This window comes from Notamacropus eugenii, chromosome 2 (assembly GCF_028372415.1).
Source record: "Notamacropus eugenii isolate mMacEug1 chromosome 2, mMacEug1.pri_v2, whole genome shotgun sequence".
NCBI lineage: Eukaryota > Metazoa > Chordata > Mammalia > Diprotodontia > Macropodidae > Notamacropus > Notamacropus eugenii.
In genome coordinates, this window is record NC_092873.1 from 102,021,488 (window position 1) to 102,155,630 (window position 134,143).

A 134,143-nucleotide genomic window follows, 5' to 3' on the forward strand; every position below is an offset into this window, starting at 1 on the left:
ATTATGTAAAGAGGGAAGGGATCACTCGCTCTCTCAAAGCTACCTCCCCCACTTCACACCATCCCTACCCCGCTCCCCACCTTGAACCTCCCAGAAGAGCTTCAATTTCAAATCTGACCTCTTTTCCGGGTCCCGAATGGGGTGTCCCCACATAGAACCAGACAGTTCAACTGGTTTCTTTCAACACCTATACACAGAAATAGTTCTCCCCAGCTCCCACCCTAACCACCTCACCACCCCCCCTCCGCCCCCAACTGTTCTAAAAGTAAATTATCTGGATAATTTCCTGCAGTTCCCACTTCTCTTTAATCGGGTCGAACTATCTACGGACTGGTTCCCCCGTGTATTTCAAAGCTCCTCTCCAAGAAAACACCCTGAAATGCAGCAGCCTCTGAGCTGTAGCTTCGCAGCGCACCTAGATAGATCGCGAAGCCAGAGGGGTCGGGGTCTAGGGCTGCTTAACTACATAGAATCTCACTCCCATTCCTGTCCCCCGCCTCTTGGATGTAATGGGATTGGGCAGGGGGTTGTTTAGAGTCTGGGGGCCGCTCTGGACAGCTGCTCGAGCTCTAGGGCGAATATGATCGCTAATCAGCAGTGAACTAGGGGTGGCTGTCTACGTTAGAACAGGCACCCGGAGGTCGGCTTGAGGTGGTAAGCAGTTGCGGGGGGCGAGGAGACGCGGAGAGAATAGAGCCCAGAAAAGAGCAAAAAGAGACTGTCTCCAAAGTATCCCCAGTTCTCCTTCTAGTCTGAGAATCGTCCAGATCCTTACCCCAAATTCTCCCTGTCTCTTGAATTGCCACTCTCTCTCCCCCAAAAGCTCTGCTTTCCTAGTCTTTCCCGCGGCTATTTCAATAAGAGTGAAAGCGGCTGCACCTGTTTTAGATGAATTATGGTAACGCTGGAAGTTAGTCTCCCCCCCCCCCCCCGCTTCCCTCCTCCCTTGCCTGTCTCCCTCCCTTTCTCCCTCTCTCCCTCCCTAGTTTGCTCCCTCCCTCCCCCCTCCCTTCTCCCTCCCTCCACCACCTCGTCCTCCTCCTTCTCCTCCTTCTCCTCCTCTTCCTCCTCCTCCTGCCCCCGCCCCCTCCCTCTAGCAGTCACTCACTCGCAGCCCCTGCTCAGTCGCAGCCCCTAGCCCGGAGTCCCGAGCTGCCTACCCCTCTGCACTGGACAGCGCCGCCGGACGGCCCAGGACGGAGCCCCCCCTCCTCCCGCTCCGAGCCCCGGGAGGGCGCGGCAGAGGCGGCAGCGGAGGCGGGGAGGAGCCGGGGCCGGAACAAGGGCTGGGCCGGGGGCGGGGACGCCGGGGTCCGGAGGAGCCGAGAGGAGCGGAGGACGCGAGAAGGAGAAGAGGCGAGCGAGTGGAGCGGGCAGCGAGGATCCGGAGCCCTAAGCGGAGCCCGAGCCCAAACCCGAGCCCGAGCGGGAGCCGACCCCCCAAGTACCATGCCCCGGAGGGGCTAGGGCGCGGGGCGACGGAGCCTAGAGCGGAGCAAGGCTGCCCCGGGGGGAGGGGGAGGCGGCGGAGCCCGGGCAGGAGCCGGAGCAGAAGCAGGAGGCAGCGGCGGCAGGGCCGGAGCGAGAGCCCCATGCCCCGGGCTGGCTGAGGGATCCGAAACCCAGAGTGGAGCCTCGGCCCGGACAGGTACGTGCTGGGGTCCGGGTGGGGGGCAGGAGGTGGGGTGGGGGGCCGCGAGGTCTGGGGGACGGAGTGGGCAGCGAGCAAGAAGCTCGCGCTCGCTCGCTCACTCACCACTCACTTTGTGTTTGCAAACTGCCGGGAGACGGAACTGGGCCGGGCTTCGTGCTGACTTTTTTTTTTTAGTCTTGAGATGGGGCGCTTTGCGGGCAATGACCACACTGCGCAGATACCCGCACCCCTCACCCCAGCACCCTCTTTCCTGCCGCGGACCCCCGCCTGGAGACTGGGCTTAGTCTTAGTGTTGTCTAGCGAACAGGTGGGGGCAGCCGGTCAGTGGGGGCGGGGAACCGCCGGAGTCGCACCCCCCCCATCCCGGGAGGAGGCTATTTATCTCGCCCCCACCCTATCTCCACCCTGGTAGACCCCCCCCACTACCACGATGCCAAGTCGTCAGCCCCGCCTCCTTCAGGGCTGGGTTAGTGGAGTGGGGGGGTAGAGAGGGAAGCGGACCCCCCTGGAGCCGGGAGTCAGACAAAGACAACTTCCCGGCTGGGACTTTGCTGGACTGAAGGGAGAGTGAAATACTGGGGCCTATTCCGTCCTACCCCTATTCCCTAGACCCCCACCCCACCCTGGCTGGGCCGGATTCTCCCTATAGGGCAGAGCTGTGATGTGGAGTTTGTAGTGCAATTGGGAACCAGGACCGCTCAAGTTTCTGTAAGAAAGGGATTTGGTCTTACTAAGTCTAAAACTCAGGAAAAATGGATTCCCGTGCATCTATGGTTAGCGTACGGTCTTAAGTTGTTCCTCCACCCCCACCCTATACCCTGAATCAATCTTCTCGTTGGGGCAGAGATGAAAAGAAAAAACTTCCCGAAGACCTGAGAGTCTCCAGTTAGGGAGGTTCCTCTGATAGGTCTGGAGAGAGGGACTGAGCTGTCCAACTGATCCCCTTGCTCCAAGCGCCCTTATCCATGATGCCAAATACCACCCCCACCCCCAACCAGGTTGGTGGAGAGAGGCAAGGGGGGCTTTGCCGGGAGCTGAACCAACGAAGACAGCTGCCAGACCGGAATCCTAGCAGGGAGGAGTATTCTGGTGTGTGTTGGGTGGGGAACCTAATAAGCCAGCCCCCATCTACTTGTTGCTTTGGGCTACAGCCTCCTGTCCCTTGATTTCAAGTAATGCCCCCCACTATGAAGTCTTCACGCCCTTCATCCTGCCTTCACGCCCTTCATCCTGTCTCCCCTGAGCAAACTTAGGCTGCGCCAGGTCCCGGACTGGGGTGTGAGAATGTTAGGCACTTGGGAGCGGCCCTCCACGGTCAGGTACTCTTTACCCCTACCTAAAAAGTGTCCAACAACTCCTCCCCCTCTCCCTGTTTCTCAGTATTCTCTGTATCCTGACCCTCGAAAGTTTTTCTTTTCGTCGGAAGCGGATTCTGAGCTTTGGGGCTGCTCCGAATTCTCATTCCTCTCGTGTGGAGATGAGAGGCCCTCGGGGAGATTGTGAGAGTGAGTGAAATGGGGGGGGGGGGGGAGGACAAGACAGAGAGGGCGAAATGGTGACACCCCTCAGCATCTGACCACAGAAACCCTCTCTCCCCTCCCTGATTTTTCTCATCTGTTCCCCGCCCATATATGACCCCTTTATCCCCCAGTTTCAAACTCATGTAGCCATCGAAAGTACTGCGGTGTAACCCGGTGCTATCGAAGTGACTGCCTGCCAGTCCAGCAGCCATAGTTGAAGCCGACGAATTTCCCAAACAACTTTCCGCATCTGGAGAGAGGGACCAAATGAAGAGACCCAGTATGGAATGAAGGAAGGATAAAGGGAAGAAAAAGGATGACAGACATGAAGTCTTCTTCCCTCCCCCTCCCCCTCGCAATTGAAGAAGGGGAGAACTGAGATTACTATCCAGAGGGGATTCGAGAAAAATGCTCTTTTGGCCAATGCGGGTTTTTGCCCTATGTAAGGATCATCACCCAAGTTCTTGGTTCCTTCTGTCTGACCAGACCAGATTTTTTTTTTTAACCTTGACAAATAAATAAATACATTCCATCTGGGGACAGGCTAAGACTCCTTTAGCCTGGAGGTGAATCCTTTCCTAGCGTTTATAGTTCTGGATATTCGGAGGAAGACTGAAGTCAGTAATGATCCTAGCTAGCCCCAAGATTCAGTTGCGGAAACACTACCTTGGGCCACAGCGGCAAGAGCTTTATAGAGGGGAGAAGAACTGGGAGCTTCGACCCGGTTCCTGCAGCCAAAGCCAAACCCAGGGAATTGAAACAATTATTCGGGTAATTAAGTCACCCGAAGTTTCCACCACTTTCATCCTGGGGATTCCGAAGAAATTGTTCCCCACGACCCTGCAGTTCTTCCGGGAGCCCTGGGGGCCATACTGAGTCTACACATACTGGCTTCTCTGGACTGCAGATACCAGGACTTCGGGGGAAGCGCTTAGGGCAACGTAAGTCTTTCAGCTCCAACTCCTTTCTTGGGTCTCTCCACTTTTCTTTTTCCACCACCCAAAGGCCCGGGATTCGGCGGGTGTGGGCAGGCCGAGGTATTGGGATACGGCTATTCTCATAGGTTTTGGAAGCCTGCTCGCCCTGAGTCTTGACGGAATGCCAGCGCCTACTTCAGCACCCAATGGCTAGCATCTCTACCATCCGGCTCTTTGCCCCACAAATACTGCAGATTCTCCCCTGTTCCCCCCACAGAGGAAAGCTGTTCTGGGAGGATGTGAAGGTTTTCATTGTTTTCAAGTTGAAAAACTTTGTTTTGAAATCTTGCTGCTGCAGGCCGAGAGCGTCTTTTGTCCCCTTGCAAGAGAGACCCCCAGACTCGGAAGTAAACTCGTTTGCTTGACAGCATTTCTTTTTTTTTTTTTCTGAGTTGCCTCAGTCTCTTTCTCCCCTCAGTATCTCGAAAATCTGTCCCTGAGTCTCTCTGTCTTTTTCATCTTCGCATTCACACTCCAGCCCACTGTGTGTGGGTCAAGATGAAATACAGGTATCTTACTGCTTCCCCTACACACTCTTTCAACCCTCCCCCATCTTCAAATGCATACACTTTTAGGATTCGGAAAGATCTTAGTTCAGGCGAGTTCCGCCTTGACAAGTCCCTGCTCCAGTCTTCCTCACGCCCCACCCCACCAACACTCATTGCCAATCTACGTTCCCCCCCCCCCCCCCCAGTTCCTCCCCTGCCTTAAGAAGGGAACTGAGGGATGGAGGGAGGGGAGCGCCTCTGGGAAAAGAGAGCAGATAGCACCTTCTCTCCTGGCATCGACCCCAGGGATTTTTTTTTTTAACAAACTTTTTTTTTTTTTTAAACGTCCCAGATGTTTATCTCGGGAGCTGAAGGACTGGGGAACCCTTGAGCCCTGCAGGCTGAGAGAGCCTGGCATTGGGAAGGGGAAACGCCCATGGGCGGGAGCCAACTTGCATCCGGGCTGCCTTGCCTCTACTCCCCAACAACCCCCTGCAAAGTTAAAATGGAGCTGGTCATGTCAGTCCTTTCTCCTTCCATCCCACCCCAAATATCTCAATTCCTTCAAGGGTCTCAGGACATTATTGGACTAGGCTTAAAGAAATAAGGGCCTCTCTTCAGGTCATGCCTAGTGAAGTTAGCAGAGTAGTCCTAGCCCCTAATACCAACACCCCCACGCCGTCCAAAAAAAATAGCCCTCTTTGCTGAAGCTGTTTTTGATCCAGAAAGGTCCTCTATGAACTTGTGTGAAGCTTCTTCCTTATGACTGAGGAGTATGACAAAATGTATTAGAGTACTCCTCTTGCTCAATGCTGATCCCCAGTCCTCTTCTGTTAGGTTCAGCATATTCACTTTCTACCCTTAAAAATCTGTGAGCTTGGATGAGAGAGATTTGGGTTGGATAGGAAGGGGGTGTTCAGGATTCAGCTCTTCCAAGAAGTCTTCCCAGACTGACTTCACCAACCACACATTCCACTTAGGTAAAAGCTCTAGTCCTATCTTGGAACTATGTGACAGTGGAAAGAGCCTGCTGAACTGGGAGCTGGAGGATATTAGTTCGGATCTTGCCTCTCCCACTTGTTACCTGTGTGACCAAGAACAAACCTCTCTTCCCCTCTGTTCTTTATCTTTATGGTGGGGGTGGAGCGGGGCATGGAGTCTATTAACATCTAACACAATTCCAGATGTAGTAGGTGCTTAATAAATGCTTGCTAATTTGGTGACTCCAAGGTTCTTTCCACTCAACTATTATGATCCTGTGAATTGTTACTCAAATATTTCATTCGCGTGCCTTCTCTCCCCCTCCTCCAGACTATAAATTCTTACATGGAAAATACCCTGTCTGTGCCCTTGTAAAGAGCTAGACACCAGAGATGGCTTCCAGTCCCAGCTCTGACACTAACTGGATGTGTGATGTTGGGCAAATCAGTGGATCTTTTGGGCCCATTTCTGTATCTGTAGAATACTGATATTTGACTAGATGGCATCCAATATCCCTTCCAGCTTGATATTTTTTCCAGCAAGCTCCATATATTTCCAGCAATATTTTTGCTTTGGAGTTGTAACATTCTGTTTTCTGAGGTCCCTTAATCAGATATGCTATCAACTATATTCTAATATTCTGTCTTCCAAGGTTCTCCCGTTCTCAGTTTAACATTCAGTGGTTCTGTGATTCTTATACACCTCTCATAGCCTCGGACTATACCTAACAGCACAGTTCTAGGCACATAGCTCTTCATAAATACAAGTTAAATTCAGGTGGATGGTAGAAGTGGAGGCAACCATGGAAAGAGGAGAAAGCAGTTGTGAATGGGACTTCCTGGACACAGATAAAATCGTTACTATTAAGACTCAAGCTCTGAGTGAGTTGATGAATGGAAAGTGTGTATAGAAGTTAATGGGGATGGAGTTAGTTACCTCTTGCTGACTGCCTGTACCCTTGGTGAAGAGGAGAGGAGAGAAGGGAAGAGGAGAGTTCTGATTGCCAGAATTTTTCAAACAAGCTATCTCTTCCCCTCCCTTCCCCTCTCTTTTTGGAAAGACCTAAATAGTCAGGTCTTTAAATGGAGGCAGCATTGCCTGGGATCTTGGAAAGCTGGGGGTCGTGCGAGGCAATAAAGAGTATTCCAAGGCATCTCCTGCCTTAATATTCTTAGCTTTTAGTATCTGGACCTTTTCTCTTGCTATGATGGTGTATGCCTTGTGCAATTTCCAGAGAATGGGTGGCTGGTTCAGTAATCAAATTTTTGGCCTGGAAAAAAAAAAATACTGGACTGTAATGTGAGGATACAGACTTGAATTCTGGTTCTGCCACATGCATGACCTTGAGCAAGACACTGGACTTCTCTCCATTTGGAAAATGATTTCCTATCTCTCCCTAACCACTGTCAACTCCCTTACCCTCATACCCAGAATTAAATTACAGTTTTCTGCTGTTGTAGCAGAGAGACTGAACAAGATTTAGCCCTCCTCTCCTCCCCTCTCCCCTTTTTTCTTCTCTTCTCCTCTCCTCCTCTCCTCTCCCTTCCCTTCCCTTCTAGGAGACAGATGGGAATGATTAGAAGAAGCCAATGGAGGAAGGTACAAATCACTGTCCCTTCCCACCACTGTGTGCCACCATCTCCCTTCAAAAAGACAGATAGATGCCGGTGTATATAAACAATATCAAATGGGGTTGGCCAATTTGGGATTCTCAGTTTAGCCACTAGATAAAGGCAGAGAGAGGAAGGAAGAAAAAGGAAGCATGTATCTCCTGATTACTCAGATACCCGCATCCTCTGAACAGATGCAAACCTTCGCCCTTCCTCCTGACTTCACCACATCTTGTTCAGAATTAGAGCGCTCTGAGCTCCTGCTGTAATACTGTCTTACGGACACTAAACTATGGGTTCATATGAGGCATGGCAGTGGGATGAAGATATGACCAAAATCTAGCTCAGAAGCGTATATTTTGAGGTATCAGTGTTATAAATTACAGTTTTCTTCCTCTTTGCACTGACATAGAATAACTGTGCTCCTTGGGGCTAAGTTGGTAGTACAAGGGCCATGAGTTGGCCAGAGCCAGTAACTGGTCAGACCCCTGATATGTGGCTACGCAGAGATCTCTTCTTCCCCCTCCTCCCACTTCCTCCAATCTCCTGGTGCTGCCCAGATGAGGGGAGAAAATGGGTAATAAAGACAGACCTCTTCTTTCAAACTGGTGCATAACCTTTGTGTCAGTTCAGACCCCCTGAAGAAGTATAGATGAGTGGGGGGAACCTAGCACCATAGGTGAGCCTGGATACCTCTCCAGTTCCTCCTCAGTACTCCCTCTTGTTCCTTCCAACTTCCCCTATGCTGTGATGCCTTTCCCTCCAGGTCTGCACCTGTTTTCCCCCACTCCTCACTCCTTCCTTCTCTGTCACTCCCTCTCCATCAGTCTCTAGCTCCCTGAACATTTGTATGACTATGTTCTTCCACCTTCTCATGACAGAGCTTTGCTGAGCTCTTGGGCTCTCCCTTCTGGTTCCACTGTGCTCCCTCCTCAATCTCCTGAGGTCCACACTGGTGAAGGATATTAGAAGCCTAATCCCAGAGGCCACTTTCTCAAGGGTGCAGGGATCTGTGAGTCCTCAGTCCTTTCAACTCTGTGTCTTACCCAAGCTCTACCCTGAGGGGTAGTCTTACCCCTCCCTTCACCTCACCTGATGTCTCACACCTGGGTCAGCCAGCTCTCAGTCCTGCCAAATGTTTTCAGCCCAGGTACTCCACCACTCCTCTGCTTTGCGCCGGGCAGATCTCCCTCCTATTCTATGTCCTCAGAGGTAGAGGGGGTGGAGGAGTTGTGTTGGGGAGCGGGGATGGATGAAAGCGGGTAGGAAGGGAGGAGAGTTACAGCAGTAGGAAAGATTATGATAAATTTCTGCCTCTCTATCTGGGACTTGGTTAGGAAGGTGCTTTAGGGGAGTGGTTTGTATTTTAAATTCAAATGAAGGTGGGGGGTGCCTTTGGTTGAACAGTTGGGGTCTGGAAGCTCCAGGCTCTCTTTACTTCAAAGTATGCCAAACGTAGGCTTAGAGGATCTCCTCTGTTCTATTATTGCCAAAGTGAGTGGGAAGGGGGGGGCTGAGGGAGGACCTGGAGGGTGTGTAGGAGAAAGCCATTTTCTATTGGCCCAGGAAAGTGAAGGTCCTGGCTAACTTTAGAGCACCACTCACTGATTTAAAGCTGAAAGGACCTCAGAGGTCATGTAGGCCAACTGCCTTTTTTTTTTTTTTTAACAGATAGGGAAACTGAGGTGGAGAGGTAACATGATTTTTCAGAGTCACAGAGGTAGAAAATGACCCAGTCAGAATTGGAACCAAGATCCCTTGGGTTGTATTGTCCTGTCGTATGCTGCCTACCATTCCCTTTAAACATATTTACAAAAAAAAAAAAAAAATCAGCCTATATTCCATGCTGGCACACACAAGGCTAGGAGCTGAAGAAATGCAGAAATAAAGAAAAGCCCTCAAGATCTTAGGGGTTTGAGACCTGAGAAACTCTCCCGGCAAGTGGTGATCTCCCTCTAGGTATGATGGTATGGCTTTTCCTTTTAGACTCACAGCCTTCTGTAGTGAAATGTCGATTGTTCACACTTTCTGGAGGGGCCTGGGCTGGATTTCTGAGGTGAATCTTGCAGCTGTGTATAGTACTAAGAACAATGAGTTTGCCTTGTATCCAACAAGTCCATGTGAGCCTATTTGAGTAGTTTCACCTTAGAATTAGAGGATTGTAGGATTTACAACTGGAAGCAAATGTAGCATCCTAACTTTTTCCAAAATTATTGTGAGGAGGGTGCTTAATAGACCTTAAATTACTATCAATATATGAGTTTTTATTATTGCGAACCCTCAGGGGTCTGTAGCTACTACTTCATTCCTATTTTGTCTGCAGGATGAGCCTTGACAGCTTTTCCCCCCTTTGTTTCCTCCCCCAACTACTTCATCTAGGAGTAGGAGCAGAGAAAAGGAGATCAGAAAGAGCCTTCTATCTCTTTTTCTTTTCCTTTCTTCTTCTCTGATCATTTTTGGAAAGGGGCTGCTGCCTGGAAGCTATGGGATGTCCTCCTCAGCCTACTGGTTTCTGTTTTTTGGGGAGCCTGGTTGGATCAGAGAGTCTGCCTGAGGTTTCTCCGGGCACAAGAACAGGCAGCATCATGCTGAAATGAATCCAACCCCAGAAAGGGGAGTAGGGGACATTATGGTTTGGGTTGGGCATTATGGAGGGTTGGGCAAGGACAGGTTAGGGGAGAAAGAGAATGAGTACCCTAACTTGAAGAGTTTTTAATGAGGACTCATTACTTTGTCACTAAAGTCTTCATGGAAATACCAGGAAATACCGTTTAAAGTTGGGGTTTAAAGTTGAAAGAGACTTTGGAGATGGATCTCATTCAGCCCCCTCATTTTCTAGAGGAGAAAACTGATGCCGAGAGAAGAGGAAGTGATGTGAACAAAGTCACATAGGCAGCAATTGGCCGAGTTAGGATCTGAACCTGGTTCCTTGATTCCGAATCCTTTGCATTGAATATACCGTGGGCACTGAAACCTTTAAGTCTGAGACTGTCACCTTCTCCAGGAATCATTTCTCAACACATCAAGTGTTGGGGTTGTAAGCTCAGTTTTCACATGGGCAGTCTTGGGCAGGTAAAAGTGAGAACTCTGAGGTTTAGAGGTCCTCACTTTTACCTGCCCAAGACTGTCCATGTGAAAACTGAGCTTACACCCCCAACAATCAAGAGAAAAGACTTCTCAAGTCTCACTTCTCACACTAACTACCCAAGCCTCTTTGCTCTAGGTGAGTGTTTTAATTGGGAGGCAGTATGATGTAATAGAAAGAAGATTCCCTGGATCAGGAGTTAGACAACCTTTATTTTTTATCTGTTTGACCTTGGACAAGCCATTCCTTGGACCTCAGTTACTCCATCTGTAAGATTAAGGGTTTAAACCTACTGATCTCAGGGGTCTAGTGGTTTGTAAGTACTTGATCTCAGAACTGAAGCTCCCTGAGGAAGGGAAAAAAAGAGGGAGGAAAGTAGCTGAGGGCTTGGCATGGAGGTTTCTACTTTCAGTCTTCATCAAGGAACCCTTAGGATTAGGGATGCCCTTCACACTTTGGAGGGTCCATTCCCCCGACTCCTGCCCCAATCCATAGGAATCTACATTCCCTTGACCAGTTCACAAGTGATGGAAAATACAGCGAGGCAGATGAAGGCTAGGGAAATAAGGATATAGTCTGAGCACACAATAAATCGTACAAAATGTGCTCTGCTCCCAAATAAATGTATTCAGGCAGGAGGTAACGTGGAGAGAAAAGAACATTGGTTTTGGTGTTAGAAGACCTGGGTTTGAATCTCAGCACTGCCGTGGCTCTTCTAATTTCTTGAGGAAATAGAGGGGGTGGGGTGGCACAGGCAGGAGGAGTACTGCTTTTCTGACATGTCCAGAACCCTAACCCCACAGTGTGTCCAATCGTAGGGCCCAGTTTCTCCCAAGGTGCAGTGTGAGTGGGGGACAATGAAGTCTAGGAGAGAGTAGGACCCCCCCCCTCCCAATTAAGTAGCTGGAGCCTGATTAGAAAGGGCTATGCCCCCTCCTCCTCCCTCCCCCTCCATGCTGATTCCCATCGAGGAGATTTCCCTTCATCAGAATCTCACATCCTCGAGAAATTAATTTGATGCCTCTTCTTATCAATTAATTGAATCTCGTTGGGAGAGAGCTCAGTGCGGCGGGGGTGTGGGGGGGGGAGCGGCTGGGCCCTTGTGCACTGCTGTCTTGTCTCCCCCACATACACACTCCTCTATGGGACACCAGAGTGCCCCCCTCCCTCTGCTCATATCCTCCCTCCCCCATTTCATTTCTCTTTCTTTCTCTCTTAATTTCACTCATCTCCTAAAATAAAACCAACGGAATCAGACTTCCTAATGCCAGCAGCTCCTACCAGGCTGCTGCATGGCTGGCTGTCCACCTCTCCCACTGCACATCTCAGCCTCTCTGTATCTCTGCCTCTGCCTTCCCTCCTCACTTGTCCCATGTTTATTTCCCACTTAAATAAATAAATAAAAATCTCTCAACAAAAATCCCTGATTGTTACCTGCTGTGCCCCTGTCTTATGGGGGAATTCAGGTAGCTGTCCCTTGACTCCTGCCTCAGCTCCTGACAAGAGAAGAAAGTGGCAGGGGAAGAAGATCTTGATATCTCTACCCACCCTTAAGTGATGGCCCACCCCCTCCCATTCCCATCCTCCCAAGAAGGAAGTTAAAGGAATTGAACCTTTCAGGTCATTCCTAACCCATTTCTGGGTGAATGGAACAGCTGGAGGTGGGGCTGGCCACTGGACCACAGATAATATACACTGAGTCTGGAATTAGAACTGGTTTCTAGTCCTATCTCTGACACAAGCTGTGTGACCTTGGGCAAGTCATTTCCCTCTCAGTTTCATCAATCAATTCAGAAATCGTTTATTAGGGGCCTACTATGTGCCAGGTGCTGTTCTAGATGCTGGGGATAAAAGACAAAAATAAAGGAGACCCTGGCCTCAGATAGCTTGCATCCATCTGTAAGATGAGGTCAGGACAAGATTTCAGAATGTTCTGTAGTCCTGTTTGGTTAAGAATGCAGAGTTAAGAAATGCAGAGAGAACTAGAAAGAGATTGAAGACCGATTTTTGGAGAGTCTTTAATGTCAGGCCAAGGAATCAGCATTTTTTCCTATCAGCAATAGGGAGCCAGTGAGTATTTTTGAGTAAGGGAATTGTCTGATTTGTGTTTTAGAAAAACTAATTTGGCATCTGTATGAAGGATGGATTAATGAGAAAGAAATGCAGTGATCATAGGGTCAAACAGAATAGTATGAGCCTAAGGCAAGTGTAGAGTGGTATTTGAAGTTAGAGGAAAGAAAGAATTTCTGACTGTATCAGGGGAAGTTGATTTTCAGCTCTAAGAATGAAGGCAGAACAACCTGAGTCCCTCCTAGCCCCCTCTTCTATGCCCTCACCCCCCACTCACTTCTACTCAATACTCTTACCTTTGTTGCAAAGAGGCCTGAGTAGGGACTGGAGACTTGGCAAACCTGGTCTGGAATCAAACCGATGGAGTGTTTACTGAATGACTCCTATGTACTTAGCATGGTGCTGAGTGCTAGCCAGAACAAGGAGGTGGTGAGAGATGCCCCGAGATGTCCCTACTCCTCTGGCATTATGCCCAGGGTAGTCTGACAGAATTCTGGGGCCCTAGGAGAGATGGATGCCTAAGTGGGTTTAATTCTTAGGGTTACAGCAGGAAAGACGGAAAAGGGCCCAAGAGCTGGCTAATGTAGAAGAGGACAAAGAACCTGTCAATCCAGTCCAACTGAACTTTTCCCTTAGAACTTTTCAGAGGTGAGGAAGGAGGGAAGCTCCAAAGTATAAAGACAGGGGAGCAGTCCTCAGATGTGGATGGAGGTGGATATAACTTCTCTCAATGTTGGAGGAAAATGAGTGGCCAGTGCAGAGAATAAGCCTGGTGCTTGAAATCCAGTGCCCATATAGATGCCACATCTAAGCAAGAGCCCTAAATAATATATATTGTGGGAATAACTTATGTTTTTCTGCTACTTACATGCCCTATCAAACTTGAATCTCACAACCCAATAAGATAAGTCATTATCTTACTATTATATCTTAGTATTATAGTTCCCATTTTGCAGATGAGGAAACTGAGTCTCATAAGAGACACAGGGCCTTGGTCAGACATAGTATGAAAACACTGGGACTCAGGCCTTCTGACCCCCTGGGACTTTCCCTTGGGTCATTCAACTTTTTTTTCCCCTTAGGTAAGAAAGAGGTTGTGAGAAGAGAGAAAGGCTTAGAGGAATCAGGGTGAGAAGATATTAACCAAGACCTGGTGGGTGGACAGTCCAATATGACAAGATAGGCCCCTCCTTGGTGAGCTGCAGCTGGCTACTTGCCCAGTGTCCACTGCCTAATGCCCATCTGGACCTCCCTGGTGCTATGCATCCTTTTAGGAACTGGACTTCAAAAGTACACCTGGGGTCCTGGTGTACTTCTTCTACCCCTCTGCAACAGGGCACCCCCAAACTCAGCCCCCACGTAAGCCCCCACGTAAGACATCACTATTTTATTAGCGGTCTCTGAATAACCAAACTTGGCATTCGCCTTCTCCTGCCCTCATCTTTCCTGGCTCCGAATCAATGGCTTTGATATGCTAATTAGGGAGTAATTTAATTTCAAAAGGCCGCAATTAACAAGGGTGTTGTGGACATGCTGTAGTTAAGCGGAGTAATCTAATTTGCATTAGTAACAAGCAGGGACTAATTAGAAGCTTAATTAGACACTTAGACGGCTCTTGTGTTTACTTTCTTAATGAGATGGAGTGGGGTCTTTTTTTTCCTTTTTCTTTCTTCTTTTTTTTTTTTTTGTTAATTCTTTTCTAGATGAAGGCAGGAAATGAGTAGTAAAGGGGAAGCTACCCTACTAGGGTCTTCGAGTGTCTGGTGTGGGGCCTGCATGGCGTGTGCCAAGGATGGGGTGTGTGTGTGTGTGTGTGTGTGTGTGTGTGTGTGTGTGTGTGTGTGTGTCCCTCAATATGTGGGGAAATGAGGAGGGCCATAGCCATTGGCTGGAGGAAGCCAGAAGCAACTGATCAGATGAAGAGAGATGAGAAAAAGACAGGGGAGAATACTAGGAGAAATTCCAAGAAGACTTCTTAGCAGGAGTTCCCTACACCAGTAGGGTGTTTCCTGGGAGGTGACATCACAACTAAGTGACCTGCATCCAGACTGGCCTACACCTTGCACATTCCTTTATTTACACCATCTACATTTCCTCTTCCTCACTCTCTTAATTCTATTTAATCAGCCCTTTCGAAACTCTAGTTCAAGTCCATAATAATCTCTCTCTCCTCTGATACAATGATGTAGCGTGTTGATTATTTACCTGCCTGCTGTGAGCTAGGCAATCCCCTAAATACTAAAGAAAATTCACATTTAGATAAGACCTAGTTCCTGCCCTCAGGGAGATCACAGTCTGGTAGGGGGCCGAGACTCTAACCAATGGTCATATAATAGCATTTGAGGTGCTTCAGAGAGTTATCCAACAAAGCATTTTGTGGATTCTGAAGGGGAGGAAGAGAAAGTCAGTCAATAAGCACTGATTGAGCACCTACTATGTGCTAAGTGCGGGGGATTCAGAGAATGGCAAAAGACAGAGCTCACAATCTGGAGTTTAGTTAGTAATTAGTAATGAGGGGATCCTGGAGGCTTTTTGGAGGAGGTCGCATGTTGGGTTTTAAAGGATGGGGTAACATTGACTATCTGTTCCAGTAGGTGTCATGGAAAGAGCACCAGACTAGGAAACAGCAGACCTGGATCTTAGTCCCGCCTCTTCCACTATGTTTCCTTAGATAACTTACTTCCCTTGTCTGTACCTCAGCCTCTACATCTATAAAATGAGGAGGCTGGTCTAGGTAATCTCTAGGGTGGATTCCAACCCAGACATTCTAGGATTTTCTATATAAGGTTCAGCTGGCATGTACTGCTAGCTATATTTGCCTGTGTACATGTCTTGACTCTCCAGCTAAACTGTGAAGGTTTTTTTAGGGGGGGAGGGGTCAAGAGACACTTCTGTGTATCCCTCTATAACTCCTCGTGCAGTGCTGTGTACATAGTGAGTGTTCAGAAAATACCTTTTGATTGAATAATTTGAGGGGACCCCAAACTGACATCTAAAGCTCTCTCTAGGACTGAACTTTTATGGCTAAGGAGATTTTGAAAATCAGAAACAGGGTCATCTTTTTATTTCTCCCCTTTCTGCTATGGTAGTCAGCTCCATCCATAACTCTGGCGTCCCACAGATACCAGATCCCCTCCTAAACTCATCTCCTGATGAGTTCAGCCTAAAAAAAAAAAAAAATAAATCCTTGGAGTTATGGTGCGACCTACTTTTTCAGATAGACCCTCCCCCCAAGCACATCCCATCATTCCAAGGGCCACTGTTCCCCCAAAGGAGTAGGGGTGCATTGGGATCTAGAGAATCCTTTCAGCAGTGAGGAAGGAATGTCTAAGACTTAATAAGTTTTCCCTCTCTAGAATTTCCCCAGTATCAAGAGAGGAGTCTGGGGTGGAGGTTGCAGCAAGAGAGACTTATGCTCAGATACCTGGAATAAGCTTTCTCTTCTAATCCATGGTGTATAGCATCCCTCCCAGCCCTTAAATCAAGTTCAAAGTCAGCCATCACTAATAAGTCTCAGATTCCCTGCCCATTCTCTACCTAGCTCCCACAAATCTCTGTCCTACACTTTTCCTCCTCAGCTTACTTATATAATTTGATCATTATGGGTTGCCATTGATGACCTGATTGTCCAGACTCTCTTATTGTACAATAAACTCCTGCGATGCAGGAGCTACTGAGTCAATTTTTACCACATGTGGCCCTGTACGGGTAACACAGGAGACCTGTGTTCTGATTCTGGCTTGACTACTTATGAGTTTTGTGATTTTGGACAAATCACAGCCTCTCTAGGCTTCAATTTCTCTTTCTCTAAAAAGAGGATAGTCACACCTGCTCTGCCAACCTCATAGGGTTGCCTCTAGAATCACAGGTTTAAAGCTAGACTAGACCTTAGAGGTCATCTGGTCCAATACTCTCATTTTACAGATGAGGAAACAGAACCTGTAATAGTCATATCAGGCTCAAATAAGATAGCAGATATAAGAACAGTCTGAGAAGTTTAAAAATACTAGATACAAGTGTATTATTATTTTGGGGAGAGAGCATGGTAAATGGAGACGGCAGGTCTAGAGCCAGAATATTTGATATGGAATCCCAGCTCGGCCATTTAATACCTGTGTGATAAAGGACAAGTTATTTAACCCCTCCAGGCCTTGCTTTTCTTGTCCATAAAATGAGGAGGTTGTACCAGATGACCTCCAAGTTCCCTTACAATTCTAAATCTATGACGCTGCGTTCATTGTGGGATCAATCAAGCTTTGACAGACTGAATGGTCCCCCAGGAGAAGTAAGGGTCTTCGGTGTTGAGTGCATTATGAAAGGGACAAGGGGGAAGTCTCATGGTAATAGTCAAACAAGCATGGACAGCGGCAAAGCAGTTCTCCAACCAACACAGTAATTTGCTTTGGCTTCTCAAGTGGGAAAACAGAGAGGAGATAAGTAGATGGGGGAGATTGCTTAGCAGGCCTCTCTCTGGAATTGGAGGCCCCAGGGATTGTCAAGTTGAATCTCAGGGGCACCAGGGCCTCATGCGGTGGGACCTCAGGCCATACTCCTCTTTTGGGGAAACTGCCCTGAAGTTGGAAAGAGGTTACCAGCATAAACGTACATGGGGAGTGGAGTATGGATTTTTTAAGTTTGGGAGCTTGAGAAGAGCTCCGAGTCTTCTTCATTCCCCCACATAGTTAATCTGGCTCCCTTGTTTGATTATCTTCTTGTTTCCCTAGGTTTTATACAAGGGGATAGTAGAAGCATAAGAGCAGCTCTTAAGTAGACCCTGCAGTCTAAGACATCCCCCTCCCTAATCCCTGAGGCCGTATCCATTTCTCAGCTGCCCCCAAAGACCTTGACCCAGTCTTCCACTTCTGAAGCCCTCAAACTTAGCCCCTTCTGTTCTCAGTGTTCACCAGATAATGGCTAGTTTCCAAAGCACCAAAGACTAGGTACGGGGGAGGAGAAGGAGAAGAAGAAGAAGAAAAAGGAAATTCCTCCAGGGCCCTTGTGTGTCTGAACCAGACCAGGGCTGTAGGGGCAGCTAGCTCTCAAGGGAATTCATTCACCCTATCTCCACCCTCAGGTGTCTGTTGAGTTATACTGAGTATCAGTATGTTTAACCCCGAGGAAAGTGTACTTGTTGGGAGGTCAGTCAGGAGACTGGTTCAACGTCTCTTAGCCTGTGGTATTGGCATCCACTAGCAATACAACTTTAGGCAAGTCACTTAACTCCTCATTTTCCTCATTTATCAAATGGACTAGTACCTACCTCACAGGATTGTGAGAAGAAAGTTCCTCAGTGCATGATACAATGGAAAGATTGTTGAAATTGGAGTCATAGGACCTGGGTTCAAATTCAGACTGTACCACTTACTACCAGAAGAACCTTGGGCAAGTCACTCTCTGGGTCTCAGTTTCCTCATCTATAAAATGAAGAGAACAGACAAATGACTTCTGAAGTCATCTCTAGATTTGTGATCCTAAGAACTCTCTGTAAACTTTCAATCAATCAATAAGTATTTATCAAGCAGTTACAGTGTGCCATGTACTGTGTAAGGGTGCTGTGTGTTTTCACATCCCTGGCTACTGCTTCAGTTTCTCCTGTGTGCTCTAGCCCTGAGGAATCCTTTAAGGAAAGGGCTTTACGTATATGATCTCATTTGAGGCTCTCCCGTAGCCATGTAAGATTGGTACTGTAGGATATATGGCAAAGGTGTAGACACTGAGGCTCAGAGAAATTAAAGGTAATCCCTATGGTTACACAGCTGCCAAGAAGAGAGCCAGGGTTTGAACCTAGGTCTTCCTGACACCATGGCCAGCACTCTATCCAGTGGCCGTGACCTGCCTTCAGTTTGGGTAACTTGGTCCTCATTGCTCCTTGGTGCTGATGCCTTTGAAGGGAAGAGGTCAAGGAATGTAGCTCTCCAATGTAATCTTACCAGGTCAAGCCTTACTAGGCTGGATGGTTAGAGAGGGGGAGATGCGGCGCCTCAGATGGGCAGAGAGTCATGTCTTTGAATGAGCCTAGACCTGAACTCCAAGGCTGTTAAAGCTACCTGGGACCTTAGATGATTCTCTATTCCCCAACTGTGTTCTCCAAGACCTAGGTCCCTCCCTTCTAAAATATTAAATATGAAAGGCAGCACCGAATAATTGATCAGTCTCAAAGCCAGAAACACTTGGGCTGAATTTGTGTCACTGATATATAGTGGGTGTGTGACCCTGGCCAAGTCACTTTATTTCTTAGTGCTCTGGGAAACTCTCTAAGATTAGAAGTTTGAGAGCTGGTCACAAGTTGCATTGCTAGAGGAAATTTCCTCATTGGGCAGTTCCCTTTTACTAATGAAATTTTAACCCAAATGATTAAATATGGTGTTATTCATGGATTGGAAACACTAAATATATGAGACAATCTTTTGCTATGAAACTAGTCTTAATTTCATTTTTTGGTCCCATACTTCCCCTCTTCCTCCTTTATTTCCACATATTAGAAACACTAAATACATGAGACAATTTTTTTGACTATGAAAAGACTTAATTTCATTTTTTGTCTCAAATTTCCCCCTTCCTCCTTTATTTCAGAGAATATTTTATCCTTCTAAAATCCTGGATTTTAGAATTTAGGTTTAAAAATAACATTTAGGGGTTCCTTGGGAATAGTGATGTATCCCGAACTCAACATTAGGCCAAAATCAATTTGGGCTAATGTTTATCGATCTCGTCCCACTTTCCCTTTTTCCCTTGATGAAATTTGAATTTAGAGAAATGAAATGATTTGCCTAAGGTCACACAGCAAATCAAGACTAGAACCTAAGTCTCCCAAATACCACTCAATCGCTCATTCCACTAAATCAACCTGCCTGAAATTGGTGTCTGGGTGCAAAGGTCTGTCTAGGGTTCCACCTAGCTCTCGTTCCTTCTTTTACTGGAAAATAGATAAAACATTGAGAGGCAGGATGGTAAAATGTATAAGAAATCAAGCCTCAATCTAGAAGACCTGGGTTCAAATCCAGCCCTTGACACATACTGGATGTGCCATTGACTAAGCCTTAACCTATCAAGCCACGGACTACTTTCCCAGAAAACAAATTGCAGAATGACTGCGTTGGTAGAGGGAATTTTCTTACTGGGATGTCTCCTAGACCGATGAAATAATGGTCCAGACCAAAAAGAAACTGCCTTATAGATTTAAAATTAGCTGTGATTTCATGGGCAGCTGCTGGCCTTCCACAGTAGCCCGTCACTACCCTTCCTGCCTTAGACGATTTCATGAGTTGCTCTGGCCAAAGGTAGCTAACCTTGTAGAGATGACCCTCCTCGAAGATAGATAGGTTAATCCTTAGGAGACAGCCCACACTTGATAGCTGGGCTCGCCTTCGAAACTTTTCAGCTGGGTAGGACCTATCAGAATCAGTGCTCTGCTGTCACTGCCCTCAGAAACCTAAGGTCACCTCCATGCACCGTGATAAGGAGTCAGGGCATGGCTTTACTAGAGATGTCATATATTACTGTAGATTGTCTATACACAGAGGGAATGTCCGTCCTACACCTCTAGATACTCTTGGTGAAAAGCTCCCCCTAAATCCTAAGGGTCGGATTTTGTCTTCAGCCTAGACTGAGAGCAAGCTCACCCAGGGAGGTGTTCATGTTACGTATTTCTATGACCCTTATAGATTCGGTTCATAGAATTTAGAGATTAGGGGTTGTCTAACCCAGGGATTCTTAACCCGGGGTCTGTGAACTCAGTGTGTGTGTATACACATTGTACTACAACGCAATTGCTTTCCTTTGTAGTTCTATGTATTTAAAAACAGTATACTGAGAAGGGGTCCTTAGGCTTCACTAGACTGCCACAAAGGTGCAGGACACAAAAAGAGGTTGAAGAACTCGTGTGGTTGGTCAACTCCATGCTAGTAAGAAGTAAAACTGACTTAAACCCCGGTCCTGTGATGCCAAATCCGGGGCTCTTTTCTACGCTTCATTTATCCTAGCCAAAATGTACTTCGGCGTTAAGGGGCCGAAAGGTGAGTTCATGTAAGTAGACAAGGTGCAACACGTATCGGGGCGCATGTGCACTTTCAAAATCCATCTCCAAGTGTGTGCACACAAACGCAGGAACACGCACTCAGGCCCTCCAGCTGGGCCGGTTTGTGTGCATGGGAGCGCTTAGCGGAGGAGCGCGCCTGGAGGAGCCCGCAGGGGCTGCTCCGCTCTCTCCCAGGGAAACTCTGGGCATCCATCAGTCTGTTAATTGCACTAATTAGAGATCGCGGAGGTGTTAATTGGAAAACCCTGGTATTGTGCCTGTTTGGGGAAGAAAACGTCAATAAAAATTAATTGATGAGTTAGCAGGGCGGGCGGCGCGGGTTTGCGGCGAGTCACAGGGTGTCGTGGCAAATGTTACCGCTCAGATTAAGCGATTGTTAATTAAAAACCCACGGTAATTAATACTCCCGCTGCCATATGGTCCCGCTAAAAGACACAAAAGGTTTCTCTGTGTCTCCTCCCGGGCCCCCACCCCCACCCCAGCACCCTCTCCTCCCGAAGCGCCTGGCGTGGTCCCGGCTCCTGCCCCCAACAAGCTCACGTCGTCTTCCTGACATTCCCGCCGCTGATTCTGACTGTGCAGAAACGGAGCTGGGACCGGTCCGAGCTAGGCCAGGTTTGAAGTTCGGCGCTCTGCTGTTCTTCATTGCGAGGCCAACCCTCCGCGCGGAAGTTGTAGCCCCGGGAACCTCCCGAGCCCGGGGAGCTGGAGAAGGTGACTCGAGCTCCAGCTAGCTTTCGCTAAGCTCTCTGGCTGGCTACTGCTGGTGGAGTCTCAGCGGCTTCTAGGTCTCAGAGCTGCAAGGGTTGTCAGCCCCTGCTCCCCCTGGGGTTGTCACACTTGGGATCGGGGGAGGGGATGGGGCGGGGCAAACCTCCTGCTCTCCCTTCCTCAGAGAAAAGATGCCAAGGGGATGGGAGCAGAGACCATAAAAGGCTAGGGACTGAACGATTTCTTAGGTTTAGGGACCCCCCTCTCCCCTCCCTATGAGAACTATCTACCAGCCCAGGTCAGCACCCTCGAAGAGGTTAAGTGAAGACGCAGGTCCCAGAGCCAGTGTGTCAGAGGTGAAACTTGCTCTTTCCAAGTCTAACAGGCTCTAAGAACCGCTGACTCTGTCCACCATACGTACCTTGCTATGTTCCTAATGAAAGCATTAGAAAACTGGAGTCCAGGAAACCGACTGAGTGCATTGCGTATATATTCAGTTGACTCCCAATCATTTGCTGAATGAAAGGATGAATGAAATATTATATATTTTAGTGTTTGTGTCACTGATCCACCAAGCTGCAAACTTCTTGAGGGCGAGACTGTTTTCACTAAACTTTGCCTTTCCTCCAGATCCTAAAATAGTGCTTTGCATAGAGTAGGCCCCTAATACATATTTGTTGATTGAATGAATAAATGTGGAAAAAAGAAGTGATTGGGGGAGGGAGCACATGTGTCAAATTGGCCCCCTGTGGCTGCCGCTCCTCGACCTGGGCTCTAGGGTTCGTTCTAGAACAGAACTCAGAATTTGGACCTGACTCCCCTCATCTAGTTCTCCCATGAGGAGATATTTTTATTTTTTTTGGAGAGGCTTCCTTTAACTTCACATTTTATTTCCCTTCCCCCTCCTTGCTCCTCTTTTTCACCTTCCTTTTCTCTGTTATTTTTCTCTCTTTCTTTCCTCTTTCTTTCCCTTTCCCCTGTCCATTCTCTCCTTTCTTCTTTCTATTCTCCTCTTCTAGTGACTGACTCTTGGGGCCTTGGGGCTGGGTCCAGACAAACAGTCTGCTCCCTGCCCATCCTAACCTCCCCGCCCTTTTTGCCGGCTGAACCCAGTTACATCTAAACCTGCTCCCTCACAGCTTACCCAACATACCAGCCCCATTGCAACACATGGAGGAGAAGAAGGCGGGGGTGTGGAGTCTGGTTGTGTGAGTGTAAGGGTGTGTGTTGGAGTACAGAATGTGGATGTGGGGGAGTGAGTGTGGGGGTATGTGGGTGGGAGTGAGTGACTGTGTGAGGAGGTGTTCGGGTGTGTGTCTGCTAGTGCAAGGGCTCCAGGAGGGAACTGAGAACTCCACACGGGAATTAATGTCATTCATACACCCTGCGGAAATGACTTTTCAAATGCATATAATCTCAAGCATGCAAATGAGAGGCTTGCTTCACCCTGTTTAATATGAATGATCGGCCCTTGAATAGCTATTATTACACGCCACATTGCAGCAATTATGTTGTTCACTGGTTGTCTTCTCTACCCCCCCCCAAAAAAAAGGGGGCAGAAAAGAAAGGGAGCGCTAGTCTTTCTTCTCTCTTCCTCTTTCCCTGTGGGCTTTCTCCAAACTTGCATTATCCAGCTGTTTGATTAGTGACTCAGTAGTGTTTGTGTGTGTGCACATGTGAAAATCCATACGTGTCTACAGGAGGGTGTCCTCTTTCTTCCTAGGAGGGCAGCTGTTGGATCCTCTTTCCACATCTCTTTGGAAGATTTTCCCCACTAGTCCCTGAACCCCACCATAGATTTGAGTGTCAGCATCAGCCAAGAAGATGGAGGCCTGTGAATTGTCCCTCTTCCTTTCCTTCTTCATCCAATCATATTTTCATCTGGCCTGGGCCCGAGTCTGAGAAGGAGTGGTTGGTGGCCAGAGGTGGGGGTCAGCTCTCATGGTGTGAGCTGAGCCTGTGGAGGAAGGCCACAGAAGTCCCATCAATCACACCTCAGCTGCTTGCCCTCAGGCTGACACCACCATTAAGGCTGGAGACCAGAGTGCTCAATCTCTTCCAAACCATCACCCCTACCAGGGCCAGGCCCCTGCCCCTGCTGCAGCCCCCAGTCACACAGCCTCAGCCCCCCTCCCCCTGGGGTGACAGGAGGTTGGTATGGGTTGTAGCACCATGTGAGCATGAACCCACAGGGAAATTCACAAACATAGAAGCAACAAGCACATGGATACACAGACACATACACACACAGCAAACACACACACACATGACACAGACATAAATCCTTATGCATGGATCTGATCATTTTCTCTTCATTAGCTCCCTGTAGCCAACCAAATAAAGCTCATACTCCTTGGCCTGGCTTTCCAGGCCTTCCACAATCTTGTGCCATCCTTCCTTATTCTTCCATTTTCTTCCTTCATCCAAACTAGATCATGTACCTTCCTTCTTTTGTGCCCCCAGTGTCTTTCCTTATATGGCTATATGTTTTGCCTTCTCCACCTGTTGAATCCTTAACCATTCTTTGAAACCCAATTCAAACCTCAAAAGCCTTCCCTGATCTCCCAGGTTGGTAATGACCTTTCCTAGTGATAAGTCAAACTTTGCAACTCCTAGTATACTTATGTGGGCCATTGAGGGGTCCTGGAGTCAGGAAGATTCATCTTTTTGAGTTCAAATCAGATCTCAGACACTTACTAGCTGTGTGACTCTGGGTAAGTCACTTAATCCTGTTTGCCTCAGTTTCTTTATATGTAAAATGACTGGAAAAGGAAATGGCAAATCCTTCCAGTATCTTTGCTAAGAAAACCCCAAATGGGCTCATGAGAAGTCAAATGACTGAAATAATTGAAACAACTGAACAAGTACATTTATAAATTATACAGTTATCTACATATGTGCAGGATCATTGGATTTATAGCTGGGTCAGACTTTAAAGATCATCTAGTCTAACCCTCTCCCTTTACAGATGAGTAAACTGAGGTGTAGGAAGAGTCCTCCTAATATTTCTTCTGAGTGCAGGGACAATCCAATCTAACCCTTAGAAAGCATTTATAAAGTACCTTCTATGGTCAATGTGCAAGGCTAGATTTTAGGGACACAAGAATGAAAATCAGCCTCTGCCCTCAAAGATGTATTGGCATTGTATTGGCAGGATGCAACGTGTAAACTGATTCATATACACAAATTTACTTGAGGTGGGAAAGAGAATAAATAATGGGGTCAAGAAATTCAATTAGGACGCGGCATACGAGCTGACTTTTGAATGAAGCCAGGGCTTCTAAGAAATGGAGGTGAAGAGAGAGTATATTCTAGGCATGGGGGAAAGACTGTGCAAAGAAAAGCATGAAGTATATAATCTATATCAAATTTAAGAAGAGGGGAGGGAGGGAAGGAGAGAGAAGAAATTTGGAAATCAAAATCTTATAAAAAATGAATGCTTAAAATTGTCTTTACATATAATTGGGAAAAATTAAATTATTTTAAAAATGAAATTAAAAAGAAAAGAAAGTTATGAAGGCAGGAGCTGGAATACTGAGTTTGGCCTCTAGCAAGTAGAACAGTTCAAGGTACCATAAACCAAAGACCTTAGACCTTGGAACCCATCTATTTCAACCTCCTCATTTAATCCTTACAGAAATTGAGAACCAGGAAAATTAAGCCAGCCTTGGATAGGGGGTAAGGAGGGAGGTCATATCTTATCTAATTTTTATATCTTACCCCCCACTGACAAGTACTTACGGCTATACTTTGTGCACAGTAGGGGCATAATACATGTTTGTGGAGTTGAAATGTAGTACCTAGAATCATATAGATTTAGAGATGGGGAGAATCTTAGGAATCCAGTCCAGACTCCCCTGTATGCAGATGAAAAGACTGAAGCTCAGGGAAGGGCAAATGACTTGCCCAAGATTACATATTAGTGAATTAGAGCCACAGAATTCAAACTCAGGGCTTTTGCTTCCAAATCCATCAGTCTTCATAGAATTTGACGGGAAGGTCTCCCCAGTCCTCTCACATCTCAGAAAGAGTCATCTACAAAGACATCAACCTTTCAAACCTAGCCAGTCTAGGTCAACCAAAGAAGGGCTGGGAATTTCTCCTTTTGGGGGAAAGCGTAAAATTCTGAGGCCATAGCTTTGGCAGAGGCTTAAGTTGTTGATGTGTCCTCTCAATAGTCAAGTCTTTTCCAACTATTCATTCCCTAATTTTCTATGAAGCCATCATGAAACAAGACTAGAAGAACAGCTCTCCATTCTGGGTATCCTAGATTCTAAATCAGAGACCCTGGGGAGAGAGATATCCATCCCTTTCCCCAAAAGAAAAATGGGATTGACTAGGACTGGGTGTGGGAATAGTTTTGAAGAGGTAGCGACCAGTTCTATGAACTGGTATAATTTGGAAGGGTAGTGGGTCACCTCTTCTCCTAGAGGTGTAGAGGCAGTCTGATAGGATGGAAAGAACCCTGAATTTTGGAGTTAAAGACCTAGATTAAAATTCCAGCTATGCTACTAACTAGTTGTATGACTAGTTATATGTATCATTAACCCCTCAGGGACCTCAGTTTCCTCACCTGTAGAATAGAATGGGGAGGGGCAAGAGAAGGAAGGCTCTGACTCTTTTTTATTAATTGTCCATCACTTAGCACAATGCCTGACACTTAGTAGGCACTTAATAAATGTTTATTGGATTGGATTGGTCAGTCTCTAAAGTCCATTTTAGGCCTTAATCCTATAATTTGGTTTCCAATCCCCCCTCTTGTTAATTTCCAGGGGTGGAGGGAGTCAAGTTAATTTCTTCCTATTACTCTCTCCTTCCTCTTTCCCTCCCCCCCACACTTTGAATTTCCTCCTGTGAATTTTTGAGGAGATTCAGTTGGGGACAGTGCAGGACAGGCCTGGAATACAGCTCTTCTAAACTCCTAAGGGCCTTATCCTAAGAACTGGAGCACGTAGAAGTGAATAGGTTTTCAACAAGGCGTAGGGGAGTAACGCCATGGCTCCTCTGCCTTCTCCTGCTCAGTCCTTCCAGTACTGGGGTCTCCACAAGCCCAGTAGAAGACTAGGGAACTTACCTAATACCAGCATCGTTCTGAAGATGACTCTTCTTTCATTCCTAACCCCCCCACACTTCTTTCTTGGCATGGGCTTGGGGGTTGGGGGAGCTTCAGGCCAAGAGGGAGGAGGCTACAAGCAAGGGGATGTCTGCCTGCAGAATTTGGGGGAGGGGGTAAGCCGGGGTGGGGGTGGTGCCTGAAAGCAGACTCTAGTTGAGGCATGTGGGTATTGGGGACAGAAAACTACCTTGGGATCTCGAGTCTCAGCCCCTCCTTTCTTCCCTACCCCCCTCCCCATCCCCGTCCCCATCCCCTTCTCCAGGTCCCGCTAGAGCGACATGATGGTGGAATCCGCCTCGGAGACAATCAGGTCGGCCCCGTCCGGTCAGAACGGAGTCAGCAGTCTCTCCAGCCAGAGCGATGGTGGCGGTGGTGGCGCTGGAGCCCCAGGAACTGTGACAGGAGCGGCAGCAGCAGCAGGAGGAGGAGGAGGAGCTGGGAGGGATGGAGGAGCCGGCGGGGAGAGCAACGGCGAGATGAGCCCTGTGGAGCTCTTGCACTTTCAGCAGCAACAGGTAGGAGCCGTCTCTGACTCCCCTTCCCCCAGCCCAGCTCTTTTCCCCCACCCCACCCCCTCATTCATACCCCCTCCCGTTTCTGCTCCATCCGTCTGTCTCCTCTGACTCCCCAGTCTGGGGGGAGGGGAAAGAAGGAGGAGAACTGGGCCTTACTCCCACCCCTGGCTTAATGAGGAGGGATCTTCTGCCCAGTGACAAACTGCCTTTCTTCCATCCCTCCAGCCTCATTTCCCCAATCCCGAAAAGGTCCAGTCTTCTAGCGCCCCTGCCAGGCATCCGCTACCGTTTAGTCTCCTAGGTGGTTGGGAACTGGCAGAGGAGATGGGGCCCAGGGGGATGGGTTCAGTCTAACTTCAAGGAGGCTCCCTTCTGGAGGAAACTCTAGGGGGTGGGGCTTGGATGCAGCCTGAATTGACTGGAGAGTTACTGTGCCCTCATCAGGGAACTAGGAGGACCAGAGTCTGTGCACTTTTAGCATGTGAGTGGATAGGTGGTTTAAGTACCAAATGGCTCATTCTCTGGGTATTCTGTGATTGAGGCTGGCTGGGTAGGGATCTGCCTACTTTGATCTTCCCAGCAAGGTATAGTGAAAAGAGATTTGGGTTCAAATCCCAGCTTTACCACTTCCTGTCTGTAATCTTGGATGAGACACTGCTCTCTAGGTCTCAGTTTTCTTGTCTGTAAAATTGGGGGAAAGGAGAAGGAATGTTTTGGCATCTAAGGTCCCTTCCAGCCCTGAATCTATGACTGCATGAACTATGATCTTAAATCTCTCTGGCCAGTATACCTCTTTTGTCCCCTCAGGATTTCAGGAGACCCAGGAATCCAAAGATGATGTGGTCCTTATAGTCTGGAAGAGGCCTGCAGTTGCAGTTCTAGGTTGCATGTTTGGGGTAGGGTAAGGGAAGGTAAAGGATTTAGAGTTAAGTGACCTTAGAGATCCAGTGTGTTCCCCTCCTGTGAGGGTGGGGCAGAAATGATGTTTAGACCTTTCATTTCATCCATCTAAGGACCTCTTAAATCGAGAAAATTCTCTCTACCAATAAAGATGGGCCCCTGTCCTACAGTTTATTGTCTCAGAGAGTTGTCTAGAAAACTCAGGGATTAAGTGACTCCTCCAGCCAGTATCTGTCAGTAAGTCAGTGAGTAAGCACCTACTACGCACCACTGTGCTAATCCCTGGGGATATAAAAAGCAAGGGAGAAGATAACTCCCTACCCTCAAGGAGCTCATGGTCTAATGGGAGATACAACATGCAAACAACGATGTACAAACAAGTTCTCTACAGGATAAGTAGGAAATAAGCACGAGAGAGAAAGCAACTGGAATTAAGAGAGGTGGGGAAAGACTTCCTATGGGACCTGTACTTGAAATTAGGTCTTTCTAAGGACGGTTCTCTGTCCACTGTGCCACAATACTTCTTGAGTACCTGGTTTATTGATAGATCCAATTCATGGGGATCCTCTGGGGGCCCCTCTGTGTTTGAAAACCACCCCCACTTTCATATTCTCTTCCCCCTTCCAATTATACTTACTCCTCCTTCCCTATACACACACCCTATTTCCTGTAAATAATTAAGATCAGAGCTATGTCTACAAGACAGTTAAGATCCACTGACACTGCCCAGTGAGCTCAGCTGTATGTATAATGACGAGGCAGGGGCCCCATGTCTCATGGGTTGGGGAAAAGAGGGAGAATCATGCTTTACTTGTTTGGGGAAAACCGGCTGGGCCAGCCTTCAGTCTGGGATTCTCCTTCATTTATTTGTTTTTGCTTCTCACATCTGAAGTTGCCCCTGTTAGCCCTGATGGCTTCAAGGTGAATGTGGAAATACAAAGATGTGAAAAGGGAGGCACACCCCTGCCTTTCAAAGCCCCAGCTGAGGCCCCAGCCTGTCCCCTCCCCATTCACTCCACTGCCACCACCACCCACACCCCCAGCCCACCCCAATCCAGGACACCAATCCTGCCCATTCTGGATCACATTGCATTGATCCTGAAGGACCCTGAGAGAAAACAGTAGACTCCTAGAATCTTCAAATTTGAGTTGAAAGAGATTATGAAAGTGATTTAATCTCCCAGTACCCTCTCAATTTACAGATAAGAAAACTGAGACCAAGAAAGAGAAAGTAAATTGCCTAAAGTCACTCAGCTAATTTTAGCTACAAGAATAAGCATTGGAACTACCTCTCCTGACTCTCAGATCTTGTTCTGACCAGGGATGGACCTTGGGACATAAAGTATTAGATACAGAAAGTCAGAACCAGGAAGACATCTTCCTAGGATCTTAGATCTAGAACTGGGAGGTCATTAAAGGCCATCTAATCCAACCCCCTCATTTTACAGATGAGGAAACTGTGGTGCAATGATTTACCCAATGTTACCCAGTAAGAATCAGAGGTGGGATTTGAACTCAAGATCTCTGATTTAAGAACCCTTATTACTGTACCATGATGCGTCCTCTCTTAGATTATCAAATATTAGAACATAGAACATGGAGTATCAGCTGGATGGAATCCTAAAACCATCAGATTATAGGCTTTGATCTGGAAAGAACCTTGTAGGCTGTCTAGTTTTCTTCATTTTACAGATGAGGAAACTGAGGCACATGGAGGTTATTGACTAGTCCATGGTCATACAGGTAGTTGGTTGGTTGTTGTCCTTCGTTCTTGAAGAGGATCAAAATGACATCACCATGCTAGAGTTAAGTTTCAGTGTGTCTGACTGACTGATCAGATCAGTATGAGCTGGGAATGTTCTACCATAGGTCGTATATGAACATTTGGGATGGAGTCTCTAAATTTACACATCTTGAGGTACTTTTGAGAAACAGGTAGTAACCATCTTAGAATGTAGAATGTTAAACACAGGACATGGGATTACCTTTGCAGGAAAAGACCTTAGAACATGGAATACTAGAACACAGAACACCGGCTCTCAGAATTTACAGTTATAACAAAGAATATAGAGGGTGTGGGGAGGTCAGTAGATAACTAAGGCTTCTTCCAATATCTAGATTCTAGGTCAGCCTTTCCCGCTTCCCCCATTTTTCAGAGAAGGAAACAGGCACAGAATGGTGAAGTAATCCATTGGAGTGGATGTCAAATGAACCTACAACTTCTCCATAAGAAATTGTTGCCTTTCCTAAAACCATTTGATGCTGGAAGGGTTTGAGGACTGAAAAAATAATTTTCTTTTCCCTACTGCTTAGAACAGAACAAGAAATGTTTCCAAGCCCTGCCCCCCTGTCGTTTGGCTAGTGCCTTGGATCGTCCCTAGCAATTCTCAAAAATCCCAGCAAGAGAAGGTCTCCAAGAGGCACAGTGGAAACCCTAGAATCAGAGTCTCCTTTCTCCTGGGGAGCGGGAAGCAGAAACTCAACTGGTTTTCCCCCTAATGAAAGTGCATATGTTCCCTACCCCACCCCTAGATAGATAAACTTTATATCAAAACAAAACAAAAAACAAAACACTCCTACTCCAAAAAAGTCCCCCAATCCGCACCCATTTTTACATGACTATATACCCCTTCCGGGAAGGGTTCCTGCACCATGCTCTTTCTTCCCCTCACTCCAAGTGTGAACTGTGCCAGGAATATTGAATGCAAGGGGAAATTATCACCTAGGGCAAAGTCTTATTTTAAAACATTTATTTAGTATTTGAAAAAGTATCTCTTGCTTTGAGGAGCACTCATAAAGAGTGGACACAATTATCTAGATAATTTAAGTCTGTCTTTTCAAAATCCCCCACAACTGTAGTCATGGAGGGCCTGAATCACTTGGCCTAGCCATATTTAAAGAGGCAGTCTGGGATGGTGGAAAGAGCCCTGGCGGCTGCCCAGTCAGATAAACTGGGTCCAGGTGACATTCCTGCCTTCTCTTAGCTATGTCATCTTGGGTGGATGACTTTCCATCTCTGAGCCTCAGTTTCCTGACTTTTAAAATCAGACAACCTACCACATGAAGCTGGTGTGTGTGTGTGTGTGTGTGTGTGTGTGTGTATGCGTGTATGTGCGTGCGTGTGTGTCTGTGAGATGAGATGTTATATGTAAAATGGTGTTTTAGGGTAAAGCAATACAAGAAGGAAATGGTAAGTAACTCTAGTATCTGCCAAAAAATGACCCCAAATGGGGTCACCAAGAGCAGGACAGGACTGAAAGGACAAGAATCAAGAATTATGAGGTGTGTTTAAGGTTTAGTGCTGGAAGGGACTTTATGGAACATAGAGTTCAAGCACTTCACTTGATAGCCTGGGATATTGAGGCTCAGAGAGGAGAAAAGCCTTAAACGAGGTCAGCAGTAGGGTTCAAACCTGAACCCAGTTCTTTTGACTGAGACCAGTGTTCTTACCTCTACACCACATGGTGCCTCATTTTCTAGTGAAGTTTTCAGTTTTCCACTTTGAGACAGCTATGTATACACAGCCCATGTTTATGTGTTCTGTTTATTCCTGTTTTTGTTTTTCTTTGGATTTTTACATGGCCCAATGCCCTAGGCAATCCTTCTGTTTCCCAAATGTGATGCATAGGGTGGGGCCCCAGCTAACCACAGCCCAGTGGAGGGGAGGGTGGGAGGGGGAGGAGCAGCAGGGAAGGGAGTGGAATGGGGGTAGGGAAAGAAGGAGAAGGTTGGAATATAGATTCCATCACTCCTTCCCTTACTGCTTTTTATTAGGGCTACTTGGGGAAACTTAGGTCCTGAACTCTCTGGGACCCTTCAACTCATTGCCATGGGAATTGGTCAAGCAGAGGGGAGTGTGGGAAAGAAACCCTGGTAGCTGCCCCAGGGACAGGGCCCCTTCTTCCTTCTTCCACTCCTTTATCCCTCCTCCACTACCCCTTCCCATGCTCCAACATCTATGAGGAAGTCCTTGGAGGCCTCTGTATTAGGCCTTTCCTTAAATAAATAAATACATTATGTCTCTATAGAGTCGAAGCTTTCACATACATGATCTCCTTTTTTCCTTTCAGATAGGCATTATTATTTCCATTTTATAGATGAAGAAACTGAGGCCTGGAGAGGTTAAGGACTTACCCATAGGCCTACTGCTAATTAATCTCAAAGTTAAGACTTACATTCAGACAGCCTCCAGACTCATAATCCAATACTCCTTGAACTGCATCTCTGAGTCTGCATCTCCATTAGGAAAAAGGAAGAGGAAAACACAGTATAAAACACTTAGTAGGTGTTCATTAACTATCTATGGAAGGAAAGAAGCAAGAAAGTTTAGCCTCCATTCCCCCAACACTCCCCCTCATGTCCAAATGATAGGAATAGACTCTTAATTAAAAGTTTATTACATAAGTGTGAGTAGACCTTCTTCTAGTCTATATCTTTTCCCTTATTTTTATTGATTCATTTTCTTACATTATAATAATTTTTTATATACTCCTCCCCAAACACGCATGCATGGGTACACATACATTGAGCCCTTCATTGTAACAATGACGTTGAGCAAAATCAATGGAGAGAGCAGTCACATTTGACAGCATATGCAGGGTTCCACCTCCATAGTCCCCCTACCTCTCTACTGAGAGGCAAAATATGTGTTTAATTCTCCTTTTCTGGAACCAAGATCCTTCACTGCGATTAATCTGAGTTCAGTTACCTTTTAGTACTTTTTATTTATATTACCATAGTCATTGTGTGTATTGTTCTCTGGGTTCTGCTTCCAATCCCTGAATTCTCTGATTTACTCTTATTTATAGCTTGTTTATAGAGCAATGATTTTCCAGAACATTTGTATATCATAATTTTTTCAAAATTCTACCAATAGATTATCACCCATTTTGTTTGCAGATTTTTTTTTTAACATCACAGGGTACTGCTATGAGCATTGTATATTGTATGGGACCTTTCTTTTTGTCATTAATCTTTTAGGCATATATGACATGATAGATCAGTGGGTCAAAGAAAATAAACAGATTAGTGATTTTTCTCCCATAATACCAAATCATAGTTCCATCAAGAGTGTATTAGTGTAAACTCCTTCAACATTATTCCAATTGTTTTCTTTTTTAATAATTTTTGCCAACTGGACAGGTGTGATTGCCCTTCTCTCCATGTTCTTGTTCCTCTCTGTTTGATTTCACAATTCCTTATTACCTCTTAAAGTCTTCCTGTTCTTCCCCTTCTTTCTCTCTCATTCCAATTTCTTATTGGAAAGTTTACTGGATTAACAATTCAAATCAACAAAGATTTGCTTATGTCTACGTACTGTGGGGAGATGCAAAGATGAAAAGGACATCATCCCTGCCTTCAGGAAATTTATAATCTAATGAAGGAATTCCAACATATACTCAATAAGTTTCAAGATCAAATATGATAAGGGCAAAGGAAGGATCCAGATAAAGAGCTCTAGGAAAATTTAATGAGGGAGATATTGGTTTTAAGAGGGCAGAAAAGGAAGGGAGATCAGAGTCAGCTTTATGAAGGAGTTGCCTTGAAGGAAAGAGCAGAGAGGAGGAGTAGGAGGCATCCAGCCATGGAGACTTTGCCCATGTGGCAAAGGACCAGATCTGAAATTGGCCAACTTTCCTACCTGGCTCCAGTGGAGGGTATCCAAAATGGAACTCATGATTTCTTCCCCCATCCACTCTCCACCTTCTCATTCTGTACTTCCCAGTTTCTCTTGAGGGTACCATCCTACCAGCCACCCAAGTTCCCAACCTTGGCAACACCATTTAACTCCTTACCTTCCCTTGGCCCACACATAGTCCTCTCTACTTGCACAAGATCTCTTGCTTCTGTCCCTTGCTCTTTACTCATACAACCTACTCTTCTGATTTCAGCTCTCATCAGGTCTCCTCTGGACTACTGCAATGGCCTCCTAATTGAGCTCCCTCCTTCAAAACTTTCTCCTCTCTGATCTATCCTTCAATCAGCTGTCAAAGTGATTTTTCTAAAGCACAAATCGGGACCACATCACTCCCCTTACTCAACAAATTCTAGGGGCTCCTTATTATCCAGGGACTTTAGGATCAAATATAAGTTCCTCTGTTTAGTGCTGAAAGCCCTTCACAACTTGACCCTCTTCCCATCTATGTGATACATTACTCCTCTTCTTGAACACGGTGATACTGCGATCAAACTGATTTTGTTCCTGTCCCTCCCATGGGGCACTGTCCTCTCACCTTGGCACTGGCTGCTCCCCAGACCTAGAATACTCCCCTCCTCACTTCTGCCTTTTAGAATCCTTTATCTCAAAATTCTGCTTAAGTGACACCTGTAACATGAAGCCCTTCCCCCAAGGAACTAGTGTCCTCTCCCCTTTCCCAAGGTATTAATTACCTTGTGGTTTTTTTTTAATGTATTTTCATATTCTTATTTATGTGCATGTTTTCTCCCCTTCAGAATGTGAGTCAAAGTATGGATTGGATGGAAAAAGAAAAGAGACTGGACTCAGGGAAACTAGTTAAGAGGCTATTACAATAATCTAGACAAGAGGTCCTGAATGGTGGGATGTAGAGAGGAGGGGACAGATACAGGAGATACAATGGAGGTAGACTCGACCAGGCTTGTTAACTGTTTGGATCGAGAGAAAGAAAGAAGGGGAAGAGTCAAAAAGGATGCTGAGGCATCCAGCCTGGGAGGCTGGGAAGAGGGTGGTACTCTAAACAGAAACAGATTTACTAGGGGAAGATGCTGTGGCCATCTTGGACATATGAAGTTTGTAGGTGCCAGAGAGACATCCTACCTAGAGGAGAGATCCAGTAGGCAGCTGGAAATGTAGAAATGGAGCTCAGGAGAGTGGCTGCCACAGGAGAGGTCTAAAGCCTGGATGGTTCAGGATGGGGAGGGAGGGAGGGAAAGAGAGAGGACTTGCAGTATCATGAATTGACAGAAGGAAAGAGATAAATAGGGAGAGTCAGAAATCAGGCTGGTGAATAGTTTAGGCCGAAGCAAACAGTGCTAGAGAGGGAGCCTGCTTCACCTTGGAGCATGATGGGAGCCCCTGTTTCCATGCAGTTGGTAAGCTTATTCAAATAGAGTAAGGCAGTAGAGGGGGATAAGCCTGAAAAGGCCACACCAGGAAGTGGAAGGGAAAAGAATGAAGTTGCGGCTGCAGGGAAGAGGTCTGGGGTATTCCATCTAACCACTTCTTTCCACAACCTCTTTCTCCTTCTGTCTCTGGGAACAACTGATAAGCCTCCCCCAACCCTCGATCCTGCCTGTTGGCCCCAGTAAAGGGGGAGAGGAGGGTGTCAGTATTTTTTCCACCTCTTCCAGTTCCATCTTCTCACTGAAAATCTCCCTTTTCCCTCATTAAGCAAGTGTTAATGGGCTCAGAGGAGCAGATAGAGCCATAGTTCCAGTTGTTGGCTCTGGAAAGGACTTAGGAAAGCAGACAGCTGAGATAACATGTGCTCAATCAATCAATCCACAATTCTTTATTAATTCATTACCACATACTATGCACTGGTCTAGGTTCTGGGGGTACACATACAAAAGCCAGATCTTGTCTTCAGGGAGCTTAAATTCTCCTGGGGCATATCACTTGTTCACAGAATAGGAAATAGAGGGAATATGCAAATTAAATTTCATACAGTGATAGAGACTGGGCGACCAATAGCTGAAGGAAAAACCTCTGGAAAAAGGTGGCCCTTGAAATGCAGACTTAAAGAAACTACCAGTTTGAAAAGGCAGAGATGAAGAGGGAGATATACAGAGCAAGGGTTCTTAGGTTTTTTGTGTCATGGCCCCTTTGGCAACCTGGTGAAGCCTATGGGCTGGTTTGCTTGCTGGGCCTTAGATTTAAAAAACAGGGTGTCTCCTAATACCTTGACATTTTCCCTCTTTGACCCTTCTGGTCAATAAAGGAGAGGCAGGGATAAGTCAAGATGCTATAAGAGGCCAGGAGGATCAGGATGAGCATTTTTATCCCAGGAGGTCAGTTTTTTGAGGGAACCTGTAGGGGAAGTATATCCCATGTATCATTGCTAGCCATTGTTTGCTTGCAAGCAGAAAAGACCCCCACCTTGGTCAAGAATGTAGAGGAAGAAAATGCCAACACACACTTAAATCAGACCCTTGGTGGTTGGGCACAGAGCAGGGAGGGGTCCAGTTAGGTGGTGCATTCAGGAGGATCTGAGTTCAAATGTGACCACAGATACTTAGTAGCTGTGTGACTGTGGGCAAGTCACTCCTGATTGCCAGGAAGGAAAGAAGGAGGAAAGGATGGAAGGAGGGAGGGAAGAAAGGAAGGAAGGAAGGAAGGAAAGAAGGAAGGGGAAGGGAAGGGAAAGGAAGGAAAGAAAGAAAAGAAAAGGAAGGCAGGGAGAAAGTTTGTGAAATGCTTTTAAAAAAAAGGATCTGCCATTCAACAAAATCCATCAGAACTGGGACAAGACATTTGTCAAGGCCTGGTGCAAGGCTTGAAGATGGTACAAGGGTGTGTATATGCCCTTCTCTCCTACTGTCCACAGGAGATCTACATTGTTAATATTTTACAGCATAAAGACCTGGGTGACATCAAAGGCAGGAGGGACATTCTAGTCTTTAAAAGTGTACTTTTATAAAAAAATATTCAAAATGAATCCACCCCCCTGTCCTTGCATTTTGTGCCCTTGATCGCTGCCTACCCAACTACTACTTCTGGTTCTATCTCAACCCTTTCCCCCTAGGCTGCTATGGCTGTTTACCTTACCCTGATTGTACCTGTATTAACATGCTGGCTGTACTGCTATGTATTCTAAGGAGAGCAGGGGATCCCACCAGGGAGTTGCTTTAGGCTCTTTACTCACTGAAGATAACCTTGGTAGGGAGAGCCACTTTAGTCCTGCAAGGCAATCCTCCCCGCCTCCTCTCCCCCACTTCTTTACCAGGTTCCGAGCGACCTAGAACATAGTGAGAGGAAGGACTCAGGTTGTTTGGTGGCCGGGGCTGGAGTTATACACTAATAATGACTAAAATGTATATAGTTTTTTAAAGGTTTGCAAAGAGATTTACATATGTCATCTCTTTTGATCCGCACCACAACCCTGTGAGATCGGGGCTATAACGAGCCCCGTTTTTCAGATAAAGAAACTGAGGCTAAAGAATGAGAAGTGACTTGCCCAAGGTAACACAGTGTCCCAGGCAGAATTCAAACCCGTGCCTGGATGAAGCCAAATCAGCCCCCTACCCACTGATAGCTCACTATTAGTCTGTCTAGTCCAACCCCCCTGCTTGTACCTAGGGGCCACTTTGGCCTGGGGTGGGGGTGGGGCAAGGGCCTGCCTGGCCTATAGCCCCCTCCCCAAGTGCCCCATTCTCCAGAAGGCCCCGGATCATCCTCCGCCCAGATGGCACAGCCTTTGTTCTGCACCTCCCCTCCTGACCCCCTTTCCCAGCCACATGGGGTATTTTGATAATTCTGTCGGTGCCTGCACCGAACTGTAGGCACCATGGGGGCAGGGGCCCTATCTTGGCCCACGCCGGGGCACTTCAGGTCCCCAGCGTCCTGATGGGGTGAGGGGCAGAGCCAGCTCGGGCAGGCTGGGGGAGGGGGAGGGGCCCGGGAGATGGGGGGAGGGGCTGGGGAGGGCGGGAGCCCGGGGAGGGGGCGGAGCCTGCGCGGGGGGAGGGGGCGGGCCGAGCCGGCTGGCGGCCGGGCTGAAAAGCGTCCCGGGCCCCTCTAGCGTGCACTCCCATTGTCCCCGGGGTCACTCGGGGTGAAAGGTCAGGCGGGGTCATGGGAGGGTTGCCTAGCGTCCGGGAACTCCCACCGAAGTTGCCGTGGCAACAGGGGCCGGCTCCTGCGCGTTCACATCCTGTGACGAGATTCAAAGGGGCCGGGGGTCCCTGCACAGCAATGCGCTTTTAGCTCTGCCCGCCTCGGAGCTGGGGGCGGGGGGGCGAGAGGACCTTCCGACACTTTGTGGTTGGCCCCTCTCCGGGGCCCACGTGGCCAGGGGGGCGTTAGACATTCCTGCCCCTCCTTTAAAGCCTCCCCCCATCTGTAAATCCGGAGACAGGTTAGGCTCACTTAGCCTCCCTGGGCCTCAGTTTCTCCATCTGTAAAGTGGAAGGAGGAGGGGTGGCTTGGCCCCAGGAGTCTCTGAGGCTTTGGTTTCCTCATGTAAAATAGCGAGGTTGGACCCAGAGGTCCCTAGCAGCTCTGAATCCGGGGGGTTCCCCTGTCTTAGTGGGTGACCTCACATGAAGCTCAGTTGTGTCCCTCTGACAGAGTCAGAGTCTTAAGAGTAGGAGGAGACCCCAAAGGGCTAATATCATGCCAGATCTTAGCGCTCCCCCTCCCCCACAGCGATGGGGGAGGGGAGCTGCCCAGCACCTGGTCTACATGTCCTCTAATCAGTATTTGTGGAATTAAGTTGACAGACCTCAGCCGCACAGGCTGACCCCCAAAGCCCCGTTTCCCCATTCCTTTTAGGCACTCTTCAAAGGTTCTTTCTTCTCATCCTTCTCTGAACAGAGTGCTACCAGATCGTCCCTTTCCTCCTCTCTGTCCTGACATCCCATGCCAGTGGCCCCCATGGTCACTTCCTCTGTCTCCATCCTACACCCTCCATTCCTCTCTGTTCTCCCCGACCACTACAGCCTTGGAGAACTGAAGCATGCTCTGAAGGGCTGGAGAGGTCTCCCTTGATTCCATGGGACAGAGGAGCCTTGGGGGGGCCTAGTCTACTTTGTCCATTACCCCCTTTTCTCCTCAAATTTCAGCCCATCCTCAACAAAGCCTGGGAGGTGCCTGGGGGTTAAAGTGGGAAGGAGGTTTGGAAAGTAGAGTTCATGGAGAAGTTGAACCCAAATGGAATCCTGGTAACCCTGCTCAAGGTCCCCATGCCGAGGGTTTGCCCACACCCCTCTCTTTGCCATGGTCTCTCCCTTCTAATCATGGGTGATACGGCCTTGGGATAATGTTGGTGGTAGAAAATAAAGAAACTTCGTGTTGAAGGTTGAAGGGAATGTGAAAGGGAAAAAAGGGATGAGAGGCTGTGATATGTGGGTGGGGGAAGCTTATTTTCCCATCTTCCCTCCTCTCACCCCATGTTTGTTACTTACGTAGGCAGGTGCCCCTTTGGGAGCTACAGTTGTCTACAAGGAAAGGAGAGGAAATAAGCATTTATATGAAGCCTACTATGTGCAAGGCACTGTGCTAAGCACTTTTTTACAAATAACTCATCTGATCAACAAAAAAGGAACATTTCCAACAGGAGGCAGCTGCATTATATAGAGAGAGATGAGGGGATGAAGAGAGAGTACTGGGGGCTTTCATGGCCAATAAGGAGAGATCTCTCTAGGATGTCTGCCTGGAAAAGCTCTGACCTGTCTTTTGCTTTGTTTTACAAATATCATCTCTCCTTTTACCCCTCCCTTTCCCTTTTCTCCACCTTGAACCTACTTCCAAGCTCACACCTTCGCTATGAGACAAAATAGGGCAGAGGTCCCAAAGGAAAAAGGGAGGGAGATTGTATAATACCTTTCATTTTGAGGAGTTGAGGATCTCTCTGTAATACATCAGATTTCTCTGACCAACCCACCCAACTCTTTCAACATCATAGGCCATTCAGTAAGATTAGCATAGATTTGGAGCTGGAAAGGACCTTCAAGTCCATCTAGTCCAATCTTTTTATTTCATAGAGAGGAAACTGAGGTCTATAGAGGTAAAGTGACTTGTGTAGATTCACTCAGGCAGTAAGTATCAGGGGTGAGGGAGGAACAAAGAATCTCTTACTCTGAAGTCAGCCCTCTTTCCCTTTATACCATGTTCCAGTGACCCCAGAGTCAGCCATGCTGATAGAGATTGCCCTTGAATTAGGGTTCAGCACTATGGTTAGTGAAAGGTCTCCTCTGCTGTCCTGGAGTATGTGCCCCTTCTCCTTGACAAGCCCCCAACAGGTGTTCTGAAGAACAGGGATCAGCAGAGAATTGGTTTTTCCCTCTGTCCAGGGCTCCTGTCATCTCTGGGGAGAGCTCAAATGGAAGCAGCATCCCTGCTCCCTGAGTTGTTAGGAGGCCCTCTGTAATGCTGCTTCAGCCCAGGTCTACCTGGTGGGCAAAGAAGCTGGTGGGGTTGTAGGGGGATTCCAGGGAGCCTGCAGAGACAAAGTAAGGAGAGTGAACTCAGACAAAATGAAGTGAATGGGTTCTCTCCTGGGAACCCAGCTCCTAAGGGGAGAGTCAGACTTAGAGTCTTTCAAAAATAAGTTTAATTTCTCAAGGCTTCATTTCTCTCTCTCAGTGCAGCCAAGACTCACCAGGTCTCCTACCCCAGTCCTTGGAAAGCCCACCCACATTCCCTCCTCAGGAGGGCAGCAGACAGAGCTAGTAAGGGCCCATTCCATAATTCTTCCTGGTCTTTAGATGTAGGGGAAAATGGGAAAACACCATAGCCTGGTCAAGACATATTTTGGGGAGAAAAGAAAACTAGGATCTATTGACCTATTGGTGGGAAGGGAGAGGGAACTGAAGGAGGAAAAGGGAGGTCTGAAAGGGGCTTTCAGAAGATTGAGTTTCTCTTTTATACATTTTGATTGCTAAGGAGGTCATTTATTAATTCGGAGATCATAAGATCGTAGATTTGGAGCTGATCCAGAGCATTGGAAAAGGGATTTTCCCTCAAACTAGATTCAGCCCTCCCCACCACCCCACTCTCTCCCAGCCTCTTCTGTTTCTGGGGAAAATTCATTCCAAAATAGCTAGGGATAGGTATGCTTGTGTGTTTTATCTGTTTGTGTGAATGCTCATATATGTGTCTGTCTCCCTGTATAGGAGTATGTGTACCACAGTATTCTGTGGAATGTGTGTGTGTGTGTGTGTGTGTGTTTCTGGTTTTTATCTTAATAGTTCTAATTCGGGAATGTGCCGATGTCATTTTTACGAGGTTGGTGTAAAAATAATTTATAGCCTTTTCCAAAAAGCTTTTTTTCTAAGGGAAAAAGGTGTAGAATCACTTACGGGATTTTATGGTTCCCCCCTAACCCCCCCAACTCCTTCCCTTCATCCCCCCTTCACTGTTTAATATCATTTTTATGTCTCTCTCTTTTTCTTTCTCTGTCTCACTCTCCTTTACTGGAGGACAAAGCCTGATTTAAAATTTGGATCTCTTCCAGGTCAGGCTCCCTCCAATAGTTTGGGGCCCAGTGACCTCTGCCCTTCCTCCCTCCCAAGGTCAGGTGCTCTTCACCACATGCTGGCCGATGACCTTCTTGTATTGGCAGGTGACCCTCGGTGAAAGAGAAGAGGTTCCTTGTGCTGTTTACTTCAAGCTGTTTTGTTAGGCATCTGCCGCGTTCCACCCTAATGACTAGCCTTCCACATTAGCAGTGAGACAAAAATTAGATTCACAAAACAACTGTAGAGCCATATTGCCATAGAGTCTCAGAACAGGAAGAGACTGTACTAGTCATCTAGGCCAATCCCCTCCATAGTCTCACTCAGGCTCCCAGGGAAAGGGACCTCCCAGGGAAAGGGGATTAAGGAGTTTTTGTGGTAGGGGTGATGAAAGGGATGAGGGGACCTAGACTTTTTTTCTTTTTCTTTTTTTGGACCAGACCTGTGATTTCATTTATATAGTATGCTCTAGGAGGGAAATATCTTCTATCAATCTATACCTTTCCAGGAATTTATAGTCTGAGCACACCTGCCTGGGGCATTCAAAGGTTAAGTGACTTTCCCAGGGTCATAGTACATGCTAGAGGTGAGACTTGAACCCAGGTCTTCTCCTGTCTATCCACTATTCCATGGTGATTTTTTTCTTGGAATTTTCTAGAAGTCATATTTCTTCTAGCATTTTAACTGGACCTCTTCTCTATATATTTTTTATTTTTAAATGTTCTTTGTTGTTGTTTTTTAATGAAAAAAACCCTCGTGTTTTACTGAGACTTTGTTATTTTCCAGTGCTTTCTCACTTCCACAATAAAGAAACTTCCATTGCAATCATGGAAAGATGGGTTATTTTAAAAACAAATTAATTGTTTTAAAATTGTACTTGATTATTTTAAAAACAAATTTGAAGCAAACTTTAATTTAAACAAAAATAAACTAACATGTATACTGTGTTTCCCAACTAAAGTCCTCCGCTCCCTGCCAGGATGGGCTCTCCTTTATGTAGACTGAATTCTCTCTTCCATTACAGTTATTGACAAACACCTTTCCCTCCATATTAAGTTGTAAACTCCTTGAGAACAAGGCCACAGCATCATAAAACATCAGGGCTGGAAAGGGACCTTAAAGATTATCCGGTTGAACCTCTTAGTGATGTATTGGTATGTTTTGGTTTTTTTTTATTCTGAACTCAAATACATGCACAAAAAAAAATCCCAAACCTTAAAGCAGCAAAACAAAAGGGGAACTCCTTTATTATATAGACAAGGAAACTAAAACCTTTAGGAAGGAAATGACTTAGCTGAGGACATCCAGGTATGAAGTTGGAGTTGAGATATAAATCCAGGTTGTTTTATTCCAGTGCCACCACACCCTGCTTGTGGTATCTAGTACATGATGGGTGTAATAAATGTTTGTCAGATTGGATTGGATTGAATAGAACTGAAGTTTCTGCAGCAGAAGAATAGTTTTCTAGTGCATGTGTAAACAGAAGGGGAAGGCATGAGGGTGGTCAAAAATGGTCTTCAGCTCGGGAGCCCAGATCTGCGGATACTTCCTCCAGGTTAAATTCAGCTAATTCAAGGGTAGGGAACCTGCAGTCTTGAGGACACATGTGGCCCTCTAGGTGCTCAAGTGCAGCCCTTTGACTGAATCCAAACTTCACAGGACAAATCTCAAGGACCTAGAAGGCCACATGTGGTCTCAAAACTATAGGTTCCCCTCCCCTGAAATCAATTGCCTGAGTAATGGGGGTAGATGGGAGTGGAAGGGAGTTCAGTCTTGATTTTGCTTAACCAGGTAATTCAAAAGTAAGAGTTTTCACTTTCTTCCGTGTGTCGTTAAAACAAACAAACAATGAACCTCCCCCACCAAAAAAACAAAACAACAAAACTTGCCCTGCTCTTCATCCAATACTTAGCACAGTGCTTGGCACACAGTAGGTCCTTAATAAATGTTTATTGACTGATTATATTCAGAAGTCAAATCACTGCCTATTTCTTGAGTGCCTGTTATATATGCAAGGTATGGGGGCTATATTTTTCTTCCTAGAAGTCCCATTTTGGGGATTTGTAAAGTTGAAGTTTATTGTTTTTATGTCCTGTGTCTTTCCGTTATCTGTCCTGGGAAGCTGAAATAATAAAGATACTATAAGTGATTTTTAGGTATCAGCCGAAGGATTACAAAATGCTTTCTTGATATGCATTATTGGATCCTTAGAACAACCCTGTGAGATATGTAGGAAACTGAGGCAGTAGAGGAGCAGAGTTTGCCATGGCCCCACAAGGTGACACAGCATTGAATCTGAAATTGGAGAGCCTGGGTTCAAATCTCATCTCTGATGATTAACTACCTGGGTGACCTTGGGATTGTAGCTTCTCCTTCCTGGGCATCGATTTTCTTTTCTCTAAAACTAGGGGATTGAGCTGGATAGACTTAGATCCCTCCCAGATCTAGACCAATTGTCTTTTGATTCTAAGTGTAGGAGTCTGGAAATGGGCCAGTGATGCTGCAGGAAAAAAAAGCAAAAAAAAAAAAAAAGTAAAGCTTGTTTTCATTCTTTCCCCACACTCCCTCCCCTACCATAGACAGGGCTTAGAAAGAAGTTTCCTATTCCAGAATGGGGGTGATGAAATAACCATTGCCTAAGGTTTCTTCCCAAACTCTGAAATTGTTTAATTTCTGTAAGTTCACAGAGCTGGCCTGCCTTGACCAGGGGGAAGAACTGGAGATTTGAGGTGACCTTCAAGCCCCCTTTTTCAAAGTGTGCTGACAGGCAACATGGTATGAAGTCAGGAATATTTGGGATCAAATCCTGATGTCACCATTTACTTGTGGTGTGACCCTGGGCAAATAAATGATTTAACCCTTCATCTATAAAATGGAGATTCTAATAGTGCCTGCCTCACAGATGTTTTAAAGATCGACTCCCCAATCTCTAGAATTAGCCATCCTTTCTGTACCCACCGATGTGGGGCCAAAAGGTGACATTTCAGGGGTCCAAGATGATAGTCATGTGACTTCTAAGATCCTCAAATTCTGGGGCACAATTCTAGATCTTCTTGTATCTAGGGCATATGGAGGAAGTCAGACCAGGTGAAATAAAGGGAAGGAAAGTCAGAGGTGGAACATGGCCTAACCTGATTTGGAATCATTCCTGGCCCGACCAACTCATCTGGCTTAGTAAACATGGGTAAAGTGCTTTGGAAACCTTAAAGCATTGTATAAATGTTGGTCCTTATTATTGTTAGAGAAGAATCGGAGGAGAGAGGGGGTTAGACCTATTTCTTGCTTGGTTTGTGGTTTTTTAATTTTTTTTGGTCAGGAAAGGTCTCAGGAGCTCTCTGTCATCATCACATAAGTCCCAAGCCCTGCTTCCCCTCCCACTTTCCCTCAGGCCTGATGCCATCCGTTATAAACCATTTGTTCCTAATTGTGGAGATCCTTGCTAATGACTCCTGAACAGGGTGGAGGGAAGGAGGAGGAATTGGGTTTCATTAGTAGGGACTGAGTTTCTGGGCTTTTTGAAGGGGGAGTTGAGAAGCAGAGGGAGATAGGTTCTCAATAAAAAAAGAGTAAAACCTTCTACTGGCACTATGAAAACGACCAAAGTCCTTCCCAGGGAACTAAGCGGAACACACACACACACACACACACACACACACACACACACACACACACGAATGTCATAGGGAAAAAAATATCCTCCAGATTTATAGTTAGAACTTTAAGTTTTGACTTCCTTGCAACGTGCTACCCTGCACAAACCACTTCCTCACTCTGGGCCTCAGTTTCTTAATGCATAAAATGAGAGGGTTGGATTACATATGATCTCTAATTAAATTCTATCATCCTAAAAAGTGGGAGTGTTGATTTTCAGAGTCTTAATTAGGAATTTGGGTACTCAAGGCAAATTCAGTTGTGGAGGGAAGGGAAGGTCACAGGAAAGTCCCTGTGAGGTTCAATAGTACATCTCTCAGAGAATCCAGCCCCAGCCTCCAAAGCATATATGACAGCCTAGGTAAAGAAGCCATAGGGACAGGAGAAAGATAGCAGGTAAAGGGGTGGGATTCTTAGGTGTGGCTCTTTGTTTCTCAGGGCCAGTCAAGGACCATGAGGTCTGGAGACAGTGATCCAGAGGATAACCTTGGGGAAGAATTATCCTCTTCTCTCAGATGTGTATGCCCCTAAAGAAGGTCTCAGTCTTCCTCATTTTTATCATACTATTAATTTTTTTTAATCTCTGGAAATTGGAGGGTAGAAAAGTAAGGTTTTTCAACCTAAATCACGTAGGTATTTAACTCTACCCCCATCTGTCAGCCCCTATCTCAGTATTTTCCCAGATAACTCCCTTCCAGAGGTCAGTAAGTCTAGCCTTCACCTACTTAGGGGCTAAGATTTGGCCAGCTTTGCAAGAGATTTCCCTGGCTACCAAGGTAGGTGGGTCCCAGATGACCTCCCTCAGAGATTCTTCATTCCATTCCCAGGCATTTGCCCCTGTTCTCATTCTCCTAACACCTGCCCTGTTTTAATGGCACACACATGAAAGGGTTGAAAGAAGAAATGTATGTAGTGGAGAAGGGGGATTGACAGCTATCATACTCAAGACTTCACCAACATGTAAATCATTTGCATAAGTTATACATCTGTCTATACTTGCCCCCTGTATTCAACCTAAACACAATTCAGTTTGACAACTGTATATTGAGCAATGGCCATGTCCCCAAAGCACAATTATATCTGTGGGCAGATTAAAAAAATACAGTCCCTGGCCTCAAAGAATTTACAACCTGGTTGAGATTAACTAGGGAGAGACAGAGGTTGGGTCTAATAGGGACTAGCACTCCTGGTTTTTTTCCTGTCCTTTAAAAGGTGACTCAGTGATTTTATCCAGAGGGCTAGAAGAAAGCATATATGTATACATGTGATTGCATTTCTTCATATGCAAATCAAACAATGTTAGAACTGGAAGAGACTTCAGATATCATCTAGTCTACCCCCTCATTTTATTTTAATTTTTGAAATGTTTTATTAATGCTTTTTATTTTCTACACCCCTGTGACTTCCCAATAACCAGCCCTCTACTGCCACAGAACCTAGCCTTGTAACAACAAAGAAAAAAGACTAAGCCAAGGGGTGGAGAAGCAGTCCAAGAGGAGGTGGCCAGCAGAAGACATGAGAATAATGGACTGGTCTGGGAGAGGGAAAGAAGATAGGGCAGGAACCTGAGAGAGGTGGCCTTTTGAGACAGCACCTACTGGTCTGTTCAACTCCCCATACCTGTAGTCAATCACTCCTACCAAGAAGGGAAATGAAGTATTTATTAGGCACATACTATATGCCTGGCCATGTGCTAAGCACTTTACAAATGTGATGTCATTTGATCTTTGACCTCTTGATTCCGAGATGATAGAAGCATTTTTGATAATTGGAACCAAAACTGATTCTAAATTTTGAAATCTTTTATTTTGTAGTAATTGTATAATCTGTTTTCCTCTCATTATATCACATCTTGGGCTCCAAATGCATGGCATAATCTCTAGGCCACTGTACTTGGAGTCAGGAAGAACATGATTCAAATCCTGCCTCAGAACGAGCCATTTAAGAACTCCATGCCTTAGTCTCCTAATCTGTAAAATGAGAGAACAGACTTGATGGCTTCTGAGGTCCCTCCCAGTTCTAAACCTATGATCCTCTGATCTTTTGTGTCCCTAAATTCTTCATATTTGTCAATTCTTGGCCCACAGTCAAATGGTTACATATACACACAGACAGATATAGAGATATCCATGCCTACGTCTGTATCTATATTTCTCTATTCAGCTGTTTCCTGATTACTAGACACCTGCCTTCTTTCTAGTTTTTTGCTTCCATGAATATGTTTACATGAATATTTTGGTAAATACAGGCCAGTTTTTTTTTCTTCTTTGACCTACTTGTAGCGTACATGTGCTGTTACGGGGGCAGTGTGAGGTACTGACCCGATATGAATATGAGCAGTTCAGTAACTTTTCTCAGATAATTCCAAATTGTTGTCTAGAACACCAATGTTCTCTTTTTAAAGGTGAGAGAACGGAGTCACATGCAATTGAAGCAATCTACTCAAGATTGAACCACAAATTAGTGTCAGAGCTGAGTTCAGAACCAATGTCTCCAGTGCTCTATCTATTATGCCAAATACCATGTAAATAATGAAATGCTATTCAGTGATTTCATGTCGCTTAGTTGGATCGTACAATTTATAGCTACAAGGGACCTTAGAGATCGTAGGATCCAACCCCCTCATTTTACAGATGAGTCACTGAGTCACAGAGAGGTGAAATAAATGGCTTAACCAAGAATTCAACAAAGGTTAAATGTCATGCCTAAGGTCATATAGATGATAAGAAATAGAGCCAAGATTTAGTGATTGCTGGCCATTAACTTAAACTGCCCCCTGAATTTAGACCACTCTGGCCCAGCAGACTCACAAGTCAAAAAGATTCTGGGGAGTAACAGTCAACCATTTAAATCTGATTTTGCAAGAGAAAGGAAGAGAGGACTGATGTATGTAGTGATGGTAGCAGAGAGGACAGAAGCTATAGTTCAGGCAGTTTGTGTCTGATGTTCCCATGTTTTGAGATAGGAAAATAGCCAGGTCATTTATTCCCCCATTTCTGAGATTACTGGTCCTGTTTGTCTTTTATCTAGCCCTTTAGGGCTAACTGATGACATTTTGTGGCCCAAGGTGACAGTCATGTGGTTTCTAAGATCCTCAAACTCTAGGTCCCTGGTATTTAGGGCATCCAGAGGAACTGAGAACAGGTGGAAAGAAAAAAAGGAAGTCAGAGGAGGAGTAGAGCTGGGCCTGGCCTGATGAGGGATCATTCTTAGCCCCATCCACTCATCTGAGTCTGTAAGGAGGGTCAGGGAGAGGAGCAAAAGCCTGGGATGAACAGATCGGTGCTGGAGGTCCAAGGGTTGAAAATAAGGGGAGGGGGAATGGAGGACTGTCAGAAGGAGGTCCCCATATAAGATTGTAAGGCCATGTCATTTTTTCCTGTAAATCTTGTAATTTCATGCTCCAGAGGACAACAAAGTGAGAGAGTCAGCGGGGAGTGAATCAAACTCCCCCGGCTCCTCTCTGCCCCAAGAGACCAAGAAGGACAGGTCAGCCACTTTCAGTCCCAATTTCTCCTTGGAAATGTTCCTCCTTTTCCCATTCTGCCAACTTCCCTGGGATTCTGGGAACCAAGTCCTCTCCTCCTCGAACTCCACTCCTTACCCCAAGCCCTCCTCCATCAGGCTCCTGTCCTATCCTCCAGACCTCCTGTCCTTCCCCCAGACCAGTCCATTATCTTCATGTATTCTGCTGCCCACTTCCCCTTAGACTGCTTCTCCATGCCTTGACTTCCTCCTGGTCTCTGTATTCTAAGCCCCTTTTAATCCTCATGGGTAAAGAATGCACTTATTGTCCAACTAATGTCAAACCTGGAAATGATGAGTGCAGAAAGATGACCCCCTCACCATCTTAACCTTGATTGGAGGTGCAAACTGTTTCCCTGCCTTCAACAACCCCTTGTCCCTGACTGGCTGCTCCTGACCTTGCCCCCTCTACTTCTGAGAATCTCCTGACTTGGATGGGTGGGATGGATGAGAAGGCAATCTTGTATTTAAGAACCATACCCATTGCACCCTACCTCCAGACTTTGGTAAACTCCTTGGAAAGGACTGATCAAAGGTTTAGAGCTAGAAATCAATTCAACTCAACATTTATGAAGCCCCAGTTCTGAAGAGTACTGTACTAGGCGCTGGGTCCTTAGAGAGATGGAAGACAACTTAGAGATTTTCTCTCCTTCAAGGGTTTCTTTGTGTCATGGATTCCTTTGTCAGTCTGGTGAAAAAAAAATTACAGACTTCTTCTCAGAATGATGTTTTTAAATGCATAAAGTAAAATACATAGGATACAAAGAAAACCTGTTGAAATAAAGTTTAATTTTTTTTCTCCTATCCAAGTTTGGATCGGAAGTTAAGAATCTCTGCTCCAGTCCAACTCCCTCATTTTATAGCTGAAGAAACTGAGACCCAGAGAGGAGAAAATGACTTCTTCAGGGTTCTATTGGTCAAAATGAGTAAAGCTAGGATTCAACTCTGGATCTCCTGCTTCCAAATCCTGTAAGCTCAGGAACACAGGGAGTGTGGGATGGGGAAAAGACTCCCTAGATAGCGCAAAGAAAGGATGAGGAAAGGCAGCTGAAGTGGGAATTTGTTCTGGCTTTGAAACTCCAGTCTGTTCTTCTCCCCATTCTCCCAGGGTAGGTGCAGGGGAGGGGATGCTGCCACCTGAGGGTCAGTGACATTGCTAAATGCCAAGCTTGGGGTTGGACATTTGAATTGGGGGCTGGGAAGACACTTTTTCCTTTAAATGGGATATCTCTCTGACCCTCTTATCCTAAGACTTCTCTCCCCTTCCTCACCCCTATTGAGCAGATGACTTAATGGGGATGAGGAGGGGCATAATTAGGCCTTTAGAACAATACCTGATGTATTAGATTTGATTTGGGATCCAAAGATCTGGGCTGAAATCCTGGTTCCACCACTTGTGGTCTGTGTGACTTTGGTTAAGTCATTTTTCCATTTTAAGTTTCATTGCCTTCATCTATAAAATGAGGAAATTGACGGATAAAGGCCTAGCTAAACTCTCAATCTTTTGACCCTTATGGTCTGCTCATCACAAACTCCTGAATTTGAATTTTGAGGTGGGGTGATAGAGGAAGCTGGAATACCTCCAACTTTGCTTAGGGTGGGGTCCATATAGATCAATCTGTTTGTATTTACACACCAACCTCCTTAGGTCTGGGACTAAGAGGGAGGAACCCACTCTAAACATGTGGTGACAACCTTGACCAAAGCCAAGAATGACAGTGATGACAGGCAGTGTGGCATAGTGTTTTAAGTATGAGCCTTGGTTTCAGGGAGACCTGAACTCTCATTTCCTCTCTGACACATAATGTATGTGGGACCCTGGAGAAGTCACTTATCCTATGGAGGGGGGTGCCCCAAGCAACTCCTTAAATCATTAATGAGTTGCTGAAATACATTAGTAGAGGGGGTTTCCACATTGGAAATTCCCCTTACCAAAAGGGGAAACCTTAGTAATGATATCACACTGAGTCAAAAGCCAGGCTGCCTTGGTCATCCCAAAAACAACCCCCCTAAAAACCTATCCCTAGTATTGTTGGATGGGCTATTATTGAACTATTATTGAATTGGAGGATCTGTGAAGTTCATTTCAACTCTAAGGCTCCTTCTCCAGCTCATTTTACAGATGAGGAAACTAAAGCAGATGGGGTTAAGTGACCTGCCCAGGGTCACACAGTTACTAAGTGACTGAGGTTGGATTTGAATTCTAAGTACGGGGGGTGTATATTTTGGGGAACATATTTTACCTGAAAGATGTGTAAGGTATGAATAGGGGGACATGGAAAAGGAGACTCAGAAAGTAGAATAATAGATGTAAGGTTCACCCTTAGAGACCACCTCCCTCACTTGACAGATGAGGAAGCTGAGGCCTAGGGAAGTTAAGTGGCTTGCCCAAAGTCACACACAAACATAATAAGGATCAGAAGTGGGATTTGAACCAGAGCCTCGACTCCAGAGTCAGTGCTCTTTCCACTGGGCCACACCTCCTTATTTTCATAGATTTAGATTGGGAAGCCTCTGTTCATTTCATACCCTCCCTTATTGCTTAGACTTTTTTTTAAGGGAGGAGTATTTGAAAGTGTAAACACAGTCACGGTGGTCCCTGACACTGCTAATGCCTTCCCTTTGAGATGATCTCTCCTTTACATGTATATCTTAGATGTACATGGTGGTTTGCATGTTGTCTCCCCATTTAGACTAGGAACTCCTTGAGAATAAGAGCTATATTTTTGCCTTTCTTGTATTCCTGGTTGCTTAGCATGGTACTTCTAAGTTCAAGAGAGAACACCTTATTGAATGCTTGTTGACTGACTCTTTTGGGACCTCGAGAAGTCCTTGTGGAGCTATTTTATCCTTCTGAGCCAAAACTATAAGCTTCTTGAGAGGAGAAATTGTTTTTTTTGGTGCTGAGTTTGTATGTCCAGTCTGGCACTGTGCTCTCTATGTAAAAGTGATTCATTAATACTTATTGAATTGAATTAAGGAGTATAGTGCTTAAAATTTCCAGTGCTGGGCCACCAACCCAGAGCTGGAAGTTGAGATAAAGTCAAGGGTAGATTTATTTCCTAGATATCCCTGATCAACCATTGACATCCCTGGACCTGCCACTGTTTCTTCCCCAGTCTCCAGTCTATTACTGATGTCTCAGCTTCATCCCGACCCACTAGAGCCTACACTGCCCACCCCCAGTTACTACAAAGATCCATCTGATCCCATCCCAAGCCTTCTAGAGCCCTATCCATTTGCTCATATCACTCACTGACCCCATAGTAACTAACTCTGAATAGGATTGTCCACAATGACACCAAACCTCCACCCCATGTCATGTTGTTTCCTCTGAGTTCACACTGATCTGCAAGGTCTCATATAAATCACACTATCTTCTTTGACCACACACTGGCCCTCTGACCTTATTGACAACCTCTTAAGATCCCACACTTAATTTTCTTAATCCCATAAATTCTGTCCTACTACACAATGACCCTTTAGACTGAATACTGACTTCTAAAGGCCTAGACTGCTCTAGATCCCAAATTGAACTCCTGGTCTTAAGACTCCACACTCACCCCTGTGCTCTTCATGGAAGTGCTTCCCTGCTTCCCGATCCCCTAGATCCACATTCAACTCTTCTAATATAAAGTGATTTTTGACTTCACACTGATCCTATATTGACTGCTAGGCCCTACTTTTGACAACTGACCCCATGTTTCTCTCTAAGACCTCTCTTTGTTAAACTCCTTGAGTCTTATCTTGACCTATCGTATCCTACAGTGCTTCCACATTCTATGCTGTTACTTTTGAATATCCCCCCAATCCTTCAACCCTATGCTGAATCCTAGACCTTATGAAGTATTCCAGATCTCATATTGATCTTTTATCTGCCCTCTTTCATTTACCCTCTAACCCTCTGACCTTTTATTTGCCCCTGTGGTCCTCTTGAAGTGACCCTTTGACCCACCTATTGACCTCTGACCCACCATTTATCCTCTCCCACAGATCCTGGAACCACCCTTCTCACTGTATATTTACCTGATGCATCTCCCTCCCCCCCATCTCTGACTCACCAGTGAGCCCCCTCCACTGACTGACCCAGGCCCTCTGTGTTCCAGGCTCTCCAAGTAGCCCGGCAGTTCCTGCTACAGCAAGCCTCAGGCCTGAGCTCTCCCGGGAACAATGACAACAAGCAATCGGCAGTACAGGTAAGGAGGGCAGGTTGAGTGTGGGTTGGTGTGGTAGGGAGGCATTGGTCAGGAAGGGTCAAGGTAAACTCCGGGGAGAGAGGGGGAGGTACAGCCCTTGGGAGAACAGCTTGGACAGGAAGGAAGGGGAAATTGAATACCATAAACAGACCACAGCTGGAGCAACTTTGAGGCCCAGCTCCCTGCCCCCCTGCCAGGGTGGACCTCACCTGGACAGTTTCTCACCGTGGTCACTGGCAAAGGTATTTATCCCACCTAACTGCTTGAACTTGGTTCCATTTCTAGGCTGCCCATCTCTTTGTCTGTTTCTGCCTCTCCATGCCTCTGTCTCTTACAACATGTGTGCTTCTGTCTATCTCCCCAGATGTCTGACTCTTAGTGTTTCAGTTGTCCTATCTCCATGCCTGAATCTCTGCCTCTGTCCCTAATAATCTCTCTCTCTCTCTCTCTCTCTCTCTCTCTTTTTCTCCACGCCCCCCCTCCCCCAACTTGTTTCTCTGAAGCTGGTGTCTTTCTGTGTCTCTCTGCCTCTGGGGCCTCTCCTGGTCTCTCCATATCCCTGTCTCTCCATGTGATGTCTCTCTGTCTCTTTTGTTTTCCTTTGCACAATCTGCTCCCCCCACCCCCCCTTCAGCTTGTCGGTCCATCTGGCTGGTAGGGGGAGGGGAAAGGGGGTAGTGGTGGAAGGAAGCTCAGCCTTCTGTTTACTTTTTGTGTCACAAAGAACTTGGGAGAATTGCAGACATGAGTCAGGGATGGGTCATAACTCAGACAGCCCCCCCTTTCCCTTTTCCCTCCTCTCCCTCCCTCCCCTAACCCGCCTTGGGGTCCCCCTCCCTTCCTTCTCTCTGTGACCCCCTCCCCACAGCAGCTGGGGGAGGCTCTGAATAGGGGGAGAGGATTAAGCGGCTGCTTTGAAAGGAAGTTTATCTAAGAGAGGAAGGGTGAGAGTGATTCTGAGCAGGAGGGGATCTGGAATCTGGGCTAGGGGGAGGGGATGTGGAACAGTTGGGGGGCTGAGGAGAGAAGGGGCTGAGAAGGGGGAGAGCTGGGGAGAGGGGCCAGGGAGAGGACAGAGGAGGGTGGACTGAGGGCCTTACGGAGCGTGTGTGTGTGTTTGTGTGTGTGTGTTGGGGGAAAGGGGGAGAATAAAGAGAGATTGGGGAGAAGGGGGGCCTGCAGAGTGGAGGGAGATGGCAAGAAGGGTCTGGGGCTGAGCTGCGCCCCCATGTGGGAGAGTAGGCTCATTGATAGTGTTTCGGACATATATTTGAAATAGTTTAGAGAAGTTTTACAGTTGCATAGAGATGCAAGACATCATCATAGTAATCTAAATCTTGATCAAAGAGGCCAGAGCAGGGCTGGTAGAGAAGAATGGGTAAGATGAAGAGAAAATAACTTCCTAAACCAACCATAATAATCAGCCAAAGCTCTCCCACCCAAGATGGTGGCCACCATTTGGTCTAGTAGAAAGGACACTGGGTTTGGAGAAAAATGAGTGAATGAATGAAAGAGCATTTATTAAGCACCTGCTGTATGCCAGCCACTTTTGCTAGGTTCTGGGGTCACAAAGACGAAGGAGAGACAGTCCACACCCTCCAAGAGCCCCTGTAGGTAGGCCTGGGTTTCCTGGTAGTTGAGTGAATGAGATGTGAAACATTGTCCGGGATTGGCTAGACTAGAGTAAGCCAGGTGAATTTGTATGCACTCACTGGTCAGGACAGCTCACCCCAGAGCAGAGTTCCAAAGCTGAGTGGTTCAGCTCCTTCAGGGAGGAGGAAAACAGAGCATCTAAATTCAAATCTTGGAGACTTCTTGGCAAGTCATTTAATCTCTGGTCCTCAGTTTTATCATTTGTAAAATGAGGAGTTTAAATGATGTTTGAGACCCATTTAAATTAGAAATCTACTATTCATGATCCTCCCTGAAGGTAGAGAAAACAGAAGAGCCTTGGGTCTAGGTCTAGAATGAATACAAACTCATCTTCAAGAAACATTCCCGCCCCCCGTGCCACCCCCCCCCCCCCCCACTCCCCATGACTATGGGGAACTCTTTATGGGTATTACCCCCTGAGGTGGAGGTCGCTCTCCAAAACTCGCAAGGTTGCTAACGGTGCTAGGGAGAGGACAAGGATAAATAAAGTTGAGCTTCAGCAGAAGGGATTAGGGCAGGGGTGGGGAACTTGTGGCCTGGAGGCCATGTGTGATTCGGTCAAAAGGCTGAACTTAAGAAAGGGAGCATGCATTTATTAAGCACCTACTATATCCCTGACTCTGCGCTAAGTGCTTTACAAATATTGTCTCATTCAGTAATGAATGATAGCAGTCCTAATCAGTCTGGGCTTTGTGAGGGATCTTTGTAAGTGGAGGTAAAGATAGGGTTCTTTTCAGAACCTTTTCCTCTTCTTCTCTGAATCACATCTTCAAATAATTGAGAACAGAGCCCTAGTCTGGGCCCCCCCTTGGGTTCTGAGGAAAGGTGGCCTCCAAGAATGGGAGAACATCCTGGTATATGCTTATTTGAATCAGGACCCTTAGACTTTGCTCTCCCCTCACTTATCATCTAGACATGTTAATTTTCTCTAAAGATATGAAGGAAGACCCCCCCCCCCCCCCACTAATCTATTTTTCCCCGCTCCCTAAATCCTGACTCTAAAGGAAGGAGGTTCTGTCCAGGGAGTAGGGGAATCTGGAGACTTTCTGGGGAAATTGCTTTTCTTTTGAGCTCAGAAGCTGGTAGGGAGATGTGGGGAGGGTGAGAAGTGGGGGGGGGGGGGGGGGGAGAACGGAGACTGCACTGAAGCGGAAAAGTGTATTTTGTTGATTTGAAACTTGAGTGAAATGGGTAATGAAGACAGATCGATGGCGGCCCTTTTCCTGCTCCACTGCCTGCCTCCCTCAGTTCCTTGGGCCTCCCCCCTCCTCCCTACTCCCAAGGGTTCCCTGAACATCTCTCCAGCCAAATTCAATTGAGTTCCCAAATTTGGTGTTAAATTTCTGACTCTGGCCTAAGGAGGGGTGGTCAGCATCTTTTGCCAGGACTTGGAGGGAATGAGGGACTTGGTGCTCAACCATTAAAGAGGTGAGGGTTTGGTACCCTTGGGAGGACCCACTGTTTCCCACCCTCAAATTCCCTGCAAGAAATTCTTGGATATTTTTCATTCCAGTATTTCAGCGTTTTCAACCACTGTCTCACCTTAGTCTTTCCCCCTTCAAGTTCAGGCCTGGTCCTCTGTTCCTCAGAGTAGAGAGAGTATAGTCATTTCTGGTACCTTGTATTTGCACACTCAATCATTTTCTGCCAGAACTCTCTCTCCATCCTTTTTCAGGGCCAAAGGAATCCTTATATTGCTTTTAAGGTTTGTAAAACACTGTTAATATGCATTATCTCATTTGATCCTCATAATAATGCTGTGTGATAGGAGCTATTATTGTCATTCCTGTTTTACAAAAGAGGAAACTGAGGCAGTTAGAGGTTAAGTGACTTGCCCAGAATCACATAGCTCATATGTGCCTGTGATAATATTTTAACTGAGGTTTTTAAAAATGTTTTCTTGATGGGTTTTTCCCTCACTGTCACTTCACACACACACACACACACACACACACACACACACACACACACACACACACCCTCCCTTGTAACAAATACGTGCAGTTGAACAAAAGAAATCACTTAATTTAATCTGTCTTCTTGACTTTGTCTCACAGCAAGACATCTACTATCCACTAGATGTTCAGCTGAGGGTTTGGCTGCAGCCCCAAACCTGCATCAGTCTCATTCATCTGGGGGACCCCAGCCTGACATGAACCTGTCCTGTCACTATTCTGTGATCCCTCTCCCCTGAGTCTTTACCAGCCAAACCTCTCTCAGTGTAAATGATCTTTGGCTGGGAGAGAGAACTAGTGTCTGGGGGTGGGTGGGGCAAGGGGAAGGGGGGAGGCAGGATAGTGTGGGGGGGGGCGGAGGGGGGGCAGGATTCTTTGACTCTTAGCTCCGGGGCAGGGAGGAGAGGGTTTAGGGGAGGGGTGGCCTGTGACTCTCAGCCTTAGTAAGCATTTTGCTGGGCTGGCCCCTGGCCAGATGGTGACTCATTAACTTTGCTGAGCTCACTATTTGGCAGATGCCCATCCTGACACATCCCTAACCCAGGCCTCTGAAGCTGGGGGAGGAGACTGAGGGAAGCTGGAATCCAATTCTCATGAGACAGAGGAAGTGAGGCCCCTTGAGAAAGGAGTTAAGGTCAGGGATGTAGCCAGCTATTCCTTGGCATGGCCAAAGGCATCATGATGTCAGCTATGCCATTTTAGTGAGCAGCGCTAATCCCATGTAACTTCTTGGACCAAGACAGAGGGGGTTGGGTTCAGGCCCAGAGATTCAGTTGTCTTGATAAATTGAACCACAGATTCATAGATGCAGGGGACTTTAAAGAGTAATCTCATCCATTCCTTTACCTCCAGACGAGACAGTCAAAGGGGGAGAGGGGTTAGTCTCCCTCTCTCTCTCTCTGGAAAACAGATCCCATAGCCTCTCACTTATTCTTCCTAATGACTCATACTTTTCATAGCCAGAAAGTTCTTCCTTGTGTCTGACCTCAGATTCTGCTGTTGTGGGCCAAGTCTGTGTGTTCCACCCCCATCTCCCCAGAAGGAAGCATAGTGTAAATGGAAAGAATATTGGAATTAGAGTCACAAAATCCTAACTGCCACTTATAAGCTCTGTAACTTTGGACAAGCTAGTTCTCTCTGGGCACCAATCGTATCAGTAGTATCATTCAGTGAGTGGAGCAAGTGATGAGGAATCCCAGGACCTAGGTTCAAATTTCACCTCTGTCACTTTATAATCTTAAACAAATTACTTGAACTCTCTGGTCCTCAGTTTCCTCATCTGAAAAATAAAGGGATTGAGTTAGATGGCCTTGGAGTTTGCCTCGGGCTGTGATTCTAGGACTCTTTAAACCCAAATTGGACCCCTGGAAATGGAGAGCAACTTCTAGTGCTTAATAAATGCTTGTTGACTAATTGCTTCCTCAGGGCTAGGTAACCAACCTCTTTCATTCTGAGTGTTTCCATTCAAGTAGTGAACCATAGAGGTCAATAGTAGGCTATAGGGAAGACTAAAAGTGAAAGAGACAGCTAGCACAAAGAAGGGAGAATGAATATCTGTAATGGGCTTAGAGGGAAGGGATGACAGTGTCAGAGAAGAAAAAAATTCAGATTGAGGAAGCGAATGGAAAACCGACCTCAGCATAGGCTTACAGAGTTAGGAGGGACCTCAGGGGGCCATCCTGTTCAGCTCTTTCATTTTCCACATCCAGAGTCTGGGGCTCTGAAAGGTGAGATGGCTTGCCCAAGGTTACATGTGGCATGGCCAGGATTCAAAGTCAGGTCCTCTGATCCCAAATCCAGCATTCTTCCTGCTGTCCTGTGCTACCAGTTTCCTAGTTGTAAGTTGGTCCCTCTTTCTCTCACCCCCAATCCTGACAAAGGTTGCCTCTCATTTCTCTAGATTCTTCAGAGATTGAAAAAAGTATTATTAGGCACCTACTGTGTGTAGGACATCGATAGCTTATTGGGTCTCATTTCTCTAGGTATCCCAGGGTCATAGAAGGCAAAGCTTGGGAGGTTAGGGATCCTAAAGAATTTTTCCTTCTTTCCTTCCTTCCTTCCTTCCTTCCTTCCTTCCTTCCTTCCTTCCTTCCTTCCTTCCTCCCTCCCTCCCTCCCTTCTTTCTTTCTTCCCTCCCTTCTTTCTTCCCTCCCTCCCTTCCCTCCTTCCCTTCTTTCTTCCCTCCCTTGCTCTTTTCTTCTCTTTCTCTTCTTCCCTCCCTCCTTTCTACCTTTCTTCCTCCCTCTCCTTTCTTTCCCTATCCTTCCTTTTTTCTTCCCTCTTTACCTCCCTCTTTCTCTCTTTCCTTCTGACTGCTTCCAAAAATTTTAATTAATATTTTTTGTTTTTAATCACCTTCATTTCCTAATGAAAGATAAAGGTGGGGGGAAGCCATTCAGCAAAATGAACAATGCATTAATCGAATCTGACTATGTAGGCAGTGATCCATACCCATAGTCCCCCACCACTACAAAGAAGAGAGAGAGATGTATTCTTATATCTTGTCTATAGACCAAGCTTGGTCATTATAATTATAAGGCATTGTTTCCATTTTTGTTGTCATTGTACATATTGTTTTCCTGGTTCTGCTTATTTGACTTTGTATCAGTTTATTTAAGTCTTCCTACACCTTCATGAATTTCATAGTCATTGTTGCGTACAGTATAGGCATTCATAATCATAGTCTTGTATCACAATTTGTTTAGCTGTTCCCTCATCAATCAGCATCTAATTTGTTTCCAGTTTTTTGCTACTATAAAAAAGTGTTTCTGTAAATGTTTTAGTGTATGTTGGACTTTACTCTCTATCTTTGACCCCCTTGGGGCTTATTCCTAGGCTAAGTCAAAGGGCACAGATATACTCATCATTAAAAAAAAAAACACATATAATTTCAAATATCTTTCCAGAACCTAAACCAGTCCTCCTTTCATCAGTAGTATATTAACACGCCTACCTTCAAGGGTCAAAGATTATAAAATAAGGGACTAGTCGATGTTGTAGGGGTCCACAGTCCAACGACTCTTTCCATATTTTGTATCTTTGACTCTTGAAAGTCTTTTTACAATCCCAGACCGGTGAATTAGAGCTGGAAGGGACCACAGTGATAATTTTGGTACAGTCTCTTCATTTTCCAGCTGAGGCTCAGAGACGGGGAGAGAGTGATCTAAGGTCACACAGGATAGTTAGTGGTGTTTCTGGGGTTTTAAACTTAAGGGTATTGACTGCAACCCAGGATTTCTCTTTCCATCCTCTTTCCTGACTTATTAATTATAGTACTCAGAAAACAATAGAAACTTTCTTTGTTGACTGAAAATCTTTTAGGTCAAGTCCCAACACTTTAAGGAGAAATAAATATTCTCTCGCTCTCTCCCTCCCTTTCTTCCTCTCCCCTTCTTCTCCCTTTTCTTCTCCTTTCCTCTCCCTCTCCCCTCCCTCCTTCCCTCTGTCTCTGTCTCTATCTCTTTCCCTCCCTCTCCCTCCCTCTTCCTCTTTCTCTCTTTTCCTCTCTCCTTCCCTCCCATCCCCTCCCTTCTCCCTCCCAACCTTAGTAACTAAGAACAAAAACAAATATTCAGATAAACAAAGAAAATGATCCATACATAAAACCAAAAACTCAAAATTATTTACAATTTTTTCAAATCAATGTGTATATTAACTTGAGCAAAATCAGAACAAAAATGCCCTGTTTGCTTCCCTGTCTCCTGATCCTTTATTCTTTTGTGTGGATTTGTGGTTTTGTTTTCCCAGTTTTGTTGCTGATCAGGAATTCTCATCTGGAGGGGAGGGGAGAGTGGAGGGAGGGAAAACTTTAGAAGAGAGATGTATAAGGAGCCAAGGACAGAGCCTGGAAGTTGTTTGGTTTGCTTTGTTTGTTTGTTTATTTTTAAACAAATCCCTGAAAGTCTTTCCACCCACCCATAGCCCCTGTTTTTTCCATTTGCCTCTTTCTTCAAAAAGTGGAGTTCAGGGAAGAAAAACAATTTTTATTAATGAGGATTCTGTAGTTGGTTTCCCTTTAATCCAGGTTTTATTGTAGTTGGGGAGATGAGAATATATGCATAAAAACAGTGAAGACAGCCAAATACTACAGGAATTTAAAGAAGGGTAAAACTGGCCAGACTGGGGCTGTCTGTCACAGAGGAGAAAGAACTGCATCTGGGTCACAAAGGCAGTCGGGGTAGAATTCAAAGTGGTTGATAAGAGAGGGGAGAATGAAAGTACAGGCCAGGAAAAACTAGCATAACATGGAGTAGAAAGAACCTTGAATTTTGAGTTAGAAAATCTAGGTTGAAATGCCACCTCTGCGGCTTCTTGAGAGACTTTATGCAAAGCACTGCCCTTCTCTGGGCCTCAGTTTCCTCCTGTTTCAAATAAAAGTCAGATGATCTCTAACCTTCCTTTGAGCTCTGCGGCCTATCAGCTTGTGCCTTGGGCTTTCAGACCTCAGGGTCTCCAAAATTTCCGCAATCCCCTCCAGGGCTCAGGTAAGGAAAAGCTAAATGTACTGAGAACTAAAGGAGGGAGCGAAGCCTGGGGGAAGTGGCTGAGTAGTGAGTTGCCCTGTAGGAGTACTGGGCCCATCTGTCCACCCAGTTTTCTGTTTCTTTTTATCCTAGGTACTTTCAAACCCAGCTGCCTTTGGAGGTGGGGTGGGGTGGGGGTGGGGGTGGGGTCTAGGAATCTATGTAGTAGAGTACTTGTCTGTGTCTGTGCATACATATGCCAGTATGGATTTGGAATCCGACGACCTACCTAGGTTAGAATTTCAACTTTTGTTATTTACTACCCATGTGACATTGGACAAGTCCCCTCTTTGGGACTTGGTTTCCTCCCTTGTAAAGGGAGGACAATAATACTTTACTGGGCAACTAGGTAGCGAAGTCAGGAAGTCTCCTCTTCTTGAGTTCAAATCCGGCCCCAGACACTTATTAACTGAGTGACTCTGGGCAAGTCACTTAATCCTGTTTGCCTCAGTTTCTTCATCTGTAAAATGAACTGGAGAAGGAACTGGCGAACTGCTCCAGTACCTCTGCCAAGAAAACCCCAAATAAGTTTATGAACATGACTGAATAACAAATACTTTTACTGTCTTCCTTACAGAGTTGTTGAGATGAAAGTGATTTGTAAACTGTAAAATCTAACATAAATGAGAGTGGTTGTTCTTCCTAAGCAGGCTGGGGTCATACATTTAAACCCCACTGTGGGCAAGTTCCATAGCCACTGATTTTATCACTAACTCTGACTAGCTAAGACTATAATATAATATGATAATATTATGTATTAATAATAATAAAATATATAACTCAACATGTTTTAGCTTTTAAAGTGCTTCCCTCCTAGCAACTCTGAGAGGTAGAACCTAAAAATATTACTATATTCTTATAATATATTTTTTCCAGCTGAGGAAACTGAGGTCCAAAGAGGTTAAGAAATGTGCCTAGAATCACACTGCTACTAAATGCCCGAGCTAGGATTTGAGCCCAGGTATCTCTGCTGCCTCTGACAGAGTGAGGATGGCTCCATTCAGCCCATCTCTGCCATTAAAAACTCAAAGTAGCACCTAGGTCCTGTTGGCCATGGAGTCATTCTCTCCATGGTCACCCATGGGCACCTAAGCATTGGTATCCATCAACATCCTCTCAGACAAGCCCAGTATGAGTCAACAGATGACATAGCAGCCAAAAATGGTATTGCTGACCTCAGCTGCATTATTTGAGGCACAGAGTCTAGTATTAAGGAGTTGATAGTCCCTTCGGTCAGACAGCTTTTGGAATGTTGGGTTCTCTGTGCCATATGTTAGGAAGAACATTGAAAAGGTAGGAGAGGCTGGTCACTGGAATGTCAAGGGGACTGGAAACAAGGCCCAGATGAAACTCAGTTGAAGGAATGAGTGATGTTTAACACAGAGAAGATAGTAGAGGTGAGAAGGAAGGGGCCATGATCATTGTATTGGGAGTATTGGGAGAGAGGGATTGAACTTCTACTTGGCTCCAGGGATCAATGAATAGATGCTAGAGAGTGGAAGATTCTAGCTTGATGAAAGGAAAGATTTCTTTCCTAACTTGGTCCCTTCCTACCTTTCCAGGCTTCTCATATCTTGCTTAACCCTCTTCGTAAACTCAACAATCCAGCAAGTAGCTGTTCCGTGCACACTACATTTCCCATCCCCAGGCCTTTGCAATGGCTGTCTCCCATTCCTGGAATGCCCACTTTCCACAAAAGGCCCTTCCTGCTCCCCCTCCCCCTTCACTCTGAGCTTATGTCCCATTTTCACCACATAGCCCTTGGTTGTGCAGAGTTGTTGGCACATTGTCTCCCTCATTAGAATGGGAGCTCCTAGAGGTCATAGGCACTGTGTTTTTAGCTTCTGACTTCAGGACTGGCACTCTATCCACTGCACCACCTAGCTTACAATCTAATGGAGAAAACATAAAGCAAATATATACAAAGCAAGCTATGTACAGGATAATTAGGAAATAATTAACAGAGGGAGGGCATAGGAGTTAAGAAGGGTTCAGGAAGGCTTCCTGTAGAAGGTGGAAGTTTAGCTGGGACTTAAAGGAAACCAGGAGCTCAGTAATTAGAACAGAGTAGGGAGCATTTTTTTTAGGCCTGGGAGATAGCCAGAGAGAATGCTGAGAGCTAAGACATGGAGTGTCGTGTTTGTGAAACAACCAGGGAGACCTGTGTTACTGGATAGTGAGTGTTGGGGAGTAAGGTGCCGTTGGAATGTAAGGTCCCTGAGGGCAGGGATTGTTTTTTGCCTTTCTTTGTATTGTTGATGCTTAGCACTGTGACTGGCACATACATAGTAGTCTTGTAGATTAAATAAATAAATAGTGGATGCTTGTGGACTGAGGATTCTTGTTCAGGTATGGTTGGCTGATTTGGTCTCTGAGGCTATTCCATTTCTGGGGTTCTGTGTTTTGGGGTATGGCATGCCTACCTGGAGAACAGGAATGAGAAAGGCCTAGAGAATGCTGAGTGGAGACAGTCATTGACCCTAGACGGTGTCTTCTCCCCCACCCCCCCAGGTGCCAGTGTCTGTGGCCATGATGTCCCCTCAGATGATCACCCCCCAGCAGATGCAGCAGATCCTGTCACCACCTCAGCTCCAGGCCCTGCTGCAGCAACAACAGGCCATCATGCTTCAACAGGTGAGACCCTGCCTTTCCCTCTTTGCCCTCTCTCCTCATTTCTCACTGCCTTGACATTCCACAAGTGCAGGGCTGTTACTGAGTGGGCAGATTAAGACATGGCACCAAGAGGCCCACCTTCTTCACCTTCCTCCTGATGGTCTCCCCTTACCACCCTCAGGCCTGCTCTCTTGCCTCTGGTTCTTGTTTGCCGACAACAGCCCCCAGCTCCAGTGGAGGGTGGGGCTTGGGAGGGTGACAGAAACCAGTTTGACAGTCAGGGAAACTTCTCAGGCTAGACAGGCCTGCATTCTTCCAGAACATCTGGGTGCAGGTCAGAGGTCATTTTTTCTTTCTTTCTTTGTTAAGGGTTATACTCCTTACACTCTACTCCCTAGTCCCCTGGGGATTCCTGTGGTGCCAGTCCTACCCTCCATCTCCAGAGCTGTGGGCCTAAGTGGGAAAACAATTCCTACTTTCTGACCTGTACTGATCTCCCTTCCACCCCTGCAGGGCTGGGACAAAGGATTTAAGAACCCCAGCTTCAGCCATATCATCTATCCTCTAAGAGGTCCAGAGGCTGAGGGAAGGACCATGCCCTCCCTTTATGAAGAATCCTTTTTTCTGGTGATTGACACTGGACACCAAGTCTGTGCTCTTGCCAACCTCTTCTCTTCTTGCTCTACCACATTCCCCAAAAATAATTCTTAGCAGGCGGGCCATAGGATTGGAGCTGAGACTAGAGAGTGATGGAAAGGCCCTCCCAAGCCATTTTAGTCTAACCTCTTCATTTGACACATGAGGAATCAGGGGCCTTGCTGACTTGCTGTAGATTATTCAGGTAGTAAGCACCAGAGATGAGTTTTAAACCCAGGTCCTCTGAACACAGTCCATGCTTTTTCCCTGAGAAAGGGTCTACCGGCTTGGATCCAGTTTACCAAGCAAGTTGGATTCAATTTCCCACCCTAGCTATAGGGCAGTGAAGAATCCACCATAGGGGTGTGGGGTGGAAGGAGACTTGGGTTTGTTTGTTTGTTTGTTTTTTCCTTCCCTCTCTGACCTACTCCTACCCTTCCCTTACACCCCAGTTACAGGAATATTACAAGAAACAACAAGAGCAGCTTCATTTACAGCTCCTCACCCAGCAGCAAGCTGGGAAACAGCAACCCAAAGAGGTAAGAACACTGTAGCCTGGGCCCTGTACCCCTTCTCTGCTCCCACTCCCCCGGATAACTACCTCCAGCCCTTCCTAGGAAGGGGGGAGGCCTGTGGGAGGGGTGCAGTTGAAGAAGAAACAAGCATTTATTAAGCTCCAGTGTTCCCGGAGCAATCATTTATCTCATTTTATCCTCATAACAACTCTGGAGGGAGGTACTGTATATAATACATGTTATTATTGTCTTCATTTTAAAACCGAGGCAACTGAGATTAGGTGACTTGTTCAGGATCACACAGACAAAATTAACAATGGTGAATAGCTAACTATATATATAGTGCCTACTGTGCGCCAGGCCCTGTGCCCAGCTCTTTATAATCGTTATCTCATGTGATGCTCACAACAACCCTGGCGAGGAGGCATTATTCTTCCCATTTTGCGGTTGAGAAAACAGAGGCAAGCCGAGGTTGCGTGACTTGTCCAGGGTCACATAGCTCAGAAGCATCTGGGGCCATGTTCTAACAATGATGATGATGACAGCTAACCTTTTTACAGTGCCTGCTATGTGCCAGGCACCATGCTAAGTGCTTTACAACTGTTACCTCATTTGATCCTCACAACAACCCTGGGAGATAAGTGCTATTATTATCCCCATTTTGCAGTTGGGTAAACTGAGGCAGTTGGAGGATGAGTGACTTGCCCAGGGTCACATACCTAGTAAGTATCTGAGGCTGTATTTGAACTCAGGTCTTCCTGATTCCAGGCTCTTTCTCCTATGCCACCTAGGTGTCTTAGTTGGTGATCACTTTTTCTCCATGCTGCTCAATCCCTCTTTCTTTCCTCCTATTCTATGTGTGATCTTTTCCCCAGGCCATCATCTGATTAGTTGGATTCCCTTTTACCATATGGGACAATGGTGTGAGAACTCAGTTGTGAGTGTGTAGCTTGGGCCATGTGTGAGTGTGTGTAGTTATATATGCATAAGTTTCCTGGAGGTGTATGTATGTGTGTGTGCCTTACTTTGTGCCTTCCTGTGCCTCAAATTTCTCTATTATTTTTTAAATAGATTTTTACAGATATCTTTTTAAAAATCACCCCTATTTCTCATCATATGCCTCTTGAGAGCTATTCATTAAAACAAAGAATTTTTTTTTAAGATCAATCAGAGAAAAGAAAAATTAGCAAAACAGTTCAACACATAGAAAACAATCTGGCATTATAAACAATGGTCCACACTTATGCACTACTCCTCTTTACCTCCTGGCCCCCACCCCTCCACAAAGGACTGGGGTGGAGGAAAGTCTCAAATCTCTCCTTTAGGGCCAACAATGCTTTTTATACTTTTGCAACATTCCTTTCATTCTCTTTAAGTCTGTCCTATGGATCTCAATACTGTGGCTTTCTATTCATCAGCTTCCTAACTGCCATGTTCCTAACTGCCATGTTCCCTCCATCCTTCAGCCTTCCTTCTGCTTGTCTCATCTCTCTGCCTCTCATGGCCTTCCGAATTCCCCCAACCCAAAGCCTTCCCACCCTATGCAAGCCACACTTTTCTTCTATGCCCTCCTGAAAGCTCTTGTTCTGTGTCTAGAAAAACCTCCTTCCTCCCATGTTGGGGAAAATATGACAGTTCCGAGCAGCCCCCTCCAGTGGAGTCTTCCATGATTGGAACCAAACATTCACCAACATAGCAGGACAGTTGGGGTCTTCTTTTGTTCTCTCAGCTCACTCTTACAATTGCTATACTATCCCTAGTATCTCCTCTCGGTTACTCTGGTCGGTCAGCATGGTGTTATGGACACTGGTCCTAGAGTCAGGAATGCTCGGATTGAAATCCTGCCTCAGACATGTGCCAGCTGTGTGACCAAGGACAAATCATTTAACATCTCTGTGTCTACATTTTCTTAACTACAAAATGAGGGAACTGCATTTGATGACTTAAAAGGGTTTTCCCAGCTCTGAAAGAATGATTTATTAAATGCTTACTATGTGTAAGAACACTGTGCTAACTGCTAGGATACAAATGGAAAAGTAAGACAATTCCTGCTTTCAGAAAGCTTATGCTCTAATGGGGACATTATAAATCTGTGATCCTATATTTTGTTTCCCCAGTTAACTAGTAAGCCCCAAACATACATCACTGCAAGCTCCTGGGGCAGACATGGCCCTGGAGGGCTCTGTGAATACTTGCTGACTGACTGACTTGTCTCTGCCTGTGTATGTGACTGAATGGCTCTGTTGGAATCTGTGTGTGCTACGGGGTGGAAGGCTGAGTTATTGTGTGTGGGTGTGACTAGGTGAATGTACTGAGTAGGGGTAAGGAGGGAAGGGAAAAGTTGGTGGGACAGGAATGATAAGCTTCACTTCTGGCTCCAGCATGTTATCTGTCACAAGAGGTTACTGTGGTCAGTTGTTCCATGCAGACATGCCTATGTATATGTGATTGTGTGTTTAAGGTGTAGGGGTATGTGTGTGGTGGTGTATTGAAACGATTAAATGTTATTGTGGGGTTTATCTTGCCTGTGACCTCCTGTCCTCCTTGGGGAGCCCCTAGATTCTGGAGAAAAATTTTTTCTGATTATACATAGGAGATAAAAGGGATGTTGACAAATGGCAGTGAATCCAGAGAAGGGTGATGAGGCCAGGGAGTGGTCCGGAAACCACATTGTAATGGGAATAGCTTAACGAATTGAATGTGTTTAGTCTGGAGGGTTTGGGAAGAAAGGTGAGGAGTGGGACATGTTTGCTGTCCTTAAGTATTTAAAGGCCTGTCATATGAAAGAGAGAATAAACTTATTCTTGAAAGCTCCAAGAGATAAGATAAGTACCAAAGGGTGGAAGTTACAAGAAGCAAGATTTGGGCTCAACATAAGGAAGAACTTTCTAAATAATTCGAGTTATCTAAATATGGAATGTGCTGCCTTAAAAGGGAGTAAGCTAGTCTGGATCTCTACTCAAGCAGAGACTCTCAGACCATATGTATCAGGGATGCTCTAGAAAAGACTGCTGAAATTTAATTGCCTAGATGATCTTCTAATTTTAAGTTTGGTGATTCAGTAAGAGGAAAAACTAGTGCAAATAGGAATAGATTTGGAGAACACAGAGAACCTTATTACCTTCCTTACTAACTTTGGCCTTAACATCTTTAGGCCTGTTTCCTTATCTGGGAAACATGGGGATGGGAATAGGTGATGTCTAAGTTCTATTCCTTTTCTTGAGAAGAGAAGGTGGGGGGAGAGAAAGGAGAAGAAAGATCAGAAGAAAAAGTAGTGGAAAGGAAGGAAGGGAGGAGCCAACAGGAGAGAAAAATACAACAGGAGAGAATAGAGAGAAAGAGGCAATAGAGAAGAAAATGAGAGAATTGGCAGAGGGAGGGACAGACCAGGGGAAAGGAGCAGAGCTGTCCCCCTTTTCAGCACTGCCCCATGGACCAGTGGCTTTTTCAAAAGCTGGGGCTATTAGAGGAAAGAGAAGAGGGTGGGTGATATCTCAAGTCAGCTGAGTTGTGTTCTAGGCCAGAGTTGGCACCCAGAGCCTTCTGATGGGCTGGTGGAGGAGGGGGAGAGCTTCCCACTAACACCCTACTTTAGTGAATAGAAAGGGGTATGTCCCCTGGGAAGGAAGGTGTGGGAAGTGGTAAAGGGCAGGGAGGGCCCAGCTCCAGTGAGGAAAGACCTGATTCAACATTTCTCCCTTTCACCATTACTTCCCTGGAACCAGGCACTTGGGAACAAGCAGCTGGCCTTCCAGCAGCAGCTCCTCCAGATGCAGCAGCTGCAGCAGCAGCACCTGCTGAACCTGCAGAGGCAGGGTCTGGTCAGTCTACAGCCCAGCCAGGCAACAGGACCCCTCCAAACTCTCCCACAGGGTGAGTGAGTCTTGTAGCACCCACACACCTCCTACACTCTCCCAGGCCCAGACTAAGACTCCAGAGCCCTTACCTTGAGGTCCTGAAACCCTGCTGTCTGTTGGGTCTAGACTGAACCTTCCATGTTTCCACACCTTGGACCCCTGTGGTGACCCCACATTCCTAGGACCCACACTGAAGGTTCAGAATCCTTCCTCCAGGGCTCCTGGGAAGAGAATCCCAACTTTCAGTTCTAGAAGGTTAGGTGTCTCCTGTGCTGTCCCAAAAGGGTTAAGGGTGGGGAGGGATCTCTATCTGGCCCTGTTCTCTGCAGCTGTGTGCCCATCAGACCTACCCCAGCTGTGGAAGGGAGATGGGGCAGCTGCCCAGCCAGCTGAAGACAGCGTGAAGCAGGAGGGGCTGGACCTCACCACAGCAGCAGCCACCACTACCTCGTTTGCTCCCCCTAAGGTCTCACCCCCCCTCTCCCACCACACCCTACCCAATGGGCAACCCACTGTGCTCACACCTCGACGAGACAGGTACCTTCGGAGAGGGGACCTGAGAGGAAGCTGCTGGGGTGGGTGACTCTGGGAGGTCCACTGTAAATAGTTCAGATCTGACTCTTGAACTATGGAGTTTTTAAACTGGGGGTGAAATAAAGTTGGGGCTAGGGGTTGATGGTGGGGATCAGTATTCCTGGAGGGTTGAATGGTGGATCCAAGGAAAACAGGGAAAAGGGGAAGCTGGGGCCAAACTGGACCAAAGGATGTTGTGGTCAGCAACAGGGGCCCCTGCCTACTGTACAAGATCCATGACCGCCTACCTTCCTTCCCTCCCCAGCTCCTCACATGAGGATACCCCTGGCTCCCATCCCTTGTACGGTCATGGGGAGTGCAAGTGGCCAGGCTGTGAGACCCTTTGTGAAGACCTGGGGCAGTTTGTCAAGTAGGTGCCCACCTGCCCCCATCTCTTCTCCTCTGGCCCCTCCCCCTTTCCCTCCCTCTCACCTCCTTAACTCTCTACTTCTTACGTCCACTTCCCTGCCCCCTTTGGTCACTGACCACCACAGTTAGCCTCAGCTCCCCTCACACCATAATTGCCACCATCCTCCCTTCTCCTTTGAATTTCAAGCCCTGGACAGGCCCCCAGAAACTGAATCTGTGAACTTGCTCTCTGTGTTTTGGGGGTGAAGGAGTATTGAGATGTGTAGGTGTGAGTGTGAGTGAACACTCAGTCCAGGCACACAGCTGTCTTACCTGGGCACCCCTCCAGTCATTGGTAGCCCCTGTAAGCAGCTTTTGTGGGAACTAAAGCAACTCTTCCCCCTCCTAGGAAGATACAGAGCAGGTTGAGGGGTGAGCAGGGAACGGTGTCCAGTTCTTATATTCTTCCAGTCTCCCCAGTCAAGGGGCAGGAGGAAACTGACAACAGAGTGATGGGGCCTGGAAGGGGCAGGTGGACAGGTAGGCAGGGGGGCGGACAGGCGGTTGGCGATGCCACAGTGATGCCAGGCTCTGTCACTGACTGATTAACTCTGCTGTCTCTCAGCCCCTTGCAGCATCAGGGTCAAACAAATTGTTTTCACGCTTCATCAGAGGTTTACTTAATTAGTTCATTTGCAATTAGATCTCTCTGTAGCTGGGATTTTAGCAAAGACATCAAAGGAAACTGACTAGGAGGATGCTGCTTCTATCTTCCCTTTCTTCTGGCTTGACCACCTTCTCTGTTTTCCCCACCCCCACCCTTGTCTTTGTGTGTGAGGGGATTGAAGATATTTCAGGGAAGGCAGATGGGGGAGAACAGTCAGGGTGGTTGGGTAGCATATCCTAAGTGAAGCCTGTGTCTAAACCTTCCCTTCTTTCCCCCCATGAAGACACCTCAATACAGAACATGCACTTGACGACAGAAGCACAGCCCAGTGCCGGGTCCAGATGCAGGTTGTCCAGCAGCTGGAGATACAGGTGTGGTCCTTTGTGTGTATATGTAGAATGCTCATTGGGTCCCACTCACCCTCTTCCTAGTGCCAGTTTCGCCTTTCCATGGGGCCTGCTGGACTCAACCATGTGTTCATGTAGGCAAAGTGATCTCATTACCTTGTCTAAATTCTCCTGGTTATCTTGGATGGGGGAGCTGAACTCTAGAGGGGGTAGGTTGTGGGCTTGGGAAAGCAGTCTGGGTCTTGCCCTGGGAGGACCAGAAGTAGCATAGTTGGTATGTCCAACATAACTAGCAATCCTCTTGGCAGATGGGTTCTACTAGAGTTGGGAGACAAGACGTGCTCAGTTTTCAGTGGGTTGTCTTAAGCAAAGGTTGTGGTAAAAAAAAGGTTCTGGCAAAGTCAGAATGAGGTACGTGAAGAGATCATAGAGAAGATAGTAGCCTGAACTGCAGATACCCCAAGAGACAGATCAGGGGAACCAATCAATCAATGAGAGAATTAATCTGTCAGCAAATATGTATGCAGAATCAGCTTCCTACTAGACTACTCATTCCTTAAACCACATCTTTGTGGTACATACATCTTTGGAATACATCTTTGTATTCTTCACAGGGCCTGACTGAAGGCCTTGATGTAACAGATGCTCAGTAAATATTTGTTGGGTAAATCAATCAGCCAATAAGCATTATGAATAAATGCTAAATTCTAAGTGGGTTGAATAGCATGAACAAAGGTGGGAAACCCTGGAGGTTGGTAGAGCTGTGGGAAACCTGTGTGAGGTCAAGCAGCTGAAGAGACAAGTTTGTCATCTTTTCTCCCCTCTCCTCTTTCCCTTTCCCTTTGAGGTAGAGGATTGAGGAAGGATGGTGATGGATGCTGATGGAAGGGGAGAGGGATAAACCCTGAAAAGACTCTGAAACCCAGGCTTTCTATCCAACCTTCTCTCTCTCCTTACAGCTAGCCAAGGAGAGTGAGCGACTTCAGGCAATGATGGCCCATTTGCACATGAGGCCTTCAGAACCCAAGCCCTTTAGCCAGCCGGTGAGATGGTCCATGCCTCATAAACCCCAGATCCCTCTAGTCCCTATGATCCCTTATACTTTCCAGTGGGGTCTGACCTTCCAAGAACCCTCTAGGACCTCCCAGACATTTTCCCCAGCCATTTCTTTAGTCCCTCTCCCTGGACCTTGCCCCCATATCTTAGACCCTTGTGGTTCAGGTCTGTTCCCCTCAGAATTCTTCCCTTCAGAAACCAACTCCCTCTGAACCTTGCGCTCTCCCTTCCCCACTTGCTCCTTTCCTCATTGATTGAAATTCACCCTCCACCAATCTGACTGAGAGAGTGGAGAAGACATTGAAATCCAAGGAGATAGGCTCTGCTCATACCTGCCACCCTCCTTAGCTCTGCTGTCATCACCCTTTCCATTTTTCATAGCTGAACCTGGTGTCAGGCTCCTCACTCTCCAAGGTGACTGTCTCAGCAGCTGATTCGTTCCCGGATGGCCTCGCGCACCCCCCCACCTCAGCTGCCGCCCCTGTTACTCCCTTACGTCCCCCTGGCCTCAGCTCTGCGACTCTGCACAGTGGAGGCCCTGCCCGAAGGAGGAGTAGTGACAAGTTCTGCACCCCCATCTCCTCTGGTGAGGGTGGGAGGTGGGGGCAGGAGGACCACAGAAGGGAGGCATTGTGGTTTAGGGGAGGGGGCTTCCTTGGGCCATAGATCTGGCCCTCCTTATATCCCTCATCTCTCTCCCCCAGAACTGGCCCAGAATCATGAGTTCTACAAGAATGCAGATGTCCGACCTCCCTTTACCTATGCGTCCCTCATCCGACAGGTGAGCTTCTCAGGGAAGAAGGTGGAGGTGCTGGGGATAAGAGAATTCATGAAAAGTCCTCCCTTCTGTTCTCATTCCTGTCCCCCAAATCTATCTCCAGTTGCCTATTTGCCTATGAAGGTCTTCCCTCTCCTTTCCTATTATCTAAATCCTACCCAGCCTCCCCCTTCCCTGACCACCCCAGCCTCCCTCCTTTGGACATTGAAAGCATTCATTGTCTCATCCATTCACTCCCTATCCCTTTAGGATCAGGGAAAGTGACTCATCCTTCTCCTATCTCTCTCACACATATGTACCCATGCACATGGACTCTCCTACAGGTTATAGTGTACATTGTAAATATGTACACAGTCTCATATATGGCACATCCAGTCCCATTTTCAGTTTCTCACAGATACACCTTCTCTCACCATTACACACCACACATACACACACACACGTCCATACTCTCTTATTGCACATACATATAACTCACACCTATTTCCTTAGACATATATATATATATATATATATATATATATATCCACTTACACTCCCTCAAATAATCATACTTTGTCTGTCTTACACAGACACACACATTTACTCCCTCCTCTCATACCCATGCTTACGCACATATGCATAGACATACTCACATATAGAATCTTTGGTCACAGGATCATATCATAGGATCATATATATATATATACATATATATATATGTATGTATGTATGGAAGGAGGAAGAGAGCGAGACAGGAAAAGGAGAGAGACAGACAAACAGACAGACCTATAAGAGACCTAAGAGTTTCAATTCAATTCCTTCATTTTACAGGTGAGGAAGCTGGGTCCCAGAGTGGGGAAAGTTCCTTATCTAAGATAGTACCCAAGGATTCAAGAAAGAGCAGAGATTCACATCCACTTCTTTAATTTCAAATCAAATATTCTTTCTTTTTTAGAAATTTTTAATTTTTATTTACTTTAAATTTGACAAACAACACACACAAACATTCCCATGCTCAAAGAAGAACTGATAAGGAGGATTGCCTATGAAACCATGAGTCTCTATTATGTAGTTTTTTTAAGCATAAAATAAATTCAACACAGTTTCAAAGCTATCTTGCTTATCTATACCTTCTTCCGAACATTTTCTCTTTGCTTGTAAATTAATTTTAAAATGTTTCAATGGTCTTCATTTTATTCTTTTCTTTTTGGCATTATTTATTACTAAACTCCCTCTTCCCCCAAAACCCCCTATCCATTTTTTAAAGACTTCCTTTGTAACAAATAAGTATAGTCAAACAAAACAAATCCACACATTGGTCATGTCCAAAAAGTATATCTCATTCTTCACCTCTAGTCCTACACTTGCTATAAATATGTACATATGAGACCTTTTCATCTTCCTTTGACTTCTGGTTATATTGTTGGTTCAAAGGATATGCACAATTAGTGACCTTTTGGTATTGTTTCAAATTGCTTTCCAGAAATGCTGGACCAATCCATAGCCCCAGCAACAATGTGGTATTATGTCTGTCCTTCCATATCCAGCGCTCTTTTACACCTGTCCACGTTCTTTATATTACACATCTTTTTTTTTTTTATATTCTCTCTGTGTCTCTGTTACTGTCATCACCCCTGTCTTCCTCCTCCTCCTCCCTCTCTTTCTCCTTCTTTCCCTTCCTCCTCTTGCTCTCTCCCCCACTTTCCCTTCATCCGCTATATGTACTCATGCAGACAGAGTTAATGATTCCTGGGTCATTAGCAGAACTGATTAGCCAGCCATAACACTTATCATATGACAGAGCCAGCTTGATGGTACAGTGGATGGAATAATGGAAGGATTCAGGAAGACCTGAGTTCAATTCTGACTTCATACACGAACTAGCTGTGTGACCTTGGGCAAGTCACTTCACCCTGTTTGCCTCAATTTTCTTATCTGTAAAATGAGAAGTAAATGGCAAATCACTTCAGTATCTTTGCCAAGAAAACCCTGAATGCAGTCACAAAGAGTAGAACATGATTGAAACGACTCAACAACAAAAATTGTGGGCCCCAGGGACAGTTGGAATCCCAGAAAAGATAATGCAGCACAACTGATTTCCTCTCCCTAGAGGAAAGTAACCCCTTTGACTTCTGCTTCCCTTGAAGGCCATCCTGGAGACCCCTGACAGGCAGCTTACTCTGAATGAAATCTACAACTGGTTCACCAGGATGTTTGCCTATTTCCGGAGGAATACAGCCACCTGGAAGGTGAGACAATTACCTTGCTCTGCCTCTCCTCATCTTCCTAAGGGCCCCCAACTAATATGGCAGACTCTCCCCTAGATTCACATCTAGGATAGGAGATTCCTGTAGGGAATATTAATGCTGTTGCTCAAAGCTCAGGTTCCCTTCCTGCTCTTGTGTTATTAGCTTAGTTGGGAATGTTTTTGGCTCAGGCATATCCCCATGTCATTGGGGGGGGTCTCCATATCATCATCATTGGGGATCCCTGGAACTCAAATGTCTACTCAGTTCAACAAAGTTACCAAACACCTATTACGTACAATACCACCTTGGCATAAAAGATAGAGAGGATACCTCACAGTCAGGAAAGCCTTGGTCCAAACCCAATTTTTTACATATGCTGGCAGTAAAACCCTGGGCAAATTACTGTGCCAGATATTCAGGCTACAGAATCAATAATGGAAGTGTCTCTGTCTTCAGGGAGCAGGTCTGTACTTTCCTCTTGCATTTTAGGGGAGGTGGGAGATAAAACATCTACATGAATAACCCTAAAATAAGGAAAGTTCAATGGTGAAAGAAAGAACTAAGATCTAAGAGGGATTGGGTTCAAGGAGGATGTACCCTCTAGTGAGCCTTGTAGGAAAACAAAGATTCTGAAGGGTAGTGAGGAAAAGGGAATGCAGTCCAAGTATGGAGAGCAGGGAGCTGAGAGATGGAATTCAAAATTCAGGAATGATTTACAGTCCAATTTAAGAGAAACAGAGAGTTTTTAAAAGAAAATATTATGAAATAAGGCTGGTTTTGGAGCACTAGACTATGGAGGTCCCCAAACTAGGTTGAGGAGTTTTTTATTTTAATCTAGAGATAATAGTGAGCCACTGAAGGTTTGTTTTACAAAGGGAAGCATGATAGGATCTGACCCTGATGACCATCCAGGCTCCAGAGGCAACTGCAAGGCCTGTGGCTAGGTGGTAATGAGGTGTATCCAGACTGCCCAGAGGGATCCTAGAATTACTAAAGCCGTAGCATAGGGGTATTGCAAAGACCCTACCCCTCACTGGAGAAGAATAGTGTATGGGAAAATTGGACATGGGGCTAAATATGGGTCTGTGGACAAGGGCACAGACACATATACAGACATGGACACACATACACCCTCCCCCTTTCTGCTGTCAGAAGCAGAAAGATAATTGTCTCAGTCCAATTAGTCATTTCAACACCTCCAGCCATAACAGTTTTCCTAGGGGGACAAGAGAGAGAAGGTGGGGGGAGGGCTAGGGAAAATGGGACAGGGAGTTAGGGGCCGGATGCTGATAGCACCTTCTGTTTTCTCATTGCCAAGATTATGGTGGGGGTTTGGAGAGAGAGAGAGAGATGGAGACAGAGACAGAGACAGAGACAGAGACAGAGACACACACACACACACACACACACACACACACAGAGAGAGAGAGAGAGAGAGAGAGAGAGAGAGAGAGAGAGAGAGAGAGAGAGAGACTGGAGAGGAAGAAGCTGGAGGGAGAAATGGGGAGAGAGATGGAGAGACTGAGATTGAGAGAAAAAGATGGAGAGTAATGGGGAAGAGGAGATAGGGAGGGAGGCAGAGAGACAGAGTCAGATGGAGAGAGATGAAGAGACAGATGAAGATGGAGATGAGAAAAGAATGATGGAGAAACAGAGAGATGAAGAGAAAGTGATGGGGAGACAGACACACACATAGAGATGGAGAGACAGACACAGAGATGGATAGAAAGAAGTAAAGAGAGACACACAGGGATGGAGAGACAGTCACAAGAGATGGAGAAATGGGAAAGGAGGGATGGAGAAACAGAGATGTAGAGAAGGTGAGAGAGAGAGAAAGGGAGGGAGAAAGAAAGAGAGAGCAGGCAAACTCACAGGCAGGTGCAAGTTTCAGATGAGGGACTTGGTGCCTCTGCAGTAGGGTGGGCATTGTGGCTCAGTGGAGAGAAGGCTGGAGCATGGCCATCAGGGTGGGGAAGAGAAAGGGCAGCGTCTATGCAGGGAATTGCCAGGATCTTTGGCCTTTGAGTCCCCCTGCTGGCCAGTGTTGGAATTTCAGAGGTGCAAGATGCTTCTTTCCTAGGCTGGGATGGGAGGGAACATTTCCATGAATTAGGATCACAGGATCATAGATTTAGAACAAGAAGGGACCCTGACGATCATCTACTCTAGTCCAACCCCCTATTTAACTGTTGAGGAAACAGATTTAAAGAGGTTAAGTGATTTATCCAAGGTGCAAGAATAATGAGTGGCAGAATGAAGATTTTAATTCAGATTCTAAATCCATCACTCTTTACACTATAATCACCCATAAAGTGTCCTAGTCCTCAGACCCGGGTCATACTGCCTCATCAGTATAATACTGCCCTGGCTTATGGAAAACGTCAAAATAGGTAATTATAGGATTGGAAGGGAATTCTAAAGGTCATCTCGGTCATCCTCCTAGCTCTAGGCAAACGTTACCTAAACCATTCTGGAAAGATGCATGTTGACATTGTTATTAAAGAGCCTCAAGAATATTTCAGCCTTTCATTGAACTCACAATCAGAAAACTTTTCTGAACAGCAGGTCAGTTCAGTGGATAGAGAACTGGACCCAGAGCTAGGAAGACCTGAGTTCAAATCGAACTTCAGTTCACTCACTAGCCTCAGATTGTCAACTTGGGGTAATAATAACACCTACCTCCCAGGATTGTTGTGAGGTTCAAATGAGATCATACTTGTAAAGCGTTCTGCAAACCTTCAGCCACTATAACACTTTAAGTCCCTCATGCCTTGGACAGAATGTAAATATACTGAGTGCCTGGATTAGAGCCATAGAAGGTATTATATACATGGTGTCTCCTCCCAGGACTGAAAGGTGAGGGGAGTCACTCAGCTATAATGTCACCCCCATTCCTTGGACTAGGGTCACAGGGTTAGAGTGCTATGTCCCCAAAGAGGTAATGGAAAGCCAAGCTGGGTCAGCTCTTCTGATTGGCTGTAAGTGATGTCATCCCTCTGACTTGCATCCTACTCCTAGACTCTGGGGCTCCTTTCAGGCTGGCTGAGCCCTCTAGAGGTCATCTCATTTAGTCTTTAGCCTCTAGACAGGACAGCACAGCACCTAAAGGAGTCATCTATTACTTAACAACTGTGCTAGACGTGGGTGGGGTCTGTATGGGGAGGGGCTCCTGTGCATTCTGCTTTCATACACACTACACTTACCTGCCCAAACTAGAAATTGTACATTCACTCTCTTTTTATTTTATTTATATCCACCTTAGTACAGATCATTTCCTCTTTGAAGATGGAAAATAATTAGAGAGAGTATGATTTAGATCTGGAATGGACCTTAGAGTCCATCTAGCCCCAAACCCTTTTTTTTTAACAGCTGAGAAAACTGAGGCTCAGAACAGAAGGTGACTTCCACAAGTTCACATAGGTAGTAAATGGCCAAACCAGAATTTAAACTCTGGCCCTCCAAATCCAGGGCTCTCTTTTTACAGCTTCTCTTTATCATCCTCTTTTAGAAAGCTTTTCAGAGTTTGAGCAGTTATGCAGCACCTCTTCATTTCTCCTTTTCAGGCCAGACAGTCCCTATTCTTACTATTTCTGACTTCCTACTCAGTCAATTCTTCCTCTGTTACTTAGTCCTACTTTCCATTCCCAGACCCAGCAGTATCAGCCTATTACTGGGTCTCAATCCATAATGGATACACAGTGGCCTGGTCAACATTGGGGGTAGTTGTGTGTGGGAGTAGCAGGATGGAGAGGAAAAAGGGAAAGTCACCCTCCATAAAGGCTGGGATGACTGATTGTTCTCACATTGTAAAATGATGAACAACTGGGTAGAATGTACCACATTAGAAAGGTGGTCCACCATGGCCCTCAGATTTTCTGTGGCCATATTTTAGCCCTCTTGCACTCAGCTCCTGGCCCTTGTGTCCTAGCCTTCCTAGAGTCATCCTCCATTCTCATTTCCAGACCCTGACTCATATTCTGCTATTATCTCCTATGCCTCTTCCTCTCCCCACACTTCCCATCTCTTCCCTTCCCCTCCCAGGCCAGGCCACTGGGGTTCAGGCCTCTGCTACTCATTCTCCCTGGGGCAAAACAGAATTGTGGCTTCATAGATTTCCCCTCTTCCTCCCCCTCCGTCCACTTAGCCCTTCCAGCTCTTCCTTCCTCCTCATCCCACCCCCTTTTCTCTTCTTGCTGGATCCCTTTCGCTGGAAAGACCAGGTCAGGGGGATAGGATGGGGAGGGGGCCTGGGGCCAAGTCTGGCCATCCCAGAGACAGGAGACGCCATCTGCTTCTCGGAGCTGCTGCCCTCCCAGGCCCCCTCCCCGGCTCTCTCCTCCCGTCCCCTCCTGGTGTCGGGCCCCTCCCCGGGCCCTTGTTGTGGGGCCGGTCCCTTTGTTTACGAAGCCCCCGCCAGACCCCTTAAATTGCCGTTAATGTTTCAGCGTAACGAATTAGTCTCTCATCACGAATCAGGCTTCGAAATGAGGGAAAAAAGCCCCGGTGAGGCCATCCTCGGAAATTGGGGTCATTCTCATTTGCAAAGCGGAGGATCCGAGCCCCGTAATGCGGGGAAATTTATTCCGAGGCAGGAGCCCCGGCGTGATTAGGCCCTTTGTAATTATCGCTCCGAGAGATTCCACTCCAGCCGCCTGCCTCCCTCGTGGATTAGCAAGCGAGTCGGAAAAATACACAGGATTTAATTAGAGGCAAATTAAAATTGGTAATGAAATCGGGCCAGTTGCAAGTGGCAAGAGTTGGAAGAGAGAGAGGGAGAGGGGATCTCGAGGGGGCACAGCGCCTGCCTGCCCTGCCCGCTTTCTTCTCTGTTTAGAAATGTAAAGATGGAGTCAGGGACCAGGGACAGGGACGGGGACACAGGGATAAGAAGGGCAGGTGTGGGGAGGGAGAAAGGGACCAGGCCACAGGAATGAAGATGGGAGACAGGGAAAGGAATTAGGGGCAAGGAGAGAAGTAGGTCATAAGCTGGGGACGGGGTGGGAAATATGGAGAGGGATTCAATTCGTTTCAGCAGCTATTAAGCACCAACTATGTTCAGGACACCGTGAGAAGAATGGCAGCCGGCTGCTGACAGCGGGAGGGGAGGGAAGGTGGGCATGTCCCCACCTAAAAATCAAGAGACGACAGAGAAGGGATCAGGCTACTCACATTCTAAGGGGATGAGCTTAATTTCAGAGGCAGCCCCCAAAGTGTTAGGAGTAATGATTTTTCTAGATTTTAGCCTAAGAACGTTGAATGGTTTCCTATCTCCTACTGAAAAAAGGTCCAAGTCTTCCATACTGTGGCTCCAGCTGACCATTCCAGCCTTATATGCACCTTAATCAAACTTCCTTCTTCCTGAAATATACCTTTGGTTTCCCAAAGCACACTGCTCCTTCCACATAGAATGTTCTCCTTTCCTGTTCCAACCCATATCCAAATGTTGTTTCTTCAGTGAAGCCTTCTCCATCCCTCAGACAGAAATGATCTCCTGAAATCCTGTGGCCTGTTGTTTGCTTCTTATTACATTCTCATATTCTACTGCGCATTAGAGTTTTCTGTGTAAATGTCTATTAGAGTTACTATATTTGAATCTCATTTCTGTGGGGTGCAGCACAGAGCTTTATGCATAGTAGGTATTACATAAATAAACTAGCAAAGCTTAAATAAAAACTGCTCTAAGCTTGTTGAGTTGGATTGCTTTCCCTTGTTGATCCTTTCCTGCTGTCCTCCTAGCCAGTCTAATCAATTCAATTCATATCAGTAATTGTGTATGGATGTGGAATCATGCCTAGAGTCAGGAGAGATATGGGTTCAAATATAGACTCTGGAGTTTACCTGGAGGGTGACCTTGGGCACTAACTTCTCTGAGCCTCAGTTTCCTCATTTGTAAAATTGGGGATAATGACACCTGTAGTCTTCCTGACAGGATTGTAATAAGGATAGGATGCGATAATGCATATAAAGTGCTTTGCACTCACTGAAGCAATGTATAAATGCCAGCTATTAATCTTATTATCTACTCTCTATGCCTAGCATTTTGTACTTAAATGCTATCCCAAAGTGCTTACAATCTACTTACATGCTCAGGGAACATCAGATAAATATGAAAGGTAGTCAATATCCATTCATTGGTCAAATATTTTCTAAATAGTTACTCTGTCCCTTTTACTATGTCCTTTGGAATAAATAAGTCAATTAGTAATAACTTATTAAGTGTCTTCCACGTGCCAGGCACTGGCATATGGCACTAGGCCAAGTCAAGTCAACATGCATTTATTAACACCTAGTGCCAGGCACTGTGCTAAATGCTGGGGATACAAAGAGAGACAACAGTCTGTCGCTGCCCTCTAGGAATTTATATTTATTTTTATCAGGGAAGATTTACATATATGAGTATGTACAAAATAAATGCAGTGCAGAGTTAACTGAAGGTTTTCCCTAGTCTTAGGGAAGAAGGTTTCTGTAACCACCTTCCCCTCCTGATCTCAAACAGCACTTTATTTTACACTTCTCTAATGTAGCTTACCCTGTGATATTATACATATTCATCATATGTTTTATGTTTGAACCTCTATTTTATTTTACAGGCTAGCACAAGGCTCAGTATATAATGTTTGATAACAGGATAAATGAATGAATACAACAGACAATCTATTCAATTTGAGAAACATTTATTAAGCATTTAAGTTCTAGGCATTGGGGAACAAAGACAAAAAACCAAACCAGTCCCAACCTCAGGGAATTTACATTCTGTTAGAGTTAATAAGGTTTAATAAATTCTTCCTATGTAGCAGACACAGTACTACATATGGGAATACAAAGAAAAAAGGCAGTCCCTACCCACAATGAGCTTGTATTTTATGTTTTAAATGAAATTTTAGTTATTTATTTTTGTAGTCAATGAAATCTGCTTTCTCTCCCTTCTACCTTCCCCTCTCCAAGTAAGAAAGGATGGGGGGAAAATGTCACAATTACAAACATGTATGATCATGCACAACAAATTACTGCTTTGGCCATGCCCCCCCAAATTTGTCTCAGTCTGCACCCTGAGTCTCTCATCCTTCTGTCAGGAGGTGGGTAGCATGTTTCATCACGAGTCCTCTGTAACCGAGATTGGTGATTGTACTGATCAGAGTCCTAAGTCTTTTGGAGTTACTTTTAGAATGTTTATGTTAATAAAGCATTCTCCTGGTTCTGCTCACTTTACCCTGCATCAGTTCACACACATGTTCCCAGATATTTCTAAAATCATCCCCTTCATCATTCAGTACTATGGTATTCCATCACATTCATATGCTTATTTAGCCATTCCCCAAAGAAGGAGCACTCCCTCAGTTTCCAATATGGAGCTTACATTCTAAAGGGGAAAACAATACACACACACACATACACACACACACACACACATATATAAAATAGGGGATAAGGACTGGATTTGTGATGTCATTGGTATGGAGAATTTCAAGAGAGGAAATTCTCTCTACAGATTCAAGTCAGTGTCTTCTCTGCAATCTAGCAGGAGAAACTATAGCCTAGAATAGTGAAAGGTTGTGACCTTCCCAGATCATAGTCAGTGTATGTCAGAGACACAACCTGAACATAGTTTTTCCTGCCTTCGAGGCTGACTTTCTATTCAGTACCACATGCTGCCTTCCACACTTATATAACTATATCCACACAAAAGAGATAGCACAATAAACCTATGGGGAAGTACATTAGGATGTATGTTACTTGAGAGCAGTGATTGTTTATTGCCTTTGTTGGTGGTGGTGGTGGTGGTATCTCCAGAGCACAGAGATGGGAGAGGTGGTCTGATGAACAATCCTATATCATAGAGTGCATGGACCATAGTGTGCAAGAAGGGGAGTAAGATGTAGTTAGGGTGAAAAGTTAGGCTGCTGCCAAGTTGGGAAGAGCTTTAAATGTCAAACAGAAGGGCTTCTATGTGTTCCTGGAGATAATACAGAGTCAGTGGAGAGTTTATTGAGTAAAAGGGTAAGATAACATGAACAGGCCTATGTTTTAGGAAAATAGAATGGGGTAAGACTTGAGGCAGAGACACTAAATGGAAGACTATTGCAATGGTTCAGGTGAGAGGTAATGAGTTTCTGAAGTGGGATGGTACTTGTGTGAGTGGAAGGAAGGAATCAAGTATGAGAGATGTTGTGGAAATAGAGATGACATTATTTGGCAACTGATTTGGATATTGGGGGTGACACTGAGGAGCCAAGAATGACTCCCAATACTGATTGCAACATACAATACAACCCGGTGATTGTAAGGATGGTAGGTCTCTTGACAGAAATAATTTGGAAGAAGGGTGCTCCAAACTTCTCTGGGACTCCTCAGGTGAAGGGCTTCAGTTTACTTTAGAGAATATTAGGATAGGGGCAGCTAGGTGGTGAAGTCGATAGAGGTCCTGGAGTCAGGAGGACCTGAGTTCAAACCGATCTCATTAGCTGTATGACTCTGGGCAAGTCACTTAACCATGAGTGCCTCAAAAAAGCATATTAGAATGTCAGAGCTGGGAAGAGACAATTAAAAAATGATTTAATACACTTCCTTCATTTTACAAAGGAAGAAACTGAGGCTCTTAAAGGAGAAGTGAATCCCATGGTTAGATAACTAGTTAGTGGCAGAACTTGGGTACTAGTACAGTACAGTACTTGTTCTACTTTGTGATGCTATATAATTTAGTTTTACTTTCTTTTAATTAATGCCTTTAAAAAAACCATCAGAGCCATTTCTGGATTTTCCTTCCCCAACCCCCATTAAGCCCTCTCTGGTAACAAAAGAATAAAACTCCTACAGTTAAGCAAAAAACAAGTGACATAGTGACCATCCTGCAATTTCCACCAGTCTGCTGAGAGGAGGGAGATTCTATTCAATGCAATTCAATAAACATTTATTAAGCACCTACTGTGTGTCAGGCAGTATGCTAAATGCTGGGAATGCAAAAAGAAACAAAAGACAGATCCTACCTCTCACAACTTTCAGTCTTATGGGGGAGGAACACAACCAGCAAACAAATCAATACAAAATAAGCTATATACAGGATAAATAGGAAATAATTAACGGAGGGAAGGCACTAGAATTAAGAGGGGCTGAGGAGATGTATTTTGTTATGCATTCACCAAGACCAAGACTGATTATTGTAATTATTCATATTTCGTTCTGACGATCTTTTTGTGTACGTTATTTTCACGTTACTCATTTACCCCGCAGTGGGATCTTTTGGTTTTTTGCGTTATTTGATAACGGTTCCTTTAATTTTTTCTTAACACCTCTTCAAAGCTTTTGTGGTTTTTAGTAATAATAGTAACAAATAACAAAAATGTATGTAGAGCTTTACACACATTATCTCATTAGATCCTCAGCATGCTGTGAGGTGGGTGCTACTATTATACTCATTCTACACATGGAGAAAGTAAGTCTCTGAGGGTCAAATGACTTGGCCGGTATCTCACAGCTAGTATTTGAGGTAGGTTCTGAACACATGTAGTTTCCTTGCTGTAAGGAAAACCTGTTGATACATATCAGTAACTACCCTGCAATTTATCGTCACATAGAGTAGTCTGAGTCATTGAGAGGTTAAATGATATGTCTAGCCAAACTAGTTACTCTCTCCAAGACAGATAGAACTTGAACTCAGGTCTTGGTGTTTCCAAGGCTTGTTCTCTGTCCACTACACCACCCTGTTGCTACTCGATTTTGTTGCTGTTCAGCTGTTTCAGTTTTGTCTGACTTTTTGTGACCCCATTTGGAGTTTTCTTGGCAGAGATACAAAAGTAGTCTGTCCTTTTCTTCTCCATTTCCTTTTACAGATGAGCTAACTGAGACTGGTTTAGGGTCACATAATTAGTAAGTGTCTGAGGCCAGCTCTGAACCGGAAAGATGAGTCTTCCTCACTTCAGGCCTGGCACTCTATGCACTGTGCCACTTAGCTGCATTAAACACTTAATATGTTTATTAAGCAGATACTTAATAATATAGTAAATATAATAATATGCTACCATATGCTGTCCACTGCCCTATTGGAGATATGAAGGCCAAAGATGAAATAGTCCTTGCCCTCAAGGAGCTTACAGTCCGATGAGGGGTAGAAGTGGGCCCCCCTACCAAAGTCCAGTCAAATTGCATTGATTTGCATTGTATTCCAATCCAATACAAAAAATAACTGACAAGTTATTAAGAGAGAATATGATGAGTGCAAAGGAGAAATGTAAGCCATGTGCTGTGATTGAAGAAAGAAGAGATGGCTTTCATTTGGGGTAGTTAGGGGAGGGGCCAAAGGAGATTTTATGGTGGAACTGAGTAGGGCTTTGTTAAATGAGAAATTGTGCTTCAGAAAGTAGAAAATGGAATTTTGAGGAGTTCATTCCAGACCTGAGGAGACAGAATAAGCAAACGTGCAAAGGTAGTAAATGAGAGAACAGGGGGTAAAGCAGTTTGATTGGAAAAGGTCATAGTCTTAGAACTAGAAGGGACCTTAGAAGGCATTAAGTCCAACCCCCTTGTTTCACAGATGAGGAAACATAGGCTCAGAGAGGCTAACTGACTTGTTAGCAAATATCTGAGGCAGGATTTCAACCAGGTCTTTCTGGCTCCAAAGCCATCTGTCTACTACATCTCACTAGCACCTGAATTAAGTCTTTGAGCCAGCCTTGTCTTCTAACAAATGAAGGAAGTGACTCTCAGAGAGGTTATGTGACTTCCCCAAAGTCACAAAATAACTGGTGGCAGAGCTAAGGTTTATATCCAGGGCCTCTAATGCCAAATTCAGTTCTCTTTCCACTGAGCTACACTGCCTCTGTGAAGGAAAGGAGTTATGAGTAAAGGATAGATGAGTAAATTGGAGCTGGACTCTGTCTCTGTCTCTGTCTCTCTGTCTCTGTCTCTCTGTCTCTCTCTCTCCTCTCTCTCTCTCTCTCTGCCAGGCCAATGATGTGTCCATATATTTGTCTGTCTGTGCCTTTCAGGCCAGTGTCCACAGGCAGCATTTATTACAGATCCAGGACTAAACCTTACACTATATAATGATATTATTACTCTCTTGGCTATTTGACTTCGAATGTCAGAATGATAATGAATTTATTCTTTATTCAGTAGGCAATGAAGAATTATGGAAGGTTTTCGAGTCAGAGAGTAACATGCTCAGAGTAATGTGTTAAGAAGGTTATTCAGGAGGTAGTGTAAAGGATGGATTGGAAAGAGCGGGGGCAGGAGGACAGTAATTAAAGGAAGAGGAGATGAGGGACTGCACTGTGAAAGACTTTGACGGGAGAAATATTTTCAGGTTGATTGGATAGGACTTGGCAACTGTTTGCATGTGTGGAGGGAAGAAGAAAGGTGCCAAGATGACTTTGAGGGTTTATGACTGGGAAGATCAACAGGAACAGAGAAGTTCAAAGAAAATGCATTTTTAGTAGGAGAGATGAGTTCGGTTTTACACAGAGTGAGTTTGAGCTTATAGAAGGACATTCAGATACAGATATTCTGCAGACAGTTGGAAATAGGAAACTGAAGCCCTCAGAAGTCAAAGATGGAAATAAAGATTTAAGAGGCATCTACATAGAAGTGATAATTAAAGACAAGGGAATGGACACCCCAACCTTTAAGGGTGCCGTATGCACTGTAAGAGAGAAAGAAAAGGAGCCATCAAGGAAGGAGAGGTCAGAGAAATAGAGAAAGAAATTGACAGAGAGCAATATCTTGGGAGTCAGTGAAAACTGAAGGTATCAAGAATGAGGGTCTGATCCAAAGTGCCGGCTGCTGTTGAGAGGCCAAGGAGAATGAGATCAGAAGAAAGGATTCATAATAAAGAGGTCACGAGTGATCTTGGAGAGAGCAGTTGAAATAGGGTCTCAGAGATGCAAGCTATATTCAGAGAGATTGGTGAGTAACTACAGTTATTTCTTCCATATCGCAACTTTCTGTGGTTTTGATATAGCTCCGATTGGCAGAAGAAATTAAATGGGAATTTGGGGGGAGTTTTGCGGAAGCCACAAATGACATGCAAAGGCCAGCAGAGGGCACAGAATCTATGGCCAAATACTTAACCTAAATTTTACAATAAGGTACTGTAAATACCTTAATACTATAAATATCCCATAAAAGAAAAATAAAAAATTCAGACTTATTCTCTGGTACAAAGAGAAGACCAAAATTTTTTACATGGATTTTCCAGATTGTGAGAGCGCTGCACCCCTAACCCCTGAAGTGTGGAAGGGATAACTGTATGCTTTCTAAAAATTTAGGAGTGAAGGGGGGAAAGAAATGGAAACATACTTTGAGGGCATAATGAGACCACGGGAAGATGGGGGACCTGGGCATTTTTGGAGGCTGACTTGAAAAAACTAACAAATACAGAAAAATTGAAGATAAGATTGTATATTTAGAGTAGTTACCTCATTTTACGGGGGAGGAACTGAGACCCATAGAATTTAAATGACTTCCCTAAGGTCATTCAAATAAGTAAGCAGCAAAGCTGGTATTCAAACCCAGGTCCTTCATCTTCAAATCCAGTGGTTTTACACTATCCCTGGATGCCTCTCTCTTTATTCTCAGTTATGAATTTTGAGTCATGCTGGTGGTACCTGTCACCTGCTCTTATCTACTTTGGATGTACCTATTTATATTGTTTCCCATTACAGTGTAAGCTCTTTTATTGCAAGGATTGGGGTGGGGTGGTGGTTTTTTGCTTTTTGTTTTGCATCCCTAGCATTAACACAGTGTCTGCCATCTAGTAGGTGCTAAATAAATGTTGACTGATTGGTTGGTTGAGAAGTCCCATGAGGTGAAAAACCCAAGGAACAGTTGGAAAGAATGGCATAGATATGGAGGTCTCTAAGGATGATGAAAGAGGAAAGGGGTGAGGGGGGGGACACTGAAGCCAGGTGCCAAAGAGAAAGGTGGGATAGTACCCAGGATAGTGTAGGACAACCATGAAGAATGGGGGAAGATGATGAAATTGGATGACATGAACTTCAGAGGAAAAGTGGGTTGTCAACTGATGGTAACAGAGAAATGGGGTTATTTAAAATCATGCCTGGGAGGAAAGCATAGATAGTATTGCTTATCAAATTTGCTGATGATACAAAGCTGGAAGGGTTAGCCAACCCACTGGATGACAGTCAGATTTCAAAAAGATCTTGACAGACTAGCACGGTGGGCTGCATCTAAAAAAGATGAAATGTAATTGAGATAAATGTAAAGTGCTATACTGGCATTAAAAAGTCAGCTTCTCAAATATGTGATGGGAACGTTGTGTCCAGACAACCTGTCTGTTTCTTTTACCTGCCTAACCATTCTCTCTCATTCTCCTTGGCTGGTTCCCCATCCATTTCCAGACCTAAGTGCAATTGTCCCCTCCTGAGCTCTTTTCCTTTCTTTCTCCACCCTCTGTCCTTTGAGCATCTCATGAGCTCCTATGGATGTAAATATTATCCCTCGCATATGATTCCTAAATCTATTGATCCTGCCTGAATCTCTTCTAGACTTGATCCTGCCCACAGGTCATCTCCCTGCTGTCTCATCAGCATCAGTATGTCCAAAACACAACTTACCATCTTTGCCTTTCAACTCTACCATTCTTCAGGCTTCCCCTCCTTCTCTTTGGGATGATACAATTCTCCCAGTCAGCTCAGACTCCCTCCTTCACACTATCCCGCCCTGCTTCATTTCCAGTATTTAGTCGGTTTCCAAGTCTGGTCAATTCTACCTTTATGACACCTCTCCCATTCTTCACTTTTTCTCTAGTGATGTGCTGCAGAAGAGATTGCTTCTTAGCAGGGATTCTTCACCTTTCCTGTGTCATGAACCACTTTGACAATCTGGGGGGAGCCTATGGACCCTTTCTCAGAATAATGCTTTTAAGTGCATAAAATACATAGGATTACAAAGGAAACTAATTGTAATGAAATACATATATGAAACACAAATATATGTATACATATATATTCATAAGTATTATATACATAAAATATATTGATAAAATGCAATGCTATATTGTGATATATAATTACATATAATATGTATGATGTATTATTGTGATAACATATAATAGAACATATATTAAAGCTCATGGCTACCAGGTTAAGAACTAAAGTCTTTCCAGATTTCCAGATTCTTAGATCCTCTGATTCTGAGGGACTAGGAGGAAGTAAACTTGCAATGCATAAGGCTGTGAGAACGGGGCAAGGGGAGGCATTAGCAGGACAAGGCTTGTGTGTAGGGCAGTGGGTCTGGATGGCAGGGATGAGGGGAGTAGAATGGTAGGAGGGAAGCTGCTGGGGCAGGAGAGCCATAAGGGAAAAGTAATATTGTCCTATTCAGTTCAACAAACACTTATTAAGACCCAATGTGTAGGCACTGTGCTAGAGTAGGAGATTTTCTGTGTCCCCAAGCAGCTTATTTTCCCCTGAGGGAGATAACCCAGATACAATAAATACAAGATCTAGGGACTGGACCTGTGATTCCATTGGTATAGGGAACTCCTGGGTGAGGACATTCCCTCTACTAATACAGTTTCCCCTTCTCAGGTCTTAGAGGTTTACTTTGAAGGCTTGCCCAGGGTCATACAGCCAGTATGTGTCAGAGGTGAAATTTGAACTCAGGTTTTCCTGGCTCTGAAGTCAGCCATCTATTGCCTTGCCAGTAAATGCAAGCTATATATAAAGTGATTGACAAGATATGGAGTGGAAGGAAGAGTGTTAACAAGTTAAGAAAGTGGAGGGGATGGGGTCAGGAAAGGCCTTATGTAGGATCTGGGTCCTAATTTGAGATGTGAGCAGAGCCAAGGATTCTCAAAGCTGGACATAAAGAGGAAGAGCTTTCCAGGTGTGGTGGCCAAGCAGGTAAGGAGAAAGTGCTTCGTAGGCCTGAGCAGAGAGAGGTGATTAATGGACACACTTAGTTTTTGTAAGAATAGAGGTGTGATGATGCTGGGCCCTTCCAGGTGTCAAGGTTAGAACTAGGTCAAGAGATAGGGGCAGATAGGTTGCGGAGGGCTTTCCTTTAGTGGACTCCCTCTAGACAATTCAAAAGGAAAAGTCATGATGGAGAGGGCCATAAAACATATTTCCAGGTCATTCATGCCACCCCACCTGTGACTCTGACAGTCACATAAACAATCCCAGTCACCTTGGGAATGAGTTCTTCCAGTAGTACCCAATCCAGTTTGGGAACGCTTCTATTCAAGGGTTCTGCCTATGAATTGAATTCCTGTTGGATTGGGGCCTTAAGTACTCTCTACAACCCCTAGGACAGAGCCTCTAATGTAGTAAGTACCCTGTAAGTCTTGAGTTCAAGTAAAGGCCCTTCTGCTTTGTGATTTTGGGTTGGTTACTTCCTTTTTCTGGGACTCATTTTCTATCACTATAAAAAAGAGGATTAGACTAGATGATCCTTAAGATCCCCCCCATACCCCCACATCCTTCCCACCTCCCCATCCCACCCCTGCCCTGTTTTGACCAGGGATGGTTTGTGGACCAGTTGTGGGTAGCTCAGGTATGATGTGTCTTGAGACAATGATGCTGGATTCAGCACTTTATAAAGGTGGAGGTTCAGATGTTATGGGGAGCTGTTGATTCAAGTAGAATTTGGCAGGCACTTAGAGAAAGCTATGGTGACCTGTTTGGGAAGGAGTATCAGTGAGTGGGAAAGTGGAGAGGCTGGGTATTAAAGAGAAGTCTAGTGGCTTGTGCTGCTGGGGCCTCAAAAGCAGAACTAGGAGCAAAGGGTGGAAGTTGACAGGCGACCAATGAAAGTATTTTGTAAGGAAACAAAAACCATCCTAACAATTAGAACTGTCCAAAAGTGAAATGGGGGCAGCCAGGTGGCGCCATAGTGCCTAAAGCACTGGGTACACTTACTTGCTGTGTGACTCTGGGCTTGTCACTTAGCCCTGTTTGCCTCATTTTCCTCATCTGTAAGATGTGCTGGAGAAGGAAATGGAAACCACTCCAATATTTTTGCCAAGAAAACCCTGAATAGGGTCACAAAAGTTGAACATGACTGAAACAACTGAACAACAACAGAAGTGAGATGGACTGCCTCCTGCAGGAGTAGAGAGAACAATAGATTTGGAATCAGAGGACCTGAGTTCAAATCCTGACTCTACCACTTCCTACCTTTGTGGTCTTAGAGAAGTTAATTAACATCTGAGTCTCTTTCTTAGTCTGAAGAGTGAAAGGATTGGCCTAAACTAAACTTCAGTCTCTGAACTTTAAATGGATGACCTTGTGGACCTGCTACCTCTTGTCAGAGAGGTAGAAGGGAGCTTTCTGTTTAGGAATGGGTTCCACTAGATGTGGACCATGGGGATCCTTGGGAATCTGGGATTCTTGCAGTCTGTGAATATCTCTTGAAGATAAAGGAGGTGGTGGTGGTGGGTGGTGTTTTCGATGTCCACTTTTGCTAGAGATGTTAACCTAGGTCCCTTTTGTTATCTCCCCCTTCCTCTCCCTCTGGGGCGAGGGAGGGTTTTCTCTCCCTCCTATCCCTCAGAATGCTGTCCGACACAACCTGAGCCTTCACAAGTGCTTTGTACGAGTAGAGAACGTCAAGGGTGCTGTGTGGACAGTAGATGAACACGAGTACCAAAAGCGGAGACCGCCAAAGATGACAGGGTATGTGTGCTCAGCGCCCTGGGTGGTGTGGGCCTCAGCCATCTGGGCCAGCAAAAAGATCTTTTCAGTTCATAGGTGTATGTGACTAGGCTCATACATATGCACTTATCTCCGCCCACATCCCCTGCCAACACACATGACCACCACTGCAAGGACAAGTATCTTGTCTATCTATCCTAGATACTCCATGCGAATCTAGCATTAGGAATTGATGGAGGAATAGGTGGATGGACGGATGAGTTGACATTAGGAGGAAGGAGCTGAAGAATGGTCTACATGAAGTCTGGAAGTAATGGAGAGCCAGGGGAGATGAGGAGAATTACCTTGGACATGGCAGTCCTATTCCCCCAGTCAAATTAAAAAAACAAAGGAAGGAGGGGAAGACCATGCAGAGAGGTATAGAATGAGGGCTAAAGATGGTGTGTGCACACACATGCATCCTGCGTTTAGCCTCCATTCTATATCTAAGGGGATATATACCTTGTTAGACATCCATATGTACCAGTGTGTGTGTTTGTGTGTGTGTGTGTGTGTATGCATTTATGTATTTATATATGGGTATATAAATATAAATGTGTATAAATATTATATATATATATATAAGTATATAGTGGGGGGCAGGGGGAGACAGAAAACAAGAGCAGTTTTCAAGGCATATGGAGAGGATTGAGGAAGAGTTGTTTCATCCTGATTTCCCTCCTCTCCAGGTGTCTAGTCACCTGTCTTATAGGACTTCTCCAGTTTCCCAGGGCTGGGGAAAATACCAGACTCTCCCCTTTGGGTCAGAGGTATTTTGGGGAGAGGGCAGGTATTGGATGTGAGCAGGACAGTTGGTTGTCTCCACAGTCACGTTCTTCCACCTGAGTTTCCCTCCACCCTTCTAACTACCCTCATTCATCCACTTGTTCATTCGTTGTTTGTCCTTTGTTCTCGAAGAGGACCGTGACATCAGGAAGGAGATGTTATGATGTGCAAGTGAATTGGATTTAAGTGAGGGAGGCTGTGCAAAGTTCATCAGCCTCACTTTCTCCTCCTGAGCCACCTGGATCCAGTAGCAAAATATAGATCAGGACGACTGGAAGTGACCCTGGATGCAGTGGAAGGTCTTGGTCTCTTTAAGCTAAGGTCTTTCCTAGGTCTCAGTTTGATTGAGGCAGTGCCCATTCAGTGATTAAGGCTAGGTAAGAAATGAGGCAAAGAAAGGCCTTTTACCTAGTCCTAGCTACTGAATGATGACTGTCCCACCAGAGCCAGAATTTGGGCTAGAAAGAGTGTCTTCTTCCTGACTCACAATGCACACCCAAGGAAAGTGATAGTCTTTTAAATTTCTCCCTCCCTCTTCCCCCAAGGAGTCCAACTCTGGTGAAGAACATGATCTCGGGCCTCAGTTATGGAGCACTTAATGCCAGCTATCAGGTGACTTATTGTTGTCCCCCGGTGGGGTCTCATTCACCCTTCTTTCCTTCTCCCTTGCCTTCCTTCCTCAAATCCCAGTTCCTTCCAAAAGCCCTTTATCTAAGACCTGTCCTCTCCTATTCCAAAGAGCACCAGGGTAGCTGAGGGCCAAGAAAGGCTGATTTCCTTTTTTGAGGGACCTCTCTCCATGTTGGCTGAGACCCCCCAACTCCCTTTCCCCCTCTATCTCCTCCTTCCCACACAGCCTCCAGTTCTTTCCAATTCTTGTGTATGGAGCTGGGGGAGGGGGACAGGAGGGAAGATTGGCCCCGATTGCCTCTCCCCTCCAGTACAGGTGAGACCCTCCTCCCTTGTCTCCCTTCTCACTGTCCCCAGTACAGGAGAGGCCTTCTATCTCCGAGGCATCTGGTGCCCCTTGCCCCATGGGCTCCTTTCTGTCCTGGATGGGATATGAGCTGAACCTGGGAGGGTAGAAGGTGGGAGGCCAGGGGGCCTGACAGAACAGTCTCTTTGTGTCAGGGGTAGGAGGGTACATAGAGTTAATGGATAACATGTGAGCCCAGACAGACAGATAGGACATTCCCCAGCTGGTATGATGGGGGAGGGGAGAAGAATATCTGCCTTGGCCTCCAGGTAAGCTCTTCCTTTTAATATGTTTGCCCACCCCGCCTTTTCTCTTGTATCCTCCTCTAGGCTGCCCTGGCTGAGAGCAGCTTCCCCCTCCTCAACAGCCCCAGCATGCTGAACCCCAGCTCCACCAGCAGCCTCCTGCACCTCGGACATGAGGATGTGAGCAGTACTGTAGAGCCCCTCACCAGCAATGGCAGCACCAGCCCCCCACGCCTCTCCCCAGCCCAGTACAGGTGAGATCACCCTCTGCCCCTTCCCCCTATTAGGAATAATAATAGCAAAAGCCATCGTTTATATGGTGCTCTAAGGTTTCCAAAGTGCCCAGGGTCACATGGCTAAGTCAGTGTCGGAGCTAGAACTGACTTCCCAAGTCCAAGGCCAGCAGTCCATCCACTGTGCAACATAGGTGCCTCAGTCATTCCAGAGGCGACCACCCACTGCTGCCATGACAGATGACATTCCTCCTCCCCCATTTCTGCAGCTAGAGCACATCACAGGCTCCCTCTGCCCCCCTTCCTATCCTGCCCCCACCCAAGTAAAAGGGGGATTTCCCCCAGTAACCACTTCAGGAAAGTCTGACTTCCCTCTTCTCCCAGGCCAGGTGAAATTCTCCCTTTCTCACCTCTTTCTTCAACACAGTGAAGACATTCCTGTCCTTGTTCATCTTTCCTCCCCTGGGACAGGGCAGATAAAGAGAAACATGCAAACATACACACATGTACACATCTAGACTTTACAAACATACATAGACAGCACATGTTTGCATATGTATCCACATATATCACACAACACACACACACACACACACACACACACACACACATACACTGTCTCTGTTACTGTCTCTCTCTTTTCTTTAGGCAGCATAAAATTGTTTCTCCACTGGTCCTTTCTCTTGTGAGATAGGTGAGGTTCTGAGGGTCTAGGTACGCAGGGAGTGTGGGAGACAGAGACCTCATGCCAGAGAGGTCAGAAGTCAGGCCCCAGTGAGATAGGAGTGCTATGGTCTGTAGAGCCAGAGTTTGTAGATATGTGGGGAGTCAGGGGAGAAGGTCTTTTCCCTGCCTGGGGTTTGTGTACATCTACCCAACCATCCATCTATCCATCCCTTCTCCCCACTACTGCAGTCACCAGGTGCAGGTGAAGGAAGAGCCAGCTGAGGCGGAGGAGGACAGTCGGCCTGGGCCCACCCTGGGCCCCACCAACCCCAGCACTGGGGCTCCCCCAGAAGACAGGGACCCTGAAGAGGATCTGCCTGGGGAGGAACTGTCGTAAGGGCCTCTGGGGGAGGGTCAGGCAGGGAAGGAAGGGGGTGAACACTCCCTTGTCCCCTGCTCAGGAGACTCCCTTCTCAGGCTCTCACCTTCCCCTCCACTCTACGCCCCTTTCCACCCCCACCTCAAGGCACTTCCAGGACAGCAGATTGGGGTGAGGGCCTCCATGCCATTCCCACCTGTGACTGACAGACTCATCCTGGCAGAGATGGCCCCCTTCCTCCTCCATTGACCTTTGCTTCTCACCCTAAGACCAGCGGCCGGTGGTCTAGAACTGGTGGAAGAGTCAGGAGAGTGTGGACCCCCAGTACCTGACTTCAGTCTGTGTCCAAGCACCTCCTTCTCCCTGCCACCCAATTTCTGCTCCCCACTCCCCTCACCATGACCACCAGCAGCAGGATTCTCCCCGCCACCTTTGCTTTCTGTCCCCTTCAACGCTGAGACCCGCAGGCGGGGCTGACAAACCTCCATTCCCACCAAGGCAGCATTTGTCCCCTCCTTCCCCTGCCCCAACCTCGACCTTCCACTGGCTTCTCCAAGAAGCCCGGGACGAGGCAACCTTGTAAAAAGACTTAGAGCTGGAAGGGGCCAGAGAGATGATTTAGTTTCACTCCCTCATTTGGCAGATGAGGAAACTGAGGCACAAGAAAAGGGAAGTGACTTGCTTAAAGCCACACAGGCAGTAAGCAGCAGTCAGGATTGGAACCCAGCTCTTCTGATTCCACGTCCAGTCCACTCTCTACTTTCGGTACTATACAAGGCTCCTTTCTTCCATACTGTGAATGATCAACACCGGCCACCAGCCTCACCCCCCAGGACAAGCCAGTTCTTCCTTCCCTGTGTATCCCCATAGCCTCAGGGTTGCACACGGGTGAGACCAGCCGGGGCTCTGGGACTGAGAGCCGCTTCAAGAAGGGAACTATTGATGGAAATGCCCTGTGTGAGGATCAGGCCTCCCCACTTTCCCCTGTGTCTTTGCTCAAACTGTTGACTCCGACCATCTCAAGTCAAACAGAGTTGTGGGGTCCCCATCTCCACCGTGCACCCCATGTATGTCCCTTCTTATGAAGTGTGGGCAGTACTGAGGGTCTAGAAGGAGAGGTATGGGGGTAGGGGATTGGGAATAGATTATCTGCCCTCACGGAGAAGAAGGAAGAGGGAAAATGGCCCTGAGACTTCGGGATTCACCCATGGAACTGAAGGGATTGGTCCCCACTTGTGGAGGGGAAAAATCCCACGGCCTCCACCAGGTGTCCCCATGGAGCTCACTGCTGCTGCAGCTGGCTGGCTGAGGGAGGGAGCGTGCCCCTCGGCCTCCCGAGGAGATAGAAGGGGCTTGGGGAGGGCGGGGTCTGGGGAGGGTGGGGGGAGCAGGCCAGCTGCCGAGGCCAGAGGAATGGGTTACCTCTTCCAAAGCTCTCACTCCTAATCCCCTGCCCCCCCTTCATTTCACAGGCCCTCTCAATCCTCCTCTTCTTTCCCCAGTTAAACAGATGACCAAAGACCTTTTCTTATGCCAGAAGCAGAAACCAAAACTTTTTGTTTGCTTTTTTTTCCTTTGTCACCCCCTGCCCTCCATTCCTGATCTGACCTTCTGCCCTAACCCCCATGACTCCCTCACTCCCCCTGCCAGCTAGAAGCTGGAGGCGGGGGGTCCCTTCCTCTTAAGTTATTGTTTTAAACCAAAGTTGACAGTGTCTGTTGGTGGCCATGGCTTTCTTCCACACCCTGGTCTTCAGCTGTCCATAGAAGTGACCTGAGGACAGGCTTCCCTGCACACCTCGCTTCTTTGTTCCCTCCTCATCACCCTGTCCCTCAGCTGTTCTTCCCCCTCCCCTCTCCCTCGGGGCTTGAGATCTGAGGGGAAGGAAGGGCTCCAATGGGATGAGCTTCCTTAGACTACCTGGGGCAACAGTGGCTGTCTCCAAGGGCCTCTAGGGAGAGGGGATAGTTACAGGTTCCTTCTCTCCTCCCTACCCCAGTCAGTATTGTGTCCCAGCCTGCCAGCCATTCCTCTTGATCACCCTCAAGTGTCCGTCCCGGGCTGGTCCCAGGTGTGCCCATCATCGCGATCCTACCACTGCTAGGGCTGGAGACGCAAAGGTGGAGGGTTGGATTCTGAGGGTTTGCTGGGGAGAGGGCTGAAGCAGGTAAAGGGGCCACTAGCTGTCATTCCTTCGCCCCACTGTGGGGGACTCCAACTTCAGGTGAAGGGCAAGATGTCAGGCTGCTATGTCTGACACCCATCCTGCCCCTAGACTAGTCCCTCTGATAGGGACAGGACCAGGAAGGGGTTGGAGGGGGACCTGATGGACTATTGTCTAGAAAGAACCCAGTTACCACAACAGACTGTGATCCTTGCAAGTCCCCAGTCGGACTTGGGTGGCGGAAGGTCCCTGGTGCCTGTTAACCATGATCCTCATCCCAGTTTGTTCCTTGCCCTCTGACTTGTGCAGAAATATTAAATACCCTCTGCTCTTAGGCCCTCAGTGTGTGTCACCTAGTGGGGGGGGGGGGGTATGACGGGGTTAAGTCAGAAGGACCTGAGCTTGGAACATGAAGCATGGAAGTGGACATTTCCATAGGAGTGAATGAGTGTGTATGTGTTTCTGTGTATGTATGTAAGTCCATTTGACCACGCTCAGCCATGTATGAATGAGCAGGGAATGTCAATATGCACGCATGGGTTCCTAAAACCAACGTGTGTCCAGGCACCTTTGTATGTCTGATTCAAAGCATCATTCACAATGGCAAAAAGGGACATATTGGTTGGGAAGGTAGGCTTCTGGATTGGACGGCCAGTCTAGTTTCTTGCTTCTGTTTCTTTTTCCTTTCCCTTCCTACCAAGCTAGGTTTGGGGACAGCTTCCCCTTAAAGTGGCCTGTTAGAGGGGAGAAGTCAGAGACTTGGATAATAACAGTATTTCTGATAGCCTTCTGATAGGTTCTGCTCAGGCTCCCATTCTCGCTCCCTCGCCCTGCCCCCCTCACCCCCTTCTGGCCCTGCTCTGCTCACTGCTGCTTCTATCTACTACTCCCTCAGCTCCTTGGCACATTTCTGGATCTTCCCTCACCCCCAAGAAGGCTGAGGATATTCACACACAGTCATACTCTATAGGTACATCCTCCTTCATCCCCAAGGAGGTTGAGGATACACTTCTCTCTCTCTCTCTCTCTCTCTCTCTCTCTCTCTCTCTCTCTCTCTCTCTCTCTCTCTCTCTCTCTCTCTCTCTCTCTCTCTCTCTCTCTCTCCCTCTCCCTCTCCCTCTCCCTCTCCCTCTCCCTCTCCCTCTCCCTCTCCCTCTCCCTCTCCCTCTCCCTCTCCCTCCCTCCTCCTCCCCCCTCTGTCTCTCTGTCCCTCTCTTTCTCTCTCCCTCCTTCCTCCTCTCTCTTTCCTCTCTTCTCTCTCTCTAAGAGGTACATCCTCACACCCTACCTTCCCAGATAGATGAGATACAGTCCCTTGCTACCTTCCATCCCAACTCCAGGCTCTTATTCCTTCCCTGTATTTCTTTCTAAATCCCTCACTTTTATACTTTAAAGTTTCTTTCCCCAAAACTTTCTCTCTTTCCTGCTTGCTTCCTAAATCAAATCCCCCACCCCTATACCATGTCATCCAATGTTTTTACACAGGTTTAGAACCCAAGTTTTTTGTTGTTTTTCCCAGGCTAGTAGGTCTGAGAGTAGGACAGGGAGATGGGGGGAGGTAACCAATTTTCAGAATTTGTTTCCTTCTTGGACTATCCCTTATAGTCACCCTGACCCTCAGATGATCAAAGATCCCTTTCTTCCTTGTTGGAAACCAGATCTCTCACAAGGGAAGGTGGTTCTGAAAACTTGAGTCTGAAACATTGGGCCAGCAAGCCCGCATCCTGATGGTGGTGTGTATATGTGTGTGCATGCACAAATGTGTTAGTGTGTGTGAGTGTGTATATACACACACACACAGCACTGTAAGGATTTGTATATGGGCACATACAGACTTGAATGCGTGTGTGAGTGTGATTGTATGGGTTTTTCCCATGCAAAGTGACTGTACTAGCTGATATAGCTGGTAGCCAGGATGGGACATAGAGTCAATGGATGTGTAGGTGAATGCTGCTGGCCTCCCAACAGAGAAGGGATAGGAGGGACCCTGAAAATGCTTAAACCAAAGTCCTTCCCTGACCAGTGTTTCACTTCGCCCCACTCTGGCTTCCCAACTCCAGTCATCCCTTATAAACCATGAGTTCTCCCCTTCTGCTTCTCTCCCTAATGTCACCCTCAAGATGACCTGATAAATGGAAGGAAGCCTGCCTGTATACTCCTCATACCATCTGTCTGCTATATACCTTCCTCTGAGATTCTGTCACAGGAACCTCAAGTCTCAACTCTCAAACTTCCTTTCCACCACCCACAGCCACCATCAAAGTCTTTCTGACACCCCAACACTTTTGGGGCCAGGGAGCTCCTAGACCAGAGTCCTTCAGGGAGGATGGGCCTGGGGAGAGAGAGGGCAGCCTTCATTGGGGGAAAGTACAGTACTGGGACCCAGCCCCCTCACCATAGCCAATATCAAATGTTTAACACCAACTACAGACTAAAGGGGTGTGGGGAAGAGGAGTGGGCCCTGAGGATTCCAACTCCTTAATGTGTCATCTCTATTCTGTGGTCTCGTTCCTTTTCTGTTTCTGGCCTGATTTCTGTCTTGTCTCCTTCCTTCCCCCTTCCCCCACTCCCCTTTTCTCTGCTTTTCTCTGTCTTTGTTATCTGTATGTCTACCCCCTACCCCCACGCCTGCCCCTTTCTGCTCAGTGTGTGTATATGTGTGTGTCCCTCTCACTTGATCTTTCTTGGCCCCTATATGTGTTGTTCTGTATCTCCCCTGCTCTTTCCCTCCATCCTGCTGGACACATGCTCAGATCTGGGGTCCCCCTCTCCTCTAGAGGGGGCTACAGAGTGAAGGGGTTCAGGTGGGACAGACAGGGGATTTCACACCCTCCCCTCTGCCCAGGCTCAGTCCCATCCTGTGCTGTATAAAGGAATAGCATTGCCGTGTATTCGTACTCCGCGTACCCTCCCTCCACTCTGTGGCGGCAGACAGGCGGACCCTGTACAGTAGAACTAGCTGCATGTAATCTGTATGGACAACAGCATTATATATAATGCAATAAAGTGAATTACCTACAATGATGCCCCTTCCCCCTTCTTTCCTCCCCACGCCCCAAAAAGCAACTGAGAATTCAGGATGCTTCTTTGGAGGCAAATTGATCCTTCTCCCCGCCTCTGGTCCAAGACAGCCTTTGCTCCATTTCATAGGGGTCTGCCTTGTGCTAAAAACTTTCCAGGGATGAGATTTCTGTGCTCTACTCACCACCCCCGCCTGCTTCCTTCCATCCAACTTCTGAAAAGTCATCCCAATTGTCTAACCTCATAACCTTATAAGGATTGTAGACCTATAATAAGAAGAAACCTCAGAGATCACCTAGTCCAACCTCTTCATATTATGGAAGATGAAAGAAATTCAAAGAAATTAAATGATTTGTCCATGGCCACCCAGATAGAGTCAGGGGCAAGACAAGAACCTAAATTCCCTAATTCCTCAGCCAGTGTTCTTTCCCTCATACCAAGCTGCCTCCACTCTAGACCTTCCAGGCAAAGTTTCAGCCCTTACTTCCTTCTGTCCTGTGCTTAGAAAACGGAAGATGGCCCTTCAGGGATTTGGAAATCTAGCAGAATTCATGCCCCTGAGATTGATTTAGAAATGGCAAGTAGAAAGCAGAGAGCCCAGAGGAAAGAAGGGAGTACATCTTTGAACCTCATGAAGTAGACTCCTAAATTTAATTCTGTCTTTCTAGATTTGTCTTTCTCAAGTTCACCTCCTCCATTCTTTTCTGCTTCAAAACAAGAAGGGCCATCTTCCAACCTGGACCTATTGGCTTCCTTCCTGCACCAGGAGATCCCAAGGAAAGAAGGTGTCATAGCCTCCCACATTCCTGGGCCTCAAGCATCTTGATTACTCATATTTATTTAGTGCTAACTAGTTCTAAAATACCTCACATGCCTAACATCTTTGCATCTTCACAACAACCCTGTGTAGTAGGGAGAGCAAGTATTATCAGTGTTATTATTTATACCAGATCTTTATGTAGTTGACGTAGGGAAATCCTAATGAGGAAACTCCTACCAGCGCAGACAAGCTTCTGTCTTCTGTTCTGCAAATTATAGTTTTCGAATGTTGTCTGAGATGCCAATAGATTTAAATTACTTGCCCAGAGTCACAAAACCAGTATGTGCCAGGCAGGATATTGAACCCAGGTTGTCCTGATTCTGAGTCCCACTCTCTATCCATGATGTGATGCTGCATCTAGGATTGTTAGTATTCCTATTTTCTAAATGGAGAAATTGAGGGTCAGAGAGGTGAAATGGATAGAATGACATGGATAGTAAGTGGAGGCTCTAAGACTTGACCTGATCCTCTGGCTCCAAGTCCAGGGCTCTGTCCATTCACCTCCTCATGATGCTTTGGTTAATGATTAAACCTCCTTCCTGGTCGCTTGCTGTCTCTGAGATTCTGGGGAGCAAGTGAGTGACTCTGGTTCCTGCTGTTCCAGATGCCAATGCAACTGTTCTCCCCGCGGGTCCTGGAGGGAATTCCACTGAATACTCAAAGGCACTCTTTGTGGGCACAGCTTTCAGACAGTAGAAGAGGGAAAAAAAGATCGCCTTCTCCCAGAAGGTCTGCCCCAAAATGTGTGCGCAGACACACACACACACACCACACACACACAGATAGACACACACAGACACACACACAGACACACACACCACACACACAGACACACACACACACACACACACACACTCCCGAAGTCTTCAGCCTTTTGTCAGCTTCTCATTGCAGGACTGTAACTGACCAGCAGAGGGTAGTGTTGGACAAAGCAGTCACTGAGCTCTCTCCCTTGAACTTGACCTTTGGTAGGACAAGGGGATGAGAGATGAGGATAGTGAGGAAAAAGGAGGTGCAAGTATGTGTATCTCACTACTACCACCACACACACACACACACACACACACACACACACACACACACACACACACACACACACACACACACACACACACACACACACACACACACACACAGACACACACTCTCCCTCTTGCCCTAAGAAGGCCCCAAACCGCAGCCTCAGGATAGGGTAAAAAACAAGTTAAGCTCCTTGATGTTTTTTGGGGGAGGTCTTTTCAGGACTCCCCTTCACCTCCCCAAATGTGTCTTTAGAAATCTCCCAGATAAAGAATGGAGGAGTGAGGGAGGAGGAGAAAGGAAGAGAGACAGAGAGAGAGCGAGGGAGGAAGAGACAGACACAGAAAGAGGGAAAGAGATAAACAGAGACATACAAAAACAGAGAGAGAGGAGAGAGAGAAGAAAGAGAGAAGAAGAAGGGAGGGAGGGAGAGGGGTGAGGCAAGGGGAGAGAGACAGACAGAGAAATATTCAGAAATGGGTGGGTAGGAGGAGTGGGGGTAGGCACTCATGGCTTAATCTCGATTTTTGGTAGCTCCATTTTCCTCAGCTCCCTCCACCAAACTTTTCCTTTCTAGAAACTCCCCTTGGGGGAGCTTAGGCACAGAGTTCTATAGAGCCAAGAAGGGGTTCCTGGCCTCCATGTCCACAGCCCCCATCCTTCAATTGACTCCACCACTGCAGAGAGAGTGGGGGGCAGGGAAGGAGGCTGAAGAAACCTATGAAAATAATCAAACAGGGGCCATGTATATGAAGAAGGAAGTAAGGAACCGGGAGGACAAAGGGGGCCTTGTCTGAACCTAGAAACACACTGAAGCCAGACTCACAGAGGCACATCCTCTCATGCACAGACACCCCCTAGCCACATACAAATATACACACACACAGAAGTTTAAATCCATATTCAGAAACAGACAGGACACTAAGTACATATATACAGACATACAGATCATAAACACATATGTACATGTTCACATTCCAAGCATACACATACATGTGTGCACAAAGACTCTTCCAGCTCAGAGAATCCGTGACTTTATGATCCATTCAGTAAAACCTGGGCAGCTCCACACACATGCCCATACATACTTCTAAAACATAGTCACACATCTGTCCACGATCATGTATGCACAGCTACACATATATACACATGAAATCAGTCACCCAAGCTCACACTCACATCCATGGTCCTCCCTCCTCTTCTGTTTCTGCCTCTTGCCAGGAGTGAAAGTTTAGAATAACACAGCCCCTCCCAAGGGACTATGTCATGGTCCAGCCCAGTCTGAAAGGCCTTCTGTGCTCGTCTGGATAGGGGTAGGGAGGAGGGGTAATGAGCTGATCCAGGCCTAGGAGAAGAGGAAAATCAGAGCCACAGGGTGGGTGAAAGATAGGCATGATAAGAAATATGGCTAACTTAACTGTTAGTTTCATGGTTTGCAAACCACTTTACAAACATGATCTCATTTCATCCTCATACTTTGGGAGGGGAGGTGCTGCTATTATTCTTATTTTACAGATGAGAAAACTGAGGCGGAGAGGTTAAATCACTTACCTGTGGACCAAAGCTAGCAAGTGTATGAAGTAGGATTTCACTTCAGCTCTTCCTGCTTCTTCAAGAGCTAAAGGGGTCCCTGATCCTGACATCACCCAAGCCGCAGGCAGTATGAAACAATGGTCTGTGCTCAGCTGTCAATGCTAGGCATCTCTCCCTCCTCTGCCTGCCTTTCTTTCCCTAAACAGTTTCTTCTTGGGGAGGAAGAAACAATAATCAAGGAGGGTAGGGGTTAACCTTTATTCTTGTCTTTGGTCCTTGGGATTGAATATGAAGACCTCAAAGTAATTAATTAATGGATCTTTATTAGTCACCTACTATAATAATGTGAGGCCATGTGTTAGAGTGGAGAGAGAAGTAGACTCAGAGTCACAAAGTCCTGGCTTCAGTTCTTTCTTATCTCTGACACGTACTGGTTGTGTGACCCTCGGTAAGGCACTTAATCTCTTACTGCGCTAGGTGGATATCGGATAGAGATTTTCATTCATGGAAGGAATTTCCCTGCCAGAGTTCCTTGTCCAAAGAAATAGCAGGTCTGGACATTATCAGCAGCATCATCAGCAACACAGTCCTGCCCTAGGCCTTGTGGAGGGAAGAGAAAAATATAAGGGAATTGTCCAAAGAACCAGAAAGGAGACCCTTTAAGGGGATCCGATACTTTTACTTTACAGAAACACAGGCCCGAGGCAGTGTTTCCAGCAGCTTAGTCTTACTATTGTGTCCAGACAAATCATACTTAGAGCAGGGAGGGACCTTAGAGGTGAATAGTTCCAACCCTCTTATTTCATAAATGTGGAAACTGAAGCCCTGAGAAAGGAAGCCATTTGTCTAAGCCAAATAAAAAATAAGTTGCAGTGGCAAGATTCAAACTCTGGTCCTCTGACCTTAAATCTAGCATTCTTTTCTCTACACCGCACAGACTGGGGAGAGAATGGAGGCAGGGAGACCAATAGTCTGATTATAAGATGGTGAGGTCCTGGGCTTGAGGTAAGGGGGAAGAAGAAGGAATATGAACTGAGGAAAGAGGTGAGTTCAGAGCACTCAGATAAGGGAATCTCAAATTGATGGATAATATTTGAAACAAGGATTGTTATTTTGCTTGGGGAACCACAAAGAAAAATCAAACTAGAGAATGCCAGAGTTGGAAGGACTGAGCCTCAGTACAATTCATACTGGAAAAAGAATGCCCCCCCCCCCCATAGAAAGTGCTCATCTGGTCTCTGCTTAAAGACCCTCCAAGAAGGGGGAGCCCACTACCACCTCAAAAGGCAGTCAATGCCACTTTAGGGGTAACTAATGGAAATTTTTCCTGACATCAATCCTAAATTTTCCTCTTGGCAACTTCTACCCATGGCTCCTAACTTTGCCCTCTGGAGACAAACAGAACAAATTTAATCCTTCTTCCAGATGCCAGCCCTTCAAATACTGGAAGGCAGTTCTCATGTCTCCCTTGAGTCTTTTCTTATCCAGATTAAACATCTCCAGTTCCTTCAATTGATCCTCCATATATTAGGGACTCAAAGCCCTGATTCATCTCTTATTTGCCTTCCTAGCAATGTTATTGCTAAAACATGACACTCAGAGATGTACACAATAATCCAGATGTGGTCAGACCAAAGCAGAGTATTTTCTGGCTGTCACATCGTATTGCTGACTCCTTTTGAGTTTGCATTCCACTAGGACCTCTAGATCTTTTCTCCAATATGTGAGGGCTCAACTCAGTCCTGGGCATTTTAGCTAGATGATGATTCTGGGTGGCCCTATACCACCTGGTCTGTGCTGGGTAGTCTCTTTCCTATGTACTTTTAATTAATGCAGCCCTATTTTAAAATTTAACATGACTCTTTTCCTTGGTGAATATACCTTAGAACACACACCCTTATGGTCTGTAGTGTAAGGAGGCAGGAGTAACAAGGGAAGGAGACAGAAGATGTCAAGATGTGATGGGAACAGCGGAAGGACAAAAGGTAAAGGTAAGTAGGAATCAATCAGAGCAGATCTCAAAACTCAGAAACCAACAAGGGTCAGGAGGCTCAGTGTCTTAAAATGAATGAAAGGTGAAAGTCCAGGGGTCAAGACCAAGTTTCCTTGGGACAACTTGGAAGAGGAGCAGATGGTCCCAGGAAGATGCATCAGTTCAACAAGGCGTAAGGCCCAGTGTAGGACAACCAAGTGGTTCAGTGGATAGAGCAGTGGATTGGAATCATGAAGACTCATCTTCATGAGTTCAAATCTGGCCTCAGATACTTAGTAGTTGTGTGACCCTGGGCAAGTCCCTTAACCCTGATTGCTACCTCAGTTTCCCCATCTGTAAAATGAGCTGGAGAAGGAAATGGTAAGCCACTCCAGTATCTTTGCCAAGAAAACCCCAAATGAGGCCACAAAGAGTGGGGACATGACTCAAAAATGACTGAACTGAAAGGCCCAGTTGTAGATGCTCCATAGAAGCCATCCTTGTAGAGGATGCTTGAAATTCAGTGACTAACAAGAGGTTGGGACAGGAGGATATGAAGAGGCAATGGGTACTACAAAAGAAAGAGAAGGGATAGAAGAAGCAGAAGAATCTGGCATCTCAAAAGTCAAAATGAAAGAGAGAGAGAGAGAGAGTCTGAGGCAGTGTTCAATAATGTCAAAGGTGTTTAGAAGTTGAGGTTCTGCTTTCTAGGATGAGAAAAGGGCACTGGATTAAACTATTCAGAAGCTGCTGGGAAATGTTGCTAGAGTCATTTCAGTAGAACGTGTGGCGAAAGGGGAGGATCCCCCCACCCCAGCCTAGCTGATGAAATCATAGAAGGGGCAGGTAACGAGAAGGACACAGATGTGTCTACTTCCTGTCTCTCTTTTAGAAGTGTCAAGAAATTCCATATGGTAGAAATAATTTTTTTAATTTAAATTTTTAAAAAGGACCTTTTGCCTTTCTTTGTATTTCCTGCACTTAGCACAGTGTTTGGCACATGCTAAGTACTTAATAAATATTTACTGACTGACACAGACACAGAGAGTTGAGAGAGTAGGAAATACCTTCAAAGGTCCTGACCTTTGACAGCAGAGGAGAGACCAGACTGGCAGACTATGGAGAGAATTAGCTCTGACACCTGTGAATCCAAGACCCTGGTATCCCAGATGAGCACCCATCCTGGCAGAAAATACTACACCCAGGAGGGGGCAGAGGAAGAACACCACAAGAAGAGAAAGGACACCGGGGTTCCATGGTAGTAGCGGCACGAGTTGCCTTAGCAGGATGTGTTCCTTACACTGTACACTTCACTGTCAGAGAACTTTGTTTCCACTCTTCCCACAGATATTAGTTGCATTTGGTGGTAAATGTGCCCAAGAGTAAGGGGAATTATTTTGTAGTTATTATTCTTACTATATCATTTTGGTGAATTCCTTTGCTTTGAGCTAAGTAGGTCTGCTGTCTGACTATTAAAGGTAAATGCACTGGTGGGGTCTTAGGATCAGTAGTTCTAGGACTCAGCACTCACAGAGAACCATTGAACCCTCTGGGGGATCTGAACTACTAGGGAGAGGGAATAACTCACAGAAAGGGCACTACTTTCTCCCAGAATAACTGGGAGTTGAGCAGTGACTACTCAGATGATAACAAAGAGTTAGTCAGTCAACCAGGACGTAAGTGCTTATTATATGCCAGGCACTGTGCTAAGCCCTGAGGATACAAAGATTTTAGGCAAAAACACAGTCCCTGATCTCAAGAAGCTCACACTCTAATGGGGACATATGTAAATAACTATGGAAATATAAGAGATCAAAGTGCAAATGGATGGTAATTTCATAAAGAAATAAGCAGCATGGGGAAGGGAATGGTGCCCAGGAGAGGCTTTTTGTTGGAGGCAGGATACGAGCTGAGTCTTTTCCATCCTCACTTTATTATCTCCAATTTGTCCTGTATGTATCTTGTTTTTATGCAGTTATTTCCATCTTATTTTTCTCATTAGACTATGAACTCCTTGAGAGAAGGAACTATCCGTTGCTTTGTTTGCATTCCTAGTGCTTGGTACATAGTAGCCCCTTAATAAATGCTTGTTGACTGACTGCTAGGTTTAGAATCTGGAAAACCTGAATTCAAATCCTACCCCAGGTACTTACTAGTTATGTGACCCTGACAAGTCACTTAACTGTTGTTTGTCTCAGTTTCCTCATCTATAAAATAGGCATAATAATAACACTTACCCAAAGGGTTGTTATGAGGATTAAATGAGATAATATTTGTAAAGTGCTTAGCACAGTGACTGGTACATAGTAGGCACTTAATAGGAGCTTGTTTCCTTCCTTTTTGATAAAGTATTGATGTGAAGAGAAATCAAGGAGGGACTCCAGCAGGTTAATGGACTCTCTCCTCATCCCCTGAAATCTCTTGACCTTATGGGAGGACAATAATAAGAGGTGTACTGGATGGGCAGGCCTGGATGGGTTTCAGTTTGCATCACTGTTGAGCTAACAGTTATAATAATGATGATAGCTGTATTTATATAGTGTTTGAAGGTTTACAAATCACTTTACATGTACTTTCTCATTTTTATCCTCACAATAATTCTGGGAGGCAGATGCTATCATTATATTTAAAAATTTTAAATTTTACATTAAATTTAATTAAAATTAGATTAAATTAAAATTTACATTTTAAAGGTGAAGAAGTTGAGGCAAAGGTTTTAGTGACTTCCCCTGGGTCACATAGCTAGTAAATGTCTATGACCAGGTTTGAACTTGGCTCTTCTTGACTCCAGGCCCACCTCTCCACTGTTTAGCTACTGGGCCCAAGGAACTGGGCACCTCCTCCACTAAAGGGTCCCTCTCAACTTTGGAATAAGGTATTTGAGAACCAGAAAGAGGAGTCAGACTTTTTTTGTTAACTCTTTGGCTCTTTATACCATCTCCCTTCATGGAAAAATTATTTATAGTTGAAGTTTGAAAAGGTATTCAATGTACAGTATAAACCAGGTATGTGAAAGGTATTTATTTTCTCCATACAAAAGAAATGTTTAATATAAAGGGCTCTCACAAGCATGCGTTGACTTAAAAACTTAAGCAAGTAGTGGTATTAATTACTAGTAAATTCTGGCAGAGCTGACAGAGAGCAGAAACTCCCTACCCCTCAATCAGCTCTGACCAAAGGAACAAGGATTTCCAACTTCTGAAACTCACAAGGCTGCCTCCAAGACTGGACATATCCATCTCAGTATTGCTCTTTGGTCACCTATGCTCAGGAAAGAAAACAAAATCGATAAAGGTAGCCAGTGGCCTAGGTTAAATTGAGTCCCCCTGTTTCAGTTGCCACATAAAGGTAGTCAACATTCCGTAGGGATGGAGGAGGCTCAATGAGTAATGCCACACTCAACTAATGAAGAGATAGAGGGGGGCCAAGGGCAGGTAACTTTTTAATCTTTTTCAAAGATTCACTGAATAATAGATTACCTACAAAATACACAGCAGTAAATGTCCATAGTAATCTAATGTTTGGTAAACCCAAAGATCCAAGTTTTTAGAGCAAGAACTCAATATTTGACAAAAACTCCTGGGAAAACTGGAAAACAGTTTGGCTGAAACTAGGCATAGACCAACACTCATACCATGTACCAAGGTCAAAATGGATAAATGGCTTAAACATAAAGGGTGATAGCATGAGTAAACTAGGAGAGCATGGAAAAATGTACCTGTCAGATCTATAGATAAAGGAAGAGTTTATGACAAAACAAGAAATAGAGATAATCATGGGAAATAAAATAGATTACATGGCTAATTAATAAATAGTAATAAATTTAAAATGATTACCTGGAATTAAAAAACTTTTGTACAAACAAAACTAATGCAGCTAAAATTAGAAGAAAAACAGGAAACTAGGGGAAAATTTTGCAACAGGTTTCTCTGATAAAGGCTTCATTTCTCAAACATATAGGGAACTGATTCAAATTCATAAAAATAAGAGCTACTCCCAGTTGATAAATGGTGAAAGGATATGAACAGGCAGTTTTCAGAAGAAGAAATCAAAGCTATCAGTAGTCACTTAACAATGTTCTAAATCACTATTGATTAGAGACATATAAATTAAAACAACTCTGAGATACCACCTCACACTTTTCAGATTGGCTAACATGACAGAAAAGGAAACTGACAAATGCTGAAGGGTATGTGGAAAAATTGGGACACTAATACACTGTTGGTGGAGTTGCCAATTCAACCATTCTGGAGAACAATTTGGAACTATTTCCCAAAGGGCTGTATATGCCCTTTGACCCAGTAAAGGTCAAACTATGCTAAGTCTGTACCCCAAAGAGTTCAAAGAAAAGAGAAAAGGACTTATTTGTACAAAAATATTTATAGCTACTCTTTCTGTGGTGGAAAAGAATTGGAAATTGAGGGGATGCCCATCAATTGGGGAAAGGCTGAACAAGCTATATGATCATGATGAAATACCATTGTGCTCTAAGAAATGCCAAGCAAAATGGTTTCAGAGAAACCTGGGATGACTTTTATGAACTCATGCAAAGTTAAGTGAGCAGAACCAGGAGAACATGACACAGTAACAGTAATATTGTAAAGATGATCAACTGTGGAAGATTTGGCTGCTCTGATCAATAGAATGATCCAAGACAATTCCAAAGGACCCATGATGAAAAACACTATCCACCTCCAGAGACAGAACTGAGAAACTCTGAATATAGATTGAAGCATATTTTTAAACCTTCTTTATTTGTATTGTTTTATTTTGTTTGTTCTTTCTTTTGCAAGATTAATATGGAAATATGTTTGGCATAATCTCACATATATCATCAGAATCAGATTGCCTTCTTAAAGAGGGGAGAAGGCTAGGAAGGAGGGAGGAAATTTGGAACTCAAAACTTTTTAAAAGATGGTTAAAATATTTTTACATGTAATTGGGAAATATTTAATGAAATAAAGACAATTTTAAAAATAAAAAGAAAGTATTAGGATGTAGCATTGAAGGGACTGGGACAATCAGAAGAAGACAAAGCAATTCACCGTATTGGTTACTGATCAAGAAGAGTCACTGACACCATGAATCTTTTTTTCATAATGTTTTCTTTTTATTTTTAAAATTGTTTTATTTCATGCATTCTGATTTCTGATCTCTAGTTTATTAATCCCTAAGGAACTTATTCTCTATGCCAGCTGCACATGTGGTTTACCAGAAGCAGGTACATTCTCATTGAATGCCCTGTTACATAGAAAAGCATCCATATTACTAATTTCACAGATCTATTTGAGAATGTTTAAGAAATATGAGCTTCTTCATACCCTGTGCCTCCTCTTTTGAGATGCTGTAAGACTGTCACTGAAGAAGAAGCAAGGGAAGATGGGATGGGGGAGTGGTGCTACATTGGACTGAAAACCATTTATTATTTTTATCTGCTTCATGACCAAAGAATTCATCACTAGGCCAGCCCTCTGATGATGAACTTCTGCATTCTTAATTAGGTTGGCCCTTGAGTAAACACAATCTGTCACCCAACTGTACCAAAAGCCCAGCTGATATAGTTTTTGAAAAGAACCTAGGGTCACCTCCACTCTGTGATGAAGTGTAGGAAGATGAATTGTGTCATGCATGATTATTGGGAGGAGGTTCAGCTTTTTTTTTCTCTCATTTCATTTTATTGTCTCTCAACTCTATCTTCTTTCCCTTTCTCCTCTCTTCCTATTAAGAAAGTAGAAAAATAAAACCCCTATTACAAACATGTATAGTCTAGCAAAATGAATTCCCATAGTGGCCTTATCCAAAATAATACATTTCAATATGCACTGAGCCCATCTCTTAGAAGGTGGGTAGCATATATCATCACAAATCCTCTGTCATTACATTGATTAGAGTTCCTATAGCTTTCAAAGTTATTTGTCTTCAAAATATTGCTACTACTGTATAAATTGTTCTCCTGGCACAGCTCACCTCACCGTACACCTGCTCATACAAGTCTTCCTAGGTTTCTCTAAAATTATCCCCCTCATCATTTCTTACAGCATAATAATATTCCATCATTTATTTAATAACTCATTCAGACATTCCCCAATTGATGAGCACCCTAATTCTTTGCCCCCAGAAAAAATAAGATGCTATAAGTATTTTTGCATACTTTTTGTACATATTTTGTACATATGTTCTTTTTCTTTTATCTCTTTGAGGTATAGGGTTAACAGTAAACCACTGCTGAGTGGTATGCACAACTTCATAGTTTAGGGGACATAGTTCCATATTGCTTTCCAGGGTGGCTAGAGCATTTCATGGTTCCAATAAGAGTCTGTTAATGTACCTGGTTTCCCCTCCAGCATTTGTTATTTTCCCTTTTTGTCAATTCTGGTTTTGGGAAATTTTTCTCAAGTTGTCCTCTATGTGTACGTCCCCAGATGATCCCATAAAAATATAATTGCCTGTGATCAGAGACTATCTTTTCCCTGGAGAGTTTCCTGAAATATGGACTGTGTCTACCCAATCCTGTTGACATTGGCTGGGTTCATCCTTTGTTTTCAAAGAGGACCATGACAACAGAGAAATGATGATATGACTTGCACTTGACTTTGTTTTGAGTGAGGGAGGGCTATGCAAAGTCACTAGCTTCACTTTCTCCTCCTGAACCATCTGAATCCAATGACCAGATATATTCATCAGGATGACTGGAAATGGCCCAGAATGCAATGGGAGATCTTGGCCTTTTAGGCCTTTGCAGGTACTCATTTAAAGTGAGGTAATGGCCATTCAATGAATAAGACCTCTTTACAAAGTAGTCAGTCCCTTCCCTCCCCTCCCCTCCCCTCTCCTCCCCTCCCCTCCCTTCCCTTCTCTTCCTTTCCCTGTAGTTTTTCCTTCAATTTCTCAATCACTACTCAATCTTTTGTTCTTAGATCATTGTTAGAAGAGTTGCCTGGGGAGCTAAGCTGAACTACTTCCTCCTACTCTACCATCTTGGCTTATCTTCTAATACTATCATTTTTAAGCTCCCATCCTGAATGTACATTCAAATTTTAGAGACCAGATATCTAATATCAATTAACATCATATAGGAGACAGATAGGGGCACAGTAGATAGAATATCATGTCCAGAATTAGGAAGACCTGAGTTCAAATATGGTCTTCAGATACTATCTCTGTAAATTTGGGCAAGTCATGTAACCTCCATTTGCCTCAGTTTCCTCATCTGTAAAATAGGGATAATAATAGCATCTGCCTTCCAGGATTGTTGAAAGGATCAAATGTCATGATATTTGTAAAACACTTAGCACAGTGCCTGGCTCTTAGTAGGCACGATATAAATGTCAATGATGATATTAATTTTAAATTAGATAGATTTTACAAAAGGATATTTACTGAGAATGCATAAAATGAATAGAATGTATAAAAAAGGCTAAAGTAAAAAGAAATTCCCTGTCCTAAACTATGGATATGTCTTCTATTATTGTTAAGGGTACCACCCTCCTCCCAGTCACCAAATCTCCCAAACTAGGTGTCATCCTCAACTCCTCATCTCTTTTACTTACCATATCCAATCTAGAACCTTTGTAACATCTCTCACACTTGCCATCTTCTATCTTCTGATACTGTCACTACATTAGTATAGGCCTTCACATATGGACTATTGCAATAGCCTGCTAGTTGGTCTGTCTTGTTACAAGTCTCTCCTCCATCTCAATCCATTCTCCATTCAGTTGTCAAAGTATTCTTTCTAAAGTGCAGGTCTGACCACTTCAAGTCCCCTACTCAATAAACTTCAGGGCCTTCTTTTCATCTCTATGTGGTGTTCAAAGCCCTGTGGGAGGGATACTTCTTCATTGTATGGCATTAGCTACAGTTGATTCACTGCTGAGTTGAGTCAAGTAGTTTCTCCTGACTAGACTCAAATCCTACTACTGCTGAGGGGACCTTTGACAACTCTTACTACCTTATAAATCTAAAAGATCTGTACTATTTTGTCTTCATTACTCATTCACGTAAGATTGGAAAGAATAAACACAAAGAAGTAAAAGCAACAAGTGCCAAGAGTTCATGGCCACATGGTAGTCAAGTAGAAGAGAAAGTCTATGCCTTTACCTCACCAGAGGTCCACAACAATTCTAGCTTCACTCACTTCCATCAAAGAGTGAGCTTTTGCCCCCTTGAGCCTTTTGTATGTACTCAGTTCTAATTAAAAGGTTTTTTTGTCACTAAGTAAGAAGGTATCTGCACATGCTCCAAAGCAGGGAAGGAAACTCCCCTACTCCATCACATATTTCTCGAAGGAGATTCACCAAGTCTTTACGTGGATTGTAAATAGGTAGAAAATATTATGCATGCTCAAGGGACCAGATCCTCATTGACCAGACTCCTCATTACATGACTCTTTCTGTCTAGAAATTTGCCATCCTTAGAAAATCAACTGGGTTATATTTTGAACATATTGTCTCCATTCCCAATTTAATTCAGAACAGTTCTCTGATCCTAGAGAGGCCTAAGTATTGTAAACAAAGTTGGCTTCCTCAGCACCATATAGGAAAGAGACTCAAAACAGACATGGTGGTACAGATTTTATACAACCCCATATGTATAGGCAGAAATCACAACTGTCTCCAAAAAGAGTTATGAAGATTCCACAAAGAGCATTTTACAGGGTTTGTCAAAGGTAATTGCTTGCTTAGTACTTAGTAAGGGTATGATTCAGTGCTATTAACAGCATTCCTAAACCCAAAGACAAAAAAGAAAAGAAAAAGACAGAAATCAAGATTCCTATCTCAGAAAGAAACTGGTCCCCACAGAGCTGTCCCAGAAAATGTGGCACTCGCACCAAGATTCAGGATCTGAGGTTGATTGGAAATCATATTCTCATCCTTTAACTGAGAAACCAAACTATCCTGAGTGAAAACTCTTCCATGAGTGGTGCTTAACGCCATCCAACTTAGGTCTGGATAAAATCTCTAGATGTCCCTTTCTACACAGAGCACACAAAACTTTCTTCCAGGAGTCCCCATACCATGGACAATTACCTTGGAAGTTCAGGCAAATTTCCTCTAGGACCCTACCAGACACCCACAATTTCCCCAAAGATTCCCTGCCTTTGCATGGGAAATTTAGGTGGAATTCTATATTCACCCAGCAATAGAACAAGCACGGTTATTTCAAGAGAAAAGTAAATTGGGCTAGGCAAATCCTGCCCACATATGAATTGTTCCCAAAAGGACCAGTCACTTGAGGTGGCTTATTTGGGATTTACAAACCAACAGCCAACATTGTTCTGTGTATTTATAGCCCATAATGATCTCACAGCAAGGGAAGAAGTCTAGGTATATCAAAAAGAAAAGAAAAGAAAACAACTCCAAACACTTACAAACTAGGCACCAGTATTTTAGGGATGCAAAATCCATACTTTCCCCATTAGCTATATTACTTCTGTTGGGTATTTTACTCATTATTGGGTACAACATGATAACAGATATTGGTATGTAAGCATTCAAATATGGAAAAGTTTTAGAAAAAATGAATTTGACTTAAGAAAACATGTTGGAAAACTGATGGTACAAGTATAAGTTGTCAATCTTTCTCTTTTGGGTCTTGAAAACTAGGGAATTCCATAAAGGGATTCCTGAGTAGAGAATCTTTCTACAGGTTCTCCCAAGAAAGAACATGTAGCTCAGGCTCTAGGGCTCAGTTTCCCAATCCTTTCCTCCCAATAAGGAAGTTTCATCCCAAGTTTCATCTCCAGGGGGCAGCTGAATACAGTTCCCTTTAGGATTAACCTGAGGGGATGAGGCTAGAATATGATTATTCACAAGCCCCCATCTGATATGTTACCCCCAATATCAACTAAGCCAGCTGCTATCTCTGGCAATAAAGTATCAATAAAACAATGAGCATCAATTAACTTTTATAAAGTGATATATACTCAAAAGGTATATAAAGACTGAAATATACATTCTCCCCACCTCCACTTCCACCAAAAAAAACCTAGAGTCACATTCACCTATTTTTACTATATATTACCTTACTAAATGTTCATTTCTAAAGACTAATTAAATCAAACTGGCTGGTAATCAATGATAAGTACACCATGGAAGCTTGTGAACAACATTAGAAAACTCAGACTCTTAGGGTTGCCTCTAGAACCCTGAAGGGAGCAGTATCTTGAACCTCCTGGGGATGCATTCTCCTATCCATGACTATGGTAGCTTACATACGGATATAACATAGTTCAGTAGGAAGAGTGACAGCTGAGAGTGGGTTCTACTTTTAGTTGGGCTACTAACTAATTTGTCTGGGCCTCCAAGTCATTATCTGTCATATAGTGATAGAGATGATCTCTACCCAGCCTATCTCATGGTGATATGTGAAGCAGCAGATGAGGTCATTAAATGACCAAGTGTTCTGATTCAAGAACCACTACTCTTTCCACTGAACCACACTAAATAGTAGTTAAGTAGGAATAATAGTGGGTGGTTGGAATGCCAAGGGAAAGTCAGCCCTCAGGAGAACTTGTAATTGGGTTGTTAGCCTGGAATCACAACATGGATAAATGAACTTCATACTCAATACCTAGCTGGGCCAAGCCCAAATTGACTCTAGGGTGTGTGTATGTGTGTGTGTGATGGGGGGGAGGGGGAGAGAGAGAGAGAGAGAGAGAGAGAGAGAGAGAGAGAGAGAGAGAGAGAGAGAGAGAGAGAGAGGAGGGAATGTGCTCTGGCTGGAAAAATAGTCTTTCTCTTTTGGGGCCAGAGCAAAGTAGAGCATTGACTGGAATGGAGAAGCCAAACTTAAGGGAATTAGAGAGTAACCAAGGATTGGGTTTTTCTACTACATATGCCACCACTGGAGGACACCAAGCTTTCATTTTTCTCAGTCCTCCAGGGTTTTTTCACATGAACATCTTGAACTTGCACAACAGGGGTTTGAGAAAAAGACTTAAATGAAGGATTTTTCATTTACCCCAATTCTTAAGTCTCATCTTCAGATCCTCCATTCTGTTGAGCTTTTCTTGAACCTTGGTGTCTTTTATCCAGCTTCATAGACCATTCTGCCAACTCTGATAAAGTAAAATACCAGGGTCAGATGATAAGACCAGGACAGCTAGGTGGCAAAGTGGATAGAAGACTCATCTTCATGAATTCAAATCCAGCCTCAGACACTTGCTAGCTGTGAGACCCTGGGTCACTCAACCCTGTTTGCCTTGGTCTCCTCGTCTGTAAAATGAGCTGAAGAAGCAAATGGCAAACCACTCCAGTATCTTTGCCAATAAAACCCAAAATGAGGTCACAAAGAATTGGACATAACTGAAATGACTGAACAACAAAAAGGGGGATAAACCTGGCAAGGTAGTGAGCTGGTGCAGTGGGTAGATTGCTAGAGTTGGGATCAGAAAGACCAGGTCCTGAATACTGCTTTAGACAGTACTAATCACATAGCCCTGGACAAGTCATCTTCTCTCTTGGCCTCAGTTTCTTTATCTGTAAAAAAAAATGACAATAATAGCACTTGCCTTTCAGGGTTGCTGTGAGGATCACACATGATATCACATGTACATCTGGACTCTGAGTGCCTAGTTCAGACCTGGAGAATTAAGTGGGAAAGGCATACATACATATAGTTCCCCATCTAGCTTCCATCCCCAATCCAGCACTCACAGGTTTAAAATTTGGATCAGTGAGAATGAGGGGGTTGCAGAGGGATGCTCTGTTTCCAAGAGCACTCTCTCTTTGTATCCACTCACCTCAAACCATAGCTCAAAACCCCCATTAGTGACCTTACTTCTAATGCTCAGCCAGTAGATACAACTAGCTCAAAGCAAAGGCTTTTACTAGGTCCTATAGTAATAACAATAGCTACAAAACATTCTTCAACTCCCCACCCCCACCAAGCTGGTATGTATACTTTCTTGCAAATGCACACATTGTTAGTAGAAAGAGTGAACATAAACTTACATTGTGCTGGCAGTCAGGAATATATGTAGGGAACACATGTGGCCAAGGAAACTCACACCTCCACAAGCTTTCCATTTTCTTTCTCTTGAGCTTCCATAGAATAGTATCTCAGATGGGTGCCTCTACTAGGAAAATTAGCCATCGTCATCTAGTTGAGGTGTAGAAGTGACTTTGCACAAAGCTACCCTCTGCCTCAATCCCTCAAACTCCACTACTGTGCCCAGGGCTTGGCAGGCTTAACTTTTTAAAGTCCTCCAGAGGTGAGGCCAGTCTTTTGCCAGCCAATGCCAAGCTCTTTTCCAATTCAATTAGGAACTTTTTCATTCTTGGAAAAGAGATAGGATAACAGAGTGTAGAAGGTCTTTGCACTTCATTAATATGTTAACACCTCATTAACTCTCTTATCTACCCTTTAATTTCCTTTATTAAATCCAATGAATTGGGGGAAAGGGGAAACCAAATAAATGTACATGCTTTCGACAAAGTGAGAGCCGTGGAGAGAAGAACCACATGGTTTGTGTTGTGGAAGTTCATGAACCCAAGTGTCTTAAAGAAGGGGTCCAATCCTGAGCAATGATACTGGAATCCAGCCTTCTAGAGGAGAAAGGGAGTTAGTTTCTGGGTAGCGTCAGCTTTGGGTTCCCTACCTTGCAACACCAGGTTCAAAAATTCTGAAATTTTGCCTTCTAGGAAGAGAGGGGGCATTACTGGGAAGCACTAGCCTCTTAGAGAAAGAGGAATGTGTACATGGACCTGAAGCTGTAGATACAGCAGAAGAATCTAGCTCATGATATGGAGAAGTGACAGACCTGGGCTTCATCTCTGTTATTATCCTCTATAAAGTTATTTGGAAAGTGAAAGTCCAAGATGAGAGTTACCTGCCTAGTATCTCCAAGAGGGTTTCCCTTCTGGGCAAGTCCAAACCCCTGGGATACTACCATAACTTTGGATACCTTTAATAAGGGTCTCCAAGGTGAATATGTAACTCTGGAATTCACCAGAAATTCAGGGGATTGAATCAGTCAAAACCCATACACAGGGAGCCCAAAAGATGATGCTTTGATAGGGCTGACCAAACAGCATTGGTGAAGGGAAGAATACACAGGAGAAAAATCAATCAACCGGTCAATAATCACTTATTGAGGAGAAGGAAGGAAGGAAGGAAGGAAGGAAGGAAGGAAGGAAGGAAGGAAGGAAGGAAGGAAGGAAGGAAGGAAGGGAAAGAGAAAGAAAGGGAGGGAGACCGAGAGTAAGAAAGAAAGAAGGAAGGAAGGAAAAGAGAGAAAAAGAAAGGAAGGGAGGGAGAGAGAAAGCGTTTAGGCACTTATTACGTGCCAGGCACTGTGTTAAATACACTTACAGATATGGTCTCACTTGTTTGTCACAATAACCCAGGGTGGTTAAGTGATTCTTAGCCTCATTTTTACTGTTGAAGAAACTGAGGCAGGCAGAGGTTGTTAAGTGACTTTCCCACAATCACACAATTAGTAAGTGTCTGAGGTTGGATTTGAATTCGGGTCTTTCTGGCTCCAGGCCTAGTGCTTTATCCATTGCGCTACTTAGTTATATCTACCATGTGCCAGACATTCACTAGCAACTGGGGATTTAAAGACAAAAATGAAATAGTTTCTGTGGTGAAGGAACTTATATTCTGAAACTGTTTCATTTTTGTATCTGTAAATCTATCATCTTATATGTTCCTGGCCCATGTTGTTGTTCAGTCATGTGGGATTCTTCGTGATCCCATTTAGGGTTTTCTTGGCAGAGATACTGGTGCTATTTCCTTCATCAGCTTGTTTTACAGATGAGGAGACTGAGGCAAATGGGGTTCAATGACTTGTCCAAGATCTCATGGGTAGTAAATGTCTAAGAGCAGGTTTGGACTCAGGAAGATTGAGTCTTCCTGGCTCTAGGCCAGATGCATCCTCTCCAGCTTGGTGCCTGAGAGGTCTGGGCTTTCTTTAGGTAAAGTGCCATGAGTAATATTGATTATAGGGAACTGAGGCGGGGGATGAGAAATTGTGTATGAACCAATACAGAGTGAAGTAAGTCAAATGAGTATAACTGTTTACACAAATAATAGAACAATGTAAACAAAAAATAATAAGATGAAGCCCATGTTGAATACTGTGTAATTGTAACGACCATCAATAGCCCCGGAGAAGAAAATGAGGAAATGAATCTCTCTTCTTTGGTTTGATACTACAGGTACAGAATGTTACACAAGTCATCAAATACATTGTATCAATTGCTGTTACAAACTGTTTTGCATTGTACAGTGGTTAGCTAGAGCTGTGAGCATGCTACCTGTGTGGCCCTGGGCCAGTTACCTAACCTCAGTCAGCCTCAGTGTTTTCAGCTATAAAATGGGGATAATAAAAGCACTTGCCTTTCAGAGTTGTGAGCATTAAGAGATAATATTTGTAAAATACTTAGTATAGGACCTGACACACAACAGGTACCAAATATGCTTATTCCTTTCCATATATAAGTATGTACTCAATGACCTCTAGATTTTGGTTGATGGTATCTATGTGTGAAAGGTTAAACAGAGACAATGACCTTGACCGATCAACTTAACTTTATCTCAACTTCTATCTTCTTCACCTCATACTCAACCAAATGGTGGAGCAGAAGGGATTTTTGGAATGGATAAGACAACCCCTGGTTGGAGAATGGGCCCAACTCCTGGTCTAGCTTGCCAGAAGATATGAACCTGCAGGGAATTATTTAGACAGCACAGAGCCAAGATAGAATGTAAAATGACCATTCAATAGTCCTATAAATTGTTCATATTTAGATGCTTAAGTTTCAACCACCCAGGAAAGCATGACAGTAGTTTTAAGTTATTATGTCCTGTTTTAAGTCTGTCAGAAAGCACTTGCAAGTCTTTTCATGTATCATTTGTTTCATGCACAGAAAACATACATCTGTCTTTTATCTGATCCTGAGAGTAGACTGAGTATCTTTCTGTTCCTTGTTTTGGGGACACCCTTGACATAAACCAAAACCTATGTTTTAAGAAATTGTTTCTCTGGACTTTGGGCTTTGGGGAGATGTAAAGAGCCAAAGGCTCTTTTAGGAAGAAGAAGAAGAAGAAGAAGAAGAAGAAGAAGAAGAAGAAGAAGAAGAAGAAGAAGAGAAGAAGGAGAAGGAGAAGGAGGAGAAGGAGAAGGAGAAGGAGGAGGAGGAGAAGGAGGAGGAGGAGGAGGAGGAGAAGGGGAAGAAGAAGAAGAAGAGGAAGAAGAAGAAGAGAAGAAGGAGAAGGAGAAGGAGGAGAAGGAGAAGGAGAAGGAGGAGGAGGAGGAGAAGGGGAAGAAGAAGAAGAAGAAGAGGAAGAAGAAGAAGAAGAAGAAGAGAAGAAGAAGGAGAAGGAGAAGGAGGAGAAGGAGAAGAAGAAGGAGGAGGAGAAGGAGAAGGAGAAGAAGGAGAAGGAGAAGAAGAAGGAGGAGGAGAAGGAGAAGAAGAAGCCTTCTCCTTCTTTAAGGTGATCAGACTTCTTTCCCCGTGGCTGCCTTGCTACATGCATTAGTGTCCAGAGCTGAGGGATAAATATTCCATTGTAGCAACGGAGAGAGGGCAGTGCCCTTAGCCACCCTAGGTCCAATAGAGGATTTTTATTATCATATGTTTATTCATTCAATAGACTTTTGTGTGCCTTTTACGTATTGAAGCTGAGCTAGGCACTGAGGATACACATTAGTCAATCACCCAACAAATACTTGTTAAGTACCTACTATGTACCAGGCACTATATGAGACACTAGAGATACAAGCTGAATGAATGAAACACTCTAGTTGCAAGAAATCTTTGAATGGGACAGACAAATGCATAAAAAATATAGACAGTAAAAAGTGAATACATAAAGATATATACAAAGTGGTCAAATTATACAAAGGGGTCAAATACAAGGCAAAAACCAGCAAACAAAAATAAACCAAAACCAGAAAGAAATGCTCCCCTCAAGAAATTCCAACTCTGTTAGAATGCATATATAACTCTCTTCTTGCTCCTGCAATCTGCTGGTAGATCCCTGAATATAGGGACTGCGTCTCCTTCATCAAATTGGGAGCTCTTCCATCAGACCCTTTTTCTAAATTGGAATTCTTTTATTTGCCTCAGTTTCACAAATCCTGATGGAAGGATCCTTCTTAATTACTCAAGTTGCTGTGCAACCTGAAGTTACTCCTATATTTGGGTTCTCCCTCCAAGATGGCCAGAGCTGGCTTAGTCCTGTGTTCCAGGGAACATTCAGACATGCAAAAGGACAGCTACTGAAGTTATTATGCAGGAATTTTACCTGGAAAGTAGACTAGTGGTTTTGGGACTGCCCCTACTTGACCCATCCATTAACTCTCTACCTGCTGCTCAGATACCGTCACACTCAAGAAAAAGGGTCCAGTGGAGATAGCACTGGACTAGAATGCAAACAGGTTCTAATCTTAACCTTCTCTTGCTGTGGGGCCTTGGAAAAACAACTTAATTCAATTCAACAAATGCTGCTGGGATCTTCAAACACATACCAAAAAATAAAAATAAAAACTGTCCCTGCCCTCTCTGGGATTTACATTTTGTTTCTTCATTTGGATCACAGGACGAACCAAGCAGGTTGTGAATAAAATGAATGAGTGTATGGAACAGTGTTCTGAAATGTACAAAGCACCGTTCAAAGGCAAGGACAGTATCATCACAATTATTTGGGCAGCATGGTGTAGGGTTCATTCAAAAGTCTTTCCTAATTACTGGTGTCTATGTTGTTGTTCAGTCATGTCTGACTCTTGCCAACCCCATGGACCATATCATGCCAGTCCCTTCTATCCTCCACTACTTCTATGGACTATGTTAAAGATCTTAAGAGAATTATCATAAATCTAAAGCTATGTGTGTATGTGTGTGTGTGTGTGTGTGTGTGTGTGTGTGCGCGTGTGTGTGTGTGTGTGTGTGTGTGTGTCTTGGGGGGACCTTAGAGGCATCTAGTTTAATCTCTTCCATTTAAAGATGAGAAAACAGAGGAGCAGGGAGGTTAAGAAACTTGCCTACAGTCACACACGAATTCAAACTCAGATTGTGTGACACTCAAGTTTACCATTCTGATCTACTTTCCTCTCTGACACTATTTCCTCACCTGTAAAGTGACAATAACAATCTTTGACCTACTTACCCCATAAAGTTGTTTAATTTAATTCAAGGAGCATTTTTTAAAAATCAGCTATATGCTCACTGCTGAGTATACAAAACTAGAATAAGACACAAACCTTGGTTTTAGTGAACTTACAGTCTAGTAAAGGTGAGACCTATACACAATAACTCTCTTATGAGTTTTTGGAATCCAAAACAATAACATGAATTCAGCTGTCATGATTCTTAATCGTAAGTGAAGCTTCAAAGGATCACCATTTGTGATTCTTCCTTGTGCAGCCACAGTCTTATTCTTCCAACTTACATGCAACATAGATGTGGCTACATCTAACATAAAATAGCTGGCACAGTGAGTTAGCTGATCTAGGATGTGTCCCACTCCATCTCTAAAAGAAGTTGTAATTTCCAACTTTGTGGGTAGCAAGAGGAGAGCCATGGATGAATGTTTACCCCTTTACTCATCTATCTCCAAGAGGGAAATTAAACTAGAACTATGTCTATCTACCATGTCAGACATAATTGTAGTCTAGGGGTATTATTCTTTGGGGGTTTGAGATAATTATTATTTTCCCTGATCACTCTCAAGGGGAGAGTAACATTGAGCTTACTCACAAGTTTAGCTCCAGCTGACTAACCTCTGGTTACTCATAAGGTGATTCACTGAAAAGCAATAAATCTCTTTATCAGAGATTTAAAGAGGTTATATAGATTACTATTGATGAATGAATACACAAGAGTAAATGAGCTTGGAGAAAGTGACATAAGATCTTGGCTTAACTAAGGAAAGAGAATGATCCACAGATAGGCAAGTGGAAGGGGAAGGGAAGGGACTAAACCTTTATATAGCACCTACTATGTGCTACACATTGTGCTAAGTTCTTTACAAATGTTATCGCATTTGATCCTCTCTAGATCTCTAGAGTTGGAGGTACTGAAAGTCAAGTGATACTTCGGAGATGGGGGCCATATTTCATCTTCAGTCTTCTGGACTCCTAATTTATCATTGTATTAATTGGAGTTTGAGTATTTCAAAGTTGTTTTTCTCTGCAGTATTGTCCTTACATAAATTGTACTCCTAGTTCCTCTCACTTCACACTGTATCCATTCATAGAGATCTTCTCAGTTTCCTTTTAAATTTTCTGTTTTGTCATTTCATTACAGCACAATAATATTCCATTACATTTATATAGCATACCTTGTTTAGCTGTTTCTCAATAAGAAAATAGCCTTTAGTTGCCCATTTGGGGCTATTCCAAGAAATATTGCACAAATATTTTTATACAAATAACTCCTTTACCTCTTTCTTTGATCTGGGATATAGGCCTAGTAATGGTATAAAGTCAAAGAATATGTGTATATATATATATATATATATATATATATGTATATATATATATATGTATGTATATATATGTATGTGTGTGTATACATATATATGTATGTGTATATGTGTGTATTAGTGATATAGTCAAAGAATATATACTGTATAATAACTTTTGGGTGTATATATGTACTAACTAGTTGCTTTTCAGCATGACTGGACCACTTCACTGATCCTCCAACAGTGAAGTAGTGTGCCTTTTTTCCCACAGTCTCTCCAAAGTGTATAATTTTCATCTTTTCACATCTTTGTCAGTTTGATGGGTATGAGGTAAAATCTCAAAGTTGTTTTAATGTCTATTTATCTAATTATTAGTGACTTAGAGCATTTTTCATATGGTTGTTGACAGCTTGGATTGCTCCCTTTGAAAACTTAATTATAACCATTTATCTATTGGGGAATGACTCTTGCTTTCGTAGATTTGAATTAGTTCTTTATATATTTTGGATATGACACTTTAGAGAAATTTGCTGCAAAATTATCTTTCCCATTTGCTTATTTTCCTATTAATTTTAACTACATTAGCCTTATTTTGCAAAAAACATCTTTAAAATTTTATATAATCAAAATTATCCGTATTTCCTATTTAGTTATGCTTCTGTTCTTCATAAATCTGAAAATAATTTCTTCCTGTAATTTGCTTATGATATGACCTTTTATATCTAGTTCATGTATCCATTTGCAGCTTATCTTGGCATATGGTGTGAGGAACTGATCTAAATTTAATTTCTTCCAGACTGCTGTACAGATTTCTAGCACTTTTTGTAAAATAATGAGTCCTTCTTTCAGGAACTGGGGTTTGGGGATTAATCAAATACTATGTTACTGTGTTTATTTGCTTTTATATGTTGAATACCTAATCTGTTTCATTGACAAACCTATTTAGTTTTTAACCAGTACCAAATAATTTTCATTATTATTGCTTTATAGTATAGTCTGAGATTTGATATTGCTAGGCCTTTTCCCTTTCCCCACCCCCACAATTACTACTATTGAAATTCTTGACGTTCTGTTCCTCCAGATGAATTTTTTTTCCTAGCTCTCTAAAATATTTCTTTGTCAGTAAGTCAATCAGTCAAAACATTTATTAAGCACCTACTATGTGCCAGGTACTGTGTTAAGTACTAGGGATACAAAGAGAGATGGAAGACAGACCTTAATGTCTTGTATTTTCTATTTGATTTTTTAACACTAATTTTTAAAAATTGAGTTTGAAATTCTCTCTCCACTCTACTCCCCTACCCATGGAGAAGGCAAGCAATATGATATCAGTTATACATATGAGAGCATGCAAAACATATTTCCATATTAGCAGTGTTGCAAAAAAAAGGGGAGGAGACAAGAAAAATAAATAAAAAATTATAAATCAATCTGCTCTCAGACTTCATCAGTTTTCTTTCTGGAGATGGATAGCAGTTTTTTTTCTATCATGAATCATTCAAAATTGTCTTGATCTGCGTAGCTAAGCCTTTGAGAGTTGATTATCATTACAATATTGCTGTTAAGGTGTACAATGTTCTTCTGATTCTTCTCACTTCACTTTGCATCAGTTCATATAAGTCTTCCCAGGTTTTTCTGAAACCATCCTGCTTGTTATTTCATATAGTACAATAGTATTCCATCACAATTTATACCACAGCTTGTCTAGTCATTCCTCAATAGATGAGTATTCCCTCAATTTCCAATTCTTTGCCATCACAAAAAATAGCTGTTATAAATATTTTTGTTCCTATAGATCCTTTTATTTTTTCTTTGAAATCTTTGGGGTACAAATCTAGCAGTGGTATTGCTGGATCAAAAGGTGTGCATAGTTTGATAGTCCTTTGGGAGATAGTTCCAAACTTGTTCTTCAGAATGACTGGGCCAATTCACAACTCCACCACCAGTGTATTAGTGTCCCAATTTTTCCATATTCCCTCCAATATATGTTATGTTCCTTTTCTAACATATTAGTCAATCTGATAGGTGTGAGGTGGTATATTAGAGTATTTTTAGTTTGCATTTCTCTAATCAATAGTTAGTTAGAGCTTTTTTCATATAGCTATAGATAGCTTTGATTTCTTTGCGTGAAAATTGCCTGTTCATATCCTTTGACCATTTTTTTTATAAATTTGACTCCGTTCTCTCTATAGTTGAGAAATGAGGCTTTTACCAGAGAGACTTAATGTAACATTCCCTATCTCCTTCCAGTTTCCTGCTTTCCTTTTAATTTTGGCTGCATTGATTTTGTTTGTGTAAAAATTTTTTAATTTAATGTAACAAAATTATACATTTTACTTCCTATGATCTTCTCTATCTCTTGTTTAGTCATAAATGCTTCCCTTATTCATAGCTGTGATAGGTAAAATTTTCTGAAGTTCCCTAATTTGCTCATGATATCCCCCTTTACGGTTAAATTATGTATCCATTTCGACTTTATCTTGCTATGTACTGTGAGATGTTGGTCTATACCTAGTTTCTGCCAAACTGCTTTCTAGTTTTCCCAGCTATTTTTGTCAAATAGTGAGTTCTTGTCTCCAAAACTTTGGATCTTTGGGTTTATCAAACAATAGATTGCTATGATCATTTCCTACTGTATGTTGTAACTACTCCACTACCACTCAGTCTCTTAGCCAGTACCAGATATACCCTGCTCTCAAAGAGCTCACAGTCTAAAGGGGAAGACAACATACAAACAACTATGTAAAAATAACTGCATACAAGATAAATTTGAAATAATAGAAGAAAGACACTAGAAATAAGGGGAATCAGAAAAGACTTCCTGTAGAAAGTGAGATTTTAGTTGGGACTTGAAGGAAACCAGGAGGTAGATTTAAGATTGGAGAGTAGTCCAGGTAGAGAATACAGACAGTGAAAATTCCCAGAGTCTGGAGATGGAAAGTTTTGTTCAAGGAACAGTAAAGAAGTTGCCATTAAAGTCAGGAGCATTACTGGATCGCAAAGTTTATGAGAAGGAAAATGCAAGGTATAAGAAGACTGGAAAGGTTGGAAGGGAACAGGTTACAAAAAGCTTTGAATGCCAAATGGAGGCTTTGATCTTGGAGGCAAAAGGGAGCCACTGGAATTGACTGAATAGTGGGAGTGAAATAGTAAGACTTTAGAAAGAAAGATCACTTTGACAGTTGAACAGAGGGCAGACTAGAGTAGGGAGAGACTCAGACAGGCAAACCCACAAGCCTACTGCAATGGAACAAATGTGAGGTGATCAGGGCAAGCACTTGGGTGGTGGCAACATCAGAATTTGATTAACCCAGAGCAGAATTAGTAAATTAACTTAGTTAGCATTATCATTTTTATTATATTGGCTTGACCTGCCCATGAGTAATTGATATTTTTCCAATTACCTTGTTCTGTATTTCTTTTATTTGTTGTTCAGTCACTTCAGTCATGTCCAGCTTTTCATAATCCCATTTCAGGGTTTTCTTGGCAAACATACTGTAGTAGTTTACCATGAGTGTTCCTGATTTCAAGCTCAGTGGTCTATCCACTGTGCCACCTAACTACCCAGTGTCTTTTTATAGTTGGATTCATATAGTTCCTACATGCATATTAGTAGATACACTCCCAAATGTTTTGTAGTTTCTATTGTTATTTTGAATGGGATTTCTCTTTCTAGTTCTTCCTGCTGGGCTTTGTTGGTGACATACAGGAATGCTGATGATTTATGTTGATTTGTTCTAAATCCTGACACTTTGCTGAAATGATTGGTTTTGCTCTCTCTCTCTCTCTCTCTCTCTCTCTCTCTCTCTCTCTCTCTCTCTCTCTCTCTCTCTCTCACCTTTAACTGCCACAATTCAATACATGAAAAATTTATTAACTGTATGCTATATGCCAGGCTCTGTAATAGGGAATACAAAATAAAAACAAAACCCTGCCTGACCTTCAGGGAGTCTACTTTGTGTTGGGACCTAGCAACTATGTAATAGGTAGACCAAGGTGGACCCAATCAACATCATGAGATTACAAGGTGTGGACATTTGTCTGAAGGTTAACTCCCATAGAGGATGGCATGTGTCCTGACACCTTGAAGAGAACCAGATTATGAAAGGTCTTAAATGTAGGCTTAAAGAATTTACTAAGTGATGGCAACAGATATTTTATCCTATAGTCAATGAAAAAACATTGAAGATTTTTGAGCAGGCAAGAGATATGGGGGAAGACAGTGCCACAGGAAGATTATTTTGACCACTGTATAGTGTGTAGAGGAGAGAGAAAGAGAGAATGCACAAACTCAATTGGGAGGCTATTGTAGAAGCCCAGGGGAGATGTGATGAGGGTCTTAATTTGAAAGATGAATGTGAGAGTGGGGAAAATGGGGCACATTTGAGAGGTATTATGGAGGCAAAATTGATGAGATTTGGTAACCGATTGGATATGTGAGGCAAAGAAGAGAAAAGGGTCAAGGATGAGTCTTGGGTTAGGAACATATGACTTCAAAGAAATAGGAAATTTTGGAAAAGGGGTGGGTTTAGAGGTGAAGATAATGAATTCTGATTTGTACATGTTAAGTATAAGATAAGGGCATCTAGGTGGCACAATGGATAGAATTCTTGGCCTGGAGTCAGAAAGACTCATCTTTCTGATTTAAAATATGACTTCAGACACTTACAAAGAAAAGGAAGGGAAGGGAAGGGAAAGGAAAGGAAGGGAAGGGAAGGGAAAGGAAAGGAAGGGAAAGGAAAGGAAGGGAAAGGAAGGGAAGGGAAGGGAAGGGAACGGAAGGGAAAGGAAGGGAGGAGAGGGAAGGGAAGTGAAGTGAAGGGGAGGGAAGGGGAGGGAAGGAGAGGGGAGAGGAAGGAGAGGAGGAGAAAAGAAGACAAGGGAAGGGAAGGAAAGAAAAAGGAAAGGCAGGAGTGAAGAGGTAAAGAGGAATGGACGGGAGGAGAGGAAGTGAGAGGATCTTTGGGGAATCTCACAGTTTGATGGCAGAACATGGATGAAAAACCAGTAAAGAGGACTGAGAAGGAACAGTAAGACAGAAGAACCAGAAGAGAGCAGTGCAGGGAATAAAAATACTGCCTAGGATGAGGGGGTAGTCTGAAATATTAGAAATTCCAAAGAGGTCAAGGAGGATGAGGACTGAGGAAAGTCAAGTCAACAAATCAAGTTCACCAGAATTTATTAAGCTCTTACTAAGTGCAAGGCACTGTGCTAAATGCTAGAGATACAAATCCCAACAAAAAAGATAGTCCCTGGCCTCAATGAGTATATATTCTAATGGGGACGCATAATAAAATACAAATGGGACAAAACATAAAAGGTATTTGAAAAGATGTGTGGAGGGGTGAAGGAGTGATGGTGATGTCTGAAGTATGAAGAAAAGAGGAAAGCCCATTGGATTTAATTGAAAATGGTTGAAAACTTTGGAGGAAAAAGTTTCAGTAGAGTGATGGGGGCAGAAGCCAGAGTATGAGTCTAAGAAGTGAGGTTGCTGAGCTCGAGTGTTAGGAGGCTCAAATGAGACCAAGGATGTAAAGCACTTTGCAAACCTTAAAGCCCTGTAGAAATGCCAGTTGTTGTCATTGTTGCTGTTGTTATACAGTTACCAGGTCTCCAGTATGTTGATTACTTCATTCCTTGAGTCTTCTACTACACTCATGCAGAGATTAAGTGGTATTTCTAGAGGAAAACAGAGCTATGTGGTAAATGTTTAACAATCTGACTTTCCAGGAGGGAAAATGTATGCATTTATGCTTTTAAGTTTAATTAGCATTATTAACACTTTCTTAAGTTTAGGCAGTATGCAAATAAATCAAACTGTGATTTGTAGCTTTGAGAATTTCTGACATATAAATGTTCACACTGAAAATTTAACAAGTGATGTTAAGACTAGCTCCAGCACACCCTTAGTGGGGAGGAAGTAGAGGCAGTCAGTGTAGATGACTTTTTCTAAGAGTTTGATAGTGAAATATAGGAGAAATATCATATTGAGAAAATGACAGGATCAAGTGAGATGGGTTTTTTGTTTGTTTGTTAACTCTTAAGGATAGAGTATACCTGGGCATGTTTTTAGGCAGCAGTAAAGAACTGATAGAGTTTCCTTCTGAAGGATTAAGGCAGACACCTTAAATCCAAGTCCTGTAGATGAAATAGGGCTACTTGCAAGCCCCAATATTGCAAGTTCATGTTCTCTCTATCCAGCTACAAGTGATAGTGGTGGAAACATGTTTTTCATCCATTTTGTTTTTCTAATGTGGAGGTTAAAATCAATTTCTTTCTCATTACTATGAATTTTGCTGAGGAGGTTTTATATTTATCATAGTATCTCATAGAATTTAAAGTTAGAAAGAAATTTAGAAATCATTTAGTCCAAAAACTTCCTTTTAGAGAATAAGTGAGACCCTAAGAGGATGAATGATTTGCTCTACCTATGCAGGTAGCATAGTGGCAGAGCTGAGATTTGAAGGTAGGTCTTCTGATCTCTTCACCAAAGTGCCTCTATCACAAGTCTGCTCAGGAGTCCCATGGAATTGGCACAATGTTATCTTTGAATAGGAGCATTATCTCACAATCAGATATCCTTTTTCAATCTAGCACTTTTTTTTTAATGTGAAATTTCCAGGGTTGTTCATTGAAAAGGAAGAGATTTTCATGCCTCTGTTTAGAGCCCTATCTTTTAGAATAGCACAAACATTTCCTTAATTCAAAAGTTTAAGGGAAATGAACTTTTGAAATCCATCCAAAGGAAAACATAGATTTGGCTTTCATATTATCTTAATTCATTTGGTTTGCATGTGAGAAGGATGGAGATAAGACAAGAAGTCTCTGGTATCCAATAAGGCATTAGACTTGGAGTCAGGAGGTCAGAGTTCAAATCATAGTGCTACCACTAACTAGTGGCATCCTCTTAAGTAAGACATTCCCCCTCTTTTTGACTCAGTTTCCTCATTTTAAAATAAAGGGTTAACAGGAGTGGGGAACCTGCAGTCCCCAGGCCATATGTGACCCTCGAGGTCCTCAAGTATGGCCCTTTGACTGAATCCAAACTTCACCGAACAAATGACCTTAATAAAAGAATTTTTTTCCTGTAAAACTTGGACCCAGTCAAAAGGCTGCACCTGAGGACCTAGAAGGCCATATATGGTCTTGAGGCCACAGGTTCCCCACAACTAACTCTGGAATCTCTGCAGTCCCTTCTAGCTTTAATCCTGGGCATCCCAAAAGTCTCAGTGCAATTTTATGTTATTAAAGGCTTAAAACTGCACCTAAGACTTTTGGGACTATACTATATTTCATGATTTATGTAATAGGCAAGGGCAATAAATTTAAAATGAAGCTATATTTTGAATTTGATACCCAGGTCTACTCTTAATGTAAACCTCCTGGGTATAGAATATATTGAGGCATTATCTGTCATTACCACCATAGTGTGAATTAGCCTAGCACATCCTTTCCAACACAGTTGGTTGAGAGCCATCATTGTTACACCAAAAGGTTGGAAGGTGGCCAGGGAAAGGAGGGACTGAATAGGGAGGCCATGGTAGGTGGAGTTTTAAGTATTCAGGATTGAGGACACAAAAGTACTGATCACTGAGTGGGAGGGAATTAGATTTAGGAAAGGTGAGGCACAGGTAGAGATGGAAGGATAGGAAATTATGATCAGGTAAAGGAATTTCATAGTTTTGGGTCACAGAGGTGTTACACGTGAGTGATGGTGAGATCAAGGGTGTGACTAGCCCTGTGTTGGGCGGAGGTGGAGTGATGGTGGATAGGACACTAGATTTGGAGTCCAGAGACATGGGTAGTGAAACATTGACTAATCCTGTGTCCTTGGTCTTTGGATTTTAGCTTTCTCATTAGCCAGATGAAGATAACAGTCTTTTCACCACCTACCTGGAAGGAGCTTTGAAGTATCAAGCAAAAGAATACATGTGAGGAGCTTTAGAACTATGAGTTACTGTTATTTGGCTACATAAGAAAGGGATCTAGAAAAGCCTTTATATCCTGAGCACCAAGGAAACAGGGCAAGAATAGCTGTGTCTTCAGCTTTAGAGACATCAGCCTTCCTCAAGCACTCAGGAGAATCAGGGGGTAGAGGAGGGGGAAAGAAGGGTTCTTAGTGTCCAAGAAATTCTTTGTCAGGGGAAGAGGAAAGGGCAAAGGAACAGAACTAGCCCCCTCATCCCCTTGTAAGAGCAATAACTCACATTTCTACTGCACTTACAATTTGATTGTGGGGTATGTCAGGCAGATGCTACTTTCCCCATTTTAGAGAGGCTGAAAGATAAATCATGTGACTTTGCTAAATGCTGCATACCTAGTAAGGGGCTGACCCAGGATTTGGGACTTTTGGCTCTGGATTCTTTGCTTCTTTTGTGACACCATCCTGCCTCCTGTCTCTCCTCTTTTGGGGCTCTGATCTGGATTACCCTTCACCTACCAGTCAGCCCAGGCTATCCCACTTGATAAGGAGGCAGAGGAGCTCTGGCCAGTCTGGAGAGGCCAAAGCACTGGGCCTAGAGTTAGAGGTTCCAATCTATCATTTAGCATGTTTAGTTACTTGAACTTCTGTTTTCTCACCTGTAAAAGGAAGGGGCTGTCTAGTCCAGGCGTGGGGAACCTACAGCCTCAAGGCCACATGTGACCCTCTAGGTCCTCAATTTGTTCTATGAAGTTTGGATTCAGTCAAAGGGCTAAACTTGAGGACCTAGAGGGGCATATGTGGCCTTGAGGCTGTAGGTTCCCCATGCCTGGACTAGACAGTCATTAAGGTCCTTCTTAGTTCTAACTTGAGGGTCCTTCATGATTTGTGTTTGTGTTGGGGATAGAGTCAAGTTGAGGACTGCTGGAGGCCAAGCCCATAGTATCTCTAACAGCTACCCTGGTAAAGAGGATGGATAGAGATATACAGGAAACTTGTCTTTTGGCCTCTTCCTGGCCAGGGCTTTCGTCCCCATCATTCCCTAGGGAGTCAGAGGCAGCAGCTGGCATCCAGCTGTAGCAGCCCAGTCACCGGCCTGCCTGCCTAAGACAGGAAGCAAGAAAATTATCTGCATGCAGGCCAGACGCTGGGGTGGGGGTAGGGAAGCAGACTGCTGATGGAGGCTGAGGGCCAGGGCCTTTGGTCTGGAGTGGAGCCAGGACATGTGGGTAGTATGCCAGGATGGGGGCTACCACTACAACCACACTGCAGGGGTGGGAGGTGGAGAGAGGAGCCCAGAACTGGGAGCATTGGCTTGGAGAGGGGCGGGGAGACCCTCTAGTTCTCTGGAGCTGTTTACTCCAGAGACAAGGCAGCTGCAGTCTGGCAGCTTTTCTAGGGGAACAAGGAACTACTGGTTCTGTGGAAGGAGCGCTGGACTGAGACTCAGAAGTTTGACTCAAGTCCCAAATCTGTCACTAACAAGTTACTTCAGCTCTCCAGTCTCAAATGTCTCTTCCTCAGTAAAATGAGGAGAGTGGACTGCATCATCTCTTAGTTTTATCTTCAAGTTTTATGGTTCTTTGACATCTGCCCTCTGGGTTCCTGGGAATACATCCCCTACCCACCTGGTTCTTCAGCCTTACCTGCAGCCTCAAACTAATTATCTGAAGATAGTTTTATCCTTATTTGGCTTCAGCCAAATTTTATTGATTTCTATTGTTATGTTGCCTTTATATCCAGATTTATCCCTTCTCCTCCCCTACTCAGAAAACCATCTCTTGTATAAAAATTTTTTAAAAGAAAGATTTTTTTTAATTCAGAAGGACTAAATAACACACTGACTGACTTTAGTGATATATGCAACATTCCACACCCTCATTCATCCCATGGACCCTCACCTCTTTAGTTCTTTTGTGAGGCTAACTTGGTTGTGATAACTAGGCAATAGTCAGCTCCTACTGTTATTTGCAAAGGACAAATTTTACCTTCTTACAATCCACCTTTTACTCTTTGTATTTATCTCTTTCCTTCCTATGGTGGTTGTTTAGGGACATGAGGAAGGCCTGGGAGAATCCATGGATAAAGGGGCAGGATTGAGAGAGAAGAGACTACATAATCAGCTAGTTTGTTATACAATCAGCTGCTTTTATCTATGAGCAAAGCAGACTTGAAGTAGCTCAAAAGAACCTTGAGATGCTCAAATTTAGAGAATCCATCCCAAATATTCGCACGGACTATTTGTGCCCAACCTGTGGTAGAACATTCTGAGCTGGTATTGGTCTGATCAGCCACAGTTGGACCCACTGCAACTTGACTAACATAGTAATGTCATTTTGCTCCTCTTCAAGAAAGAAGGATAACACTAACCAGTCTGTGTTAAAGCATGAAGAAGAACATACAACCATTAGGGGCACAAAATCCCCAGTATGGGGAAGTGAAGGGAAATTGAGTCACAGAGTGGACCAGTGACCTTTCCAGGGTTATCTGGTGAGTGAGTGACAAAGCTTAGTGGATACTCTACAGATACAGATACCCTATAGCCCAGGGCTCTCTGAATAAAACTGAAGTCAATAGGACCTGTGAAGCTCTCCCAACCCTAGGGTTTCATTCAAAGTATTCATTCATTCACTCATTCATTCAATAAGAATTTATTGAATATCTACTGCGCCCAGGGTACCATTCCAAGTATTAAAAGGCATAAGACATAGTTCCTGTCTATAGTTAGATGAACTTAAGATCCTTTGCAGTTTTAAATCTTATAGTCTTACAGGTCACCTTTTTCCTATCTTAGAGCTTGGTCAGGCATTGAAGATGCCGCTGCCACCCCCGGCCACCATTTTGATCTTTGTCTTGCAACTGGACTTGAAGAGAGTGAGGCTGACCATTTCTTGAAACTCTGCCTCATTTAAATCCAGTTCACAAGGGATTCAAGACATCCCGTGGTGTCATTGTTCCTCTGAAAACAAAGGACAAACATTTGTATTTAATTATGTGTAGGTTATATCCACCACACACACACACACACACACACACACACACACACACACACACACACACACACACATGCACACACACTCCTTTGTAAGTGGAATGCAAGTATTTTGAAAGCAAGGACTAGTTTTATTTTGTCTTTGTATCTTTAACACAATATCCAGTAAAAGTTTTGCTGAACTGCACTGAATTAAAGACCTGAGAGGCTCCTGTCTAGCCATCAAATAAAGGAGGCTGGGGGAAAGGACTGGGCTTTCCTGCCAGCACAAGCAGCAGCCCTCTCCACATTTTTACATACATTTTTAAGGCAGAATGATATTTTGTGGTGATCTTTACCTTTGGACTAAAAGAGCGCCAGGCCAGAAGGCAATAAATAGATCTAGCTTCTTATCTTGGCTCTAAATGT

At 44.6% G+C, this 134,143-nt stretch overlaps 1 protein-coding gene across 6 annotated transcripts; it reads left to right on the top strand.

The window, feature by feature from the left end:
• The first annotated feature begins 1,312 nt into the window (after positions 1 to 1,312).
• FOXP4 (forkhead box P4) lies at positions 1,313 to 96,376 on the top strand. Of its 6 annotated transcripts, XM_072642051.1 has the most exons (21): positions 1,313 to 1,648; positions 3,035 to 3,159; positions 3,306 to 4,115; positions 26,513 to 26,765; positions 52,103 to 52,192; positions 62,835 to 62,957; positions 63,450 to 63,563; positions 64,025 to 64,111; positions 67,813 to 67,960; positions 68,274 to 68,481; positions 68,783 to 68,887; positions 69,816 to 69,903; positions 70,839 to 70,922; positions 71,317 to 71,521; positions 71,640 to 71,716; positions 73,843 to 73,944; positions 90,454 to 90,575; positions 91,925 to 91,991; positions 92,236 to 92,325; positions 92,685 to 92,854; positions 93,749 to 96,376. In XM_072642051.1, the coding sequence occupies exons 4-21, from the start codon at positions 26,529 to 26,531 to the stop codon at positions 93,894 to 93,896; spliced, it is 2,265 nt and encodes a 754-aa protein (XP_072498152.1). In that variant the 5' UTR covers positions 1,313 to 1,648; positions 3,035 to 3,159; positions 3,306 to 4,115; positions 26,513 to 26,528; the 3' UTR covers positions 93,897 to 96,376. The 6 variants fall into 6 exon arrangements, with proteins under 6 accessions (XP_072498152.1, XP_072498153.1, XP_072498154.1 ...); XM_072642052.1 differs by lacking the exon at positions 3,035 to 3,159; XM_072642053.1 differs by lacking the exons at positions 3,035 to 3,159; positions 3,306 to 4,115 and having other exon boundaries at positions 93,749 to 93,892; positions 94,522 to 96,376.
• The last annotated feature ends 37,767 nt before the right edge of the window (positions 96,377 to 134,143 follow it).

Excerpts from the sequence above, each read along its gene's own strand:
- FOXP4 (XM_072642051.1), top strand. The coding sequence starts at position 26,529 with ATGATGGTGGAATCCGCCTCGGAGACAATCAGGTCGGCCCCGTCCGGT. Across the intron at positions 63,564-64,024 it reads ATGAAGAATCCTTTTTTCTG|TTACAGGAATATTACAAGAA; the intron begins GTGATTGACACT and ends CTTACACCCCAG. Across the intron at positions 70,923-71,316 it reads CCAAGCCCTTTAGCCAGCCG|CTGAACCTGGTGTCAGGCTC; the intron begins GTGAGATGGTCC and ends CATTTTTCATAG.